Source organism: Haemaphysalis longicornis, unplaced genomic scaffold (genome assembly GCF_048455015.1).
Source record: "Haemaphysalis longicornis isolate Haplotype H1 unplaced genomic scaffold, Haemaphysalis longicornis Haplotype H1 scaffold_1, whole genome shotgun sequence".
NCBI lineage: Eukaryota > Metazoa > Arthropoda > Arachnida > Ixodida > Ixodidae > Haemaphysalis > Haemaphysalis longicornis.
The window spans coordinates 130,329,021-130,473,199 of NW_027526203.1; the positions used below are offsets into that span (position 1 = coordinate 130,329,021).

The 144,179-nt window shown below is 47.0% G+C and overlaps 1 protein-coding gene across 7 annotated transcripts; it reads right to left on the minus strand.

The window, feature by feature from the left end:
• Positions 1 to 21,410: 21,410 nt before the first annotated feature.
• LOC144180012 (innexin shaking-B-like) lies at positions 21,411 to 99,323 on the minus strand. 7 transcript variants are annotated; one of them, XM_077708434.1, is made up of 6 exons: positions 99,196 to 99,323; positions 66,112 to 66,382; positions 62,845 to 62,937; positions 54,794 to 54,850; positions 24,493 to 24,706; positions 21,411 to 24,387 (listed from the first exon to the last, which is right to left on the minus strand). In XM_077708434.1, the coding sequence occupies exon 6, from the start codon at positions 24,333 to 24,335 to the stop codon at positions 23,220 to 23,222; it is 1,116 nt and encodes a 371-aa protein (XP_077564560.1). In that variant the 5' UTR covers positions 24,336 to 24,387; positions 24,493 to 24,706; positions 54,794 to 54,850; positions 62,845 to 62,937; positions 66,112 to 66,382; positions 99,196 to 99,323; the 3' UTR covers positions 21,411 to 23,219. The 7 variants fall into 7 exon arrangements, with proteins under 7 accessions (XP_077564560.1, XP_077564554.1, XP_077564548.1 ...); XM_077708428.1 differs by having other exon boundaries at positions 62,845 to 63,073; XM_077708422.1 differs by lacking the exon at positions 66,112 to 66,382 and having other exon boundaries at positions 62,845 to 63,073.
• Positions 99,324 to 144,179: the final 44,856 nt, after the last annotated feature.

Here is a 144,179-nt window from a genome sequence, read left to right on the forward strand (position 1 = left end):
ATCGTCAAGATTATTCAGAAGGCCTCTGCAGTTCCATTGTATTATGTTTTCTCTTCCCATTATTATGTGTTCAGAGCTACTGGAGTGTGACTATTTATGTAGGGTCTTTCGGGGCTTGGACTCTTGGGAGGGGTTTTCTGACCTTCTCTACTGACCTGGACGTCGCAGCCCGTTCCTTCCGCTGCGATGAAAGCCGGAAGGGCTCGACGTCCATGTCGTCATCTGAAGGCAAGGGGGTGCCCAGCGGACTGGGCCCCCTTGGCGTGGTACCCTTTCGGGTGTTCTTTGCCTGCGCTGCCAGTGCCGAAGGCGTGGGGAGCACGACAGACGGCAAAGGCAGTGAGGTGGGGGAGGGGGTCCCTGCGACTGCCTCCGTTTCCATCTCCGTGCCCTTGCATGTGCTTTGGGCCGGTGGAGAGGAAGCAGTGGATGCAGCGGCATCCCCAACAGATGTTGTTGCCACCACAGCCGCTGCTGGGTGAGCGAGCGGTGCGGAGGCTGGTTGGGCTGCCTGGGGCAACCCTGGGGGGGGGGGGGGGGGGGGGGTGGGACCAAGTCCGACTCGCGGTACTGGGTCCCCGCCGAAACCAGACGCCGCTCCGCCCCCCGGCGAGCCGCGTCGGCATACCTCCCCAGGGGGAAAGAGGCGAACCTCTTTCGCGCCTCTGGGAAGGTGATGTTCTCAGTTACCTTCACATTAATAATCGCCTTCTCCTGCTTAAACTTCTCGCACGTTCGAGAGTAGGCGGCATGGGGTCCCTGGCAGTTGGCGCAGGTGAGGGTTGACGATGGACAATTATCAGATGGATGATCATGCTGAGCGCATTTTGCGCAGGTCAGACGACCACGGCAGGAGTTGGTTCCGTGCCCGAACCGCTGGCACTTAAAGCAGCGGCGCGGGTTTGGAATGTAGGGCCGGACATTACAATGTACAAAACCTGCATTGACGTACTCTGGGAGTGTGGACCGGTCAAAAGTAAGGATAATGTGCTTGGTCGAAACTACTTTGTCATCCCTCCTCATTGTTATGCGCCTCACAGCTGTCACGCCCTGATTTCTCAGGCCCTCCAGCAGGTCAGCATCTGTCTCATTCATGAGGTCTACTTCAGAGATGACACCTTGAGTACTGTTCAGGCTCCGGTCGGGTGTCACCCTGATTTCAATATTGGCTATGCGAGTTTGTTCAAGGAGGATCTTTGCATGCTGTTGGTTGTGTACTTCAACCAGGATTTCTCCAGTTCTTTGTTCTTTGGCCTTATATTTGTCACCAATGATGCCCTCCAGAAATTTCGATATTAGGAACACGGACTGTGATGCAAGAGGCTTTTCTTGGTCACTGGATTCCAACACCAAAAAACGGGGGTAGTTATCGGGCTTTGGAAGACTGTGGGTTGGGAGTGGCGGAAATGAACCTTCGGTGCGGCCCCTTTTCAGGGGCCGATCATGTTTGGGGAGGGGGGATTTACGATTTACCATATGGCATGTAAAAGAAGCAGGGGACGGGGGTACTTTCTTCTCAAACCTTACCCTGATAGCCTGAGAGGACCCGGAGCTCCCTGCCTGGTAAACAGACAGGGAGCCCATCCGCCGGAGCTTGACCTGGGCTCCGAAGGCCACCGTTGGAGGCTTCTACCCTTCACCTTTAAACACATCACCACGGTAGGTTACAGTTTATGTTGGGGGCTCGGGGTCCGCGGTGTCGCCAACACCGTCACCATGAATACTCAGGGTGCCCCGTGCGGGGAGGGAGACGGGGGTACTTTCTCCTTTGACCTTACCCTGGTAGTCAAAGAGGTCCCGGAGCTCCCTGCCTAGTAGACAGGCAGGGAGCCCATCGGCCGGAGCTTCACCAAGGTTCCGACGGCCACCGTTTACGGCTTCTACCCTTCACCTTAAAACACCTCGCCACGGTTGGACACGGCTTATGTTGGGAGCTCGGGGTCCGCGGTGTCGCTGCTCACCGTCACCATGAATACTCAAGGTGCCCCGTGCGGGGGGCACTGGTGAAGGCAGGACCGTTGTCGGAAACTATGACGTCAGGCAGGCCATGCTGAGCGAATGCAATTCTCAAGGCAGAAATGGTAGCTTCTGCAGATGTGGAAGACACAGGAAAGACTTCTATCCACTTTGACAACGCATCCACAATAACCAAGAACGTGTGACCTAGGAATGGTCCCCCAAAGTCAATGTGAAGTCTTGACCAGGGTCGCTGTCGAAAAGGCCATGGCGTCTGTTGAACCGGCTGTGCAGCTCGATGTTGAGTCTGGCACGTGGTGCAGCTCTTCACACTGTTGGCAATGTCATTGTCAATGCCTGGCCACCAAACATGGCTCCTGGCAATCATCTTGCTCTTCTCGATACCCGGGTGGCTGGCATGAAGAACACCAAGAACTTGGGCCTGCAATGTTCTTGGAATCACGACTCTTGATCCCCAGAGTAGGCAACCCTCATTGAGACTGAGTTCTGAGCTTCTGGTACTGAAAGGGTTCCACTCTGGTCCCACTGGGAGGCTTTCTCCTTTCAGAACAGCAAGAACAACATGACCCAGAACTGGATCATTTCTTGTGGCTTGGGCCACAACACCAGGCGAAAGCAGTCGCGGATATGCCTCCTCCAGCAAGATGTCAGCAGGTCGTGGTAATGCAGTGGTGTCAGTTGGCAGAGGCAGTCTACTAAGAGCATCAGCGTGGCCGAGCTCTTTGCCAGGCTTGTATACAAGTTCGTACTTGTACGCAGAAAGCTTGAGAGCCCACCTGACCACTCAAGGCGAAGCTTGCACGGGAACGGGCTTGTTGGCACCCAGCAGTCCAATAAGTGGCTTGTGGTCAGTGTGTGCTTCGAATGAGATGCCCCACAAGTACTGGTGGAACTGATCCACGCCAAACACTAAAGCCAGTGCCTCTTTGTCGAGTTGACTGCAGTTTTGTTCTGCTTTTGACAAGCTCCTCGAGGCAAAAGCAATGGGATGTTCCCTGCCATCAGCATCTTTGTGCGCCAGAACTGCACCTATACCATAAGGCGATGCGTCGCAGCAGAGGCAAACAGGCCTGGCAGGGTTGAAATGCACAAGAACTGAAGCTGATGTCACCAAGCGCTTGCAGGCAGTGGATGCATCTTGTTGTTCTTGTCCCCACTCCCACTTCTTTCCTTCACAAAGAAGCAAGTGCAGTGGACGAAGGAGTGACGAAAGATTGGGTAAGAAGCGCCTGTAGAAGTTGACAAGTCCCAAGAAACTCTGAAGTTCCTTGACATCTTGAGGCACAGGAGTATGCAGAATGGCTGCTACCTTGTCAACGTTCGGGGAAAGGCCTTCCTTGCTGATGATGTGCCCGAGATACTCAACTTGTGGCACGAAGAAGTGGCATTTTTCAAGTTTTAGCTTGAGGCCAGATTCCTGAAGCTTGCTAAGCACAGCACGGATGTTGCGAAGGTGCTCAGCATCGTTTGCGACAGTTACAAGAATGTCGTCAAAATAGACTGCTACATGTGGCAGTCCCCTGAGCAAGTTCTCCATTTCACGCTGAAATATGGCTGGAGCAGATGAGACACCAAAAGGCAACCGGGTGTACTGAAACAACCCCCTATGCGTCGAAATGGTAACGTACTCCCTAGAGGCCTCGTCAAGGATAACTTGCTGGTACGCATCTCGCAAATCCAATTTTGTGAATTTCTCACCTCCATTAAGCACAGTCCACAGGTCCTCGATCCTTGGAATGGGGTACTGTTCCACTGTTGCCACTGGGTTTATGGTGACACCAAAGTCTCCACAGATTATGATGCGTCCATACCTTTTGGTCACAGGAACACTAGGTGCAGCCCACTTTGCTGTCTTGACTGGAACAAGAATGGAATCTCTCCTTAATCTTTGGATTTCTTGAGTGACTCCATCTGTCAAGGCATACGGCAGTGGGCGTGGCTTGAAGAACCGAGGCGGAGCATCTGAAGGAACATGTAGAGAAGCTTTAGCACCCTTGAACGCACCCAGGCCTTCTTCAAACACTTCGGCATAGTCTTGGACTAGGTGTTTGACGTCGGAAAGTGCATGTACGTTCGTCGGAAACGCCGATTCCCAGCTCACGCATCCAGTTGCGTCCTAGAAGAGTGGACGATCCGTCTCCGGTAAGAAAAATAGGTAGGTCAGCCTCCTTGCCATGAAACTTCACGCTGACGTCAGCTTTGCCTTTAACCTTTTTCAGTTCCCCGGAATAGCTTCGCAGAAGCACTTGTGACGGCTGCACAGGAACCGAAGGCGAAAGCTGAAGAAGACGCGACTTGGCCATGACGGAGACACTTGCCCCCGTGTCCACTTCCATGCGGAGCGGCTTGCCGCAAACGTCAACAGTGATGGTGAAAGGCGGAGGCGGCGTGGCGTAGTCAACTTGCCACATATCGAAAACTTCGGAAGATGAAGTTCTAGCGGCGTCCTCATCGCGGACAGTATTCACACGATGACGGTTGCTCGACGACGGTGAACTTCGTGCCGAGAACGAACGTGCCTTGGAAGGGATGTAGCTTTGGGCTTGGCTGTCCTTTCGTCTCGTATTGCACACCTTCGCCAAGTGACCTCGTTTGTGGCAGTAATTGCAGACTGTCTTCACATGCTTGCATTTCGATGCAAGGTGTCCGTCCCCGCAGCGGTAGCAGGTGACGCCCCCCGAGCCTGAAGAGACACGGTGCGTCGAGAAAGCGCTGCTCGTGTTAGCTTGGGCTATCTCGCCTGCGTCCTTTTTTGCTGCTTCCATTGACAGGGCGGTCTGCACGGCATCGTCGAAGGTGAGGTCCGGTTTTTCCAGCAGTCTTGTTTGGACGTCCGCGCTGTTTATGCCACACACGATGCGGTCGCGGAGCATGTTTTCGAGTTCAGCACCAAAGTTGCAGTGCTCGGAAAGGCTTTTTAGTGCTGCTATGAAGTTGCTGACGGATTCCCTTTCCGCGCGAACGCGCGAGTTGAAACGAAAACGCTGCACAACGACAGATGGCTTCGGACAGTAGTGACTTCCAAGAACTAGAAGAATCTCCTCCAGCGTCTTGTCACTGGGCTTGGCGGGCTTGACCAAATTTCGGAGCAAAGCATACGTTTTCTGCCCGCAGCAGCTGATGAATACGGAAGTACGCTTCTTTGGGGCGACATCATTGTCTAAGAAAAATGCTTGGAGCCGGTCAACGTAACAGGGCCAGTCGTCGCATACCCCCTCGAACGGCTCGAGGTTGCCGAAACTTGGCATTGTGAACGGATGGCAGAACGGTGCGGGAACGAAGACTCACGTTAAGCTTTCTTTCATCCTCGTCGCCAGTTGTTAGATGTGTAGAAGTATGGATGGCCGAGCGGTAGGAAGTGACTACCGCGAGCAGTAGGCCATCAGGCCCGCGAGAGACATGAGAACATGCCGAGCCGTTTGCCCAGGGGCGGTATTCTCGTAAATGTCCCTTTTGAAAACGCCCCTTTTGAGTCCCTTTCATCGTGACGTACTTCCGGTTAAGCAGTGGGCATTGGCAATAGGTTTGTTGCGCTTGCGTTACGCCACTTCCGGTTGTTTGCTTTTAGCTAATCAGGGCTCGCCAAAAGGGACACTTTTGAAAGGGACGCAAAAGGGACAAAACTCGAGAATTCCGCCCCAGAACGAACTGTCTTTGTTTTCCCAAAACGGCCACTCGCCGCTGTGCCAGGCTTGCACGACTGAACATAAAACTATCAGCGCAGCGTGGGGGCGCTGCACATGTGCTAATATTGTAACAGAACTGCAACGATTTTGACCATGGAGGAAAGAAAAGGTTAGGAGAGGCCCTGACGTCACATTTGTGAAGCCGAGTCCCGCCATGACTTGAGCCCACAGAGCCCAGCACTCTATCCCATCATCCTTTGCTGTCTCCGGTTTGATTTGACTAACATGGCGTCGCCCTGCCCTCCCGCTTCGAAGCGAAAACAGCTTCATCGCTAATTCCTCGGTGCGATGTCATCTTCTAAGCTGTCCATTTCGCCTTCAATTTGCCCATTCTAACCCTCACCCAAAGTTTCAATCGAAAAACGGCTTTCGTTTTTGAGGTAGACGGACGATTTTTCGGCTCTTAAGCCTGGCAAAGTAGCGTTTGTCGTCGTCATAGCAACAGGCTGGCGGGATGGCGAATGCAGACGCCTCCGACGGCAGAGTTTTCAAACCGGCCTAATTTAAAAACGTCTGTCGTAGCGACTGCGCTGGTTTGCAAGCGTAGCGAGGCAGCCACATACCAAGCGCCTTAAAAATTTGTCCGTTCTATTCACCCAAATTTGGCCGCCGCATTTGTAAACAAGTAAGCAACATTGTCTATGGGCTCAAGAAAATTCACGTGACTTTCTCCACACTTTTCGCAATGCATTGGGGTGCTAGGGGCCTCTCCTGAGTATTCTTTCCTCCATGATATTGACCGATCCGCCGCGCCACCCTATGACAATGCCATGCCACCGCACGCTAAACGAAAAGCCAACCGGCTCCCGCACCATACGCAACGCACAGCTCAATCGAAGCAACGTCCTTAACGCGCCGAACTATGCCATCCCTGCACACCGCAGCTCGCCAGCGGACAAAACGGCCGTCTACGCTCCGACATGCATCAAGCACGCAACGAGCTACAGGAACACGATCGCTGACGGAAGCGACGCGACGAACGCAACGCCGTAAACGCTGTCAAGTTCAGGTTCGACGAGGTTAATACCGCGGCACACACATGAAAAAACAAGCCGATTTGATATTCACCGAACCTCATCGAGACAAACGCCCTGTAACGAAGTTTCTAGTATCCGGAACAACAAAAAACAAACGCCAGCATCAAGCAACTGCGAATAAGGATAGTGATCTGGATACGAACGGACGTCAATCTACGCGGACACTTAATTGTGCCTGGGGGTATTGAGTATTGAGGTGAGTATTTGTGAGTAGTACAAACTGAGTACTCATAAATACAGATTGAGCACTCATGAGTATAGATTGAGTACTCATGAGTATAGAAGATTGAGTACTCATGATTACAGATTGAGTACTCATGAGTACAGATTGAGTGCGAATACTAGTGAGGAAAAATGAGCTTGAGTACAAGTGAGTACAATTTCAAATGAGTATGTGATGAGTATGAGTGATTTTGAGAACAGACGAGCTTTTGAGTCTTAGTTTGATTGAGTACAGCGTTAATGAAAAAAATTGTGATTGATTTTGAGTGAGTTTTTTCTGCTTTGCCGACCTATGGCGCCCAGTGCGCGATGGAAATACAGACGGCGAAAAACATCGCGCTAACAAACGCAAAGCTGGTGAGCTAAGCAGACGAAATTACCGCCGTTCGTGTTACGCTTTGTTTTCCGTAAAAAATGAGTTTCAAGTAAATGGACTTTATTTCATTTTGTTATATCTCAACAGCGATAAAGAAACCAAACGAGTGTCGTCGTCTGTGTATAGCAGCGGTCCGCAAGGTGTCTAGTCGCGAGAAGCCTTGGCTGCTCTTGGCGGCTGCGCGCCGGCATGTTTACAAGGAGCGACCGCCAGAGGCGCTCGCCTTTGTACCGGAGGGCATAGAGTTTCATACAAATTTTTTATTGTAAGAAACTCTATGCCGGAGGGGGACAGGAAAATTCGAGCTTAGGACAGCGAGTTCGCGGCTCACGTTCCAGGCATAGTTTTTAAGTGCAGAACACTTTGGGGGCTCGCCTTGTAGTCGTAGCTCGCTTGCTGAATCGAAGTAGAGCCCCACGCCATACCGTTGTAGCGGAGTCTCGTAGTAGCGGCGTTCCACGGAGGCTTCGAAAACCAAGCTGTTTATATAGCCATAACCGTTCGAAACTCGTGAACCGCTGGCGCTTGTCATACATCTCCGCGTTGTTGAGCGCGAAGAAAACTGCAGTTACATTTGAGGCAAAATATACGTAATCAACCGGCAGCGTCCACTTTGCAATCTCCCCGCAGCAGAGCGGGTATGGTAATGGCAAGGACCCGAAGACTGCCGGCGTGTGCGCGTTACAGCCCCACCCCAGCTGCACACATAAGAGTAAAGTGGGGCTGTAACCATACTCCCGCCGTAGGTGGCCATGCTTCACTGAGCAACGCACCATGTGAGAAAGCCAGCTTGGAAAGACAAAGCCTGCACCGATAAAGTCGGCGTCATCTCCTAAAACAAGTGTATAGCTGAGAAGAGGCTTTTCCTAGGGCAATATAAGACATATCAAAATAGGGGGACCCGAAGCCTTTTTTAATGAATTTTTCCATAGGCTGTTCACAAGTTCCCGAGTTCTCGTTCCGCACGGGCGCGAGAACTGGGGGATGAGACACGTACAGCTTCTGTGTAAATGTTTTTCGGCATTAAGAGGCACAAGCACACATTGCGCTCGAATGTGTTCGAGACAAGCACTGGGCACTATTTGCTGACGGGACGTTAAAGGGTGTGGGCTAACGTACGGGATAGCAGAGGACCCCGGCTAGCTTTGCTAGAGAACGCTACGCGCCGTACACTAGCCCTGCGGAATCCGAAGACTCACGCACGGGTTCGAGTACTCACATGCGGTAGACAGGCTCCGGCAATCCAAAGTGAGGCTTTATTGCCTGGCAGATACAGTGCATACACCAGACAACACGACTATCGCTCGCGGGGAGACAGTGGCTCCTGTCGCTCGCTCAAGCCGCTGGGCTCAGACCTCGATATCCGTCATCACGGCCGCGGGAGCAGGGGAGGCATCCCGAGGCGACCGATCAGGGCAGAATCTCTCGGCAGAGTCCGTGGAGCCAACTGGGTTCACCGTCATCGGGGCATTCGGCGTAGGCACAGCCGAGCCAACCGACTCCGACCAAATCGCCCAGTCGACTCCCCGCCGGAGCGCTCGTTCGTCCCGCAGGTCAGCTCGGAGGGGAGAGGAGATCTTCCCCAGGTCGGGGAGAGGGTGGCGCTAAGGAAGGTGACAAACGGCAGCGGTTGTCCAAGCGGTGTTGGCTCGGTCTTGAGGAGGGGGGGGTTGTGGGGGCCCGTGTTCCCCTACGCCTCGCCTGCACATGTTTCCGCGAGCTGGGAGCCGCCATTTTGGGTAGCCGGCGCGTCACGTAGGTCGTGTCCTCTTCATGACCCCGCGCGACGCGCCGAACCGGCTTGCCGCGAACGTGTGCGCGAGGGCGCGAGGGAAGGAGGACCAGTTTGTCACCTTCCTTAGCGCCACCCTCTCCCCGACCTGGGGAAGATCTCCTCTCCCCTCCGAGCTGACCTGCGGGACGAACGAGCGCTCCGGCGGGGAGTCGACTGGGCGATTTGGTCGGAGTCGGTTGGCTCGGCTGTGCCTACGCCGAATGCCCCGATGACGGTGAACCCAGTTGGCTCCACGGACTCTGCCGAGAGATTCTGCCCTGATCGGTCGCCTCGGGATGCCTCCCCTGCTCCCGCGGCCGTGATGACGGATATCGAGGTCTGAGCCCAGCGGCTTGAGCGAGCGACAGGAGCCACTGTCTCCCCGCGAGCGATAGTCGTGTTGTCTGGTGTATGCACTGTATCTGCCAGGCAATAAAGCCTCACTTTGGATTGCCGGAGCCTGTCTACCGCATGTGAGTACTCGAACCCGTGCGTGAGTCTTCGGATTCCGCAGGGCTAGTGTACGGCGCGTAGCGTTCTCTAGCAAAGCTAGCCGGGGTCCTCTGCTATCCCGTACGTTAGCCCACAAGGGATTGTGAAGAGATTTTGAAAGGAACTTTGTTGTGTGGTATTTAGAAGGTGGACACTTGACATACCAACTATGCATGGCCGTTTTTTGCACCTTAGTGGGAAATAGTTAAAGAAATGCAGGGAGGGTTTCTCTGGGGGCGTGCCTGCTCAAGTCGTGAATTGATGCCATAGCTCCCCCCCTGTCTGCACAACTTGTCGGCATAGAGCGGGCTTGCAAAGGGCCAGACACTGCGACAACATCGGCGCCATGATGAAGTCCAGCACAGTGGTGGCTTGAACGAGTTGGTACATGGCGGCTTTTAAAGGAGCCATGAAGAGAAAACACAAGTTTGGTTCATTCAAAAGATTGCCTCGTTAGAATCATACTGACACCACTTTTAACGTAAACTTCGCTCAAATAAGCTACATAATTAGGAAAAACGGGAATGGTCATGCGACCCACCAGCTCATTTCCCGCAACAGAACCTATGTCGTCACATGAGCTAAGCTCTGCGATTGGCGGAGGCTGGCAGAAGCAGACGCAAATTAGGTAGAACTTACAAACGAGACGAACGAGCGATTTGCGCTTAAATTTAGGGCAGTGGAAGGTACGAAAGCACATGTAAACATAGAAGTACTGATGCGTTCTGCTGTTCGTACTGCGCACAGCATGCTTGGTATTTTGCTGCACAGCACTACGGGGCTTGGGGTTGTCTCAGACGACACTGGATGATTGACGCAAGCAACGGTGTCTTACGTGACCCCATTTGTCGAGCGAGCACTGTTTCAGGGAACGAATATTTTCTCCCAGAACAAAAACAAGCCAGGTTTAAATGCGGGCAAAAACAAACCAAACGCTTGCCACGGTATGGTGGCGCCATCTAGGTTACGGAACGTAAAGAAACGCGGGAACAAACCAACACCGCTGTACAGGGTGGAGACAACCGTTGAACGGTCCCGTGCCGCCGCAATTGGGCCAACGGGCTCAACGCGTTATTCTTTTCGTTTCCCACGAGACCTAGCAACGCGAAACAGACAATATGATTCAAACTTCTTCAGTAAACCGCGTTGCGGCGATAATTTTAGCGCGGTTTTGACACAATGACTTGCTTCGGCGGCGAGCGAGCAACCGAAAATGGCGGCGCCAGCGTATACGTGTCTCTACCCTGTACGGCGGATACGTGAATGAAGGTACTCTAGGCTGCAGAGCGGTCGGTTCCAGTCAGAGTTACTGGATATAGACAGTTGCGAAACTCCCCATAGGCCCCATGTATCGAAAGCCGGTCTTCGGTTGCCCCCCTGCGCCGGGGCAAGCACGGGGCAAGTTGACTAGCCTGTCGTCTGTCGGCAGGACGTTGAAGCAGTATTGAAGTGGTTGCGGCTGCCGCTGTAAGTCACAAAAAGAAAAGCCGCAAAAACACAAGTAAATTTTACGTAATTATTGTGTTTTAATTTAAAAAGCAATCTTTATTTTATAGAAGAATTTTGAATAATAATAGTTTAGTGCAGCTCCTTTTTCATCTCCTAGGTGCCGCGCGCGTCGACTTGCCCCTCAGCTTCCACGGAGTGGGTGGGCTAGCGCCGCCCGGATTCTGAAGCGGAGTTTCGCAACTGTCTGTATTGAGTAACTCTGGTTCCAGTGATGTCACTTGGGACCACGAAAACGTACGATTGAGCGGGAAAATCAAAATTTTAACCTAAATTGTTTAATTTCTCAGTGAATAAAGCACCGTTTGTATCCGGACAAGCGCTGGGGGCACTATAAAACACGAAATCTTTCGAATAAAACCAACTTGCATTTTCTCTTCATGGCTCCTTTAAAGCGCTGCACTTGACAAGGGACAACAGACAGGGTGTACACAGTGCGCACCGTGTGTGTCCTTTGTGCTGTGGTCCCCCGTCTAGCGCAGAACTTTAAAACTTCGCCATGATGGAATTCGCACGCTACTGAACGGGTGGTGTCTCACCTCTGATATGACTGATCAACATGGCCGAACTCCCAGTAAACCACTCTTTCGTACCCAGGTGAGTGGTGCATGCACAGGTAACCACGTTTAACGTAAACTGGGTATTTGTAAACGGTTTTTGCTGTTTCCTTCCAGCCTGAAGTGCCGTTGTACTAACCGATATTGTTGCATAAGCTTACCGATACATGGTGGTAACGGCACAAAAATAGACGAAAAATGGCGCAGTTTTGGTACTTCTAAACCTAGTTTTACGACCGAAAGCAGACTATGCACACAGTGTTTGGACATTTCGCAGCCTGCCGTGTAGTTGTATTCGCTGGATGATTGGATTCATCCATTCACTTGCGCTCAAGGGCACGAACAACAGCCCAGCCGGCGCGCCATTGTTAGCGAGACTGAGGGACCAAGCGCCGGCAAAGCAGCGCTTTCTTGTGCCTGCATCGTGTGTTCTCGTGTTATCCTTCCTCTAAAATCATTCTTCTTTCATATATCAGTCGTCTAATTTTCTCGCCTAGTCACGGGGTTCGCTTGCACTGAACCGCAGGCACAGACGGCCCAGCCCCCGCTGGGTGATAAGTCCCACGCGTAGCAGCGGTTTCACCCTCGCCTAGGTACGTGGTGCCGCAGCGGTGAAGCTCTAGCAAGCGAAGCTATAAGAAAAGTGGAGCTTGCGCGCCTGTGGCTGAATGCCAATGCGCCGCCATGAATGACTTTGAAAGATGCGGAGCTTTCGCTCTGAAACATACAAGGGGAGCGATTTGCGCTTAACGAGCGATTTGCGCTTAAATTTAGGGCAGTGGAAGGTACGAAAGCACATGTAAACATAGAAGTACTGATGCGTTCTGCTGTTCGTACTGCGCACAGCATGCTTGGTATTTTGCTGCACAGCACTACGGGGCTTGGGGTTGTCTCAGACGACACTGGATGATTGACGCAAGCAACGGTGTCTTACGTGACCCCATTTGTCGAGCGAGCACTGTTTCAGGGAACGAATATTTTCTCCCAGAACAAAAACAAGCCAGGTTTAAATGCGGGCAAAAACAAACCAAACGCTTGCCACGGTATGGTGGCGCCATCTAGGTTACGGAACGTAAAGAAACGCGGGAACAAACCAACACCGCTGTACAGGGTGGAGACAACCGTTGAACGGTCCCGTGCCGCCGCAATTGGGCCAACGGGCTCAACGCGTTATTCTTTTCGTTTCCCACGAGACCTAGCAACGCGAAACAGACAATATGATTCAAACTTCTTCAGTAAACCGCGTTGCGGCGATAATTTTAGCGCGGTTTTGACACAATGACTTGCTTCGGCGGCGAGCGAGCAACCGAAAATGGCGGCGCCAGCGTATACGTGTCTCTACCCTGTACGGCGGATGCGTGAATGAAGGTACTCTAGGCTGCAGAGCGGTCGGTTCCAGTCAGAGTTACTGGATATAGACAGTTGCGAAACTCCCCATAGGCCCCATGTATCGAAAGCCGGTCTTCGGTTGCCCCCCTGCGCCGGGGCAAGCACGGGGCAAGTTGACTAGCCTGTCGTCTGTCGGCAGGACGTTGAAGCAGTATTGAAGTGGTTGCGGCTGCCGCTGTAAGTCACAAAAAGAAAAGCCGCAAAAACACAAGTAAATTTTACGTAATTATTGTGTTTTAATTTAAAAAGCAATCTTTATTTTATAGAAGAATTTTGAATAATAATAGTTTAGTGCAGTTCCGTTTTCATCTCCTAGGTGCCGCGCGCGTCGACTTGCCCCTCAGCTTCCACGGAGTGGGGGGGCTAGCGCCGCCCGGATTCTGAAGCGGAGTTTCGCAACTGTCTGTATTGAGTAACTCTGGTTCCAGTGATGTCACTTGGGACCACGAAAACGTACGATTGAGCGGGAAAATCAAAATTTTAACCTAAATTGTTTAATTTCTCAGTGAATAAAGCACCGTTTGTATCCGGACAAGCGCTGGGGGCACTATAAAACACGAAATCTTTCGAATAAAACCAACTTGCATTTTCTCTTCATGGCTCCTTTAAAGCGCTGCACTTGACAAGGGACAACAGACAGGGTGTACACAGTGCGCACCGTGTGTGTCCTTTGTGCTGTGGTCCCCCGTCTAGCGCAGAACTTTAAAACTTCGCCATGATGGAATTCGCACGCTACTGAACGGGTGGTGTCTCACCTCTGATATGACTGATCAACATGGCCGAACTCCCAGTAAACCACTCTTTCGTACCCAGGTGAGTGGCGCATGCACAGGTAACCACGTTTAACGTAAACTGGGTATTTGTAAACGGTTTTTGCTGTTTCCTTCCAGCCTGAAGTGCCGTTGTACTAACCGATATTGTTGCATAAGCTTACCGATACATGGTGGTAACGGCACAAAAATAGACGAAAAATGGCGCAGTTTTGGTACTTCTAAACCTAGTTTTACGACCGAAAGCAGACTATGCACACAGTGTTTGGACATTTCGCAGCCTGCCGTGTAGTTGTATTCGCTGGATGATTGGATTCATCCATTCACTTGCGCTCAAGGGCACGAACAACAGCCCAGCCGGCGCGCCATTGTTAGCGAGACTGAGGGACCAAGCGCCGGCAAAGCAGCGCTTTCTTGTGCCTGCATCGTGTGTTCTCGTGTTATCCTTCCTCTAAAATCATTCTTCTTTCATATATCAGTCGTCTAATTTTCTCGCCTAGTCACGGGGTTCGCTTGCACTGAACCGCAGGCACAGACGGCCCAGCCCCCGCTGGGTGATAAGTCCCACGCGTAGCAGCGGTTTCACCCTCGCCTAGGTACGTGGTGCCGCAGCGGTGAAGCTCTAGCAAGCGAAGCTATAAGAAAAGTGGAGCTTGCGCGCCTGTGGCTGAATGCCAATGCGCCGCCATGAATGACTTTGAAAGATGCGGAGCTTTCGCTCTGAAACATACAAGGGGAGGACGCACACAAGCCCTTTTTGCGTCCTCCCCTGGTCTAGTCATACGCTGTTATCACCACGAATCCCTACCAACTACGCCAGCTACGCCAGTAATGTGAGGCGAACGCGAACCTCCTGGCCTGACGAGATAAACAACCGACAGCTTAAAACGACATTTTACATCATGGACACATTTATCGGATTTACGTTTATTTAGATCATTATTGGAAGTTACAATGAATCCGTCATTTACTCACCAAGCGTAGTACGACAGAGCTAGAAACAGTGATACCGCGCGTCGCGGAGCTTAAACTTCGCGCAGTTCGATTGATTTTGTGCAATAAATAATGTGTTTAACGTTGTTTAGTGAGTTTAATATACTCGCATATGGCTTACTCAGAAGCGTGCAACAGTAAGTTTGCGCGGTTAAACCTCGGGGTGAATTATAATTTATAGAAACTAAACCGGAGTGCTGACTACAAATATATGAACCGGCTTTTATACCACATTTTTCATGTGGGCGCGTTATTTACGCGTGTGGCAAAGCGGCTAGGTTATCCGACTCCTATGCAGGCTGGCCCCAACGGCCGCAAAAACGAATCGCACTGGTGGAAAGTTTTCCTTTTTTTTACTAGAGCAGCTTTGTGTCGTCTGCTACGACAAAGGTACGATTCAGTAAAGAACTTAGCCAAAGAACGCAAGCTCCAGCAGGAAAACTGTGTAAACAGCCAGTAGGTCCGAGTTTCCGACTTGTGCTACATTGGTTGCCAAACAACCGAAGAGGTTGCGCAGTCAAGCCGATAGCCAACTGTTTGTGCCATTCAATAAAAGGCGTGTTATTTTTGCAATATGTGGTGTTTGTGTCTTACTTCGTCTTCGTCTGCTTAGCGGTCCCTTTTAGTCTTTCCAATAAGAAACTCTATGGTTGCGCAGTTGTAACGCGGTAGGGTTACTAGGCTCATTTTTCGATTTCCACGTGGCTGCTTCCCGTCCGCTATCAGCCGTGTTCATCAAGCGTCCGCTGAAACACGTCACCGCTGCCACCCGGACGCTAGGACTGAGACAGCGAGATGGGAGCGCCCGCCCGTCGCTGGAATCGATGGAATACGTGCGCCGCGGCAACTGAAGTCCGGAAAGGAGGACAATGACACTCTGGTGGAGGCGGAAGGACCACAATGCATTTTCAGTGGGTGCCACGCCTGCGCAGTTGCGTGGCTCCTGACCTGCGCTCCCGGTTCTGCGCCCTTTCGTTGGTAACATGCGCGGCAGACACGGTCGCCAGCCGTGCCCGCACACCAAAGCACCTCTCTACCGGAAGATAAAATTTACATTTTGGGTAATGCCCATGCCAAAGCGTCTCATGCGCTATGAGGCGCGCAGTTGGAAGGCCCCTAAATAATTTCGACGAACTGGGGATCTTTAACGCGCACTGAAACGCCGAGACAGAGCCGTTTCTGTTATCTGCTTCCATCAGAAAACTGCTGCCGCAGCCGCGAATCGAACCGCTCCCTAGGGCTCAACAACTGAGCGTTACCAACTGAGCCACCGCGTCGTGTTTTCAGCCGGAACTGATGCCGCAACATGCATTGCGTCGTCATACTAATAAATGGGGTGAATGATGAACGCCAGTCTCTCAAAAATAAAGGAAGGCATATGTTATGGCGAGAAACAAAATAAAATAAATCGTTGTATATTGCGTCTAATTACATGAATTTTCGCACTACTTTTTAATATTGAAGCGATTCTGTTTCCGCCTCAAGCTGAGGTTGGCAAACGACAGACGGCGCACGCGGCCAGGTTTAATGTCAGCCTAAAATAGGTACGGATGTTAACCGGAGAACCGTCACGGAAGAATGCTCGGCGTGGTTCTAGTCAAGCGGTACAGCCGATCGCACAATCGCAAAAAAAAAAGAAAATCGTTCAACAAGTGCCACAATATTGCTCTCCTAGCCGAGAGAAGAGCAGGAATGAAAGAAGAAACAGTAAGACTCATGCAGTCGCTGATCACAAGCCTAATATCTCGGAGCCTACCTTTATACAAACTTACACGCGCCGAACAAAATAAATTGAACACCAGCACCAGGACAGCATCACCAGGACAATGTCAAAATTTTTACCGTGAGACGAACCGACAACCGGTGCGCCACCAGGGTAACCGAATGGACACCCACAGACGGGTCTAGAAGATGGGGAGGGCCAATAACTCTAGGGAGGGGGGAAATTGAGAATTCGGTTGCAAAGAAGGGAGTCGGGAAGCGCAGCACCGGGCTGGGTGAAGGTCAAAGGGAGAGCCCCTACGTGCTGCAGTACACCTAGCGATGATGAAGAATAAGTCCACCAATTATGTCTTTAAAACGCTACCGGAAAAGTCAGAGAAACCGCCCTCCTGGCACCAAGGGTGTGGCTCGGAAACCAAATCAAATCGGGATGGGTCATCGTATGAAAGACGGGCACCCCCCCTCCCCCCTCCCCCGCCACGAAAAGTTGCGATGATACGCCATCACAGACATTTCACCGATCCAGCGACTCCGCATGAAAAATCTGTACCAAAAACACAGATCCTAACCTATTCAGGGATATGCGACATCGCAGGATCAACTTCACTACTGGTAAGGTTCCAGAATCATGAGAACATAGTATCACCGACTCCGAAACTGCCAAAGCATGCGGTTGCAATTGTCGTAGATGACCATTCTGGTAATCTTTGTGACTGCACGACCCTCCTATATACAGGAACGAAGAAGCATAAGTTGGAGCCACTCTCTTGGTAATTTGGCTAGCGGAAGTATCGAATAGATGCTTAAACACCATTACAGACTCTCAAAGGGCGTTAGACTGTTGGACGCAGGGAGAATACCGAAACGCTTCGGTATGATACTCGCATCCATAATGAAGAAAATTAACAACGTCACCTGGACACCCCGACAGAAGGGTCTGGAAGAGAACGAGGCACTGACCAGGAGGCACGCGAACTTAGGTGGCGGGCACATTGCGTCCACGAGCACCACACTCCCCTCCCCGGAAATTGTTAAGAACGTCGCCTCATCCTACGCCTAGGAGCGCGATCTTCCCCGTGATAAATTAAGAATTGCAAACCCTGTGGAGAACAAACCAACACAAGTATCTGCAAATAAACGTAGGCGGATATGGTCGGTCTGAACATAATGCATCATCATACTTCCTCTGTCTTCACCGCAACCTATCCATGTTCAAGGGTATGCTCAGGGCATAGCAATTCAAACATTACATATTACACTTCTACCAAGATATGGGAGGAGGCTTTGACGAGCTCATTACCTCAAGATCGGAACGAGCTGATTCAGAGGGAAAGGAAAAAAGGTGCTGCATCTGGGACTCTAGATTTAATGTTAAACCCTTGAGTTGCCTACAATCTATTTATACCCTTTTCATTAACCCCAACTCATTCTCTCTCTCTCTCTCTCTCTCTCTCTCTCTCTCTCTCTCTCTCTCTCTTAGCAAAAGCAGTAAAAGTCAGTGCGGCATAGACCTTAAATAATAAACACTTTAAAACACACCGTAAACTTCTCGCTCAAACTGACCAGCACCCCGCTGGCGTACCCTTTCACGCTCACGTCCTAAGGCACAGAAGCACAGACGGCCTCTGCATCCTGGGCCTCTGCGATTAAACACCTTTGCTGCTAGTATATCTGTCTTCGCTTACGTTCAGTGCTTGTGAGAGATAGATCATAAATGCAGCATTTCCGTTCGGCGACACTCCCTGGGAGTCGCTGTAACGCTATCGCGTCGTACATCTTAAGACCCAAACTTAGATGTCACGTGCAACTTTTTTTTTACTGCATCATGAGCAGTGAAAAGTTTTTTGTTCTTTGATCTTGTTGCAATACTGTTACTCCTATTGCCTCGATCTCTGTCGCGCTGTTGACGGAGGCAGTTATACATACTTATCCGGTGTGAGTTTCCAATTGTTTGTCGTGCACAGTTCAAAGATATGTGTGAAATTATTACTGTATGTATGTTGCTTCACGTGTGATACAATTTTTATTAAGGATGACAACGAAAAGTTGTCAGTTAATTAATCGATGTACTGACACATTATCGTCCACGGCCCGTTTGCATCGTCGACTGTTGGCATATGGGCCCCCTAACCTGGGCAGTCGCAAGGTCTTCACGTAGAAATCGGCTGGGACATTAGGTGAAAAGGGCTAAATCCGGCTTATGAATGTGTTATCTAAAATTATATTTGAGGTAAAGGTTTGCAAATGGGCTGCAGTACAGTGCCATGAGCACGACAATTGTATTTATACAACAGACTAGTCACCTGCTTCTTCGCGTTTCGCCTCCATCGCATCTGGAAGTACTGGCACCATCATTTGAACATGTGGGGGATGCCACTCATTTTACTTCTCAGTTCCGGATATATTTCACAAGACGTGTTAGGCCTTTAATATTTGATGGAGTGCATCGTTCAAATTCTCTGCCATTCGAAGAAACACAAGACACTGTCTAACAAAAGTGTATATTTGTGGTTAGTTGCAAACTACACAAATCAGCACTGCAGCGAGGCTAAGTTAGTACAGCACGTATCAAACAGTTTAAATTCCGCGAATGCAATTGCGGCGCGAATTGAACATCACCACAGAGGCAGTGAAATCGGTCACCAGACACCGTTGGCTGCAGCGGACCCACGGTTCGCGGAGACATGGCTTCTCCAAACCTATAAAAAAGCTGGCTGGCTAGGCCTGTTCTGTGGGAGAACAATTGCAAAAAATTCCTCGGAGCACTTAAGTGTGCCTACGTGCTTTGCAGGTGAAAGCATTCTGGCAAACCCTGGTAATACATATCGAATATTCTTTTACTGCTGCAACGTGTTTGGGTCTCCTTTGCTTTCGTTTCTTCGTCTTTTGGCACAAATTATTCCGAAAGGCGGACTGGCGACATTTCATTTCACAGCTTCCCCGCAATCAGAGTTCTGTGCGGCTGGGGTGCACCTGTTCTACTCACGAACCATCACGATCACCTGTCGCGTGATATAAGGTCAGCAGCGCACGCACCATGCCAACTCTTGTTCGTCGCTGACAACTTTCTCTCGGGTGCTACTCTGGAGACTGGGTTCGATTGCTATACGAACTCCAATGTTCTCGATAATCTTTCAAACCTAATTGATTTACTTTATTGAAACAGATCCACATATTCACTGTGGCAGAAAGTCCCACTTTTTTTTTACTTTTTTCAGTGGCGGACGTTTTCTGTACCTGCGGACAACGACACCGCCAGTTTTTCGCACAATTGGGCACCTAAGCCTTGCGCCTTAGATGAAAATTGTATACAAAGATTCCGTAAAAAGACATTACCAACTAAAAAGTTCAATATTACAACGAAGCATCATTGATATTTTATTTTGTTGCATTGGTTTTCGTAAAAGGAACGCTCCAGCGGAGTTATACGCCAATATATATATGCTTACCTCTTCAGCCGAACTGCGCAAACACATCAAAAGGCAGGGTGGCTGCATTAAATAAAAAAAGCTTCAAAGAGTTTCCATTCCGAAAACCTAGAATTTTGACGTGTTTAAAGCGGAGAAGGCTGCAGCTGTTTGGAGGCTGATGTTCACGTGAAGACGGGAATTTAAGTCACTATTCGCGCCTGTACGTAAGGAACACCTGCTGTGACATGAACGCTCGACCTCACGGCATAAGAGTTGGCTTTTCCACGAAAGCGTTGACTTTTACATCTTTTTTTTTTGCTGTATTATTTCGGAAAAGGTCACGTTGGGCGTATACAAAATTTCCTTGAGGCCCCTTTTGATTTTGTGATTTAGATCATTTAATACTACAGACCGAAAAAAAAAACGAATGGATTTCGAACGTTTTAGCTTCAAAAAGTATGACTGTTTGTATCTAGAAAAATGTCCCGGAAGAACATTTTTGCGTGTTCTGTGAGACCTGTGCAAGAGTGTGTAGTCCGATATTCTTGAGGCGCCTAGCACTTGAAACAGGACACAAAAGAGGGACTATGACAAGAGCTGTCTGTGTCCGTCTCACTTTTCTGCGCCATATATCTAGTTCGCCGCGCCTCAAGAATGTCAAAATATCAACTCTACCATCAGTCCACACTAGTTTGATATCTTTCGACATATTTCTGCTCTTGAGTGTCTAATAAATGCATAATTTTGGCATATGCGTTCTATTCGCTTGACCGATTCATATATATTTCTTGAGACACAACAAAAAGAGACATCTCCGTTACAAGGGATTAATGTGCAGGGTCTCTCCTTTGATGAATAAAAAAGAAAATGAGACAAATTTGAAGTATTAGTAAGCAAGCTCTCACAGCTACACACACTGGCATACTTAAATAGAAGCGCTCATTAAGCTGCTGTTGATGCCACGATTCTCCATTTTCTCGTGGGCAAGCGTGACGTAAGAACTAAAAATGCCATTGCACAGAGCGATCAAGTACTACTAAGTAGCCTTTAGTAATTCAAAACCCCGAACCCTCACATTTCAACGCTCCTGTGTTCTCGCAATCATCCTCGTGCACTTAAATGGCTTTTCACAGGAGGCATGATAGCTCTTTGTCTGCATGCAGTTTGTGTACTGGCGGCAATGACGTGCAGCTAGCTTGAAGATGAAATACGTCATTCTCTGCATATTTTTTAGGAAAGTTTTCAGTGCAAACAAAGGAAAATAATGAATATTGGGCAGTAAATAAAATCACGAGTTCAATGCGCACCTTCTAGACAGCTGCTATTCATTGCATGCCAGCGTCTAAATGAAAGGCAGAAGAATATGTACGCGAACACGCCGACCACAGCAGGTCACCACCAAGAGGAATGTGTCTTGCAAAAAGGACAAGGGAAAATATCTTTTGGATTAAAAAACAACACGCCGGCGTGAACAAAAATGTAAGCTGAAACTGCTCGAGTGTGTTTTCGTTTCTGGTTTATTGTTTCTTGTATAAAATGCACTACCAACTGGCCAAACAGTCGGAACTGCTCGATCAATGTTCGTTGCGCCAAGACAAGACCTTGAGGCCCGCACACGTTTGTTGTCCAGCTTTCCTCGGCGCGGCACCAACTTACGGGGTATTTCGAGTCCATTCGCTTTAAAACCGACCTTTTCGTGAGGCTTCAAGGAAGTCCCCTGAGTTCGTCTGGCACAACATTCCTACTCATCGCTTCCGCAAGATGGAAGAAAGCCAATTTTTTTGAATAAGCGATGGAGAAATATCACAGGTCTTCTCTAAAGCTTATAGACGGTGCTTCATAATTGGTGCTAACCAGGCTGGATTCATTGTTAAAGGCTGTTCTATAGATAACTTTTGCTAACTTTTCCTGTTGTACTCACTCTCTTCCCTATATATTTCAATCTTAAGATATGTGTATATAAAGTGTAATTTCTATTTTAAGTTAATGTAGATAGTAAACATTACACTTATCTTGCGGGCGGTTGCAGATACGCCAGGCGGACCGCTTATAATACACGAATTAGCCTGAGGGCAACGTGCAGAATGCGCCTGGGGAGACTTTGTCCCTCGCCGACACAACTGGGTATGTCACATTGATGGCACTGACAAAGGCAATGAGGGATAGGTGACGATGGGGAGTGATGGTTGCGATTTTCTTTGTATGCCTGTGCTACCTCTGATGGCTAAAGAGCTTGACGTCCTTTGCAGCAGCGGCAATGAAAAACCAGTGGCGATGTAATCTCACTATGGCTGGTGAAGGAACACAGACTAATGGCGTATTAGCTTCCAGTAATCTGTGTTTTTGAGACTGCCTAAAAGTATGTTATACATTCATAAATAAATGGTTCGGAAGACGCGCTTGGTTGCCTTATTTGGGTTCATTTGTTACAGTCCACCCGTAAAAATATTTAATCTGAATAACCACTGGCCCGAACGTGCACACTTTTAAGCTACACTGCCAAGCCACCTGAACTTTGCTTTTGCACGACACATTTAAATGACAAGCCATTGCCATCACAGAAGAAAAAAGGCCAATAAAATGGTCGATTATGCGATCGGAGTAGGGAAATGTGGTGGGCTATTTAACATACGAGTATCGTGTTTAAAGCTCCGCAACGTCAGAACACACACTGAACTTTTGGCTCCAATCACATGTCGCTCTTTGCAATTCGCCAAATGTGCTTCTTCGAATGAAATGAGTGGTCAATCATATACATTGTGTCAAAGTCGACCCAGGGAATTTTGAAAAGGCATTTGGGTATGATATGGCAGAAGCGAATCGACGTGCGTATAGCTTGCTATACTTGTGCACGTCCTTACGAATCCGTGCTGTGGTTTCAACATTCGGAATAATGAGGCGATAGTGCCGCTTAGCCTGCGTAATTAATTGGTGATGACAGCTTGTACATTTGAGGAAGCAGCACGACGCAAACGTCCGCTCAACGAACGTGGGGCTAGCTAGCAAAACATCAGCAAAGCTGGTGAACTTGTCCGCGTCAAGACAAAGCACAGGAAAAATGTTAAGCATATACTTCTCCTGTACTGCGTAATGACTTCGGCACAAGAATGACAACCTCACATGAAAGCTAGAGGGTTGTCGTAAGCACTTTTCCTGGATGTAGTGTGACGTGTTCAAGTTAGATAAAAGTTTTGGCATAAAAATAGACTGCCACAGCAGAGCTAGTTGGCAGGAGGCAACTAGCCCCGCTGAGTTCAACTTATCTGTATACAAAGGCCCATACCAATTAGGTCGACGCACTTGAAAAATCAGACAGCATTCAGTGGTAACCTGTCCTCAGCAGCGCTTGACTTTTGGTTCATAAGGACGGTGAGGTCTGCGATCACTTCTTTGTACACGAGCGGGTCGAGATTCTGGGCGAGCATGTAGAAGAGGAAAGCGTCGCCGGCGTCCGCGAAGCGCGCCAGCGTCTGAAGGTCTTCGGCATTTAGCAGTGGGCTCCTCGACTTGAGCATCTGGAAGCGGAGCTTGGGCACGGCCAGGATGACCAATCTGCCGAGAAAGACCAGAGTTGTGAGCACCAGCAGCGTGACAAGCCAGAACCACAGGAATACGTATATCTTCTCGTTCAGGACATTCAGGGGCAGGATGCATAGTGAGTCGTGCCTCTGTACGTCTCCCGACGAGCCGAATGAGTGGAACACACACTTGGTCATGCGAGGAAATACGTAAATCATGGGATCGTGGCGCTCCTCTTGATCCATGAGAGTGAAGCGCACAACGTCGGCGCCGTACTTCCAGAACTCTCCGCCCAGAAACTTGTCCATGAGGAACATTTGCCCTAGCACGTTGACGAAGCTCAGAAACTCGCAAAAGACGTACTTGAGCGCGTAAAGCCTGTGGTGCCGCATGTGTCTCTGCAGGTAGTCCGTGAGGAGGCGCTTCTTGTGACTGCGCTCTTTGTCCTCCATGATGGCCACGTGCATGCCCATGGTGATCACCTCTAGCAGGCCTCCTTCCCAGTTTTTCCAGAGGTAGTAGGGAATGTAGAAGAGCACCGCCTGAAAGAACAGGGTAAAGGCCACCCACTGGTAATACGCCGTGTAGCGCCGCTCGGCACCTCCGGAGTTGTCGATTCCAGGGTGCGGCACGTCCAGACCCACACGCTTGTTGAGCGCCGTGGGCATGGTGAAGGTGGAGTGGATCCAGCAGTAGGTGTTGAGCACCTCCATCGGGAAGTCGCTCGTGGGCGGCACGCACTCGATAGGCTCCCCCACGTACTGGCGCGCAGACACCAGCAGACTGAAGACGACCAGAAGGGAAGAGGGGACCAGCCAGTGCAGCCGGAAGACGCAGTTGTCGATGTGCACGTGCCTTCTGCGCAGCAGGCGCCGCAGGCCACCCAGCAGGTTCACTAGGGACATGGCGGCCGGCTACCTGCACCGGGGTCATCCTTCCATCTACGGAGGTCCGCGCCTGCAACGAGCCGTCGATCAGGGGCCAGCAGTGCCTCTGCCGCCAGACTGCGTGTCGCGGCAGCGTCGGCGCAAGCAAGAAGAGGCCTTCCGAAAATAAACGCACCAGACTGCCGTTGGCCCCCTCCTTCTCGCTCGGCTCGGGGCGCACCGACAACGTTGGACGCCGCCCAGAAATTACGCTGCTGCGACAGTCGGCGACGCTTGCGACGACGGTGATCCCACGTGGCACGACAATGCTCTCCTCTCTCGTGCTCCTCCTCTATAACTCCAACCTGGCTCCAGCACCCCACGTCTCAAGATGCCGCCGCGAATTCCGCCTGCGTGCACAAGGCATTGTTCGCAACTCGTTGCTGATGTCACCCTGACGCACTTCTCTTAGCGGGGTCATCGATTCTTTAGCAAATTGAACGCAGCTATGCGAATCACAATAACCCTCCTAAATGCCAACGTTCTGGCGAAATAATTTTGGCACAGCAGGTAGATGTTGTCTTTGCCACGAAAAGGATGGGGGCACCCTACTGCTACGGCTGCGAGCTGCACGCAGTAGGATTAGCATGGTAGTAGTCAAACTATTGCTTCCTGGGACAGGACAAAGAGCAACGCCATTTGGTTAATACGTTGTTTGACGGGTAGTGATCATAAAAAGGACCGTATTACAAGCGAAGGCACTAACTCTGCTTATGTTGCTAGTGCTTGTCTTTTTGTATGATTTTACTTACTCAAACTAGGAGCAAAACATTGGCTCTCACATCCATGGTGCAGTTGGTAGTTAAACGAACTTTACAGTTTCGTCTAAAGCTTCCTGTGTAGATGATTACATCTGCATTGACATATTCTAAATATACACAGCCATTTACATGTATTTAAGTATACCACTCTTAGCCAAAAGAGTGTATTTCATTGAGCATTAGTTTGTTTATTAACATTTTGGTTCAACCTCCAGATGTACAACACCTGAGATTGATCAACCAAGATGTCCACACAGTAAGCGTTCCCTGCTACACTGAAAAATATGTTCCATGTTTTGACGAGTTGTTGTCGAAAAAACGAGTAATAATTTAGAAAAATTAAGGGAATGGCAACAAGGAAAGTATTTCTTCCTTGTCGTCGCTTCTGAGTTTCTCATGACGGGGTGGCAGCGGGTAAACATGTTTATTTTTGTTCATGCTTCCTTTCATGCTACATTCAGCTTACCTTGGGGGTATGCACTTAGGTACCATTAGCTACTGCGTACTCGATTAGTTATAGCAATACCGTACTAACTTTGCTGCTTCGTTTTTTTTCGAAGAGGCATCGGCAATAAATTATTCGTATACAATTGCGGGAGAGGAATATCGAATACCCTGCAATTTTACTTGTGCGGAGTGTAGCAATAAAAAGTTCAGTTACGTCAGAATTTCCTGCCAACATGTTATGAAAATGACGTGTTTTAAACATCCGTGTTTTCATTTTATTTAAATCAGGAGGATTTAAATAAACGCTGTTACTACTTAACCGAACCACTATAATGCTTCACTCGGCACAACAAAGTTACGCTTTGTGGACCTCAGTTGTTTTTTTATAAACTGTAGCTGGAACAGGCCTATTCGACCCTTTCTAGCCATTTTAGGTGACATTGTAGATTTAAAATTTTTATTCGCTCATGCTATGCTAGCAAAAGCTAACATAAATGAGCAGAGATGTGCGTCTTAAACTCTTCGCAATATGGAAAGACCCCGTTCCAGTGCAAGGTCAAGCCCAAACAGTCTGTATAAAGGGAAGAGTCATCGGTTTCAGTTTTATTTCAAGCGAACGACCCGTGCACAAAAGTGATGCATTGCAAATTTCAACACTGTGGCGAAATATGCGTGTTGTTTTCCAAAAGGGTACATTCCATTTTGCCCTATAGGGCGCGCCGAAATGCCAATTAAAGAGCCAAAATAATTCACAAAGAAATAACAGAATACGTTGTTTAAGTAACTGTTGGGAAATTTAACGCTGGAAGTTTCTATTATATGTATGCTCACATAATACCCATGTTGCCGAGTAAGCTCTGACAAATCCCATGCCATGTTCAAGCGATTCTTCCGCTTCCTAACAAAGTTACGGGTAGATGAAAATAAATAAATAGTTTTGGAGAACTTCACGGTAGACTGTAACGTAAACGCCAGTGGGCAGGACAACAAGTGTTGACTAGGTTCATCGGTAGACGTACACTACAATACACCACTGCAGTTCTACGACGACTACAGTTTGTGGGTAGCAAAATCTGTAAAAGTTTTATCCAGGTCGTAAAATGGGCTCATAACTGCCCATAAAATAAACATTTCCTTGCTCTCCTAATGAATCTCCTTGACTGGCAGACACTCGTGAAAAAGTAACTAAAATCGGGTATTTGTTATTTTCGAATATCACTACTTCGAGCGTAGCTGTTATTCTACGTTGCCTTTATTCTTGTTTGTGTCTAAAACGTGCTTATCTGTGTTATGTAACCCACGTTTTATATATATGATTGTATATATATGATTGTATAATGTCCTAATCTTCTGTTTCCTGTTCCAGTGTTTGCACAGATTGTGTTCTGTATCCTGTTGCAATTCCTATGGGGTTTCGCAAAGGCGTGTGCTGGGCGACTATACTAATTTCCACTATCCATTTTTTTCTTCTGTCATAGATGCATTTGGCCAAATTGACGTAATTTTCCTTGACTGCAGTAAAATATCTCACGCTGGACTAATATTTAAACTAAACAAACCCCGTTTTCGTCGCTCGCTTGTGAATTGGATTATATCATACCTTGAACTCCGCGAACAATTTGTTGCTCTGAATGATTATCACTGATTACCTACCCGTTGTTTCCGGCATCTTCCAAGGGAGCGTACTCGGGCCGCTGCTTTTCCTTATTTACACAAACAATTCTGCATGTTGTGTAAGCCAGGAGGTAACCATTCATATATTTGCAGATGACTGCTTGCTGTTCAAAAGTATTAGAAATGCTAACTATCAGATGGCTAAACGAAAGTGTCAATGGCGTGCTCACATGGTGCAAACTGTGGGGCATGACACTTGGCCCCAACAAAGCAGTGTTCATGCGTATAACTAACAAAAAGAATCCTATTGAATATCAGCACGCAGTTAACAACAATCTTATTAGTTTAACAAATAGCTTGAAATACCGCGGTGTGACAATTACTGGAAACCTATCCTCGTCGACACATGTTGATAACAGCTACGCTTCGGCTAGACGGAAACTGGTACTCTTAAAATAAACTTGCCCAACATAAAATTGTTGCAACACATTAATCCGATCGCGCCTTGAGTACGCTTCACTGGTCTGGGACCCACATACAACAAAGATATTGGCTAGCTCGAGCAAATTTAAAGGCAAGCTTTTCGGTTAATTTATAACCGCTATGAAAGACACGATGCACCTACCGCACTCATGCAGAACAACGGAATTCCAACGCTGCAATCCCAAAGAAGAAGCAATGGATTAAATTTCTTGCGATCTTTGGAACCGCACACTGCGCCTTCACCCGTCAATATATTTTACCCCTTCTTTCCTCCTGGCCTACCAGGCAATGCCACCCATTTAAATTTACCCCCTTTGTACACCCGCCCAAGCGCTTATAAATATTCATTTTTCCCTCGAACAATATCTGAATGAAACCGTCTCCCTGCCACTGTTTACTTCGCCTAATCTGCGTGCATCAATTGATCAGCTTTGTCACGTGTAGTAAGTTTTTGTCTGCCATTTTCGTTGATGTGTCTTAGAGATTGTGTATTTACATTTGGCTGATATACTATGTAATCATTTTCCCAGTCCTTCTTGGGCCTAATTCTGGCCTGCACTATTTTTTAAATAAAAAATAAACATATCGCTGCATTGGACTTCGGACTTTACACTAGCCCTTCATACGTGTCCAAGCAGTTACAGTTTAGTATGCTTGAAATAGAAATAAATTGAATTGAAATGAAATGAAATGCAATGAAACGAAACGAAAAACCATGCTAAGCCTGTCCCCCCTTTTTGTACAGATGCTGCTAATCGGCGGCATTCTACCCGGCTCCGTCAGACATGTCACTGACTTCGTGCAGTGCCTGATTAAGGTACAGGCTATGGCGGCTTCAGCCGCGGGTCCCCAACTTTCAGGGGCCCCGCTCGATCATTTGAAAACAAGTTGCTGACCGTACTTACTACCTACGTTGGCACAGAGAAGCGACCTCCGAGGCCTCATTTTCAACTTCTTCTTTGTGAAATCTGACTAACCCGTGGTAGGTGGGGGCGAGCGTGCAGCCGCGGCACCGAATGTATGGCAGCCTTCGCGTTCTTTTCGTCGAAAGACCCGAGCTAGGCTTTGGTCTTTTCGATACAAGACGTTTCAATGTAGCGTTTTCGGTACACGTACCTTTCTGTGCGTGGATGTTTTAATACAAATATAGATTGAGACACCCAAATGACGGGCCAATTTCTAAAAAAATCCTTATGAACTGCCTAAATTGGGTGTATCCCCGCACGGGGCACCTTGAGTAATCTTGGTGACGGTGTTGGAGACACCGCGGACCCCGAGCCCCCATACATAAGCTGGATCCAACCGTGGCGATGTGTTGTATGGTGAAGGGTAGAAACCACAAACGGTGGCCGTCGGAGCCCAGGTCAAGCTCCGGCGGATGGGCTCCCTGTCTGTTTACCAGGCAGGGAGCTGCGGGACCTCTTCAGCTATCAGGGTAAGGCTGATAAATAAAGCACCCCCGTTCCCTGCTTTTTCCAATGTCATATGGATAATTCAACCTCCCCCCCCCCTCCCAAAACGTGATCGGCCCCCGAAAAGGGGCCGCACCGAAGTTTCCTTTCCACCCCTTCCAACAATCCACATTCCGAAACTTGACAACTATCCTCGATTCTTGGTGATCGAAGCAGTTTACAAAACAAACCCTGTTTCTTCCAAGTCCGTATTCCTGATCACTAAGTTCCTGGAAGGCATCCTCGGAAAATCCTTCGAGGCTAAGAAACTCCGTACCGGTGAAGTCTTAGTCAATTTCAAGACGCAGCAACAAGCCACTAACCTCCTGATCCAAACCCGCATGGCAGATCTGGCCATCAGTGTCACTGCCCATCGTAGCCTCAACAGCTCTCAAGGTGTGATTTCTGAGACCGATTTATTGAATGAGACCGAAGCTGATCTGTTGGAAGGCCTGAAAGATCAGGGTGTAACTGCAGTGAGGCGTATCACCATCAGACGAGATAAGCAGGAAATCCCCCACAAAGCATATAATCTTGACTTTCAACCGCTCCACACTTCCTGAATCCATTAAAGCAGGCTTCATCTCGTGCTCCGTACGAGCGTACATCCTGAATCCGCGTCGCTGCTACAAGTGCCAGCGGTGCGGGCGTGGTACTAAATCGTGTCGGGGCCAGCCAACCTGCGCCAAATGTGCCCAACACCATCTCACTGATGGCTGTACATCTGATCAATTGCTCTGTGCCAATTGCCAAGGACCTCACGCTGCATATTCGCGGACCTGCGAGCAGTTCAAACTTGAGAAAAAACTAATCAACATCAAGGTCACGGAAAACATCACCTTCCCACAGGCGCGAAAGAGGTTCGCCTCTTTCCCCCTGGGGAGGTATGCCGACGCGGCTCGCCGGGGGGCGGAGCGGCGTCTCGTTTCGGTGGGAACCCAGTGCCATGCGTCGGACCTGATCCCGCCCCCCCCCCCTTGGGTTGCCTCTTGCAGCCCAACCAACCTACGCACCGCTCGCTGAGCCAGCAGCGGCTGTGGTGGCAACCATGTCCGGTGGGGATGCTGCTGCACCCACTGTTTCCTCCTCTCCACCGGCCCGAAGCACACCCCAGGGCCCGGAGGAGATGGAAACGGAGGCACCCGTGGCAGTTCCCACCCCCGCCGCACCACCTCTGCCTCCAGGGGCGCTCCTGACGCCCTCGGCGGTCGCGGCTCCAACAAAGGGCACTGGGAAGGGTGCCAAGTCCAAGTCTAGGGGGCCCAGTCTGCTGGGCACCCCGTTGCCTTCAGATGACGACATGGACGTCGAGCCGTTCCGGCATGCACAACAGCGGAAGGAACGGGCTCCGGCGTCGAGGTCAGTAGAGAAAATCAAAAAACCCCTTCCAAGAGTTCAAGCCCCGAAAGCCGACACATAAACACGAACATACTCCACTAGCTCTAAACTTCAACAATGGGAAGAGAAAATATCATGCAATGGAACTGCAGAGGCCTCCTTAAAAATCTTGATGATGTCTATCAGTTGCTTCATTCCAATCAGCCAAGTGTGATGTGTCTCCAAGAAACCCATTTAAACTCCACACACACAAATTTCTTGAATAGTTACATGGTATTTAGAAGGGACAGAGATGGTGGTGGCACATCCTCAGGCGGTGTGGCCATCATTGCCCGGAAATCGCTGGCGTGCTACACTGACCAACTATAGACCATTCTAGAGGCTGTTGCCATTCGAACGATAATTTTCAATAGGCTTATAACACTATGTTCTCTTTACATCCCTCCTGACTTCCAGCTCTCGAGCTCAGATTTCGAGGGTCTGGTAGATCAGTTACATGAACCTTTCATTCTGATAGGCGACCTGAATGCACATAACTCTCTCTGGGGCTCTGCTCGCATGGATGCCCGAGGTCGCCTAATTGATAAATGGTTAACATCGTCGGGAGCATGTCTTTTCAACCAGAAACAGCCAACATATTATAATATAGGACACAACACTTAATCACACCCTGACTTGGCTATTGGATCTGCAGTTCTCTTTCCATGTCTTGAGTGAGGTGTGGAAGTGACCACTTCCCCACCTCACTAACCCATATGGAAGTGACCACTTCCCCACCTCACTAACAAATGTAGGTAAGGGCCCGAGGAGTCCATCTTCCCAGAACAGACTTAATGAAGCAAGAGCAAACTGGAATACATTTACAGATTCATCTAAACTACACTACACGTCCATAACACACCTACATGTTGAGCAGGCAACCCAACTACTCACGGCGCACATCCTCGACGCCGCCGAAAGGTCCATTCCCCACGCCTCTGGTGCCCCGCGCAACCAGCGGAGGCCGTGGTGGAATGAGGACTGTAGGCGGGCGCGAGAGGCCCAGAACAAGACGTAAGGCATCCTTCGTCGGTACCCCGCGTCGAGTAATCTCCTTTTGTTCAAACGGGCCAAGGCGTTTGGAAAACGTGGGCGCCGTGAGGCAAAACGCGATAGTTGGCGTTCATTCATAACATCAATTAACTCCTACACAGACACACGAAAAGTATGGACACGAATACGCAAACTCAAGGGACAACAAACATACTGCCTGCCTCTGGTCAGCACAACAGGGGACACACTCGAAGACCAGGCTGACACACTCGCACAACACTTCCAACACGTTTCCAGTTCAACACACTACACAAACACTTTCACGAAACACAAACTCGTGGCCGAAAAGAAGCCTTTACATGACAATGACAGATCAGCCACTTCTTATAACTCTGAGTTCACAATTCATGAGCTGAGGGGTGCTCTGAGCACGTATACACCCTCAGCTCCAGGCCCAGACAACATTACGTATACAATGATACAGAACTTACACACAGACACTCTTGTAACACTCCTTCACCTTTTCAACAAGATATAGCTTTCGGGGCACATTCCAAAGTCTTGGAGGGATGCCATAGTTGTAGCATTCTTGAAAAAAGGGAAGGACCCTTCTTCTTCCGCTAGCTATCTGCCCATTGCCCTGACCAGCTGCCTGTGCAAGCTTCTCGAGAAGATGATAAACCGGAGGCTCGTGTACTTTTTGGAGTACAACGGCCTTCTCGAGAGCTGCAGGCTTCAGGGCGGGGAGATCCACCAACAATCAACTGGTTGCGTTGGAATCATATATAAAGGATGCCTTCGCTCACAAACACTTCTGTCTCATGGTGTTTTTTGACATAGAGAAGGCCTATGACACCGCATGGCGTTACGGCATACTTAGTGACCTCAAGTCGTTCGGTGTCTCGAGTAACATGTTAAATACCTTTATTAGTCACTTGTCGGAGAGAACCTTTCGCGTGAGAGTCGGTAGTGCCCTCTCAAAGGTTCACGTGCAAGAAAATGGCGTGCCGCAAGATGGAGTTCTAAGCTGCACTCTGGTCATAGTAAAGATGAACTCCCTTGGGAGGGCATTGTCACCTACAATTTCTTACTCCATGTATGTAGACGACGTGCAGATATCTTTTAAATCATGTAATATGCCAATATGCGAACGTCACGTCCAGCTCGGCGTCAAGAAACTTGCCAGCTGGGCCGACAAGAATGGTTTTAAATTGAATCCTGCAAAAAGCTCCTGCGTTGTGTTCTCGAGGAAGCGCGGGGTCCATATGAACCAAGACATTACTCTTAATGGCGTGTCGCTTCCCGTGAACAAGGAGCACAAGTTTTTAGGTGTGGTGTTTGACCGCAAACTCACATTCATCCCACATATAAAAAACCTTAAGCATAAATCTCTGAAAACAATGAATATCCTTAAGGTTCTCTCCCACCAATCCTATGGGGCTGACAAAGAACTCCTTCTACGGTCCTATACTGTTTTGGTTGGGTCTCGTTTAAATTATGGCAGTGTGGTATATGGGTCGGCGACTAAAACAGCGTTGCGAATGCTTGACCCAGTGCTACACTTGGGGCTACGTCTTGCGTCGGGTGCTTTTCGCACTAGCCCATTCGAGAGTGTATGTCGAGCGTAACAAGTGGTCTCTTGAGAACCAATGGACGTACATGGACTTGCTGTATGCTTTTAAAATTTCATCGCTGAACAACCATCTTTTTTATCCTGTCTTTAACAATACATCCACATCTGTGCTCTTTGTAAATCGCCCATCCGTTCCTCTGCCCTTTTCGCTTAGGGTGAGAGAGCGAGCCTCGGATCTAAGCGCTTCCTTTTTAGATGTGTACAGGTCATCCTTTTCAAACATATTACCGCATTGGCAAGTTCGTCCTGTGTCTTGCGACCTTTCTTTCATAAAACTTGACAAAACTCGGGTACCACGAGCTGCAATACTGTAGCACTTTCTGTCTCGGCAGTTTAAATACCCATGTGCATAATTCTACACTGACGCATCTAAGACCTCCACTATGGTGTCCTGCGCTGCTCATGGTCCGAATTTTAATGCAACAAGAACCATGAGCGTACACACAACCATTTTTTCAGCAGAAGCATATCGAATTTGACTCATCTCACAGCACATTCTTGAAAATCAAATTCCCAATTCCATCGTCTATACAGATTCCTTGAGTGTTCGGGGACTATCATCGCACAAGCCTCCCAAAAACCACATAGTTAATCTTGTGTTGGCACCATTATGTCTGTGTATGCGCGAAAGCATGAGCTGCTCCTCTGCTGGGTCCCAGGAAATGCTGGGATTGCTGGGAACGAGTTGGCAGACGAGAGGGCTGCTGCTGCTGCTGCACTCAGAAACACTGTAGACATTACAACGGTACCCTATACAGACCTCAAACCGTACATAAGACAACACTTGCGCAGAACATGGCAAACACACTGGAATGAACAGACAGACAACAAACTACATGTAATAAAGCCACACTTGGGACGGTACACAGCTGACTCACACAACAGACACACGGAAGTCGCCTTGGGTAGGCTGCGGATAGGGCAGACCCATGCAACGCACTCGTATCTGCTGACGGGATCTTCTAGACCCCAGTGCAGCAGGTGCGGAGAGGCCCTATCAGCAGTGCACATACTAATACATGCAAGGCACTTCACACAACACTATACAAACACTTCAGAGAATTCTACAGAGAACATATTCCCCTACATCCATCGTTGTTTCTGGGTGACGATGCCATGGTTTCCGTAAAACGTGTGTTTGAGTATTTCAGAATTGCTTGGGTTTGGGCGAGTTGGTTTTCCATATCGACTTGAAATTTCAGCTTGAACAAAAAACGATATGACTTAGGAAGGAAACACGGACACAGTGCTGACTATCAACTGAGTTTATTGACAAAAAGCGGGAACATATATACATGAAACATTGCACAACATTGGCACAGCGCGACACTCTTTTTTCCGAGATTAGTTAATGGGATAATCGCTAAGCAGTTCCAGTTCTTTCTTCGTCAGCGCCACGGAAGCTGTGCTGACGCACTTGTTACCTTTCTTGCTGATGGCTACTGCTTCGACGACTTCACGTGCGAGGCGATTCAATTCAAGTAGTTGGGGACGTGCATGTGTCCGACAAGACAACCCGCCTTCTGGAAAGAGGACCAAAGTTTGCTATGGAACCGGCACTCGACAATGCTGACAAGGTCGCCCTGGTCCAACTCGTCGCGGAAAAAGCCCCGGAAGACCAGAAGGCGCGTATCATAAGCGAGGGGGTGGACTACCTTACCCGACACAGAGACGAGGCAACAAAGAAGCAGGGCTTCGGTGTTAGTGTGCGGGAGTTAAGAGAGAAGAACCTGAAACTATGCGTTTCTGACAAGCAGGGAGGATTCGTTGTACTGGATGCAGAGTCCTACGACAAAAGGGTCGATGAAGCTATGGGGAAGAACTTCGTACCCATTGACCCTGTGAAGCTCAAGGAATCCAAACAGGACATCGTATCGTTGCTGGCAAAGGAAAACCTCGACAGCCTCTTCGGCAAGGTAAAAGGAACGAAGAACGGATGCCTCCAAGTCTTCTATGCGGCGAAAGACCACAAGCCCGGAATTCCGTTCCGCGCCATAGTATCGGAGTCTGGCACCTGGCAGGCACAAGTGTCGAACTTTCTGGCCAAGCACCTTGCACGAATTGAGGTGAGAGACCCCTACATGATCGCAAACTCGAGAGTCGTGTTGTCGTACCTAGAAGGAGACCAGGGGCGGGCTGTTTCGGGCTTTTCGGTGGACGTCCAGGATCTCTATTACTCTATACCCCACGCCAAACTGATGTCTGTACTGCGAGCAACGATTGAGAAACAAGGCCTGATTTCCTTCCAAAATGGAGTTGGAATGTCCTGTGACGCCTTTTTAGAGCTGCTCAACACGTACTTGCGATCTACCGCAGTGTCACATCAAGGCCGTAACTATGTGCAACGAGCGGGGATATGCATAGGATCTCGCGTCGCCCCCTACCTGTCCAACCTATATCTGGCGGAGGTGGACCGAGGCATTCAGGGAAGCCTGGAAGGAAAGCCGATTGTGGCCATTTTTCGTTATGTGGATGACTATTTGGTTTTGTGCGCGAATGACCTGGATAGTGACGAACGCCTGAAGGGTGAAATTATGGGGAGTTTTGAGGACAGCGCCCAGGGACTATCCTTCACACATGAACTACCGGAGAATGGCCACCTGAGGTTTTTGGACCTCAGCCTTGCAGTTCGGCAAGGGGCATATCTGCTGGCGGTACGAGACACGGAGCAGTAAGGGCTTCTTACCCCACGACTCGGCACACTCCAAGAACGTGAAGCCAGCGATTGTAACCATGGCTTTGTGCTCCGCCATTGAGAAGTCCTGCGCGCATCAGATGAAATCGAGCTTCAACCGGCAGGTAACAAGGCTGCGTAACGCCGGCTACGCGGAAAGCCTCTTGGCGGCTGTGAGCGAAAGCCTACTACAGCGTGTGAAGGGAAGAAATAAGAGGAGACAGAACGTGCAGCGCACGAGAGGGAATACCGCGGTAGTTCCCTATGTACATGGCTTCGCTCACAACCTCAAAAAAATTGCAGCCAGGCAAGGTGTGTTTGTTGTCTGCAGTGCCCCCAACAAGGCGTATCAAATGTGCCGACGCGTAAACAACGAAGCAAGAGGGGAAACGTGCACCACCAACCATCGAACAAAATACGCCGAATGCCAGAAGGAAGTCGTGTACAGCATCCCATTATCATGCAAAAAAGTCTACGTGGGACAAACCGGAAGGTGCATTAATGACAGGGCACGTGAACATGCCGCCTCACTCAAGACAACGTCATCCGGCCACTTATCATCCCATTGCCGCACCTGCCCCAAATGCACGGCGCACATCGACGAGATCAACGTGCTTCGAAAGAAACGCAATCGCCTCGCACGTGAAGTCGTCGAAGCAGTAGCCATCAGCAAGAAAGGTAACAAGTGCGTCAGCACAGCTTCCGTGGCGCTGACGAAGAAAGAACTGGAACTGCTTAGCGATTATCCCATTAACTAATCTCGGAAAAAAGAGTGTCGCGCTGTGCCAATGTTGTGCAATGTTTCATGTATATATGTTCCCGCTTTTTGTCAATAAACTCAGTTGATAGTCAGCACTGTGTCCGTGTTTCCTTCCTAAGTCCTATCGTTTTTTGTTCAAGCTGAAATTTCAAGTCGTTTGAGTATTTGTCAGACGTTAAGTTTTTAACCCTCATTTCCTATCACGCATAATCAAATCTGGCCCTATACACCAGCCATCACCATTATCTTTAATTGATTTTACTATGTTCGATTTACTCGTTTTTATACCTACCTTTTTGTGGTAATCACTTCTCTTCATTTAATAACTTCTTCTCTGGCACTGTTTGCCCTCGTTGGCCTTGCGCCTTTAAATACCAATAATCATCATACAATTGGGTGTATGTTGTGATTGTTTTAATCGAACAATAATATAAATAGGCCCTTTTAATTTAGCGACAGCACGCTTATTACAAAGGCTCACATGCAGTTCACTTTTGTTTTCTTTATGGTTCGGTGGAGCAGCCGGATTTCGTTGTGAAGTGTGCGCAGCGTAGCCAAAAGAGTTCATTCTGTTTTTTTTGTGTGTTTTTCTGTGTGTCTGCATGAGCGAGGCAGCTCAATCGCGACCAGGTGTCCTCGAAGGGGTAACCAAGGGATCGTCGCCCAAGAATTGTTGTAATACATTTGAGTGCGAGTAGTTCCACGAGGAGCCAGTAGTGGTGATCATGAATCTTCAAGAGAAGGGAACCAACGCCCGTGGTCTTTTGTTAAGCTTGCGTAGTGCCACCACGTGTTGGTGTCTTTCGGAAGGCTCCCATCGTCCGCACGTGCGCGCGTCCACGAAGGAGCCGAGCTCATAAAAGAAGCTTCCTGCCCGAAGGTAAAACAGAGGGTCGGAAATGCGCACAGCGCGGCGCTGTTCCGGGTTGGGCACCTGTCGAATAGCCTCGAACACTTTGGCTGAGAGTGCACATTCTTTGAAACAAATTGTTGCAGACGCATCGAGACTTGCCAAAGTACAATGGTGCATGAGGAGTCAGAGACTTCGGACACTACGTTGATGCCCCCGGTATCCTATAAAGCTGGAAACGGCATTCATACCAACATTGTTGAATGAGATTTTGAAACGGTTCAACAAGGCGACTCTTGCGTTCCACCAACCTGCTTTAGACCGGTCAACGGCTGTGCACTCGCAGACGGGTGTTCGCGAGCTCCCTGCGACCCCATTTCAGTGTTTTTGAGGTAAGGGCAAAGTCTAGCCTAGTAAAGAGCCATCAGTGAGTGTAAGTGCGCTCAACTCACTTCAACGAAGCTCGTAGTGGCACGGAAAGACAACAGGACATATGGCAGCTGGAGGCTTCGGTTAAGAACCTTTAATGTAATTATTGATTGGTTTTAGAGAATTCATCGAACGCCGTTACATGGAACACCACTTCATAGGAGCCGTTTCATCGAACGCCGTTTCGATCAAGGACATTTCACCGAACTATGTCGTGCACGGTGTGGTTGGGCAGTTATTGTGCATGGAGACAATATGGGTTTCTTAGCCGCCGGCAGCAGGAGTAACAAGGCACGTATCTCTAAGAGCAAACAAAACCTTGCAGTAGAAGAATTTTGATCGTCAGTGCTTATGAAATAAAACAGTGACTGCATTCTTGCACGCTTTTATATAATGTACTACTTATAAAACCGATTTCTTCCTTGGAAAATTAACTTCTTTTAGATTTCTGCCAGGCGGTGGAGGAATCTTCAGTGCTTCCGAAAAACGTGTGCCCTCCAGCAATTTGAACTAATAAATGCTTCGTAAAACAGGGTTGCACAAAACTGAAAAAATGGTAATGGAACTATTGCAAACTAAGCCCAAAATGCAACATCACCCGGAGCATGTTCATTGCTTTATTACTGCCACGGAAAGCGGCAATGACGAAGGCTTGGGCTCGAAAAAGGCACAGTTTTTCTATGCGAGCCTAAAATTATAAAGTATTTGGTGCTTCATGCATAATGCATCTCTGGGTGACCAAAAGGACTCGAAATTTTCTACCAGCAATACCAATCGTTCCAGAAGCTTCCAAACAGCGTTCGATGAAACAGGCAACGTCACTTCGCCGAAGTGGCGTTCGATGGAGTGTCCTCGATGAAATGAACACGTTCGATCAAATGCCGTTCGACGAAACGAAGTTCGACGAAGTGTCTAGTACCCATTATTAGCAACTTAGCAGCCACGTTACGGGCTCGGAAATCTCCGCAATGAGCGAACATCAGTCTTTGCAAGACATTTCAGTCTGTAGCGCTTCTCAACGAAAGTTCATTCGATGGCGACCTGGTCAATCAAGCTAGTAGATTAATAGGAATATGAAAGGAAGTTCTAGACTCGACTTTTTCCGTTAAGCCTGTTAAGTTGCTTGACTACCTAGAAAGTTGCAGTCGCTAAGAGAAGCGTGAGTGGTCTACTCAAAATGTTGGCGTAAAAATATATTTCATGTATCTTTCCGAACTTTTTCACTGCTCTCGCTTTCGACATAACAACTCCTATGCCAAACTGCGACATTTGGCGCTCGTTTTCAAGAGTGCATTTATTAAAAACTACTTGCACTTTACTCTTGGAGAAAAAAAGTTCATTTTTTTAGCATCATGCCGATCGAATGGTGCCTGCTTGAAGATATTTTTCTTGGTGAACCAATATCCTAATTTGCGAGCTTGAAAGCTGAAAGATGCAGTTTTAAATGCAGAAAGATGCAATATGCAGTTAGCTACGGGCGTAACAAATTTATTTAGTCTTTACAAGGTCTGCAACAGGGCAGTCAAGGAGGGGGAATAGGGCCGGCTAGCAGTCAGCGGGTGGCACGGACATTCTTTTGCTTCCCCCTCTTCTTTCATTATCATCATCATCATTATTAGGATCCCAAAGACACAGTTAGCTTCGCGCCCTGATATTTCTTAATCCGGCTCTGCCATCGGGAATTCTGCTTTCGATTATCGTCCGCTATCTTCCTGCATGCGCAGAACAAGCCCCCATCTTTCCTGACTAGACAACTATCAACCATTTCAAGTCATGGAGTCACTTTGGTTGGTGACGTCACCAACGACGGGAGCTATAAAGCCTAGTTTCCGGTGCTTTCGCTTCAGTAAGCATGGCAAAAAGGTGTTCAACCATGTTGACCAAGCCTATCCCCTTTTTTACACGTCGGTTGTACTTCTGTAAAACCAGCAATAGATTTCTTGTTATACTGCCGTGCCCACGGACATGTATGTATAGGTATTGTGTACGACTTTCTTCTCGCTTGTGAGCTATTGCTTTTGGGATACGTCGAAACAAACCCTGGCCCCCCGATTGAGGAAGTCCTGAATAGCCCTGCTGAGTTGAAAGCACCGCTGGCTGAATATAATGTAGCAATTAAGGCCCTCAGTGTCAGAGCAGACGAGCTGGACAAGTCACTGCAGTGCATGAACTCCCAAACCAGTCTAGCGACACAAACGTCATCGTCTTCATCAGCGCCATCATCATCCGCAGTATTAGACGGCTCGTGCTGAGAACACGCTTGGCACCTGGCCTGAAGCTGCACCCTGTTCCACGCTGCTCACCCTCGCCATGGCACAGCCGTCACAACCCAAATAAACGTGGGCGCGGCCACACTACCTCGTCGGCCACCTATAATTTGTAACCCGGACGTGATGACCTTCGTCATGGCAACTCACCGGTGTTTCCCCTGCCACAACGCGGACGACGGCACGCGGAGAACATCACGAGCCTTCCAGATCTGCCCTGGCTGATTCAGTTTGGCTCCATCGCAAACCACTCTGCATGGTTAGTCATCCCGGGGAGTGATTTTTATGTAAACAACATCCGGTTTCCGGAAATCAGATACCATGCTACGCTGCAGAAGCTACGTGATAACCTCGTTGCCCAAATACAGCTGCCAGCCCCTGGCCGCAGTGCGTATGTTGGCCTAAAACATTCTCCTCAACCACTACAGTATAGAAACCCGGCAGAAAACAATGTCAACAGAACCTACTGCCATTACCAGCATTAGTCGTCCTTCGTTGCCGAACTCGGCCCCTGTACGGAACCCTCACAAGGAGACGGGGCCGTGATACTCAGCTGACATTCAGAGCTCCCAGGCTTCTACGGTCTTCCAGTATTCTATACACCTCGCTGCAACATTGGTTTATTCAGCTGGACAGCCACTTCTGCATCAGCGACTTTTACAAGCTCGCAGCGACGCGGCTACCTGACCGGCTCCTCTCACAGCTACGGCTACCACCATCTGGCCCACAATTGTACAACGACTTGATGAAGGCTGTTCTGAAGAACTTTGGCGTCTGACAGCATCTTTCAACATTACAGCGGCGGTTCTGCTGCCACACCCATCTCTGTCACGACTGCGCCGACGCCATGCTCGTCAGCACCACGTCTTCCAACGGCACCTGTAGATTCACCGGAAAGTCCAGCACCGTCTCGCAGGAAACGCAAACCCCCGCTACGACATACTGCGTGACAGAGACGACATTACACTTCGTGCACTCGACGCAACATGCTGACGCAGCACCACAGCATGTCGCCTCGGCTGCACAGACCCACACAAGTTTCGACTGCTTTGCCATTCGCAGCTGGGAAACTAACTCGCCTTTGCCGCACGGCACGGGTGGGAGGGATCTTCAAGACGACTCCACTCCCCACATACTAGAACCCTCTTCCCGAAGTTGGATTCAACAGCTTCCAGAAGCCACAGGCTTCTCGGAGACTTCGGGAGCTCAACGTATCACCGAAGCAGAAAAATCCGCCCTGCACAATCGTCGCGCCATGTTTCCGATGGCTAAACTGACGAAAGGATTGCGAGGCACACATCTCACATACAAATCTCATCAGCCACGCTTTCGTGCGTTTTTGGAAGCCCCTAACTCTGACGGTCTACTTATAGACGTCAGGCCTATCAAGAGCCGTCGCAGAAAAACACATCACGTGTTCTCAGGCCATCAAGGCACGCATCAGAATCATGTGACCAGATCTAGACAGACACCCCGTTCCAAGGCGGTGTTCGGTAGGCGCCCTCAAAGGAGCTCAGATGGCGGACTACAACAAAATCGGCAGAACTCACTAAAAAAACAACTAACATCTCACACACAAAGAATATAGACCGCATTTACAATTCTATCAGAGCTCTTGTTGGCCATCTCTCCGATTTCAGCTCTCTCCGCGGGTGGGCAAGCTGCCGAGACAGCAACGAACCACAAAACTTACAACAGAGCCCATTCAAGCCTGCAGTTCGGCTGTCATTGCGCTGCACCACCCTTCATCTCGTTGCTGCCCCTGGAGTTGTGCCTGCTGTTCGCTTCACCATCCATTGCAGGCGTCGCCCCACATCCTGCAACGCGTCCGCGGCCTCACTCCCAGCTTCGACCACCAGAGGATGCCCAACAGCACTCCGGACGCTGCCCCGCCGATGACCAGGACCGTGCTACTTCTAGTACACTGTAACCATGCCGTTTATCAACCCCGGCCATTTGACCACCGACTAACCACCCACAGATCCTTCCTGACTACGGACAAACTATATAACTGTAGATAATATTGTTTGCGATCAGCCTAGCCCCTCCTCGCATCTACATGCCGCAGTATGCCCTTCCGTTCACTACTTTTATACCATAATAAACTGTCGCACTGTTTTCCGGCGTGAAGTAAAACGGGTGCTTTGGTTTCCTTTTAATTACTGCGCGCAAGGAGAGGAGCCCTGTAGCGACCCCATCGGCATCGTCTTCATCAGCGCAATCATCATCAGCAGTATCAGCCGGCTCGTGAAGAGAACACGCTTGGAACCCGCCCTGGAGCGGCACCCTGTTCCACGCTCATAGTCCTCGCCATGGCACAGCCGTCGCAACCCAGATAAACGTGGCCTCGGCCGTCCTGCCTCGTCGGCAGCCTACACCAGTAACAATGGGGCCATACGTAACACCCTAGGTTTATTGCAATAATCAGTCGTCACTAATTTGGAGAAGCTTCCTGGCCTAGAAGACCGTAGTCGCCGTTCAAATATTGTGGTATTCGGGTTACCCGAAGCTCAGAATGAAACAGAAGCTGATCTGAAACACAAGTAATCGATGGTTTGTTCATTAAGAAGTTATAAATCAAATGATCCTTTGCAGGTAAATACACAGATTAGAACGCAATGGACTGAATCGCTCAGTTATTCTGTACCTGCAGGATGAGAGCAAAAAAGTGGAAACACAAACTGCGAAAAAGCCCAGAGGAGCTAAAATATTCATCGAAAATGATTTATCGGGGCAAACCCCCCGAATGGGAAAACTGCTGCGCGAAAGCGCCAAATGAGAGAAGGGCAACGGGAAAAAAAGTTTATCTTGTCACCGCTAATCTTAGCATTGATGATGATGTTCTTGTTTGGGACGACGCCCAAAACGCACGCATGAACATTTATTCCAAACCATGTCCTTCTGGGCATGCATGACAAACGAACAACATTTCTCCGCAGAATTTTTGCCTCGTTAACATCAAAGCAAGAAGCATTGTTAAAACAAAACACTGAACTTGAAAGCATTTTGTTGTGTTACCACTCTGATGTGGTTGTATTGACATAAACATGACTTCATGACGACATACCACATTGTGACGTTGTGCCCCTTGTTGTAAATAAAAATAAGGTGCGCGCAGGCGGGAGGCGATGATATACAAATGCCTCTGAACAAGAAGAAAAATGCGGTGCAAGTATGATTTCCCCTTCCCTTAGCTGGTCCTTTTCGGTTCGTCTGGTTGATTTTAGCCCCATATATTATAAGCTGAATTCCTGGCAATTGTCTTGCTTCTACGAAAACTGGATACATCAATACTGTCTCCCATCATAATTTCAGATTTTTTCTTCTGTGTGTTTAGCCCTTCTTTCAATACAAAACCCTCCCCTTCTGCGGACGTTTCGATCACTCCTGCCACCTCATCTCTCTGAAATTCACCTTCTTTGGGTTCGTGGACATGCGGGCCTCACATTCAACGAGCCCGCAGACTCTCTAGCAAAGATCGCACCCGCTGGTCCTGTTGTAGACGTGGTTCAACCAACACCTTCAATAACCGCTGCTAGGTACATTAGGCTGTTGAAATTGCAAGAACACCAACGGTCAGTTTTATCGTCTTGAAGGAATTTTATTCATATAAAATTCTCGTGAATGGTGCCCTTTGAGCACCTAATGGCCGTCTAGCAAGCTAGAACACGAGAACGCGCGAAAGAAACCCTCATCGCGAAAACCCGTGAAAGAATCCCTCATCGAAGCAACATTAGACCAGTTTCCTAGTGGCATAGCCCTTACGTCCAACGAGTAGGCATCTTGACCTGCTGTTGCTGTGTCAACGCGGTGGTTGGTTGTTCTTTGTATCAGAGGAAGCTGTTATGCGCTATATATGAATGCGTGAAAGTTTTGTTGCCTGGGTGCAGGGCCAATGTATGGACGAAAGGGCTTGCGTTTTTCATATCTGGACACACACACTTCTCCTTATTGGTATATTTACAGCATTGTTAGCAACTGCTTGTTGGCGAACTTTAAATATGCAGTCAGTCGTCCTAATTCTCCATTCAATGTGCACTTTCCATTTTAGTCGCCTACCTTATCAGCTTCATTTTCAAAATATTGTCACGACAAATATTGTCATGCAAGACACCGTTGCTTGCGTCAATCGGCCAGCGTAGTCTGAGACAACCCTAAAGCCCCGCAGTGCTGTGCAGCTAAACCAAGCATAGTGGGCGCAGTACCAACAGCAGTAGGTATCAGTACTTCTATGTTTACTGTGCTTTCGTAACTTCCACTGTTTGTCCCACCATTCTTATTGCTTTAAAAAGAACATGCCCTAAATGTAAACACAAATAGCTCGTCCTGCAAGATTATAAGCTCAGCCTAATTCGCGTTTGCTTTTGCCGGCCTCCGCGAACCGCAGAGCAGGCTGGTATGACATCATAGGCTCTGCTGCGGGAAGTGAGCGAGTGGGTCGCATGGTCATTCCCTTTTTTCCTAATTATATAGCTTGTTTGACCGAAGTTTACGCTAAAGCTGAGGTCAGTATGATTCTAACGAGGCCGTCTTTCGAATGAACCAAACTTGTGCTTTGTCTTCATGGCTCCTTTAAAGACGAAGAACCCAGGTTCGATTACGATCATGGGAAGCGTTTTTTTACTTGAGGCGCTTGATGTGTCTTCTCTTATCATCATCGTCGTCGTTCTGTGAAACCCACTGTGTAAAGTTGGCTTTCTTGCAGTGCGTTCTGGTGACTTGATGGTCGCCATCGGTGAGGCACAGAAAGCTTCGCTTTAAAAGCTTCGTTCCGCACAGAAGGCTGCATGGAAGTCGGTTTAAAATAAAAATGTAACCTGATTTCTCCATTGGCTTCATTGAAGTTGCATTGAAATGGGCCCATAAAGTTTTTGCAGCGCTGCCAGTGCTACGCCTGCTTGAAGCTCATTGCCACATTGTGCGAGAAACCGTTGTTGTCTGGCACAAAAAATAGCCGCCGCTTGAAAAATCGAATAAAAAAGAATGTAAGTTTCTATGGTATTTGAACCTGCAAGGTTACCAGGGAAGGAGGCAAGTGCCGCTTCTCACCGCCATCGAGCTGTCACCGCACGTTACCAGCGGTGGAACAAGAGTTAAAACAGTTCGTGCCGCGATGCAAGAGAACGTGGTGGCACATGAGTAGAACAGGTGCTAAGCAAAATTTTGACTCCTGCGAAGCAGTGCCATATGCCACCGGTCTGCCTGTTCAAGTGTATTCACGCCAAAACACTGTCAAACGAAACAGAAGAAGGACACAAGCATGGAACAACAGTAAAGAAGCCTGTTGAAGTAACTCGAGGCACAAGGCGAAAAGACGAAAGCGAAGAAAGAACGGCAAACACGATCAAGCAGTACAGGAGTCGTTGCTAAGCAGCGCCAGGAGTTCGCCTTCGAAGAACGTAAGCAGACTTCACTGCCCCGAAGAATTTTGTACACAGTGTTGCGTAGGCAAAATCCTTGAGCATGTACTGCTCAACCGGTGGCAATCATACCTGGAAAGCGAGGAGCTATATCCGAACACGATCCTTGGCTTCCGAGCAAAGCTAAGCACCCAAGACGCCATGCTGCTACTCAAACATGAAGTAATAGACCAGACAACTCACTCCCTTGACAATAGAGCGGTTCTGGGCCTAGATCTACAGAGTGCATTCGACCGAATCCATCACTCGGCCATTCTCAAGTAAGTATCCCGCCTCAATATGGGACAGAGAACGTTTACATACATCAAAGACTTCCTAACCGACCGATCGACAACGATCAATGTTGGGGACATACAACTCCCCACAAAATCACTGGGCAGCACTGGGACGCCACAGGGGTCGGTGATATCTCCCATGCTATTCAACTTGGTAATGTTCGATGTGGCCAACAAGCTCGCCAACCTTCCGGACGTCAAGCACACCATCTACGCTGACGACATTACCCTGTGGATGACGGGAGGCAGCGACGGCCACATTGAGACCACGTTACAGCAAGCGATCGAGGTAATAGAGGACCAACTGCAGGGAACAGGACTAATCTGCTCTCCTACAAAGTCGGAGCTGCTCATCCTACCACCTCGTGGAAGACGCACAAGTACCTCTACCACCCCAAGCATCACCCTTCGGACGAAGGACGGAACTACAATCCCGCACGTCAAAACCCTGCGTGTCCTTGGCCTCCACCTAGACGCGCTCAGGCAAAATGGTCTCACCATCAGCAAGCTGGACGCTAAGGTTTCTGCAGCTACCCGACTCATCCGTAGAGTTTCCAACCGCCACGCAGGCATGAAAGAGACGAGCCTCCTCCGACTTGTACAATCTTTCGCGATAAGCCACATTGCCTACGTCGCGGCATTCCATAATTGGAAAGCAGCCGAACGACAGAAGATTGATGCCATCATCCGCAGGACATACAAGGCAGCACTTGGACTATACGTGCACACCAATACGGACAGTCTTTTCGAACTTGGCGTCCACAACACGCTGGACGAAATAGCTGAGGCCCAACGTACGGCGCAGCTTGAAAGATTGTCACAAACAAGAACGAGATGCTACATCCTACGACGACTCGGCCTCCGAAGACAGGAGATGCAGGACAACAAGGTCCCAACATCGCTCCCACAAGATCTGCTGCACAGCCTCCACGTGCCTCCAGTTCCCCGGCACATGAACCCAGAACACAACCAGGAAAGGAGGCTCGCAAGAGCAAAGACACTCACAGCAACGCACGCCACGGATAAGGGCGCTTTCTACGTCGATGTAGCCCAATACCCGGACCGACCAAACGCGTACGTCGCAGTTGTAATAGCCGCCGTCTCTGGTGACATATACACTGCGAGCAGCATGAAAGCCAGAAGCGCACACCACGCCGAAGAAATGGCCATTGCACTTGCAATCACCAATCCAAGATGCACCACTGTGCTTAGTGACTCGAAGACGGCGATCATGCATTACGCTACAAACTGTGTCTCCCCCAGTGTTGTGAGGGTGTGCGGGGCCCTACCCCCCAGAACGACACCAGTGACTTTAAGATGGTTTCCGGCACACGCTCACGCGATGGACACGGCAACCGCAATGAGGAGGCGGACCGGGCAGCGCACGCGCTCACCAGCCGCAGCGCTCCTGAGAGTCCAAGCATAAGGTCCCTAAAATTACTAAGGTAGCGCCATCTTTAGATCTCGCCGCCTTTCGCCCTCGCCCGCGCTCCTCTCTTACTTCGTTTTTTGCCATTTTCTTTTTCGCCGGCGAACGCCGCGCGCCATTGGCCAAGGGAAAAGTCACGTGGTTTTGTTTTTTTTGCTCCGCCGCCGGGTCGCCTCGCCGATGCCTCGCCGGCTGGGACATTGCGCAACGCCGCCGCTGCGACGCCATTGCTGGCTTCCGAGCCACCGTCGCCACCGTGCTTCAGTACCGGCTTTATCGTAGGCGCCAGCTAATAGCAAAGTAAGAATTAGCTGCTCGCTTCGAAAAAATGTCGCACCGGTGTCGTTTTAGGTTGCTTCTCGGTGTCGATGTGTTGTGCCTTAGGCAGCGCGAATATCGTCAGGCAGGGCACAAGACTTCGTTATTCCGTCCGGGAAACGCGACGCAGAAAGGAGAAAAGTTTGGTTGCATAGATTTGAACGGGCATACTTCAGGCCGACGCTACCATGACTCTTTTGCGAGGTAAGTTTCTGAATGCTTGTTCTTGCTCTGTTAAATTCTGCGCGAGCTTGAGCGGTCACTTACGAAGAAATGCGTATTCCCTTCGCGACCGTCGTCCACGCTTTGTTCTGAGTAGGCATTGCGCGCAGCGCCGAGTTCGTCCCGTCGTAAGCTTTGGTTTGGATAAGAGGCCGTGTATTTGTCATGTGCGCGCTTAACTTCCAGCATCAATATCAGCGGCGTAGCATGTTCAGTCAGTTGTCGTAAGGGTTTCGTGACGCGAGAATTGTTCACCTGAATTCATGCTTGTTTTGGCCGACGGCAGCTTGCGTCTGACCATGTATCGTGTGCGTTCCGAGTGCGTGTACGCTCTTTTTGGCGTGAAGTCATGTTTTGTATGTTAGCTACCCGGGTGGTATTATAATCCCGTTGTTATGACATCGGAGTGATTTGCTGCGTAATATGGGCTTGGTCGGTGCGGCGCAAATTGAGGCTGTTGCGAGAAAAAAAAAATTGCGGCTAGGTAAAACAATTTAAGGTCAGCTAATATAGTGACCGCGCCGTTGACGTACGTTTGATGCGCAATTTCTGTTATCGCTTTATTAAATTCGCGCACGTTTGAATGAGCACTTCAAATGCATATTCGCACCGTAACGGCTGTACGCCCTTTCTTCCGTGTATGCACAGAGGAACGTTAATTACGACTTACGTTTGCATTACACGTGATGCCGTACATTTGCAGTGTGCGCGCTTACTTCATCTTAGTAGTCAATGGCGCAGCGTATCCAGTCATTGCGATTTGAACTAAAACACACTGGGCGACTATATTATTTTCAGCAGACGTATTTTTGTCCAGCAAAGCGCTTGCTAAACGGGTTTAGTGTAGCGAGTTGAGCGGACGCGGCACTGAGCAGATGCGCGAACACGAATTTGACCATGCTACGGTAGAACAGTCACTAACTCCCTTCTGCAATGCATTATTGCCTATATTTGCGGAGTGTTTGTGGCGCATCTCAAACTCGGTGGCGACATTTTTTTTCCCTTCTCAATAGGATTATTTCACGGATCAATTTGAGCAACGGATATTGAAGCTTGGCGTTAAAAAAACTAAACCCAAATGCCACTCCCAACATTTTTTCTCACGGGAAGCCACGTCAGCAGCACAAGCCACCTGCACGACGTCATTACGGACGTTTGTTCCAATAAAATATCTATTTGCTGGCACCAATTCATTTGTGTGATTTATTGTTTTCTCTTGATAATCATCGTGACATTGGTCTTCTCTGGCGCGTATTCCCAGAATTACAAGTCTGCGTTTTTCACTAGGTTCGCACATGAACGTACGGCCGCGAGTGTAGTTTAGTGTATCCGGCTGCGAAGTCGGGGAAGCAGGGGCTTTTCACGTCGCTGTACGTGCACACACGCACAACAGCATGTGTATGTTTTTAGTCTACTCACAGCAGCCTATAACGACATGAAGGTGAAGGAAACATTTCTACAAAAACGGCAAAGCACTCTAAACTGCGCGGAATTAAGGTAGGCTTTAGGTCTTTAGTAAAAGCGGGCGCAGAGTGAACGCCGCTGAGGATACACAATTATCGCAAGAAAGGCGTGTGCAAGGACGCCAGCGCAGCGCTCGAACTACGGCATTTGCGAATGAAGCGCACTGTATACTGCCGCGAACCGTGCGCAAGACCTCTGTGCAGTGATTGCACGACCACAGTCACGCGAATGCAAGAACGGAACTACCGTAACAGAGCAGTTTGAAATGTCCACGCTCGATCCTTTCGCATTCACGAGCTATCCTGAGGTGTTACAGAATGCCGCACACGTAAACAAAAACCGCGCTGTGCGTATGCGCCAGCGGCATCCGCCCCGCAAATATCCCCTTGTAGACAAAAATATAAAACAAAACACTATCACTCAGTGCCTGTTGGTAAAACGGGACTCTAGAAATCCTATAAATGCTACCAAAGAGCGATTTCGGCGCGAAAACAAGAGCAAACTGCAGCGAGCGCCCTGAAGCGTAGCGAGGGCGTCTGCTCTCAAGTGGCCAACAAATATGGCGGCCCCGCCGCGGAGTTAAAGGGACGGCGGTGCCGCGGGTGAGGGGAGAGAAAAAAGAGGAGGGCAGCGGAGAAGGAGGGAGCAGTTGGCGCTACCTTAGTTCTTTCAGGGACCTTATCCAAGCCCCCGATTTGCGACGCAAGTGCCCGAAGAAACGGAGCCACTCACTGCATATAGAGACATTCTCGAGTGGTACCGCATCAATCGCCGAACTTTCCCACCACCACACCCTAACCTAACTAGACAAGAAGCAGTGATTTATAGACAATTACAGACTTGTTCATTAATGACTCCAGTGGTAGCCAAACACATCTGCCCAGAGGTGTATGTTAGTGATATGTGTACACTATGCAACAGAGAGAGAGCCACCATGGCCCATATCCTATGGGATTGTGAAAATCACCCGCAGGAAGCCAGAAACACTACAATTCCGCCAAGATTCATGGAAGCCATGAAGAATGGAAACTACGAAGACCAACTCCAGGCTGTCCAGCTGGCAATGGCTGGCCTCGAACGCCAACGGCCTGCAGGCGCCGCCTCCACGGAGGTTGTGTGAGCAGGCCTGGTAGGGGCTCAGCTATTGCGACGTACTAGCCGCGTCTTCACAGCAGGCTCTAATAAAGGTTGTTTCTCTCTCTCTCTCTGTACACAGTGTTTATGAAGTTAGTGTGGTGCCATGTGTCTCGCGTTTTCTGCACGTCGGTTGGTGGCGCTTACATTTAATGACGCGTCTCTCAAGTCGCCATCTGCGGGGAACGTGACACGCGACCAAAATCTGTTTCCTGAAGGGGAAACAGTGGCATAGGTGGTGGTCAGCCCTCTTGCGTCAGTTTTTTCGAAGTCAGCGAGCCTGTCTTCTGTGTTTCCTGAAGGGGAAACAGTGGCATAGGTGCTGGTCAGCCCTCTTGCGTCAGTTTTTCGAAGTCAGCGAGCCTGTCTTCCGAGAAGCTCATTATGCGACCGCCACCCCAGAGGTTGGATGACTTTCCAACTGTCTTCGGCACTAACAGGGCTGAAGTAGCGATGTTCCCAGCTTGCGTTGAATGCTACACGCCGACCGGAACCAACCAGGCGATGCCACGGTCACCACTGCCGCATGTTTACAGACAGATCACTTGAGTGTCTACTAACCTGTTCCCTTATTTCTCTCCATCTATTGTGCACGTCGCATCTGACCACGCAGCACTGACTTCATCCTGACCTGCTGCTGGCGACTGCGCACCCTGGAATTCTCGAGTCCAACTCCGTGTCTGAGTTTATGGCAATGCCGCAAGATCAAGGTAACGTGGTGCGTAACGCCGGCGTCTATAGTCATACTTTCCTTAATTGCTGCCCTGTCTACCGTTTGTTCTTTCGCGCTGCGAGTTCATATAGCGGCGAACAGAGCCTGAAAATCGCTTAAAACGAAGCTTTACACTTGTGCTTGTACGGTGCATCATAACTTGCATGTTTTTACGGTGGTGGCATATTTCCTCGTCGGCGATAACGTCACGCCGATGTCACCGTTATCTGGTGCAACCTCCCCGCCCCCCGTCGCTTTCCGGGCTTCGCGGGTGCGGTACACAGAGGCGAGCATTATCTGGTGTAAGATAACCTCAGCGGCGCCTTGACAGGTGCAGAGATGCCCTCTGTCGCCTTTACTTTTTACAGCGAAGCTGTTAGCCTCTAGTTGGTCGGAAAATTTCGTGTCGTTAATAAGAAACCCAGACAGTATCCAGAAGTTCTCGCCTAAGACGCCGAGCGCATGCGTCAGGCTAATAAGGCATATAGCGCAGAGCTCCGTAATTGCTAAAAACGACGCAAAACCGCGAAACAAGCATTGAAACCGCATTATGGATGGTAAGGCGCCTGTGAACACCCCCGCCATGAGATCCTGATAAAGATACTGTTTGCAGATTATGTTAGAAGGCTAGGCAGGACTAGTGTCACTAAAATAGAGAGGTTCGTGCCCAAGACGCCAAGCACATGTGTCAGGCTAGGCAGGACCCAGTAATTGCCGCCAGGGAAGCCGAGCGCAAGCCACAAGCCCGCCGAGACGGCGAGGAACAATTTCCTACTCCTCCCCCATCAGCATTTTTAGTGGTTTACAATAGCTACGCTGGATATCCAGTTTTCAGGGCGGGATGGCGGCCATTTTTTGTTCATAGTATTTTTGTGGCAACGGGCTCATACATTGCCTCGTGTGCATAGGATAATGGTTTCTGGATGCAGGCATGCGAGGTCCGTGCACAGAATGGTTTCTGGGTGCAGGCATGCGAGGTCCGTGCACAGGTAATGTGTAAAGACATTGCTTCATTATATTGTGATAGAGGAAAAACGTGTAGTGCTGCGAAAATATTTAAAACATTTTGTGAATAGAGTGGGTGATGCTTTATTGGAACAACTTCTTAGGGTTTAGGCACATCAATTAGGACTTAACCCCCGGGGTGCGTGACGGTATCAAGTGGCCGGCCAAATATGCACGGGTGCCGCTAGGAGATTACGGAGATAGGGACACAGCCAGACATGGGCTCTACGAGATAAGTGGCACAAGGAGGGTCCACGCTTGCGCGTGGTACTGTGTCTTATTTGTTTCTCTTCGCACAACTGTGGTACGCTTTGAAAGTGACTCATTGTTCCCGCAAAATTTTTCGGAGTTACATAGGGTGTGTCCTGTTTTGTTTGGGGCTCGTCCTGGGAAGGGACGAGTAGGGAAGGCAGCGCCGCATGCAAGAAACGCAAGCGGGCCGCTAGTCGTAGGTTGAAATATTCAATTATTGTAGAGAGCTAGCGCGCTGTTTTTGGAGCTCTTCTGTCGGCCCTCTAAACGCTAGTTTCCTCTTTGCTGGAACTGACGTGCCATCCCTGGTACGGCTGACGCGAAAAGCATTGCACGCAGACAGTAGTAGGCGGAGCATGCGCGCCGGCTGCTAAAAATAAAAAGCCGAACGAACCGCTGAGCGGAGTCAATGTCTGCGCGTTTCTCGGAATGCAAACGCCCTGACAAGTGTCTCTAGGTTGTTTTGCTCGAGCTGATCAGTTAGTAGCATCCACAGCGCTTTAAGGAGCGAGGAAGGGGTGAAAGCTCCAGGCCTTATAGCCTTCACAAACTTATTTGGAGCGCCTTTAATTCAACAAGCGTACTGCTCCCATTCATGTTCAATGGTCACTGTCGCTTGCTCAACCATCGCATATAGTGAAACGGGCATGAAAAAGAATACCTGAGAGCCGGGAATACTGATTTTAAAAAGGGCTATACTCGGGTACAAGTTAAGAACAGCAAAAGCTCACGCAGTGTATCACTCCGCCGCAGCGACGGTCCCGGGTGTCGGCGTGGGAGTGCATTTTGAAAAGAGATTGCGCTTGATGCACGACAACACCTGGTTTTTCTGACGTAGTTTGTGGTATAGCTGTAGTCATTTATAAGCAGATAAAGTCTGAAAAATAATTGAAACGACTCGCATCATGTTCAAAATGCTCGCAGTAAGGCGTGCTTTGCGCCGCGCGGAGAGAACCGCGGATGCCCGAGGCAATTTGTTTACGTCGCAACAGAAACACAGAAAAATAATAAAAGCAAGAGAGACTACTTTTTATCAAGAAATTAATATGCTCTTACATGAGGACTGTTAGGTACAAGTATAGCCATTTTCCCATTTACAATGATATTATCCGAACTGAACATCAAGACGTCCAAACAGTGCCAAAGTACATTTCCGCACACTAGAAGAGCATTTTTTAAAGCTTTTTAGCCTCCGAAAAACATTTTTATGGAAAAGTGCGTTTTACAGCATTAGGAAATGCAGCTGCGCAGTAATGTTTCGCCGCTGGCTCTTTAAATGGGAGTGATCTGCTAAGAAAGGAGTGTTCGATGCCAATCATTGCACTGAAAATGTTAGACTTAAGTATGCTTCCAGAAACGGAGATGCGGCTGCCGATATTTTGAAGGAATTTGTTTGAAGAGCACGTGGAACGTAGTCTAAGGATCACTGTGAAAATTGTTGAAACAATAGCAAACTACCACCATCTCCAAATTTCTTAATTCAAAATTCTGCCTCTTGTCACTGAGAATGAGCGTCCCATTCTACTGGTTTAGCGGTTGTTTTCCGGGAGTTGGTTGAACTAGGGGGCTATAGGTTGAACCCTATAGAGTCCTCAACAGTCAATGCTGCCCGGTAACGTGAATAACGAACCCGCCACGGTGGCTCAGTGGCTAAGGCGTTGCGCTGCTGAGCACAAGGTCGCGGGTTCGATTCCCGGCCGCGGCGGCCGCTTTTCTGATGGAGGCGAAAAGCAAAAACGCCCGTGTGCACGAGATTTCGGCGCACGATAAAGATCCCCAGGTGGTCAAAATTAATCCGGAGCCCTCCACTACGGCGCGCCTCATCGCCTGCGTTGCGTCGGCGCGTTAAACCCCAGAATCAATGAACGTGAATAACGATCTCAAACTGCTCCCGAAAGCGAAATTTCGGGCTAAATAGTATTCGTATAGGCACGGATATTGAAAATAAGCCTCGAAAATATGAATTCATGGGCATTTATAGGCATTCAGGCACGAAAGCCACAATAGTCATTTATAGACACTATAAAAACACCATAAAAGCACTTCTTAACCTCTAATTCACGCTTATATATCAAAATGGCGCGATAGGAGCCCAAGGAACTGGCAAATAATTTAGTGACATTATCAATCCAAGGCTAAAAAATAAGTACCATATATTTTGTATACCTTAGGTTACACCCTGCAAATTATTTTTGTTGAACTACTTTTATTTGCGCAGCGAAACGGTGTGGTTCGGCTCGGTAGGCATACTGCCCTCCCCCTCACTTTTTCGCAGGAGCGTATTGTGCCGCCTCCGCAAACCACCCTCCCCTCATAATTTCCTGACACCATCCCCATTTGTTTTAGTCTTTGTTCTTCGCATTGTTCGCTCGCTTACACCGTCGCCGCCCAACCACAGTAGCGGCCGCCAAAGTGCTCGCACTAAAAGAACACACCTGTCAGGCGGTCCAGTTGATGAAAAGCTTACATTTCTTTCGAGGTCCGTTCCAAGGCTCCTTCCGCCTTGGAATCAGTCTCCTGTCGCCTGCAACATATTTAGGGCAATAAATCAACGAATAATATGTGCCGCGGGAAACAAGGAAGGGGTGGTCAAAACGTGGCACGACAAAGTGAGAAGACACCCGAGACAGCGCAACACATGACGCACATACAACAAAACTGAAATCCCGAGATTGGGAAGCGCATGTGCCGGTGCTCCCTCAACTTTTTGCTGAAAATTTTTATTCCTCGCTGCACGAGTGAATTAGGTTCTATCGCTGGATTTTGTTCTTTTCCTAAGCGCAATTTTGCAGCTTTCCTTGTTTTCTCATTTCGCCGTAAGTCGTCTGAGATCGAACACAGTACGCTCCTGGCGGCTGAGTACTAAAGTGTGCTGGATTGGATGCCACTTCTGCGGGGCCGACTCACATCCGTGTCATTCACGTTGTGCGCGGTGAGAGACGGTCGCGTGACCACACTCACACACACACAAAAAAAAACTAGAATGACCGCAGTAAGCGTTTTTAGTATACTTTTTCTTGGCGGGTTTTCTCGAGATAAACGAAAAATAATGGAAGATTCGTTGGTGGATGCTTAGGAGTGCGGGATACCTCTCCCTCATGAGCTTTGGCTTAGCCCGATGCGCACGGCTCACTGCGACTTTACACGTCCGCAACATGGCGTTTCCAGTCTCTTTTGCGCCGCCTCAGTGTTGCACTCGCTGCGCAGTAGAATTTACAACCTCTACAAACGGTTACGGGAGGCATCGGGATGTGGAACCTTTTGCAGTACCGGCGCTCCTAGCCGCCGCTACGGCGAACCAAGCAGCTAAGACAGGAAAGATCTCACTCTAAAAAATGTTGTACACGAGATATCCTCGACACTGAATTCCTCGGAAGCAAAGAATGAACTCGGGCAACCCAGTACTGTAGCGGGTGGCAGTCAATGACAGAGGTCGTCTTCGTCCTGCAATAGATCTAAATTAGCTGTTGGTGATGCTTGAGTCTTTACACAGCCTTTGGAGCAATCCAAAAACCACTCTCGTAGCCCGAAGGGAGCTGCTGGGAAATCAAAATCGGGACGGGTCGTCGTATAAAAAACAGACGACCCGCCCCCCGGAAAAGAAACACGGCTGGACGCCATGATAGAGATGTCAACGATCCAGAGACTCCACATGAAAACTCTCCTCTACCAAGAAACTTCGTCAACACTCGCACAAGGACAGACGGTATGGCACGCTCAAGGTCACTCGAGGAAATTTCCAAAATCATGACAACACAGTATACTCCTACTCCGGGATCTACGAAAGTCATCATAATCATCATCACCACCAGCCTATCTACGCCCAATGCAGGGCAAAGGCCTCTCCCATTAATCTCCAATTACCCCGGTCCTGCGCTAACAGCGACCAATTTATCCCCGCAAACTTCTTGATCTCGTCTGCCCACCTAACTTTCTGCCAACCCCTGCGACGCTTGCCTTCTCTAGGGATTCATTCTTTTATACTTAATGGGCAACGGTTATCTTGCCTTCGCAATACATGCCCTGCCCATGTCCATTTCTTCTTCTTAATTTCTGCTAATATGTCCTTAACCCGCGTTTGTTCTCTGACCCACTCCGCGTTCTTCCTGTCCCTCAATGTTACACCTATCATCTTCCGTTCCAGTGCGCGCTGAGTCGTCCTCAATTTAAGTTGAACACTCTTAGTGAGCCTCCAAGTTTCTGCCCCGTACGTGAGTACAGGTAAGATGCAGCTGTCATACACTTTCTTCTTCAGGGACAATGGTAGGCTTCCATTCATTATCTGAGAATGCCTGCCCAATGCACTCCAGCCCATTCTTATCTTTCGAATTATTTCTGCCTCATGTTTGGGATCTGGGGTCACAACTTGGCCTAAGTAGATATATTCCCTTACCACTTCCACTGCCTCGCCACCTATCTCAAACCGCTGTGCTGTCCCGAGGTTATTGATCATTACTTTAGTTTTCTGCATATTAATTTTCAGGCCCACGGCTATACTCTGTTCGTCCAGTGCGGAAAGCATGCTTTGCAATTCGTCCCCCGAGTTACTTAGCAAGGCAACGTCATCAGCAAATCTGAGTTTACTGAGGTATTCTCCATTAACCATTACTCCCACCTGTTCCCAATCCAATGTTCTGAATACTTCTTGTAAACATGCTGTTGATAACATTCGAGAGATTGCCTCTCCTTGTCTGGCGCACTTCCTTATAGGTATTTTACTGCTGTCCTTATGGAGAATGATGGTAGCTGTGGATCCACTGTAAATATCGTCTGGTGTTCTTACATAATGCTCGTCTACACCAGGGCTCTGCAATGCCTGAATGACTGCTGAGGTTTCGACCGAGTCAAGTGCTTTCTCATAGTCTGTGAAGGAAATATATAGGAGTTCAGTATACTCAACGCACTTTTCTATCACCTGATTGATTGTGTCAATATGGTCCATTGTTGAATAGCCTTTACGGAACCCTGCTTGTTCTTTAGGTTGACTGAAATCTAAGATGACAGAAATTCTGATAGCGATTACCTTTGTAAATATTAGTTGTGTACGACTGACAGTAAGTTCATCGGCCTGTAATTTTGCAAGTCCTTGATGTCCCCTTTCTTATGAATTAGGATGATGTTCGCGTTCTTCCAACATTCCGGTACACTCGCGGTCATTAGGCATTGCGTGTACAGGTTTGCTAGTTTTAGTACAATCAGCCTGCCATCCTTCAAGAGGTCTGCTGTTATCTGATCTTCACCAGGTACTTTGCCCCCTTTCATTTCTTTCAGAACCTTTCTTACCTCTTCTATCGCTACTGGTGGGATGTCTAACTCCTCTGAACTACTTTCTCTTTCGGCATTATCCTGGATGTCCCGGCTAATCTCTATAGAACTCCTCGGCTACTAAGACTATTTTATCCCTATTTGTGATGACATTACCTTGATTGTCTTTAACTGCGTACATCTGATTTCTCCTCACGCTTAGACGCCTCTTCACTGCTTTCAGGCTGCCTCCTCTTTAAAGCATATTCTATCCTCTCCATATTATACTTCCCTATGTCAGCTGTCTTACGCTTATTGATTAACTTCGAAAGCTCGGATAGTTGATTCTGTCAGCTGGTGTGGAGATTGTCATGCTGTGCCGTTTCCTAATTAGATCTGTCGTCTCATGGGAAAGTTTACCAGTATCCTGTCGAGCCATCGTGCCCCCGACTTCTACTGCACACTTCGTGATAATGCGTGTAAGATTTTCGCTGGCATCATGTAGTAAGATTTTCGTTGGCATCATGTGCCGTAAACTCTGCTTCCTCAGTGAGAGCTGAATATCGGTTCTGCAGCGCGATCCTGAATTCTTCAACTTTAAGTCTTACTGTTAGCTCATTGATCGGCTTCTTTTGGACTAGCTTGTTACGGTCCCTCCTCAAATCTAGCCTCATTCGAGATCTTACCATACGGTGGTCACTACACCTTATCCTTCTGAGCACTTCCACATCCTCACGACGCCAGGGTTATCGCATAATATGAAGTCTATTTCATTTTTATGCCCCCCATTCGGGTTCCTCCACGTCCACTTCCGGCTCTCTAGTTTGTAGAAGAAGGTATTCATGATGCGTAGATTATTCCGTTCTGCGAACTCGACTAGCAGGTCCCCCCCTGCTATTTCTACAGGCCAGGACATAGTTCCCAACGGCCTTGTCACCAGCCTGATTCTTGCCTACTTTAGCATTGAAGTCTCCCATAACTACGGTATCAAGTGTTTTTACTTTAGACATTTCCGAATCCACATCTTCATAGAAGCGTTCAGCTAGCTGGTCGTCGTGGCTGGAAGTGGGTGCGTAGCCCTGTACCACTTTGAGTTTGTACCTCTTATTAAGACTAATTACAAGACCGGCTACCTTTTCTTTAATGCTATAATATTCGCCTATGTTGCCAACTATGCTTTTATGAACTAGAAATCCCACTCCCAGTTCTCTTCTGTCCACTAGACCACGGTAATATTAGGACGTGTCCATTTTTCAGCACCGTAAAGGCTTCAACTGTCCTCCTAAGCTGACTAATCCCTATTACATCCGATTTAAAGCCCTCTAATTCCTCGAACAACACCTCTAGACTCGCCTCGGAAGATAAAGTTCTCACATTAATTGTTGCCAGGTTCAAATTTCAATGGCGGCCTGTCCGGCTCTAGGGATTCTTAGCACCCTTTGCTGCGTCACAGGTCTGTCCGCCGCCGTGGTCAGTTGCTTCGCAGCCACTGGGGACTAAGGGCCGTAGGTTAATTGGCGTATTCATGGGAAGTTGTGGTCATTACTACACCAGGGTGGCCAATCCTCCTCTGGTCAGGGAATGCGTTACCGGCAATGGTCGCCGGGGTCAGGCCGCACCCCAAGCGTCATTCTGCAATTCCATCAACAAGCGGATTTTTTTTAATCCGGTGGGAATTGTCGGGCACGGGAATTCGAACCCCGGTCCTTCTGCGCGCGAGGCGGATGCGCTACCTCTTCTACGAATGCTCTACGAAAGTACGAGGCGAAAATTCTCACAGTGGACTACTCTGGCAATCTTTGTGACTGGATCAGGCTTTTACACACAAAAACGACGAAGCGGAAATTGGAGACAACCTCTTGCAATTCCCACTTGGGGAAATATCGAATAAAAGCAAACAATATTACGGACCCTCAAAAGGCATTGTCTGTTTATTTACTTTGCCTTACAGGCCCGTTGAAGAGGATTGAGTAAAAGGGGTTTCATTTCTGTAAGAGGAAAATAGAGTGAGAAAAAAAAAACACAAAACAAATGCACAATATGAACTTTGCATAACCACCTCACAAACGGTAATGAATCTCGTCTTACACGTGTCTAATAAGCAATTATTACAAGCACACAGGGTTTCTCACTGTTTAAAACAGCACAAAACACTCAAATGTTACGAAAAATACATACATAAACAATAACAGTATTATTCTGGCAATTCATCATCATAGAATTGCTAAGAGAAATGCCAATGCAGATTTTTTGAAAAGCTATTCTGACTATAGGATTCAATCCGGTCAGGGAGGTCATTCCAGTGCAAGATTGAAGGTTAACATTTGACAAAGGACGTTACAAATGGTAAATGTAATTACACTCCAACCAAAAGTACTGAAAATGGAGACCCGAGGTTTCGAAGGTGGCTGGGATTCTTCTTCAGGGCTGACAGGGCCCACCTGTCACAATGAAAGAAATTGAAGAGCACGGTTGGTTTTCCCGCAGCTATCACAGAGATTTGCGAGCTTACCGCTTCACGTGAGCGTCTTATATATGGCTCAGGTATTCCTGGCAGTGAAATACAAACGTCGCGACCGTTTATTTGAACTGCTCAATGAGTGCTGCAGAGTCTTCGTCACATTAGATTGTTGTAGTTGTAGGGTTTAACACGCTGACACAACGCAGGCGATGAGGTGAGCCGTAGAGGAGGGCTCCCGATTAATTTTGACCTCCTGGGCATCTTTAACGTGCGCCGAAATGTCGTACACACGCTTGTTTTTCTGCAAAGCAGTATATGTCTAACACCCACCCCCCCAGTTTTCATTCCGGTGTCACCAATTTATTCGGCGCCGCTCCGAGGATCCTCCTCGCTACCGCTGACACCTCTTTCATAACTATTTTCCCCTCACCTCCACCGATGCGCCTTCGGCAAGTTGCGCAGTCGGCAGCTAACGGCGGTAGTGCGGTTATCAGATGATTGCGAAAAATAAGCCGAAGCACGGATGGGCGTTAACAAATGCACAGACGATTACCATACCCCCCAATATGAAATTTGCGCCCAGCGCGAGCTGCGGTCTTCTCGGTCACAGCGCATTTCTGCTGCGTTTCAGGAAGCGTTCGCATGATCAGCGAACGCCCGGCGGCGTGGGCTACTCTGCTGCTACCTTGCAGCGCGCAGCCGCCGCCGGCCAGCACGTTGCAAATCGTGTTTGAACCTCCCACGCAAATGTAACGTGGTTCGAATTAGCCCCGCACAAGCGATCAGCGAACACGTTGTTGCAAATGGTGTTTGAACCTCCCGCGCAAATGTCACGCGGTTTGGATTAGCGGAGAATCGAACAGCGTTTGGGGAAAGTGTCAAGGGGAGGGCGCTCCTTGGTGGCGACGCATTAGACGTGTGAGGGAAAGGTAGTGAGAACGATGACACCGTAGCCGCACGAGTGGTATTCCACCTCACCTTCATTTTCTTTCTTTCGTTGCTGCTGCGTTCGCTCACTCGGTTACACGAATACAAACAGACGCCGCTCCCGCGAAGGCATGTGACGGCTGCCAAAGGGCTGCCCCCTAAAACGACCAAAACCCACCGTCGCCGTTTGCGCTGAAATTCCACTTCGCCAAGTAGCTGCGAATGCCCCCGGTTGAAGAAAAGCTTGCCCAGCTGGACCGACGGTCTGAGCCCATATTTCTTTTTCAGCTTGGAAGGCATTCCGAGCGACATTTTTGGCGCTGTCTTTCACGCCTTAGTATGCGCGTTTATGCGTCAGGGTTTGCGGGTGGAAGAAGGAGGGCGGGCACGCACATCTAGCCTTCATGCCGCTACCGATGAAATGCCGGTCGTGCTGGTGGGAGCTGTGAATGTCGAAATTACATGGCTCAATACGCTTAGCCGGATGTCCTGCTTAACCCGCCGCTGTGGCTCAGTGGCTAAGGCGTTGCGCTGCTGAGCACGAGTTCGCGGGTTCGATTCCCGGCCGCGGCGGCCGCTTTTCTGATGGAGACGAAAAGCAAACACGCCCGTGTGTACGAGATTTCGGCGCACGTTAAAGATCCCCAGGCGGTCAAAATTAATCCGCAGCCCTCCACTACGGCGCGCCTCATCGCCTGCGTTGTGTCTGCGCGTTAAACCCTACAATCAATCAATCTGTCCTGCTTAATCGAGTGGTTTGGCTGTGGGTTGATGGGTTACACAGACAGCTTACACAGACAGTAAGATGCCTACGAGGGGGAAGGGAAACGGACAGCCACATGTTTGTTTGCGAGAATAGAGCTCAAGGGTTTCAAGGTTTTAAATCTGTATGGAACGGATGCATGCCGTTCGTTTGGAGGAAAAAGAGCAATTTAAACGTTGGCCCGAACACAAGCGCGAACGGGCGCAAAAACAACGGAAAGCTGCTGTCGTCGCCGTTACCGCCTCAAGTTCAGCTCGTAGGAGCGCATCCCTCCCGAATTAACAGCAACTTCCCCGCTTGGGAAGCCGGCGGGTGCCAATATCACTTCAGAGAGCTTTCATGGGATACTTTCGACCGCGTCCGGCACTTCTAAGCACGCGCAATGACCGGTTGCCGGTTTATGCGTGCGCAGGTTTTTAGTGGAGAATAGTTGGAGGGAAGGGGGGGGGGGGGCGTGCACGAGCAGCTACACGCTTTATGCCCGTAATGATGGATGGCACGTCCGTTGTGCTGGTGCGAGGTTTCAACGCGGACGTTCAACGGCCCCATGGGACCTGTCCAGAGTGCTCAGTGGTAGAGCGGATACGGTTTGTGTGTTACACACACAGTAAGATGCTTACGACGCGGGAGGGACACAGGCAGCTCTATGTTTGCAAGAACAAAGCTTGGATCCTTCAGAGGTTCATTCAGCTAATTGGCTAGGAAGTATGCTCCACCGCAAATTACAACAAACATTTTTTTTTTTCGTGCACTCCGTGGACTGCGTCCAGCTTTGCAGGTCGTCCTTCTCCAAAGTGGAAGGGCACTAATTTTTTTGTCGCACAGAACCGCGGCACAGCAGTGCACACTAAGGCCAGAGGGAATAGGTTGCTATTGCTAGCACGTTTAAACCATAATGCATGTTCGTAAACTATCAAAAGTTGCTATTACCTCGAAATAGGTGAAACCGCAATTTATGAATGTTTAGATAAGGCAGTTTAGAAGGTTTAGATAACCACGTTGCAAACCAGTGTGCACGCGTTACAGAAGTTGACGTGGTGGGTTCGAATGGCACACAGACACTGACATCCACTACTTCTCCAGTATGAATTCGCCGGCCTACGTAAGCAAATATCGTGTTTACCCTGCAGGTGCTGCCGAGAAGGGTTCCCGTCTCGCCAAGAAGATTCCTGAGCACCTTGATGTCATGGTAGGCGTGGAACACCATGAAAATGTCCTGCAGGTCATCCACCCGGTTGAGGAAGGGTGTCTTGAGGTCGTCGAAAGACCGCTCATGCGCTCGGCAAACCAGAAGATTGGCCATCACAATGTTGGCCCCAAGGCAGTCGCTCACGAGAGCCACGACAGTGATCCTGCATTCGTGCACATAGTGAAGCACTCTCCCTGAGAATCGCAGTCGCCCCCAGCAGCTTTATCCGCTGCTCTATTCGACCTCTATCCCAAATATCGGAAGCATTTCTACATGTGGACACCCCCCCCCCCCCCTGCGCAAAGACCCTCCTTAAGGCCGACACGGGATCACGCGCTTTTCAGTGGGCTTCAACACAGATTGTAGGATGGCCAGTTGGTACATAACTGAGTTACAAACAGCGCAGGAACAAGACGATAGGAGGATTGTTTATGTGATCCTCCTATCGTCTTGTTCCTGCGCTGTTTGTAACTCAGTGGGCTTGGCAGCACAGCATCGGTGGGTCCCACTCACGATCCACCGTTTATTGTGCAGCTCTTCTATCTCTTGTGCCTTCCGCTCCTGGATCCCTCTTTGGCCCTTCCACTGGAACGGATACTGACCACAGCCTGCAACCTGGATTTTATGGGCAGACCGGTTGCACCCTGACCGCCTGGCGCTTCCCGGACGGCGCATCGGCCCCTCTGCAACGCAGCCCTCTCCCTGAGAATCACAATCACCCCCAGCAGCCTTATCCGCTGCTCTGTTGGGATCTGGGGTCACAACTTGGCCTAAGTAGATATATTCCCTTACCACTTCCACTGCCTCGCCACCTATCTCAAACCGCTGTGCTCTCCCGAGGATATTGAGCACTACTTTAGTTTTCTGCATATTAATTTGTAGGCCCACGATTCTACTCTGCTTGTCCAGTGCGGTAATAATGCTTTGAAATTAGTCCTTCGCGGTACTTACCAAGGCAACGCCATCAGCAAGTCTGAGATTACTCAGCTATTCTCCATTAACCCGTACGCCCACTTATCCCAATCCCATTCTCTGAATACCTCTTATAAACATGCTGCGAATAACATTGGTGAGAATGCGTCTCCTCGTCTGACATCTTTTCTTATTGGTATTTTACTGCTCTGCTTATGGTAGACTACGGTAGCTGTGGACCCATTGTAGATATCCTCCAGTATTCTTACGTAATGCTCGTCTACACCTTGATTCCGCAATGCCTGCATGACCACTGAAGTTTCGACCGAGTCAAATGCTTGCTTATAATCTATGAAGGCTATATATAGGGGCTGAGTATACTGTACGTATTTCTCTATGACCTGATTGATCGTGTGAATATGGTCTATTGATAAACAGCCTTCACGAAACCCTGGTTGTTCATTAGGTCGACTGAAATCTAAGGTGGCGGAAATTCTGTTAGCGATTACCTTGGAAATTACCCTGTAGACGACTGACAGTAAGCTGATCCTTTAATTTTTTTGTCTTTAATTTTTTCTTTAATTTATCCTTCCCTTAAATTTTCCTCGCTTTAATTTTTACTAACACCAAGCGCATGCGCAAAGCGCTCACACGGCTGCTACATGTGCCGCGGGCGGAGCACGCAGTGACGTGAGAGGTCTCGTGAAGCTATCGCGTCGCATTCAGCGAGAACGCAGGGGGTTAACCCGCAGATGTGCTCGGTGAGTGCACCGTCTGTCTAACCGGTCTCCACGTGGGCTTGTAGCTCAATCTGTAAGACAACGGGCTCTCGCGCCGTTCCTCTATTCGTTCCAGGTTCGATTCTTGGCGGTTCCAGTAACTTCTTTTATATGTTCGCGGTTGTTTTTTGTTGACACCAATGGTCGCGAAAGAACCCTTTTAGGGTACAGGTAAGAAGCTTCGCTTTAAAACGCCCGTGTGTACGAGATTTCGTCGCACGTTAAAGATCACCATATGGTCAAAATTAATCAAAAGCCCTCCACTACGGTGCGTGTCATCACCTGCGTTGCATCGGCGCGTTAAACCCTACTATCTAATCAAGAATGCGGAGAAGTACATTCGACAGGTATTCTCACATAATGAATGGCAGCCTACCATTGTCCTGAAGAGGAAAGTGTATAACGTCTGCATCTCACCGGTACTCACCTACGAGGCAGAAGCTTGGAGGCTCACTAAAAGTGTTCATCTTAAATTGAGGACGACTCAGCGGGCAATGCGACGGAAGGTGATGGGTGTAACGTTAATGGATGTGGAGAGTGGGGTGGGTCAGGGAACAAACGCGTGTTAAGGACATATTAGTAGAAATTAAGAAGAAGAAACTGGTGTGGGCAGGGCATGTAATCCGAAGGCAAGATAACTGTTAGTGATTAGCGGTAACAGAGTGGATTTCTAAAGAAGGCATGCGTGGCAGGGGCTGCAGAAAGTTAGACGGGCTGATGGGATCAAGAAGTTTGCAGGGATAAATTGGTCGCAGTTAGCACAGGGCCCCGTAATTGGATATATATGGGAGAGGCCTTTGCCGTGCACTGGGCGTAGACAGGCTGATGATGACGATGACGATGATAGGAAGCTCACTCCAATGCATGGCATCTCACTTCTCCTCATTCTCTGCTGCCATCTCGTCGCCTCTGTCGGCGGCGGCAGAGACGGGGGAGAAGTGAGATCGGGTTGGAACTTCCTTTAATTTAATAAAACAATTTCCACTCAAGTGCTTCACCAGGTCAACTCAACCGACCACCACTCGTGGATCATGCAATGATTTAAGCTTAGCAAATAATATCTCTTTGAACTTGTAGCGCCACCATCATCATTTTCTGAAGCGCCACCATCATCATCAGGAGATTGGCCAGCTGGCACGGAACACACTCGGCACCCGGCACACCTCGGGAACGGCACCCGCGTTCTACGCGCCTCGTCGTGTTCATGGCACAGCCAACGCAACCACAATAAACGTGGGCTCGGCCGCACCGCCTCATCGGCCGCCTTCAATTTGGTGACCCGGCAAGCGGCTTCGCCATGGCTTCTCAACGCTGCTTCCCCAGCCACAACGCAGACGAGGGCACGCGAAGAACGTTCCCCGCCCTCCAAGACCTTACCTTGCTGATCCCGTTTGATTCCATCTCAAACCACGCTGCATGGTTCGTCATCTTGGAGAGCCATTTTTATGTAAATGACATCTGCTCCCCGGAAATCAGGTACCTCGTGACACTACAGAAGCTACCTGCTGACCTCATTGAGCAGATCCAGCTGCCGACCCCAGGACCCGGTGCGTATGACGACTTGAAGGCCGCTGTCCTAAACCACTACGGTATAGGAACGCCTTTGTCCACACCACCACGCCTTCCAACGGCATCCGTGGATTGCACGTCGCCGGCAGGTCCACCCTCGCCTGACCAACAAGCGCGAGCCCCGACTGCGACTTGCGGCACTTCCGAATTGGCGTTTCACTTAGCCAACTCGACGCCACACCATGGCGCGGTCCCACACGTTGTTGCGTCTCCTGCACAAACGCACCCACAAGACTGCTTTGCCGCTAACAACTGGGACACTTCACCGCCTTCGCCGCACGGCCCTGGTGAGAAGGATCTTTCGGACCCTTCTCCTCCCCGCACACGCGAGCCCTCTCCCCCGTCGCCAGTGGAACAGCTTCCAGCAGTCGACAACAGCTCGAGATCCTCGGAAGTGCAACTGACACTCGAAACTGATCAGACTGCCTCCGACAGTCCTGACACCCAGGCTACGATGGAGACACCGGAGAAACAATTGCTGGACAAACGTCTCAACAAATGTCGCCGAAAGAACAATTTCTTGTCTCCATGCAATCAGACGCGCCGCAAACTGGTTACCCAACCTCGACAGATTCCCTGCTACAGGAGCGTATTCGGTATACGGTGTCACAGGCGCTCTGCTCTCCGACCCCGGATGAAACCAGTGCGAGTGCACTGCACGACAGGAACTCGACACACCGGTAGTTGGAGCGACGCTTGTCGTTGGCGCCCTCCGCTGCTCCGTCTCGCACGGCGCGTGCGCACGTTGCCCAGACAGCGACCCATCCCTAGAGGAAACACCACAGCACAGTCAAGCCCGAACTCCGGTCGTCATTCTGCTGCACCGCGCTTCACCTTGCCGATGTCCTTCGAGTTACGCCTGCCGATCGCTCCACCATCAATTGCAGCAGCCGCTTCGCATCCCGCAATGCGACCGCGGCCGCACTCCCAGCCTCGTCCACCAGAGGTTGCCCACATCCCGGAGGCTACCTCGCCTACGACCAGGACCGTGCCGGTTAGTCAACCCCTGCCACTTGACCACTGACTGCCCACGGACTCTTCCTGACTACGGACAAATTGTACATACCTGTACATAGTGCATAGTGTATTTTCCTGCATTGCTACTTACATTTGTCACTTTACCGCGCTTCACGCTAGGGGGGGAGCCCTGTAGCGCCACCATCATCATTTTCTGAAGCGCCACCATCATCATCAGGAGATTGGCCAGCTGGCACGGAACACACTCGGCACCCGGCACACCTCGGGAACGGCACCCGCGTTATACGCGCCTCGTCGTGTTCATGGCACAGCCAACGCAACCACAATAAACGTGGGCTCGGCCGCACCGCCTCATCGGCCGCCTACAAACTAATAAAGGGTGTGGTTAAGTGCATTTTATTTGCCTCTGGTTTCACTATTTGTAGAGCCACGTGTGTGAATTGAAATGACATCGCATGGGTAATCTTTGTGGGTGTCGCTTACAGCTTCGCTTTTCAACCAACTTCACGGTTTGGATTGGCCGCATTTTCTGTTCATACAACAAACGACTGGAACAATCTTCCTGCCAACATTGCCGTTATTACCGATAACAGTCATATTAGGTATGCGATAAAAGAATTGCGTTCTGATCCATAAACCGTTTTGTTTTACACCTTTTCACTGTCTTTTGTCTGCCTTTTTTTTCTGCCCACCCCTCATGTAATGCCTTCAAAAAGGGCCCGTGAGGTACGAATAAAATGAATAGCCGATCATCCGCCCGGTCTGTGCGTCCAAATAGCAGGATTTACTTTGCTTATCCCATCTAGCAGCATTGAGCAAACGTGTTCATGAGGGGAGTCGTTCGTGTGCGCCTTTTTCGAATTTGGAGCCCTTGAGCAGTGAAGTACGGCCAGCCACCGACAACCTGGCGCCATCGCCGGATGGTTATTACGCTGGGAATGGTAAATAGCATGCATATATACTAATGCGCACTAGGAAAATAATAATGTGCCGTTTGAACGAGCTTCGTCTCCCTACTGCACCGTCACTGTCCTGGTTGCTCTGAGGCATTCTGGTTCCAGCTGTGCAGTCTATCCCGTGGAAGGTTTCGAAATAGTTCCACTGTCGCCTCTGCTTCATCTGAGAGCAAGTGCTAATCCTTCATGTCGGTAATGACAACTTCCAAAGTTTGATTTTTTCATCGTGCCGCCTTTCTCTCTCCCCCCGCAACCTACTTTTTTCCTGGTGGATTTCAAGGTCTTTGTTAAGTGCTTTAATCGCTCTTCAGGCCGCTGTGTATATGTAGCTGTGGCTGTGCTCACGCGTCCTTTAAGCATGCTGCGCACTACTTTCTGACGCCACTACATCCTGCGGTTGATGCCGTGATGAGCGCGCATTCTCCGATGTGAGCAGTTCCTGCATCAAAGTATGTCGCCTTTGTTTTAGATGCTTCTCTTGGGCCAAACTTGTTTCGGGTTTTGCAGACCTCGGTCTGATGAGTGCTGCAGGAACCACAAATGTCAGTTATGAGCGCAGCGAACTGGGCAAGTTTGTGTACGTTCATGGCGAAAACCACGCAAGGAAAGAGGAAGACAGAGATTCGTGTAAACACAAAGACGGCGCTGACTCGCAGTTGAAAATTTTAATGAAGAAAAACAGCTATACTTATAGTGTACATCACTGAAAACACAAACATGAAATTACAAATTCGTAGAAACCACGCATGTCAACGATAAACTTTATAAGGTGATGGAGGCCTTCAGGGAGAACGGTTGTGGGCTTGGATTTGCTGTAGAAGTTCCTGAAAACAATAAGATGCGTTTTTTTGAACTTGTAACGTACATTTTTCTGTGATCACGTGTCTTGGGGGTACAAACCACGAGCGTTGAAGCCTTGTTAAGTCACGATTCAGGCAGGGAACTTGGGCTTGAAGTGATATACGTGAACTGATATACGTGAAGTGGGCAGCATTGGGCATAGGCAAGCTTTTCAGTGGGACGGGATTCACTTCAGCCCCAGGCTAGGAAACAAGGTGGGGTGGCGCTTAGGTGGGAGAGCAGTAGATTTTTTAGGGGGCCCCACGCAGCTAAGGAAGGCAAACTAGAAGACAAAGGGGAAGCAAGGGACACATGCACACTCAACGCTGGGAGGCAGCCAGGCCTAGATCTAAACGGAGAACCTACAGACGTAATTGAGAACGTTGACAGAAGCGATTTAAGTGGAAACAATGCAGCGAACAATTTTGTAAAAGACAAAAATAGACCCCGTAAGCGGAAAGGGAAAAACACATGCAATAAATATTTAATCAGCTACATAAATATGCAGGGAGGCAGAAAGCCTCATAAGTGGGTGGAAATTCAAAACCAACTTCAACGGAAAGAAATAAACGTGTACGCTTTAGCCAAGACTCACCTCCGAGACCTAGAAGCCCCACCCCTCATAGACAACTATGTCTGGGAAGGTTGCAACAGGACCACAGGAATGAAGAAAGGGGAGGTGTTGGCATGCTCATTAAACAAGGGACCGACTGGCAGAGAGCGCATGAAAGCTGTTAAAGAGCATCTATGGGTTAGAAGCACCATAGAGGGGGGAAATACATCGTTAGGAGTGGAGTATCTGTGGACCGGAAGTAGTGCTAGGGAGGAAAATGAGGAAATGGTAAGCTGTTTGAGAAGAGGCATGAAGGAGTTCAAAGATTCGGATGAAATAATCTTAGTTGGAGATATGAATGCCCATATAGAAGGTTTGGATGGATACACAGACCACAAAGGTTCTCCAGTGATAGATCTATGTCAGGAAAACCAGCTTGTTATAGTAAACACGGAAAGCAGGTGTGACGGGCAAATAACGTGGGAAAGCGGCAACAGACAGTCCAGCATAGACTACAGTTTAGTATCCGAGACAGTATACGAAAGGTTGCGGGAAATGAGGATAGATGAATGAATGAATGAATGAATTTATTTAGAAGGGAGAGGTAGAACGCCTCGTGTGGGGGAAGAGGAGGAGGAGGGAAGTAAACCAGTGGGGGGTGGGGTTCAATCACAACGCGTGTCCGCCCCGCACACGGACCACTTGATTTAGGTCATTTTCACTGTACGTCCAGCAAATGTCCACAGGGTCATTAAAGTTTCTTTCACATCGCTCGAAGGCGTTATCCATTCTTGGAGGGACGTCACGTAAGGAGGTCGACACCTACAAGGACTGAGGCTTGGGCATGTTGGTTCATGACTAAAAGAAGGGGAACAGCGCAAATTTGACAGACACGAGAAGAAGGGTCGTGTCGTCTCCTTCTTCTCGTGTCTGTCAAATTTGCGCTGTTCCCCTTCTTTTAGTCGACACCTACGGCGTTCCTCGGAGAGTCTGGCACAGTCCCAGAGAAGGTGGTGTATGGTGGGTCGGTCGGCATTGCACAGGGGGCAGGGAACGTTAGGAGGAGGAACAGGTGTGGAGCCATCTGGTCTCTTTCTGCCGATACGCCGGTACCAGGTCCATCGGTCGCGGACGTCAGGAGTAACCGCTGTGCCGGAGCGGGCCTTGTGTAGAAGGACCTTGAGGTCTCGCGGGATGTCCTCGGGCACTGGTGGGTCTGGTCTTGGGGTCGATTCCTTGAGGTGACGGCGTCGCCGCATTTTTGGTATACGGAGCTCAACGACTGGGTTATTGAGGGCAGGTTCGGGAAGCGGGGCGGGCGTCGCATGAGAGTTCTGGGAGGTACGAAGTGACACAGATGCCATGCGATGGGCCGTCTCGTTCCCTGGGTTGGACTGGTGGCCGGGGGTCCATTCTATAAGAATTATGGTGTCATTTATTTCGGCGAGGTTGTCGATGGTTCTTCTAATTGTATTGGAGATGTAGTCATGAGGATCTGGAGAGTGCATTGTTCTGATTGCCTCTGCATTGTCAGTATATATGACGACTTTAGAAGGATTGTTTTCTCTTGATGGACGGGAGATCCCTCCTTAGCAAGGCAGTGGCCAGTAGAATAGCTTTAAGTTCTGCTGTGAGTGGATCCATTTCTTATTCCGTAGAGAACGTCAAGTCCTCTGTCAAGCTCGGGTCGTTGACGTGGTGTATGCCGCACGTAAATCGGTCGGTTGCTAATGCGGCGTCAGTGTAGATGGCATATGTGCCTGATTCTAATAGTTGATGGAAGCGAGATAGGGTGTTTCTTTGGTGCTTGTGCCTTTTGCACTCTTTTGTCGACCTTGGTTTGTGATTCACCGGTTGTTTCCATTGCCAAGGCGGGTTTCGAGTCGAAGAAGGGTCTGCTGACGGGCCCAGTGTGAAAGTTCGTCATCGTAGGGGATGAGATGACGGCCCTGAACGGTAAGTTCGCGACGGTCGGAATGGTTGTCGAGCGTTGCTTCTAGTGTTGCTTCAATCGGTGGCAGTGATGCAAAAGTATACAAGTCATTTAGCTTGGTGTGCCGAGGGAGTCCAGTGATAACTCGAAGGAGTTGGTGATGTAAAGTTTGAACATTATTTAGTTGGGTTTGCGTCAGGTTGAAGCAGGTTCCGCCATAAGTTAGCCGGCAAGTTAGAATGGCTATACCGATGTTCCGGATGAGGGCGGTGCCTGCGGCACCGAATGTTGTGCCGATTCTGTGGATGTGGGCTGTAGCATCGCAGCCCTGTCGGACCTGCTTGAGCCATTCTGTGGGGTTGCCTTTGTGACTGATAGGAACGCCGAGAAGGCGCATCCAACCTTTCGAGGATAGCGGAATCTCTTGATTTTCAAGGTAAAGATGGACTTTTTGCCTTTCGTGTTCTTTGCCACTTAAAAGCAGTAGAGTGGACGTTTCCGTTGAGGGATGCATTCCTGCTGCCTGGATGGCGTTTTCTAGCGCAAAAAGGGCTGCTTGAAGATCTATGCACGCCTCCTCGGTGGTAGGATAGTCGCCTCACTCCGTCCACAGCGTGATATCATCCGCATAGACGGTGAGGCGCGCGCAGCTGGATTTGTGTACGTCAATTGCCACCTTTCTCGTCACCAAATTTAAGAGGAGGGGTGATATTATGGAGCCTTGTGGTACCCCGCGGTCATTGTAGTAGGTCTTCGGATGGTCGTTGCCCGTTCGGATCTCGAACGTTCTCTTTTCTAGAAAACTGGCAATGTAGTTGTACATCCGCTTGCCCGGATAATGGTTCTCGATTTCGGTCAGTATGGCTTCGTGCGACACCGTGTCGAAGGCCTTCTGCAGATCAACTGCCACCAGAACATGTGGTTGTCCTAATGGCCGGCCTGGTCGAGCTGAGTTGATGAGCCGTCTGAGGAGCCGCAGACTGTCATGAGTCCCCATGTCGGGGCTGAAACCAGTCTGTCCAGGGTGGAAGTGGTTGGTCATTTGCTCGAAGTGGTAAGTGAGGCGATTAGCAGCCATACTTTCGAGAAGTTTACCTATCGTAGATGTTAGAGCGACTGGTCGGAGGTTACGCACGTGGTTCGTTGGTTTCTCTTGTTTGGGGATCGGTTGTATAACCGAGTGTTTCATGCAGGCAGGGATGGAGCCAGATTTCCAAACATCATTCAGGAGCTGTAGGAGGAGTTGTTTGTTTTGTTCGTTTAAATTCTGAAGCATAGTCCACGTGATACCGTCTTTACCAGGAGCGCTGCTCTTGTTGACCTGGTGGAGGACAGTCTCCATTTCCGCCATAGTGAATAGAGATTCTTCATTGTCTTCGTCCATAAGAGTCACGCGAGGGTGGGGAGATGGAGGCGTAAGGCTGGCGTTGTGGAAGAAGTTGTAAGCCGCCTCTTGTTCAATTGTTTCGATAAAACACCCAATGCTTAGAGCAATTTTTGCAATACAGTTAGCAGTCTTTTTCTTGCCATTAAGGGGTCGAAATCTGTGCCACAGCTTTTTAGTAGAAGTGTCTTTGTTGAAGCTATCGCAGTATTCCGTCCAACGCAAGAAAGACAGTTGTTTTTTGTATCTCTTAATATCTTTGTGTTTGAGCCGGGCTCGCTTCAGGTCTCGAAATCGTCTCCCATTACATTTGTAGCGGTTCACGAGCACGTGGTAGGAATCCCATAGGTTTCGCAAGTGGCGGTCCGGGCAAGGACAGTCTTCCTCTACAGTGGAACAGTGAGAGCTTGCTTGATAAGCGCGCTGTATTTTGTTACCGAGGCTAGTTATGTCGCGCGCTTGAGTTGGGCAGATGGAGCAGGATCGATAGGCTTCCCAGTTGGTGGTGGTAATTCGCCGTGTGTCCTGCCGGAGTTGAGCCCGTTTTAGTCCAAACCAAATGGGGTAGTGATCACTACCCAAAGGGTCTATTGCAACGTGCCAGTCATGGACGTGGGGGCCGTCTGCCCAAGTCAAATCTGGGTTCGTGTCCCTTTGTTTCACGTGCAAACCGATTCTGGTTAGGGGAGCAGTATTATTCTGTAGGTAAAAACCATACGCTTCCATGGTAGCCTGCAGGTCGTTGCCTCGCGGGAGTTTCTGGTGTAGTTCCATGTGGTGATCTTGGCGTTACAATCCCCACCTATGATGATGTGGTCTGTTGGGTAGAGCATGCGCAACTCTCCTACCCACTCGAAGGACCCCTTTGTGCTCTTGCTGGTTTCAGGGTGGTAGTATGCCGATACCAAGAGGTACGTCTTAAATTTTCTGGAGCCGGTGGCCAGCTGTATGCGTGCTGCGATGATCTCCTGCACACAGGTGCAGTACGTGCTGGTGTCGATGAGGGTGTATACTTGGTCGGAGCGAATGAACATCCCATTCTGTCCCGCAGGCTTTTCTGTTGCCTTATGTGTAATCGTGGGAAGAAAGTGGCTGATGTATCCAGGGATGTGAAAGTGGACTGTTCGAGTCTCCTGCAGAAGAATGGCGATGGGGCGTTTCGCATAGGACAATTGTTCCGTAAGCCGAGTTTTCAAGTCTGTGCCGTTTGATGTGAGGCTGCGGCAGTTCCATTGTAAAATGGTTGGGTAATTACGTCCCATTCACGGGTGGATATGGAGCGGATCGATTTGGAGCGCTATAAGTGGAAGGGGCCTTTCCTTGACTCGGGGTTTGATTTAGAGGATAGCGATCCCATTCGCTCCTGCAGGGTCGTGACCAAGGTGTTGAGGTTGCTGATTGCTCCAGCGATGTCATTAACTTTCGTTTCGATGCTGTTTATTCTCGTTTGGTAGGCTTCCGTTTCGGTGCGGTGCACCTGCGTACTGTTGTCGAGTTTCGCGTTCAGGGTTTGCATTTCTTTATGAGTTTCCTTCGAAGTTTCGTGGAGAACTTGCGCTTTAATTTGAAGGAGATCCGATTTCGTAGCTAAGGTTGACTGTTTAGTGTGCGCTGACGAGTGTGTCTGGGAACGCTGTTTGGAGTTCTCACGCCAATATCCCGGTGGGGAGACTATTCGCACCTGGCGCTTGCGTTCAAGGTTAATTTCCGTCCTGAGCGCTGTCATTTCCTGCCTCGCAGTTTCTAATGTCTTTTGCAGGTCGTCGATCGTACGAGTCGGCTCTTGGAGGCGTCTTTTCTTGTCGCGCAGTCGCGACGTTACTGGCTGCTGGTCAGAGACGACGTGGGACCATTGTTTGGAGGCATTTGCGTCCATGCCTGACGAGTTCTTGGCACTGTTTACCGTATCCTTGCGGGTTTTGCTTCGGGATCGCGAACGTGACCCGGAACGCGAGTGGCTCCTGGCTCTGTTGGCGCGTCGGTCGGATGAGTGTTTTGTTGTTTTCTGCTTTTTCGGGTTTGGGCAGCTATTATTGTGGCCAGGTGGCCTGTTTCTTTGCATACGGAGCACTAGCAAGCATTTTTGCAGATCTCATTCTCTTTCAAGGCATGAACTATGCCGCATTCCTGATAAACCTCTTCGTTAGGGCAGTGGCGGACCATATGCCCTTCCTGATGACATTTCAAACATACCAGTGTTTTGGGTTTGTGCACGGGAAGGATCTCGTAGTGATATCTCACGGTGCGAGGGGTTTTCGCGGAATTAAACGTGATCAGCGCCTTGTTGCTGCGTCCGAGCCTTTTGACGTCTAATATCTCGACCAGCTCGTTGTGAAGGCAGGACATCAGTTGGTCATTCGTTTCGTTCGGCGAAATGCTTATTACTCCCTTACTCGTCGAGCTGTTATGGCTGAGGCGGGTCATTTCCACAGAAACGTGCTTTGGGTTCTGACCTTGTGTCACGGTTAGGCGGGTGATATTGCAGAGCCGATTGGCTTGCTCTTCGTCATGCATTGTAATCAGAATAGAGTTTGCCTTCACGTTTTTGCGCAGTGTGGTCGCACCGAGATATCTGGGCTTGGTGATCGTTCGTTCAAGGATCTTGTCTAGTGTATGGTTGGGAATATCGGTTACAGCCGTACCGTCGGTAGTGCGAAGGAGCACTTGGTAACGGGGCAGACTCACCCGTTCCTGTTGCGTGGTGCGGGTCTGTTTCTTGCGTTTTCCTTGCCAGAAGATCCAGCCGTCCTCGTCGTCAGAGATGTCTACGTCGCAGTCGTCGTGGAGTCGTTTCGGTCTTGGCTCGTCGGGGGTGCCAGGGGTCAAGTTGCGTCGAAGGCCAGAGGGCAGGCCTCTTTGCGTCAGTGGAAGGGAGGCGCCAGAAAGGTCGGTTTGCGCCAGTGGAAGGGGCGCGCTAGCGGCCACAGCCGCATCACACGCACTGTCCAGCATGGCGCACGTGCCGGCGGGCGCGAGGGTCGTGCCGTCGAGCATGGGGCCACCTCAGCGCGCTGTTCACGTGCTGCAAGCAGCCGGCGAAGCTCCAAGGCCTAACCTACCGAGTGGGCTAGGAGTTGCCCGGTAAAGAGTCTACTCACGTGAAACGTCCGGAAATCGGTGTCGAGGTGTGCAGTAAACAACCGCGCACTCAGAAATCACACGCACATGAGCCTGAGATGAACTTAGACCATCGGAAAAATCAAATTCACCGGAGGCCGATGTGAGTGCATCTTCACTTCCCTCCAAAAGAGGATAAATAAAATGGAACAGACAGCTTAGGAAGCGACCACAAGCGGCTTACCTTGCACTTTGGAGGCGCAACCCGGACAAATTTAGAAATAGGTACAACAGGAGGAACTAATTTGAACAATGAGCAGTTAAAGATCATCGCTGATAGAATGGAAGATTAAATCAATAAATACCCAGACAGAAATTGGGATTACGACGAGATGATTGCGTTCATAAAGGGTAAGATGAATGAAGCAGAGCAACGAAACCGATCGAAAGGGAAGAGAAAGCCGAGAAGCTGGTGGAATAAGGAAATAAAAGAGGCTATTGACCAGCGAAGAAAGGCGTCGCGAGAACATAGAAAAGCAAAAAGAACTGGTATGGAACCGGAGGTAGTGAAGGAGAAACGGGATATCTACCTGGGGAAAAAATTAGAAGTGCAGAAAATGGTGCAAGCAAAGATGAAGCAGACAAGCGAACAATGGATGGCAGAAATACGGAAGAAGGACAAAAGCGCTTCCAAGAAGTTTTGGAACCATGTAAAATTACTAAGCTCAAAAAACGATATACATCAAAAAATCTTGATTGATGAGGAGGGGAAACATTTAGAAGAAGAGCACGCATTGGCGCATATTCATCGAGTGATTAGTGAGAAGTTTGGGGCAATAGTGGTAGGGATGCCTGAACCGATAACATCAGCGCCACAGAAGACTGCGAAAAGGGAAATAAGTCTTAGCAACCTTGATTGGAAAAAAGCAGCGCAAATATTTCCCCCCAGATAGCAGTGGGCCCGGACGGAATACCAATGCAACTGATAAACCTGCTTGGACTTAAAAGTAAGGAATCGTTTATGAGGGCAATAGCTAAGGTGATAGAAATAAAAAAAAATAGCAGAGGACTGGCTAGAAAGTAGGATGAATTTAATATATGAAGGCAGAGGAGACAAAGCCAGAATTGATTCATACAGACCACTCACAGTAACGTCGTGGTGTATAGATTCGTAATGCAGGCAATAAAATCAGAAATTCAGGCATGGATGGAAGAAAATGAAACACTTGGGGAACTGCAGAATGGGTTTAGACAAGACAGCCGATTGGATGACAATTTGTTCGTGATAACGCAATGCATTGAAATTGCGAAAGCACAGAATAGACCATTATGGATTCGTTCTTGGACATTAAAGGGGCATATGACAACGTAAACAGAGAACGGCTCTGGAGATTGCTGAAACTCTAGGGATGAGATGACGAGTTAATACAGTTCCTTATAGCATTCTATAAAGACAATAGACATTCTTACATGGGAAGGACAGAAATACGCCCAGCAGGTCAACATCCGTCGGGGACTGAAACAGGGATGTCCTTTGAGCCCAATACTGTTCGTTCTTTACATGGCAGGGTTAGAAAAGAAACTGGAAGAAAGTCAAGTAGAGCTTAGCCTAACCCATATGCTGCAAGGCGAAGTGGTACAACAGCGTATTCCGGGAATGTTATACGCAGACGACATCGTTCTTTTAGCTGATAACCAGACCGATATGCTACGGCTAATAAATATTAGCGGCCAGGAAGCCACCGACCTCGGCTTAAATTTTAGTGCAGAAGAGAGAGAGAGAGAGAGAGAGAGAGAGAGAGAGAGAGAGAGAGAGAGAGAGAGAGAGAGAGAGAGAGAGAGAGAGAGAGAGAGAGAGAGAGAGAGAGAGAAACGTTTATAAGGGAAAAAAGGAGGTGTCGCGATTGTCTTAGGGGTGGTGCCCTCCTTCCAGGGCCCCAGACTCTTCTACTCCTCTTCGGGCTCGAAGAATTAAGTCCTTCTGAATCTGGAAGTCGGAGCTGGCCAGAGCTGCCTCCCATAGCGCGACCGTATTTGGGGTGTTGTTTCCTGAAGGCCAGATGATAGGGCAGGCCCATGTTGCATGAAATAAGTTGGAAGGGTTTCCGCATTTATTGCATGCGTCTGTGTGTGTCTGAGGGAACATTTTGGATAGCCAGGATTTCTTAGGGTAAGTGTTCGTCTGGATTTGCCTCAGCGTTTGATCTTCTGCGCCAGAAAGGTTCTTATCCGGGTTGGGGAAAAGGGCTCGGTCACCTCTTTGGACAGTGAGGCATTCGCCAAAGCTACTTGGGAGGGGCTGCAGAAGGCTAGGACTGTTAGCCGCATGATTTGTAAGATCGCGCGCAGCCTGGTCGGCCCTCACGTTTCCCTGCAGCTCCTCGTGCCCTGGAGTCCAGACAATGCGGTGGAACTGATGCGACATTTTTGGCTCTAGTTTTTTAAGACGGTTGTGAATTCTTCCATTTATAATATTTTGCATAGCCTTTTTGTAATCTGTGACTATTTGGAAGCTTTCGTTCCTGTGCTGCTGATACTTTATTGCCAGGAGGAGAGCACCAGTTTCGGCTTCGTCGGCAGTGGTGTCTTTCAGCGTGAGGCAATCTTTGATGGCTTCTTCGTAATCGATTATAACGATGGAGGCATTTTTCCCGCTGTAGAAAGCAGCGTCGGTGTAAATGGCATTTTTTTTGTTTTCAAGTTGTTTCCGTAGGAAGGTATACTCGTGCTATTCTTCTCACTGCAGAAAAATCAGGAATAATGGTTTTCAATGACGCTACCAATGACGCAGTGTCTATCCAGCAAGGCGAATTACCTAGAGTGAAGGAATATACATATTTGGGAGTGTGGATAAACGAAGGGGATAACTACTTAAGAACTTCCGAGGAGCAACTTAAGGTTAAAGGAAAGCGAAACGCAGCTATAATGAAGCATAGAGCTCTGTGGGGGTATAACAAATATGAAGTAGTAAGAGGAATGTGGAAAGGAGTAATGGTTCCGGGCCTCACATTTGCGAATGCTGTACTCTGCTTAAAATCAGACGTTCTATCAGGCCTTGAAGTGAACCAGAGAACGGTAGGACATTTGGCCTTAGGCGCGCATGGAAAAACAACTAACGAAGCAGTACAGGGAGATACGGGCTGGACGTCGTTTGAAGTTAGAGAAGCACACAGTAAAATATGCTTTGAAATGAGGTTGAGAGCAATCGATTAACGAAGGTGGGCAGCTAAGGTTTTTAGGTACCTATACTTGAAAAGCGTGGACACGCAGTGGTTATGGAAGACTAGAAGGCTAACGATGAAATACGGAAAGAACAGTGGAGAATCCGAAACAGCCAAGGTAACCAAAAAAGAGGCAAGGCAGATTGAAACGAATAAATGGAGATAAAAAATGGAAGCTAAAACGTTGTTAGAGATGTACAGGGCTGAGAAATTGAACACCAGAAAGGAAAATTTCTATGATAATTCCCAAGGCAGTGCTTTGCTTTTTGAGGCTAGAGCAGGTTGCAGCTTTGTGGGGAAATATTCACAAAATGTTGGGGTATGCGTGGTCTGCGGAAAAGAAACAGAAACTATGTGGCACATTGTGTTAGAATGTGAGGGTATCCATCCAAATCTACATGAGGGAAATATTCGGCTTCCAGAAACCTTAGGATTTAAGGGTAGCAGAGAGGAAGTTAACTTTAAGGCTGTCGAGGCGACGAGAAGAAGAATAGAATGCTGGTGGACGAAAAGAAGAGAGGGGAATATTGCCTAGGACAGTTACCACCTGTAACAGAAAAAAAGTATTTTGTGCCTAATAAGTTTTTTGTGCCTGCCCTAAGCAGCGGTAGTATTAAACCAAGAGTATAAAACATATGTATATTAGTCCTTTTTGGTAAGATGACATGTCATCACCTCGGTACAAAGGGGAAACCAATATCAATCATCATCATCATGACTCCAAGATTATTAAGAATGATACTGCGGTGTCGTGCATTAAGGCTGCCGTAACAAAATCTTGCCACCGTACTGTGCCGTCGAGTCTTTATGAGCAGGTAAGCAGGTTAAAAATGCCAGGTATCCGGCACATGTGCCGTCACGATGGTGCGAAAAAGTGCTGCGATGTGTAAAAGCAGTGTTGTACGGAACGGCGTTCCAAGGAACGGCGTTCCAGGAACTAGTTCCTTTTTGGAGGAACGGAGGAACGCCACCGTTCCATTAAGGGTCGGTGGAACTGTAACGGTATCTCGTTAGGTTTATGAAGGAACGGCAGGAACGGCGTTCCTTCTGCAAACGTTACATCGCTAGCATTTGGCATTTTTTGATGCCAAGGCTCGAATACAAAAATCCGCAAGTCTCTACTGTGTTTCTCTTTCTATAAGCTGACCAAATTGTCCGCCCTACAGCAGAACGTGGTTCCTCGAAGGTCAAGGGCAGAATAATAACCACGCAGCGGGCCGAATCTTGTGCTTGCTTTCATGCCGGTTTAGCTTACGCGGTGGCGTTAGACGGGTGAATAGCGCAGCCGCGAGAATGCTTTTCACTTTTCGTCGTTTGCTTGGGGAGGCCAGGATACGTGTCTGGCCGATGGAATTGTTCCCTGCCGGAAAAAGGTTGTCTAAGTCCGAGCGGCGTTGCAGGTCCTTTGTAAAACCATTAGTGCGCGCAAGGCGCGGATGCGTTGTTGTCGAGGGAGTTGTGCTTGCTAACGGGTATCAATAGAGCTGGGCGCGCCGAAGAAGCTCGGGATGTTGTAGTGCTCGAAGTTACAGAGAACAGTCGCGGGCGATTTGAAGGTAATCGCGCGAGCGTCGACCGACCACGACGATAACGCCCCCACGCGGGTTGTTTTAGTCTGCCTGGTTCCTGGTTTACGCATTCTTCTCTCCCTCGGTCGCTGTTTATTCCAGCAGCCATCACTCCAGCAGCAAAACAACTGACCCCTTCCTCCTTTTTTTATCGCGCACCCAGCGACGACGCCCCACTTGTCGTATTTTACAGCAGTTCTCGAAAGGGTGCGCAGAAACGCATTCTCGGGAAATACTGAACTGTTCCTGGTTTACGCATTCTTCTCTCCCTCGGTCGCTGTTTATTCCAGCAGCCATCACTCCAGCAGCAAAACAACTGACCCCTTCCTCCTTTTTTTATCGCGCACCCAGCGACGACGCCCCACTTGTCGTATTTTACAGCAGTTCTCGAAAGGGTGCGCAGAAACGCATTCTCGGGAAATACTGAACATTTATAACAATGGGTGCTATCGTTGCTCACGATAACCAAGAAAAAAACGCACGCATGATTGCAACCACAAAAGATCACCACAAAGCGGAAAGGGCGGTTTACTAGCCGCGGGAGTGATCACTGCTTGATGGAACAGCGACCGAGAGAGAGGAGAATGCATAAACTAGGTCCCAGTCGCTCCGAAAAAGGCCGCGCGGTGGCGTTATCATCTTTATCGGTCGAAGCTCGCGCGATTACCTTCAAATCGCACGCGACTGTACGCTAGCAGTTCGTTACGGCGCGGTCTATCGCCGACCTGGCGGGAATGGGTCGGCAGGAGTGCCAGGGCACTCCTTGTACGAATGGTGTTGCACGAATGGTGTTGACAAAGGACAGGAATTTCGTCATTTTTGGGCATAATTTTGTCGCGCGCTGTATGGACAATACTTGAGAGGCCGCTCGAAGGTCGACGGGCAGCGTTCAGAGTTGCTTTAGTTGGTCGGTGTCAACCATCGTTATGTTTGTGCTTTGATGAACCTGGGAGTGAGAGTGAGAGTGTGGATCTCGTGATTGTTCGTGTACATTCTGTTGACCTGGCCAATCAGCGGCGCCGTGTGTGTCAGTTGATAGGTCGTCGAGGCGTGGTTCTTGTGTAATAAAACCGAAGTGTTTGGTGTTCTTGGACAGTCACAGCGAGAGGTAGAAAGTCGATTTAGGGAAGGTTGAGTCCGGTCAGTTGACCGAACGAGACTGAACGAGGAGCCCCTCGTGAGCTAGATATGTTTAGCTGAGATCGTTTAAGCATTTCTCTGTTTTTTATGTGAACTTTGTATATCAGGGCCGCAGTTAGACATGTATGGAGTTTGTCCGGTGCTCCCTAAAAAAATTCGTCTAGGAGCGTTTCTTTAGATTCTTTTTATCTCCAGATAATCTGCTGCCGGCGGTGTTCATTCTCGTATAATATACGTAGTTCTCTTTGACTTTATTTTTCTCTTTTTGTTTCGCCTCATAATTATCCGACACCGTATTTTGATTTTAAAAAATGAAATGTAACGTTAATGTAACGAGACGTTCCAATGTTCGAAGTGGGATTGGAACGCGTTCCTTTCGCAATAAAGGAACTTGTAACGGGAACTCGTTTCAAAATTGGAAAGGAACGAGGAACGAGGTTTCGTTCCTGTTTTAGAGGAACGGGTACAACACTGTGTAAAAGAAGGTAATAACTGCAGCGTTCGTGAAGTCTCCAAGCGGGGTAGTCCTGTGGCTGTGCCCTATGTCCACAAATTCTCGCACGCGATAAGAAAAGTGGCATCCAATACGCAGTCAGGGTTGTTTTCAGCGGTACGATACGGCTCAGGAGCATTTGCCCGGCAGTACAGCTGGCAGCTGAGTTATCAGCAACGAATCTGCCGGAAACAGGCTGTGGCGTCAACCATGGCTCGAAGTTCGTGCCCTGCGCCAAGAATGTGGTGTATAATTTGCCTTTGCCCTGTGACAGGATGCACGTGGGCCAGACAGGGAGGTGCGTGAATGTTCGATTAAGATTAAGAGGGCATGAACGGTCTATGGGAAAGGACATATCTGCGCACTCGGTCTCGCATACCTTCACCTATAGTTGTGTCCCGTTCAGTGGCTAAGGCGTTGCGCTGCTGAGCACGAGGTCACGGGTTCGGTTCATTTCTCGGTTTTTGCGTGCCTGCTAGGCGTCCGCTATGAGCCGAGCTCATAAAGCATCTACGGATGTATGTCCCCGCTGCAAACCGGAAACTACAACTCAGGCAGCCAGATACGAGGGCCCAGCCCAAGAGGCAGTACAGAGCAGCGAGAGCTAGATTGTGGAAAGGAGGACAATGATACCACGGCCGAGACGATAGAAAAGATACGCGATTCAAAGAGGCGCCACGCCTGCGCAGTGAAGTTTGTTCTACGCTAAGTTTGTTCAGTGAAGTTTGTTCTCAGGATTAATTTTGACCACCCCGGGAGCTTTCACGTGCACCGAAATCTCGAACACACGGGCCTTTCTGCTTTTCGCTGTCATCAGAAAAGCGGCCGCCACGCCCGCGAATCCAACCCGCGACTTTGTGCTCAGCAGCATAACGTAAACTGAGTATATGGCTTCTAATTTCGAAAATTTTGAAATGATTTTTCGAATTTCTCGGGGCCGACAGCACCGCAAGCTGTCTCTTGTAAACGATGAATGGCGCCACGTGCACAATTTACAGAGTTAAAAATACGCCAGCATATGATCTCAGAAAACAGTCACGCAAGAATTATTGGAATGAAGATACAGAGAAGCGGCAGAGCCGATCAGGCAGTCGCAAAAATACTGGGAATATTTGAACATTGGGCTTACATGGTAAGACGCCGATACACGGCACAACAGGAATAAAAGAAGAAACAAAAAAACTTGAAACGAATAAATGGAGAGAAAAAATGGAAGCTAAAACGTCGTTAGAGATGTACAGGGCTGAGGCTGAGAAGTTGAACATCAGAAAGGAAAATTTCTACGATAATTCTCAGGGCAGTGCTTTGCTTTTTGAGGCTAGAGTCGTGTATCGGTCAGCCTGCCGGACCAGAAACTTACTCACACTTAATAACTTTGAATACATCTTACAGGCCATTATGCTAGCACTAAAGGAGCCTCTGGAAAAAAATTGGGACCGGCCGTCCTATGGAATATATGACGCACCTCCAGTAAGAAAAGGGCTGGACTCCATGATAGGTATGTCACCAATCCAACGACCCTCCGTAAAAGCCCTCCCACTACCGAAAAACGTAGACCCAGACCTACACAAGAACAGGCGAATAGCTAGGATCGAATTTCATTTTCATTTTTATTTCCTTAAGGACCCCACTGGGGGGTATTACATAAGGGGTGGATATACAGAAAAATACACATTTGAACGCATTAGTTCTATGAACACAGGTGACTACTGACTTGTTTCGAGCAAAGCTCCAAAAATAGGAAAACAGAGTAGACGCCGACGCCGGGGCGTTTGAAAGGACGAAGGCAACAATTGTGGCAGTGTACTGCTGAGTCAATCGCTGTGTCTGCATTACCCTCCATGCACAGGAAACGAAAAGCGGAAGTCGCCTTTACAATCCACCGAACAGAACTATGCTTAAACATCGTTACACATGCTCAAAAGGCCGTTAGTATCTTGGCTGCAGGCATAGCACCTAAACAATTGAGGAGGATTCTTAAATCCACGGTATTGAAAGCTCATGGCACATTAAAACGAGGAAACGGTGGACTGGAATGGAACGATACAGCCGAGAAAGATTCACGCAAACTCGCATATTGGGCTCCAGGCTCACCAGGACTGTAACACTTCTCTCCCCAAAAGTTATTGGGAACTTCTCATCGTATACGCCTAGGAATACCATCTTTTCCCGTGCCACGCAAGGATCTAAGCGCCGAATAACTGCAAACTAGGTGCGCGATACAATACAATACATATATCCACAAGTCTAGATGGGCGAAGATGTTGAAACGTGCGACATTAACCTTAAACTTTGCTAAATACAGGGCAAACGCCCACTCTCTTTACGCGACGTGGTCATATTCAAGGACATGCTCAGGGTCGAACAACTTCCAATAAATCTTACTCAATAAAGCTGTGACTCTCTCTCTTTTTCACTCTCTTTCTCTCTCACTGTGCGTGTGTGTTATAAATAAACCAAAACATTCAGTTAAACCACAACGCTAGATAATAAATATGGTGAGACACTGACACTGTCACCTTCTTGCTCAAACTGACCAACACAGCGCAGCCGCAATCTTTCGGGCCGACATCTTAAGCCACACAAGCGGAAATGTCGTCTGCCTTTCCTCTGTCGCAGTGATCGTTGCGGCTAGACTATCTATCGTCACTGAAATGCAATTCTCGGAAAGCATAAATGATAAATGCACGACTCCCATTCAAAACGCTCCCTCTACGCCCAAGTAACGCTATTGCGGCATACATCTTAAGACCTAACGTAGATGTCACCTGCAACTTTTTCCCATCGCCCGGACCGATCAGCCACCGAAGCTCTCTACGCATCTGGGGCCTAAGATGTGAGCGTGAAAGTTGCCGTCTGCGGGGTGTTGGTCAGTTTGAGAAAGAAAAAGACAACTTCATTGTTTCAAAATGTTCATTCCGTCTGTGCTGGACTAACGTTGATGCTATTTTGCTAAGAGAGAGAGGGGAAAGAGAGAGAGAATGAGAGAAGATTTTTGTTGAGGAAGAAAAAAATTGGTGTTATGGAATAGGGGGAAAACAATTCGCAGGGAGTTCAATGCTGGAACGTGAAGTCTATAGCCCCAGACGCAGCCGCTCCTTCCTATGTCATCTGAACCAGCTCACACTGATCTTGAGATAACGAGCTGCTAGAAGCTGCCTTCCATGTCCCCATAGAAGTGGAATAAGCAATGGTTGAGTTGTTCTCCTCCCAGCATATCTTGAAGATGATAGGTTGCGTGGAAGAGGGTGAGTGTTTTCCCGAATTTAGCACACACACAAAACTTTTTACACCCTTTTTGGCCAAGAAGGGGGTAGCACAAATGATAAAAGGGTCTTGGGAGGCCATTATACCCTTTTTCTTGAATATTAACCCCCTTATTTGTAGCTCTACACAGTTTTTGTGTGCAAAAAAGGCTGTTGACCAACTTCAACACCCTTCGTTCTTGGTAGTGTGTTGAAAGGGTGTGGAAAAGGTGTTCAGCTGTTGATTGATTAGGGCCATGCATGCCTGTATAATTGCACTGCGAAGTACCATACATCCCCTCATGCCCTCTCCCCACCACGTAAGAAATGTTCAAAAGCAAAAATATTGTTCGTCTGCAATGATTGCGCGTTTCCATATACGGTGGGCCCCATGCCTCAAGTTTAGTTTTGGGACGTGAAACGTTAATTAAAAAAGACTAGGCTTACACACTACACGTTTTTACGTCCTTATTGCCTAAAAAGGTGTAATTGAAGTGGAATGAGGGTGTTGGAAAGTCATTACTCCTTTTTTCTTAGGTTCCAACGCCATAATTTGTAGCTTTACAATCTTGCTGTGGCGAAAAGGGTGTTGACCAACTGCAACATCCTTGGTTTTCGTGGGGTGTTGAAAGAGTGTGAAATAGGTGTTTAGTTGCGAAAAAAACAGATAATTTGGGGGTTGACCTAGCTTCTTCCAATGTTTGTAGGTTTTGCGAGGTTTTGCTAGGCTTTGCTGAGTTTTGATAGGTTTTGCGATGTTCTTACTAGGCTAGGCTAAGAGCTGAGGGGGAGGCCAAGTTTAGCCGGATTTTACAAGGCTGTTTTAGTGTGCCCCACACTGACAGCGGATCCAATGGGGAAGCACAAGCTTGGAAACTCCCAGCTCGGCTTGTTTCTCCAGCCTTGCAAATCTAGTGCAAGCTGCGTCACTTTATTTGCGTTTTATTGTCCCAAAAAGGCTAGTACCTTTAAAATGGTATGAGATGAGCTCATACGCATGCGCCCCTTGCACTTACACTCGAGCAGGCTCCAAAGCTGGCTTCACTGTTGTATACCCTATCTGCGGTGGTGCGCCCTTTAGAGGCGGCGCAGTTTTTTTCTTCGTATTTTTTTTTGCTAACGCCACCGAACCTATCTCAAGCTTAAACAGCTCCCCTGGTAATAAATTATGCCACTTCATTTTGTTTAAACATTGTGAGGTACGAAGCATCCCTCCGCTCGTAGAAAATGTTCAGTCCACCCATGTAAACGGGTATAAAATACTTCCAAAGTTGGCGGTCCTTCCCTGTCTTTTTCTTAGTTTCCAATATCCTAATTTGTAGCTTCACACCCATATGGGAAAAAGGACGTTGAAACAGTGAACACCTTTCTTGGTGGGGGTTGAAATGGTGTGGAATAGGTGTTTGGTATTGAATAAAATTATATGAGTAATTGAACATAACTACCTCACGATGAAAACGTTTTTGCAACTCTGCATGCTCACTTGTATATGCTCACATTAAAATGCATAATTCTGAAATAAGCGCCTAAATATTTGAAAGAAGATCAGATTTATTCATTTGTGGTTCAAGTGTGACTTGAGGGTGTTCAATATGTCTGTATGTCATGCTGCACGCTCAGCCGATCCATATTGTCAAGCGTGGCTGCGCTGCCCACACCCTTATTTTAGGGTGTTAAGCAACCTTACCCCCTTTTTAGGGTGTTCACGAGAACACCCCTTTTTTTCCTTAGAGGCTTTTTTATCCAAAACACCTTTTGGACGTGTGCGCCATGGGACAAGATTTTTACACCCTTTCCGGCTAAAAATGTATTTAAAAAGTTTAGTATCCACTTTTAAGTTAATGGCCAATGTTTCCCCCAAAAATATTTGCCCGCATAGATTTGTAGATACTTGTGTTGGCTAATGATCCACAGAGTTCGCGATTCTTCGGCATTGACCCCCCTCGTGACACGGGGAGGTATTGTGATCCTAGGCGTATATGAGGACACGTTCTTAAGATTTTTCGACGGGAGGAGTGGGGTAGTCGTTGTCACAAGGTGCACGGTACGTGAGTTCGTGTCTTTTTTCAGTACCTCGTTCTTTTCCAAACCCTTGTGTCCGGGTGTCCAGGTGATGGTAACTTTTGTCATAGTGTACGGGAGTATCTTACCGAAGCTTTGCCTGCACCCAAAAGTATAATGCCCTTTGAGAGTCTGTAATGATGTTTACGCTACTATTCGATACCACCGCTAGTCGGATTGCCAAGAGGATGGCGCTTCTTCGACCCTGCATGCAGTTGGGCCATGCTGTGAGCGATTGCCAGCGTAGTCAACTACGAAAATTTCTGCCTAGTACTTTCGTGCATCCCGAAGTCAGTGTATGCTGTGTTCTTAATTTCTATTCTTAATTTCTTTCTACTGCGTCCCAGTTTTCTGCGCTGCATTTTCTAGCAATGATTTCCCAACTAGCCTGCAGTCAAGCATTAGAGGAAATACTCCCTGCGATAAACAAAGACTGAATATATAAGCAGTGTACTGGCCTAATAGGTATAAGACATATTTAGCGGCCTTAATTTTGATACCATCTGAACAGCAGCTTGTGCTGTTCTTTAAACTTAAAAATACAGACGCCATCTAAGCATTGGTGTCAGGGTTCAAAAAATAAGTCTTTACATTACTGTTTTCTATAAAGTGAAGGCCATTGTTACACACTTATGTCTGTCGATTCCAACAAAGTAATCATAAAAGGCGTAAGCTATGTTTCCTTCCCAAAATTTCTGATTTTCAGTACGAATTTTTATTAAAGCATGAGCATGAGAAGAATGATTCAACAGTGTATTGAGTTTTCTCCAGGTGACAACTGCATTGGTTGATGAAGAAAAATAGTCGGAGCAGTACACTTGTCTTGACTTTTTTATTTCTCTGGGTACTTATTGTGGAGCAACTTAAATTCCTAAAGTGTGTCCGGATCACGCGCTTCAAAAAACCTCCTGTACAACCTGTCTTTAGCCCAAGTTTTAGTTAACAACTCTGGAGTAACACAGGGTTTACGCATCTTTTGAGACCTCCTCTGCGTCTTGAAACGAAAGCATTGATTATATATTGTCAAAAAAGAACCTAAAAAGCAATTCTAGGTCGATTTCCCATCCAGTTATTGAAAGAGATCGCTCCAATCGAAGTTTTCGACTTTCGCTGTAAACGTATTCAAAATTTGCGCTATATCTCTTGAAGCATCTGTGATGCAGATGCCTTAGCAATATTTTTATGAAAATATAAATATATGCAGTTCTGGTGGCTAACATTGCTAGCCATGATTTATGCTTTAATTTCAGATGTATGTATATTAGTTTCGATCAAGTCAGTAAGTAAAGCGTACGTTTAGATAGTACATGTTGGGACAGGGATCATGCTTCAATATCCAAATATAGGAATTAGGTGATAAATTTTCTTGGCGGCAGAAGTGCCTGCTAGCATAATCCTATTAAAGTGGGAACTAAGATTACTTTCGTAATCTAAGGTGCCACAAATAAGTATTTAAGTTATTTAAACAAACTGATGATTTCCATTTGGAGGGCGATAGACAACAGCATTCATCAACACAGGCACGATTTTATAGTCAGGAGTAGCACGGGAGTACTTGTTCAGTTCTTCTTATTCAAAGCCTTTTTGTATCGTTAAAGATACGCGGCAGTATAAAGAGCTGCTTCGCGCTTGTAACCCTGCACTCTGACATGTCTTCATAAATTTTCATCAACCCAGAGCTCTAACCGCGAACTTTCTGTTGAACGCTTCTGCAGTAAACCAAAGTGGCGCATATCCAATCAACGAAACACGTTAACAGCATTGTTAATTGTAGGAAGGAGGAAAGCAATCAAACTGCGTGATGGTGCCACTAAAGTTGGGACTCGGCGACTGGGCGCTGTATCACTGCTCCTTGCTAGTTATTATTGCACTTGATGAGTAAATGACGGGTAGGTTTGAAGGTTCCACTACTCGGAGTTCCTTCGATAAAAGTGTTTATGTAGTAAGTTCTAATTTTAAGCTTTCGGTTATCTATCTCGTCAGGTCAGCAGTTACACGTTCGCGCAACTCACATTACAGGCTGCGTGAGAGAGACGTCGGTAAGCTTGTACAAGAATACCGGCTAGCAGAACGACAATTTGGACTCGTGCGAAACAACGTAAAAAATTTACAAATACCTAGATTACATTAAACGTGGTTACTTGTGCCTGCGCCACTCGCCCGCGTTGTTGACTGAAAGTTCGGCCATGTTGATCAGTCGCATCAGAGATCAGACATCTCCCATTCAGTTGCGGGGCGAGTTCCATCATGGTCTGATGTTGTAGCTGATCTGACCCTGTGCGAGCTCGCTCTATGCCTACATGTCTTGCAGACAAGGGGGAACTGGGATTGGCTTCTTACCAATACGTCACTGCGCGAGTTGAGGATGAAAGCCTCGGTGAAACGGTTACGGCATTTTTTCCTATTTGCCTATATCGGGAAACGAAACGGGTATGCATTGTTTGTTTATCAATGTTCCGCAGTTATTGATAAGCACCCCCACAACACGGTTTTTTAAAGAAATCTCTGCATGACCCCTTTAACTGCCAAGAGGATTTTGGTTCAGCCCGGCACGAACAACACGTATAAAAGCCTCAAAAAAGAAGCAAATAATTAGCGTTTCATTGGTCCGTAATAAACGTACCGCCTCCTTTTCTGCTCAGGCGTAAAGCTACGGTGCTACTTCTCAAGAAAATCGTTTCTTCACTGAGGCTTCATCCTGTACCAAGAACGACGACATTAACAAACTCTGCCAGATTTTAGGCTGTTTGCAAACGACTGTATCACATATGTGCCAAAGACGTTGATATGTTGCAGTCCGATTTGGACGAAATTAACTTCTGTTGCAAAAAATGTCAGATGTAGGTAAGCATAACGAAATGATAAGGTAAGTATACCCAACTGGTGTCATTTCAGTTCACGAATAGGAGAAAGGAGCTGTACATGTAATTTTACCGGCCGAATTTAAAATTGAGAACAGTCGGCGTCGGTGGTTTGTATTTGACGAATGTCTACGTATGACTGTCACAGGAACCTCGTATTAGCTCACTTGCATCGATATCATAACCACTAAGCAATATCGACTACAGTATACGTCCTCCAGGAAAATCTGCGAGATGCCCCTGAACATTGGAATAAACATCTCATCTCACCAATGTGACTCTTGCGCTCAAATATACAAGTGCAACACTGGGCGTTTCCACTGCAAGGCTACAGACCCAGCTAGAGTGAGTCTACCGGATCGCGACTCAAGTTACGACTGATAATTCTAAGTTCACTGTCAGGAGCTCGCAATAAATTAGTGATTCGGAATGTAAATCGCTTTATCATTGAATAAATCTGCTGATATCTAAATCACTAAACAAACCGGATTGCATAATAATTTATATTTCGGGACAGCGAGACAATTCCCAAAAACAAAGGAACAATGATGCAGCAGTTTGTGTTTAAGCCTTATTTCTTCCGAAAACAAACAATGATTTAATAGAATATAAAATAACGGTTTTTTGTTACAAATATCTCTGACGTTATGAATAATATTGTTTAGGAATTCAAAACCTTGAGCTGCTAACATTGTTTATTTACTGCTGTTAGGATTTTCTGTGTTTTATTTTGTTCGTCTTTGACACACCTATGCACAGAGTACTAATAACAACAATCCCTACCATAATGCACCATGGGCGCTGTAGGCTCTGTTATAGTGGATACATAAAAATATCTCACATGAATACCTACAACTGCCACAGTTATTTCATACCACCCGAAAAAGAGCGCTGGCTTCATTCCCAACCATGGAGCTTGTACGCCATATGCTACCGAGTAGCTAGGCAGATAAATCAAACACCTTCTATGTACATTAGTTGACAAAGCAAAGGTTATTGTGCCGAGCTTTGTGAGGAGGTCCGACAATTCGGTTCGAACGCCCTAGGAAGCACCAGGTGTTTTAGTCGGCGTGAGGTCGGGATAGCTGTGCGAAGAGGTCGGGAGGCCTCGTGGGTCAGACGCTACTCCGACGTCTTGCACGAGCCGGGGCTGCTCTTCACAACAAAGAGTAACTGTTTTGACGTGCGTGTCTGATTTGCAGCGCGCCTGTCTGCCAATGTGATCGCGCGAGTGTGCGTCCCATCCACCACGTTCCGCAGATCAGTGCGCCGGCTTGGCGGCGAATTATAGCTCTTACACGGCCAACATCGCTGAGCCAGAAATGGCGAAGAGAGACAGGCGACGAGAAATGGCGAAATGGCGAAGAAAGACAACTTGAAAGGCCGGTGAAAGCACTAGGCGTATTCACGGAACACGTCTTGGAACGATCATGTAGACTTCATCTGCTCAAAAACTCGCAAAGCTATTGAAATTACAAGCAGACGTTGGTATTTTCTCCCTTTTCCAATTAAAATGGTTTTGTAGAATTCCCTATTTCATTCACAACTGAATTATTCCGCGATAATACGGGGAAAAACAAACTTACGGTTTTGCAAAAAAAAGGCAGTTCGGGAAATAGAAAATGTTTCCTATAATGCACTTAGAGGAACAATTTAAAAAGACCATGCCATGAGTATATAAACTATATATCATAAACTAACACGAAATTGTAAAAATGCCGTACAAGAAAAACTAGCGGCGTTTTTAGAATCAGCTACACTACAAAATAGTTTTCGCCATAGTCCGATCGACGTCGCATTTCTTGGCATAATTCATTTCCGCCGACTGGATATGGGCGCCTGAGATTAAGCCATACCTTACGCAACGCACTCAGTGAGCTTGCTAAGGAGCACATAGACCGTTGTAACCCTCTGTAATAAGAGTATTTTGGCACAGTATTTGTAAAAACCTATTTTTCCGAAGGTAGTTAGTGAAAACATGCCCTTGGATGCAAAAAAATATGATTCGAACCAGTCTCATTTGTCACAATGCGCTTTCGAATTGCCTGCATCATTTTGAACTTTAAACATATGCACCAGATCTTGAATGTTTGACACTGTTACTTTTTTTGCATTTCCTGTGTGCGACCTTTTTTTAAAAAAAAGTTTTTTAACTGTGACAATCAGTACACCGCTGCCTAACCACTTTGCTTTTATCTGCTATCATGATGCCCGTCTTAGTATTGCATCCGTGACGAAATGTTGTTCACAAATGTATCTGCCTTTTGTTATGGCGTATTAGCACGTATATTAGTTGCTGTGATTTGCTTTTCTAGATATCATGTCTTCTAGCTTCTCTGTACCTTCAACCTACGCTGCATATACACCACTTCTCTTCAGCAGCCAGGAAAAAAAGGTAAGTAATCGCAAACCAGTTCTCTCGCCGGCCCGCGCGCCTTCTGCTTCCGGCGGACCAGGGTTGCCTGCGCGCGCTGGGCGGTTAATCGCTCGGCGCGATGTGTCTCACTGCGTAATACAAGAGTGTCTGCCACCGTGTGCGTAGTTTTTGCGGGACTTTCAACTGTTCTAGCTAGTACTAAGCTGCCTTTCAAGGCGCTGACTTCGTTTGGTCAGCACCGTGCGGTCGTGGGTTGTGGGAACAACCAGAGAAAAAAAAATCGCCGGCAGCATATGCGTGCAACATGGAGTGGTGAAAATGCAGTGCGGTCGCATATTTATGCTGCATCGCTTACACGTAGACATTGATTTGAGACATCGATGTATGTCGTGGATAAACCGCCAAAAACTTAGTACCGACGAAAAACTCTCAGGATGTCAGAGTGATGCCCTTGGACGGGAACGAACCGAACAAGACCCATTTTTCACACACAAGGCTATGAAAAAAGCGAAAGAAAACGGGACCCCCTCAAAAGCTAGAAGTGAATAACTTTATTCTTAACAATACACCGTTATACTCTTTGCTGCTTTCTTGTAATCAATTTAGAATTACGTACATTGCTTGGTCAATACAACCGGTTGGAGTTACAAACAATCCGGATTTCATCCAAGCTACCGTTCAAAAATGACGGCGCGTTATTAACTTTCTAGGCGAACGCATTACACTACCAAACGATACGAAAAGATACCCTTCTCCATCGTAGACTGCCGGTCGTTAGCAGGATAAGCTGGCAGCAGAATGTGGAAGCGCAGCTCGAGATATGCGAACGTTTTATTCGGGAAATAGCTCAACCTGGACGCGACGCATATAAAGGAAAAGTGTCTCATCCTTATCTGCTGTCATGGGATCTAAGTACTACAATTACAAAACACTATAATTGGTACAAGCAGAGGGTCGACACATAGCGCCTCCGAGTGGCAGTGCGCAAGCATGATCATAACTTTGGAATAGTAGTTTGACTGGTTGTGCGGTAGTATTCATTTTCTTCGCAGTTAATTCCTACCCATCAGCAATCATCTTAAGTGTAGTTAACTAGTATTATATTGTATTGTGATATCAACAGCGTGGCCTCGTCGGGAGTCCATCGCGAGCACGGATCAGCGAGACATACACGCAGCGCTCGCAACGCATTTGTCGTCTCCGCTTCGTTAGACATGCCTAATCAGTGAACATCACAAGCCAAACGGCATTGGAAATATATAATTACTTCCTTATATCGATTTTATCCCAGTCGGCACAATAGCGGTAGTGTTTCTATCGCGGAACTACAGAGTGCCACCGGCACCACCACAACTGATACTGCAGCTCGCAACAGCCGGTGCGGCCATCGCTGCGCTAGCAGCAAGTTAGGACCTAAAATTCACTGTTGCGTTCTTCCACAGCTTACAAAAACAAAACAAAACAAAACAAAACACGCACACGCGCGCACGCACGCACGCGCACACACACACACACACACACACACACACACACACACACACACACACACACACACACACACTGCCACCGCAAACTTAACGCCAGTCCACTACGCTTTGTTGGGTAACGCACGGACACCGTATATACGCACGGCAAGAATGTCGCACCCACTTAACAGCTCAGCATGACGGCTGCGGCGTTTGCTTAAGAGACAGCGCTGCCGTATGGTCAGAAAAAGCAAATGGTGGCGCCAAAGTCTAGAAAGGACAACGCTGTGTACACTGATTTTCGATCTATACGTGGACGCCGCCATTTTGCTTTTTCCAGAGCCGCCTATGTACTGTACGTCCTCACTTGCGGCAATAATATCGCGCCGCGCCGCGCGCTCAGAAACTCCGCCGCTTTTTGGAGGCCGCTCTACCGGAAGAGCGCTTCCGCAAAAGCGAGCGGCGGCCGAGGGAACCGGTTCTAAGCCGTCTCCGACGGGGGAGCAGGGGAGGAACGGCTCTGCGCGCCGGCGAGACTCCCGGAGAGAGCGCTGATCTCGCAGCACGCGTGAACCGAGCGCTGATTGGCTCGTTGAGTTTGGCGCAAAGCCCCTTGCCGCAAAAATGGGTCACAGACCTATCCTTGCGCGGCAGAAAATCTTGCCGCGAAAGGGCGTTTTGCGGCGCGCGTGTTTGCGCGCGCGGCGCCGCAAGTGAGGACCTACCTTAGCGAACGCCGCAACTGCCGTTCCGGGGTTAAGTGCTCCGTTTTAAATGCGAATGCACTTTATAAGCGACCCCAAACCATCCACCGCCGGCGGCGGCGTCGGCGGCGTCGGCGGCGGCGGCGTCCGCAGTGCTCCTCTATATTTAAAAAAGAAACAGCATCCGGCGCCAGGTTTCGATCCGAGGACTTTGCGGCCGCAGCGCGACGATCTACCGACCAAGCCACGGACACGACGCTGATATCAGTGTTAGTGACGCGCCTTATATCTTTAACGCATTCAAACTACGTCGTCAGCGGCGTGCGTTGGCGACTCAGCGGCGTTATAGCGGCTTGATAACTGCGTGGTGTACACGTGATACTACAAACCCGATGGAAGAGATGGAAGAGAAGGCGGCGAGGCGGTGGGCTGCGGGGGCCGAGCGCAAGCGCCGCAAGCGGGCCGACAACCGTGCATTCGCACTTTCACATTCTCCCCCTCGGGGAAATGCGGGGGAATTTTTTTTCCCGTGTCTCTCTGTTCGGTGTCCGTGTGTTACTCAATAAACCAGTGTTTTGGCGTTATGTTAGCGGTTGCAGTGCCTGAGTCTGTGTTCTGTATTGTTTTTACCACCTGCGGAAGAACACGGCAGTACATTTTAGGTTCTAATTTGCTGCTAGCGTAGGCGATGGCCACCCCGGATGTTGCGAGCAGCAGGTGGTGGTAGTGGTGCCAGTGGCACTCCACAGTTCGTAGATGCGAACGCTACCGGTATGGCGTCAACTGACATGTATCGATTTCGGGGAGTAAATACGTATTTTCAATGCCACCTTGCTCGTTATGGTCGCCAATTATTCATGCTGGAAGCGAGCGAGCACCGTTGACGAGCACTCGCGGTAGACTCTCAACAAGGCGATGATCACGCTGTTGACATCGCAATACAATATGATCTTTCGAACTATAGACTTATGACGGTTGCTGACGAGTACGAATTAACTGGTCAGAGAAGCAACACGGCCGCACAACCAGTCAAACTACTATTCCAAGGTTGTAATCACGATTGGGCTAACTCCGCGCAGCGCATGCGCACTTTCGCTCGGTTTCAATCTTTGTGGACCCTCCGCTTGTACCATGAATGCCTTACGCGATAGCTGTCTTGCAATTGAACTACTTTAGATTCCGTGACATTCTGTTTTCTTCTTTTTACTATATTTCTCTTTCTCTTTTGGTATCCAGGGCAGCGTGATGATGCTCATGTTCTTTGAATTCGACAAAATACGTTTCTGACGGGCGCTCAATGTTGACACCGGGCGCCCGCTAATGATGTTGCGAGTCACCGCGATGTGTGACTTGGTTCTGGAGCGAAACTTCTACGCTGGAAGTATACAGAAGGATGGCGCGTGCACGCCGAAACCACCCCGGTGCGGCACGTAACTCCCGCATTTGCGAACGCAGTTGAAAATTGCATTACTTTTACCAATGCCGGTTGTAAGAGGAAATGTCGCTTCGGGAAACGCTTTCAGGTGCAGAATTTCGCACAAAAAATCGGTGTACGCAAAATAGGAGGGCGAGCCTGCAAGCGCGCCGGGAAAGGGAAGTGGCAGCAATTGTACAACGCTGTGGATGCGTCTTGTATACGTCCCGGCGTGGGCTCCAAATTTTATTCCACATCGCTATGGGTGACGACGCACCAGGCCCTGGTCGCGGACGGGGAAGACAGAGAAAGTACGCTACGGCGGAAGCGGCTAGAGCAGCTGGAAATTGCGCTCGTCCTATCCGCCATCGGGAGGAAGTGACTATGGTCGAAGCTGCTGGCCCACGAGAGCAACATAAAATTCCAACAGAAAGCTCAACAGTAGCTTCAACCGAAGTTGCAACTAGGTTTTCATCTTCACATTCGTCAGAACTTCTGAGCATCCCCGTAATGTTTCGATCAGCAACCTTATCGGACTGGAAGTATCTGTCAACGCCAGTGACAACAGGCTAGAGCCGGCTGTCGCTGCCAATGAAAAATTGGATAGGAGCGTCTAGTCACTGCACTCGTTTGGTTGATTAGGGCGAATGCCTCAAATGGCCCACTGTGCGGCAAAAATTGCGTGCGGCGCCCTTGACGCAAAAACGGCGTTCCCTTGAGCGAAGAAGCCGATGCGGAACGGCGGAGAAAAACGGTCGCCTCACGAGGCGTACCACAGCGCGACCTGACTCAGTAGTATCGAGAGGCGGTCATCGACGCCAGTACACTGGAGTGGAAAGAAGCATCCAAATTCACTGTCTTCAAATCTCCTTGCCCAGCAGCATGAACAAGCAGCGGCGAAACACGTAGGAGACATATCCAAGCTATTCGAAAGCGTTATGCGGATTGCGAAGTAAGGCGCCTCCGTCGGCAAGATTGCAAATTCCTTCGACATTTCTTTTTTACCATACTTTCTGTCCCCGGTGTTCTTTGCACTAAACGAAATACACAGGGATACAGTTAGGAGTTACGTCAGCACGCAGGAACTATTTTCCACGTGGGGCATTTCGTTCACCTACGGCTGCGCAAAACTCCTTTCACAAAACAACTGCACGCTCTTCCGTCCGCTGCATTGTTACAGAGGCCATTGGCGCTGATGATGCCACTGCTATTCAATAACAGGGCAAGGTTGCAGACCTGAATTGCATTAGCGCGCAAGATTTCTTCCCGCCGATCCATGCTCACGCCATCACAAACGTGCATGGTCTTGCAGCGCACTTTTACCATTCGCATCCGTGAAAGCTCGAGCAGTGATTGGAATGAACTCCGTCCTCTTAACAGCGGCAGTGAGCAGGAGGTTGTGCGGCAATTGGTGGCGCACCCTATCCTTTTGCCGGTCCGATTCATGGTTTTGTGAGAGAGCCCATCGGGGTCCCATTTTTCACTTGGTGAATTTTATCCTATTTAGCCATGTTCATTAAAATCATCTCGTGTCATGGGCTTCCAGTATACAAATAAATTGCTGTCTCTCAATTCGCACATTTGCAATGTCTTTTTATTACGTTGAACGCAGCAGTTCGTCACCGCTTCCTATGCCTTTTCTCTACGTGAGTGCGCTGCACTGCCAAGTCTGCGTGGGCAGGAGAAAAGATGATGCCAAAGAGCACTGCTATTTCCTTGGAGGATGTCAAGTCGAGTGAACGTAGTGAGCAACCCACTTTCGCTTATCTGAATATCGACTCGGTGCGATTATGGGGTAGGTACTTTCCATGCGATCTTGCAAGGACCTCGACTGGGAACCCCACTGAGATGCTGAAACTCCCCTGTCCATACCTTAGCTACTCTGGTGTACCGACCAGGTTGTTTCGCCGTGTCGTTGATTACGCAGAACCAGAAGTCATGCATATGAATCACGGAACAGTGCCCAAGTATGAACACCAAAGAATTGGTCAACTCCAAAATGGTCATAGCGTTCCGCTGCCTGCGAAAAGTAGCGATAAAATGGGAATGCTATACAGAGCTCATCTGATAAACAGAAGGGCACGTTCTGAAAAGTGATGCGCAAGCCGCAGTTCACTAGTCCACAGCCACGACTTGGAGGCTGCATTTCAGGAGTGCCTACCTTTTCAAACAAATGTTAAGGACTAAAGTATTCTTCGTATTTTCTTTTTAATCACTTTAGACCAAGGAAGCACAAACTTAAAAATACAAAAAGCCGTGTTATAGACAAGTGTCGTGAGCGCATTTCGGTCGGTGGTTTCAATGGCCAAAATTTGCCGCTGAAACTACAGAGGGCTGTAGATGGATTTTTGACGCCAAGGAAGGCTGCCTTTTGCCAATAGTAATTTACCCGACCTCTAATAATTGTCACCCCAGGTACTGCGGATGCAACGACTCTTCAAGCTTAACATGCGGCTTCCCCTGAGCACAGCGCGACACGTCGTGGAAGAGCAACGTTGGGCCCACATCACGTCGTGGAGAAGATAACCACTACAAAGGCAGCGTCCGGTGACGGAAAAAAAGATGCGTTTCCGTCAATCACGCGCAAATCATGGCCCGCTGCTGTTCGCAAAATGTGGGGCCAGCGGAAGCACTAACACAAAACAAAAACACAAGGAACCCGCTTTGTGTAGCCGCCGCTGAGTCCCCGTTTTGTGTTGCTACATCTCGCAACGAACAAAAGGCGCTTGTTTCGAGGCATTTTGGGGCGAAGCCAGGGTTGATTCGTGGCTTACCTTGCTTCCAAGCGGCGGGCATTCCAGCGTGGCGGGAAGACACGGCCAGTGACGCTCAGCGCGCGGGTGACGCCAACCCGAGGCGTGCCTCCGTGGCTGTGTGTCGCGTGGCTGCTGCACGCACAAAGGTCTCCAGAAGAAAGGAGCCCGGCTGATGGACGGCCCGCAGCTGCGACTCCTCGGCTGCACGTGTTTCCTGCGGGCGGGGCCCCCGCACGCGACGCCCGCTCGCTTCGTTCCGTTTGAGGCGCAAAAGCGGCCCTCATGGACCATTGTTGGGGTCGTACCCCGCGAAAGCGGCACTACCGAGAACGCTGTACTGGTCACTCGGGAATTCTCTCTTAGGGGAACAGGCAACAAGTGGGGAGTTTTATGCGTGAGTAAAACCATTCATAATTTAACCGTGAAACAACATGCGTGTTCAACCCTCACCCGTATTGCAACGTGCCACGGCGGGGTGCTTTAAATGCTGTGACCACCATACAAGCAAATTTGCATACTGTCACACAGTATAAACATAAGCGAGGTTCACGTAGAAATGAACTTTTATTCTAATGAACTTGTGCACCGCGAAAAAACTCAAATCACACACAAGCGGCGAAGAAGGAAGAGCAGGAATAAGCGTACGGTGAGCAGTTCATCGTGCGCCACCACGTCCGGTACACTGCCTGCCCCTTATGGTCACTTTACCTTATGTTCATGACCATAAGGTAAAGTGACCATAATAGCTTCCTGCAGGAAGCTATTTGCATAGTGCTCCCAGGGTTTAAATATTTGGCTTAGTGCTTCTTTAAAACATTTTGGACAGAACTCGTTATTGGGGACTCGTCATTTAGTGTGTAGCATTCGTGGTGTACTCATTCTCGTTGCGTTTTTTCTTATACCGCATAGGGCTGACTTAATCAAACCAGTACAATACAGTTAGGCATGCACACAGACAGGACAAAGGGAGAAGAAAACATACTACAAGCTCGGAACCTAAACTAAATTAGAATTTGTAAAGTTACACAATGTATATATATATATATATATATATATTTATAGTAAGGAAATGAGGGGCTCGTTGAGGAAATACAGAAACATAGGTCGGCAGTCTACAACGCCAAAGGAGGCATAGGGGTGTGGTTAGGCTCTATTTTTTCCGGCGGTTAATGAAGTTAAGATTTTTTTTTCAAATATAAGGAAGAAAGAAAAAAATAAAAACACGCGCCCAGAGTGGGCGCGTGTTTTTCTTTCTTTCTTTCTTCCTTATATTTGAAAAAAAAAACTTAACTTCATTAACCGCCGTAAAAAATAGAGCCTAACCACACCCCTATGCCTCCTTTGGCGTTGTAGACTGCCGACCTATGTTTCTATATAGATATATATATATATATATATATATATATATATATATATATATATATATATATATATATATATATATATATATATATATATAACACAGAAATAAGGGTTGGCAGTCAAGAAAACCTCGGAAAGCAAAGGGGAGGTTGTGGTAGGTCATTGAAACAGATAAAGTATTTGGAAAGAAAGACACCTGGCGGTGTCTTTCTTTCCCGCCTGGCGGGCATTTTTTCTCCGCTTTCTTCCTTTCTTTCCAAATACTTTATCTGCTTCAATGGCCTACCTCCCCTTTGCTTTCCGAGGCTTTCTTGACTTCCAACCCTTATTTCTGTGGTATTTCTACGAGCCCCTCATTTCCTATTCTGATTCGCTATATATATATATATATATATATATATATATATATATATATATATATATATATATATATATATATATATATATATATATATCAGGGTGTCGAACCGGAACCGAACCGAACCGAAAACCGGAACTGAACCGGTATTTTTGCCGGAACTGAACCCGAACCCGAACCGTTATTTTTTGAGCACGCTGAACCCGAACCGGAACTGAACCGAAAAAAGAAATAACGGTTACCGGTTCATGCCGAAACGGTTCGACCCTCCGTTCTTGATATTGCGCAGTCAATGCAATTCAGGTCTTTTTTCTTTCACGTACCGTCAACTTCGTAAACGCTCGCGCACATTCCACGCCAGACAGTTGAACACTATCACGCTCTATGAAACAATGTAGCAATGGTCTGTTGCTGCTAAAACCGCGAGCATAGTGCAAGCTGACCAAACGAAATTTCATTCTCGGCAGCTTGCAGGGGATATAAAACGACTTTGCCTTTCCCTAGCTGCGACTTTATCGGATCAATCAGGCTGCAGGAGTGCTCCACTGCGCAACAGCGAAAGCACACACGCGATGTGTGCAAACGTTTTGCATTTCATAATTTGTTTAAAAGGTCCGACACCTGCAAATTGTTAATACTTGACAAGTGCGACCGCAGGAGCTGCTCAGTGGCTAAGCCGTTTACTGCTGACCACAAGTGGCCTCGATCTCCCTTCCCCACGACCGTTTTTCTGAAGTAGATGGAAATCGAGAACGTCGGTGTATCGAGATTTTGATCCACGTTTAATATCACCAGCTGGTTAAAATAAGTCTGCTGGCCTGCAACATAAGCTGCGCCTCGAAGCAGAGATATAGCACGGGGCATCAATTGCGCCAGTTTTTTTTTAAATGTGTTTACACGGAAAACGACAAAAAGGAAAAGGCGAATCACGTTGTTTTAAAATATTAAGCAAAAAGTAAGTAAAACCGAATATGTAAAAAAAAAACCTCCAAAACGTGGATATTGCTCTTTACTTTTCTTTGCCCTGCCTTTCACAACCAAACGTGTCATCAATGCGAAGGAAGTCAGTTCCGTGGTCAGTTTTTGGGGACAGTACAGTGGACAAGTTCCGTTTTTTACAGATACAAATAACAACAGATATGTCAGGGAAAACTGTTAAGGTGCGCACTTAATCCCTTGGCAAGAAACTGCAGCCCTCGACCTTGTCTTGGAAGCAGAAACAGTAACAAAGCAGATGACACGTGCAGAAAGGCAGGCCGGTACCTCACACTGTCCCATTCGCCCAGCGATCATCTTTTCTGCTTGTTCTGCAGTTTTGTCTCTTTCAGATCTGCTTTTTTCGAAGGTGCACTTGTACTGACTGCCCAACTCGCTACATTACTTCTACTGCTACTCGTTCCGGAGGGGAGTACTGCTGTGTGCGAATTAAAGACCGCCTAACCAAAAAAGTTCCATCTCATACTCCGCGCGTCAAATTTCCCTTTCATTTTGTAACAGCATAATCTGTTATAAAATTCCGCAATATAGCACACGGAACGATGGCCGGGGTCAGGCGGTACGATGACATGCAGATTGTAATGCGCGCGTCCGGTATAGCTATCCCAAAAATAATTGCTGTGGTCAGAGTAATAATGCAGTGACTGAGCGTTAACTAAAGCTTACTTTTAACAAAAGTGTGGCTAACACATTCGATAAGGTGACAGCTAACAAATTATTCAGGGTGACCAAATAATCTAATTCATTAGTAGTATTTATGTGCCTGTTGTAGGATTTTTCTGTTTTGTTAGAAATATAAAAAAATGTGCGTCATTGGTATTAAGCACGCACTGGCATTTGAACGAACCAGTACGCAGGCCTAAATTTAAGGCTTCAAGGTTAGCGTGATGGGCGGTTTCATAGTGACGATTGCGATTTCAACAAAAAAGGAAAGAGCAGAAAATACATCCCACCGTCATATCTCTTGGCGGTGGCCTTATGAATAGTAGCTAGGACAACATAAAGTCTGAGCGAGAAAGTAGGGGGTGAATCGTCGCCGCTTCATCTTTTAAAGACGATAGTCTTTCTTGGGCTACTTAAACCCAGAAATTTTGGTCTGTCTGTATGTCTGTCTGTCTGTCCGGCTGTCTGTCTGTGACTCGATTCAGCCACCCGGCCAAAGTAAAACAACGCCTGCGCAATAGTCTTATATAGTCACAGCTAAATCTACCCGTCTAAGTCCGGTGTAATGTTCATACCTGTCAACAATGTTGAAGAAGAACAAGACATTACGCAAATATAAGACAACAAATTAATACAGAAGTGATGTCTGCAGTGTTCCTTTATAAAAAATCATACATGGTTGACTTTGGCGAAATTAAATACTTCATCAACTCCAGAAAGAAAGTTCACTTCGCTGTCGCCTGCTGTCGCCTGCTGTCGCCCGCGCCACTATAGCTTCTTGCGTCATTTTAAGGAATCAACTGGCAACAGTTACGAAAGGTTCCACTAGATAGGTTCCACGTTCTGCTTGCAACGCACGTGGAGTAGGGAAACGCGGTTTTATAAAAGTTGAAGTAGGGCGCCTCGATTCACGCGCGTCTTCGCCGTACGGCAGCGTTGGCATCGAGACACCCGGTTTGGAGCAGTGGAACGCGGCAAATTTAAAATGATTTAAGCAAACCTTTGGCGTCTTTACCTTTGGAGGAGCGCGACGCAAGAGGAACAACATGAGAGGTGAGCGGGAAAGCGAAGGGAGCCATTTACTTGGCAAAAGTCGATAAAGACTATCGTCTTTTGACGACATTTGCAACGAAAGAAGCAGATACGCGGCCAATTTTTTTCTAATATATCGTGATTGTTTAAAGTTTGCTTTGCAATTGCGCCACTGCCTTTGGGGAACAGCAGCATTTTGAATTTTTGTTTGTGTTTTGATTTGACTGTCGTTTTAAACTACTAAGTGATTTTTTTCTAATTTCAGTGATAATTTAACTCATCGAACCGGTTCGCGAACCGGTTCAAGCTCCCGAACCGGTTCGCGAACCGGTTCGGTACGTGATTTTGTCGAACCGGAACTGAACCGGAACGAAATTATTTCACCCGAACCCGAACCGTAACCGAACCGGTATTTTTTTCGGTTCCACACCCTAATATATATATATATATATATATATATATATATATATATATATATCTTTGCTGAAACGTAGGCCACAATCGTGCTTTTACCTTGTTCGAAGTTTTTCTTCTCTTATATATATATATATATATATATATATATATATATATATAGCAGGCAGGCGCACAAGGAAAAATGTACCCCAAAATAAGCGGAGGCTTTTAACGCGTTAAATTTTGTCTACGCCTAATGGCTGTATATTTTTGTGTAACGTCACTATCTTTAGTTCAGTTGAAATTCAGAGCCTGACTAAGATTTTCTTGTCCCTGTGTCCTGTTTGTTTTGAACTGCGATGAACAATTGCCACCTTGTCCCCTTTTCAACATTACTACAGTTGTACATTTTCGTTTGTTTGCGCAGCTCGTGATAGTGTGAGACAGAATAGTCTTATATCTCCCGTCTCCATCGTTTATTTTTGTTCTGGTTTTGTTTCACCTCTCCCCACCACGCACCGCGTCTTTTCTATTGTTTTATTTTTGTAGTAATTGGCACCCTTTACGCCAGCACGAGGCAGGGTCGTTTACTGTGCCACTTTCGTCTCTCCTTTTTCTACACTGTTTTCCAACCTGGGTTTTGTTCCCGCTAAAATGAATCGAAAATATTTAAAGAAGCGCTGTAACTTTATGCATGTGTTTCTGTTTTACCATATATCTGCCTCAGGGTGCCAGCACGCTAAGCAGCGTTGACATGATGACCTACGAAACCATTCGTAGTAGGTTAGAAATGTTTTGCTTATATACACGTCGTCTTCGGGCTAACTATTATGGAATTCGTATCATAACATTACTGGTTTTTTCCGCAGTGGGAAAAGTCAGTGTTAGCATAAAAAGCATGAACAAAAAATTCCCCCGCATTTCCCCGAAGGGGAGTATGAGGAAGTGCGAAGCACGGGGTGATGCTATGAGGGGGAGTTTGTTGAAGTTTGGTGGCATTTTGCCCGTTAGTTACATTAACACCCCCTCGTGATCACGTTCGGCTTAACACGCCTCGTTTGTCCCTCTGCGGAAATCTTGGTGAATTAACGTGTATGTTCGAGAGGAGGAGCGCACCGCACCGCAGCGCACCGCAGCTGCGAAGCGCCGACCGGAGTGAAGGGAGAGGAGGCGCAGTCACGTGAGAGAATGCAGAACTAGCGGGTTTGTAGTATCACGTGTACACCACGCAGTTATCAAGCCGCTATAACGCCGCTGAGTCGCCAACGCACGCCGCTGACGACGTAGTTTGAATGCGTTAAAGATATAAGGCGCGTTACTAACACTGATATCAACGTCGCGTCCGTGGCTTAGTCGCTAGAGCGTCGCGCTGCGGCCGCAAAGTCCGCAGATCGAAACCTGGCGCGGGATGCTGTTTTTTTTTATATAGTGTAGTGGCCTGGCTGGCGCGCCGAGAGAGGGTGTTGCGAGCTGGAGAGTAGTAAAGGGGCTTTAGGAGAGTAGGCGAGGGGGGAGAGGAGGCGCTATGCGAGCGCGACGATTCAGGCTCGCTTAAGAAGTGCATTCGCACTTATTCCTGGCCAATCTCCCACGTGGGTATGTGCCATGTCAGCGGCCAGGCAGCGCGCGCCCATCTCCCCCCGTTGCTAAGGAAGACGAAAAGCGCGCGCACCCGCAGCTGTTGCTATGCGGACGGCGGAAGGTTCGGGGTCGCTTATAAAGTGCATTCGCACTTAAAATTTGTTCCGAGCTCTACGACACTTCGTGTTGCCAGCCGAAGAATGCTATGCGTTAAAAATGGCTGGTATCTTAGGTAAATTGTCCATCAGTATGGTTACATGTGCCTTGCACATCATTCAGAACAGTGGTTTTCAATGTGGATAGAATTTTGTATTTTCCTGGTCTATCAGAAGAATGACCGTGTAATCCACGTAAAACTCAGCAATGAATGAATGTAAAAACTAAAAAAGTACTCCAATTCCCATTGTTTTGTGTTTCGTTTTTCTCAAGCGCATTATAAAATGGCTTATCGTAACTGAGAAAGACCAGACGACGAAGCTGCAGAAGAATACTGTGTAGTACTTTGTACAGAGTTAGTGAGCCTCTCCGCCTCATACACGAGTGACCTTGGGACACCTTGTGTATTGCCTAAAGCATAATGCCGGGAACCATGCATTGGGTTTGTTTACTTATGTTTTGCCTTTACTGCCCGGCTGCGCCGGTCTGTGTTATTTGTGTGCCAAGGGAAGCGCGTGTTCCATTCTTTATTTCTATGCCACTCGTGTTATCTTTCTGTTTTGATAGGGAAAGCGTTTCCAACGAACGCTCTCGTGTGTACCACCTAGTTACAACTGCACAAGACATACAACAAAATAAGGCAAGAACTGATTATGATGATTGTTGTTTAATGGCGCAAGGTCCTGTGTAAAGCGGCACATGAAGCCATTTGAGTGGTCTCCTTCATAAGTGAACCCACGTCCTTGGAGATTTTATGCATACCGTTTTTTTGTCAAGTAACCTGGCGTTATGGGGATTCACATGAAACCTTTTCGGCCTTCAGTGATTTTTGCTAGTGCTAAACATCACTATTGACATCATGTGGCTTCCTATAGAGAGACGGAAGATAAGCGAAATCTTTCTGAATTACTACCACTACTGGTACGGTTCATGCAAAAATTTCTTCGCGCACTTGCAGCCTCGAAAAATATGAGCAAGAACACAACTACTCAAATAAAAATTCTGTTTTTGTTAAGAATTTATCATCAGATTAGCGTTTGAGGAAATAAAAAAAACTGGCTTAAAGGGGTCCTGAAATACCTTCCGCCGATGCATGGATGTACATGTACCCAAATAAAGCAATGTCTTTGCAATCTCCTCCCGCAAGAATTTTGTTAAAGCGATGAGTATTAGCTGAGAAATCGTAAATCAAAAAACACGCATTATCGTCGCTCCGCGTTTCCTCCTCCTCTCGACTTACTCTCCGCTGTTGACGGCGCGCGAGCTTTGCCTCCCATGATGCTGCGCTCCGCAGCGGTGACGTACTTCCGCTATTGCGCTGCTACGTCGTCTGCTACGGGCAAGCTTTGTTGACACCATGAATCCCGCACTTCGGTCAAGGCTGGAAAACCGAACGAAAAATCTGGCCGCATGTGTGCGGCGGCCTGGCCTTGCCCTTTCGCGGTGTTCGTTGGTGCAGTTGCTATCGGTGGCACGTGACTTTTTATCGGCGGCGAACTCGCAGCCGTACGGGGAAGATCGTGCGCTCGTTCCCTTTGATGCACCGACACTGTTTATCCAAAAAGTGCCATATCAGATGTGGCCCCGCTGGTGCCGGGTCTTATTTTGCGGCGGTCGTAATTCCTGCCGGCGGCATGTGAAAAAGACATTTTAAATCGATACAGAACCCGTGCACAAAACCCTTCAATCATGTGACCAGTTCAGCTTGGGGCGACGCGTGGTGGAGAGCGGCAACGTTGGCAAAGCATGCTCCACCGCGGCTCTGAGCTTTCTAGCGCTGGAGCGAGCGCCACTTCATTGAGAATCTCAAACATCGGTTGCCTTGACAACAAGGCACAAACCACTGTAGAACTCAGTTACAGTTGCGTGTTCCCGGTTCAGCTCGGGGCCCCACCTCGCGACATGTGGGCACTGCAGGCGTACCACCCACTCCCATTGGGAAGTGCGAGATGCGTTTGACATTACAGGAGGCGATGGTGTGTGTGTGTTGTGGACGTCTTTGTTTCGCGATGCAATGCGACGTTGTGCTTCTGCGGGTGGATAGTGCTTCCCATGGTCTGGGTTATCTTTCTCGAGCGACGTACGACTCAACTTCGCATGGGGTATGTGCAGTGTGCGTGGCTAAAAGCCATCTCGGCTTGTGCGCCGGAGTTAAGTGACTTGCTGTTCGTCCCCGCAAACCGCGCGCGAGGTGAGTGCCGAAGTTACGACGGGCAGGAGGAGGCAACCCATCGTCTTTCAATCGCGGTTCAGACTTGCAACGCATGTTATGACGTTGTGTTCGTTCGAAACCCATCTCTGGATTGTTTTGATGTAGAATAAAATGTATGCGTCAAACCCGGGCATTCGGCTCAGGGCGTTCTCTGCGATTGCACGAAAGAAGTGCCACGGGGCTTCAACGCTTTCTTTACGGAACGTACTCAGGTAAGGGAATATCCATGTCGTGTTATGGCCGTGCTGCATTTAATACAAACGGTTAAACGTTTGTTTACACTTGTTTCGTTTGTCGTAAAATGTCCAAGCACTCCGGCACTCCGCCGGCAGATCAGCCGGCGAGCCGACGCTAAGCAGACGACTCATCTCTTTGCCGGAAGTGCGTGAAAAAGCCGCCCAATAGCAGGATGTCTAGCTCATGACGAACATCTGGGAATCGATGATGTAGACATGTGAAGATGGCGGCGTCCAAAAACACGAAGGAAAGGGTGAGAAAAAAGCGACAAACTTTGCAACAAAAGTGTGAGCTTTCCGCTGCGCGTAAAAGAGTAATACTTGGCACAGATGACGTTGACGACCCAATCTAACGATTGCGCTAGTTCATTTAGTGTGCTCAAAACGCCTTTCAGGGCCCCTTTAAAATTGGCATCGAAAATTTGAATCAGAACATAACGAAAAGCAGACTGTCGCGGGCGGCACGACGCCACGTAAATAAAACGAAAATTTGCTGCCTGGGTTTAAAAAACGGTGTTGAAGAGGGGGAATGCAGAAGCAAAACGAAAACAAAAAATAAAAATTCGGCCTCACGCTTGCATCACCGGCACCAAACACGAGACAACTGCGTTTCGGCAAGCTTAAACCACAAACTTACGATCAACTCCACTGGGCCGCTTGGAAAAAAGCGAGACAAAGACGATTCGCTGTGAATGCTATACACACTTTGGCAGTTTCCTAATCAGGAGTTCTGGCGAACTTTCGTTTTTGTCAAATGTGGTGATACAGAGCGTTGTCTGTCACAGTGCATGGGCAGTCATATTGGAAACGATGCAAAAAAGATGGGACAAAAAAGTGCACAAAACAAGCGTCGACACGTAACTGGTTTATTGGTTTATCACAACTGGTGATTCAGCGCTTGTTTTGTTCACTTTCTTCGTTCCCGTCTTTTTTGCATCGTCGCCAAGATGTTACCGTGCCAATTGGCTCAGCTTACCATCCTTCTGCATTGTAATCCTTTGAGTCATCTCTACAGCCCAGCTTCCGTGCACTACAGTGGTGCAGAAGAGAACATAGAAAAAGACGAAACATACAGAACACGTAATAATCCGGGGCTATGCTTACTATGAGCTGTATTCATGAAGAACAAAGCAAAGGCACAAAAACGCATCCACAGTATCCGTTTTTTTGCTGCTGGAGACCAATATTCTTATCAGAATGTTCTTACGAAATTTATTTTCCATATCTGTTAGAAAAACAATAAAAGAGCCAATGCAGTTGTGTTTATTTTGTACATGCTACCACATTACAAGTATGCGTGCCCTGTGCGAATTGTTCAGTATTGAAGTGCTGTGTTTTGCAACAATCGGGGTGCATATAGACATTGAAATGAGCGGAGAGTGCTTTTTGTGCGTAGCATGTCGACGTCCACCCCGCAGCTCCTTTGGATATTGGAAACACGGCCAGAAGATATGAAACTGGTAAAGAACTCCCATGAAGCGTGGCACCATACTTAGCAATACGTTTAATCAGAGACCCTTTTTCACACCAGGCTCTGATTTCTTGGTAACTCCTGCACATACACGAGGGAATTTATTTGTGGTAGCAAAAACCACATTTACATGGCAGGGCCGTGATGCATTGTTAGGCCATATGATCTGTGGTAAACATATGGCATAAGTGCATCATTTTGTGTTCTCATTGTTAACCAAGCCGCTTGAAGTTTAGTCCTTTAAATGCCCTGTGACACATGTTTGCCAAAAACGTAAGGGCACCCTAAGTATTGTACTCTTTCTATTTGCTTGCATATTGAAGCCAGCGCTGATAAGTTGGTCGCATGATTTACTAGTAATATTTAGGTAAGTATGGTGACCGGGCTATAAAAGCAGTAAATATGGGAAATTGTCCACACGGTGTAGTTAATAGGCAGAACGAAAAATTGTTTCTCTTATCTCAGATGCACAGCACATTCACACGGGTAAACAATGTGGCCTGACACTCCGGAATGAGGCTTTTTGGGCGTAAATGACGTCGCGCATGCATGCACAGGGGTTCACCGGAAATGGTGATGTACAGAGGGTGGTTGGTCAAGCATGCTGCTAGAATTGCCTCGTAGTACCTGGCAGTTATTTTCCCGCTCCTACCTTTTTGCATACACGTCTACTAGCGCCAAGCAGGCTGGTACCTAAATGGTTGCTTCTTAGACCACAAACTGTGGGCTGGCTAGCTATCTCGGACCTGCTCATTTGCAATATGTGTGGTTGTAGCCAATGCCTGAAAACACGTCGGTTTCGTTTGGTCATTCTGAGCAGTGCATTTTACGTTCAAAATGTATTGGTTATTGTGCTGTCTAGCAGATTGTAAAAGCAACTTTGTTGCGAACACTTCAATACTAATGAACTGTATTTGTCTCAAGCCAGTGACAAGAAGAAAAGCGAGTGTAGCTGCATGGAACGCGATTCTTTTGTGCGAATCACATAATCTGTGTTGTTTATAATAGCACTTGTTGTCTATGCTCTATAACATGTTATATGTCGTTCCCTCCAGTGCACAAAAGGCTGAACCTGCAAAGGAGTCTGGCGACGGCATATAAGTTGTGATGACAACTTTTTCATCAACGTCATGTTTGACAAGGTAGAGGAAACAAAAGGCTGCTGCGCCAGGAGTGTGAGGAGCCGGGTGTCCCCTTTGCCAAGATGGCTCCGCAGACCCCTTGAATGCCTTTGTATGACTGTATATGTAAGCCATTGGTCTAGAAGACCACAACCAGTACCACTGTTGCGTCGAACTGGAAAGCTTTGGAAGTTATGAACCAGCCACCATTCTCTTTCACTTGCTTTACATGGGTAGCTGTCTTTAACGTGCACTCCAAATAGTTGGAAATCGTGGCTTAGAAACCTATGAAAAACATCATTCATGTGTATACACTGCTACACAGTATAAAACACTGCAGGATTCCCAAGTACCAAAAATCTTTTCAAGTGTCTACAGTATGACAGAAACTGAAATCAGAGGCAATGCTGAAATAGAAAACCAATCGCCGAATACTTTTGACGTTATGCGATTATCACACTTTAAGTGAAGAAAGATTTGTGTGGCGATCTGAATTTACGTCACCCACTGTCCCCTTCCTCCACTCTCTGGTTTGAAGGTCCAATTGACCCCCACTACACAAGAACAAATACCCACTGATCAAAAAATGCGAGAAGCTACCCACCAATGCTAAGAACATTGAAAGCAATATCTCTGGTAAAAGCGCCTGCAATGATCCAATGACGAACCTAGCTTTACAGGCAATTCTACCTGAAGTATTTTTCACCGCCCTCTACATTAAGGGCCGGGAAGTACAATATGTTACAGGAGGCCTAAGTACAACCTACAAGTACAAAAGTTCGCAGAAACCACATAGAAAGTAAATAATAGAAGTATATAATTGGAAGAAATGAAAAAATAATTGAGCTAGAAGGAATGGTTCAGTGGCAGCTTTAAAGTCTGCCAGATTTGTGTGGAAATGACGAATTATGGAAGCCCATTCCATTCGATGGAACTTTGGATGGTAAATGACTGAAGAAATTTGTGCAGTCCTGCCCAGCAAAGAAAAACTACTCCCTGTAATATCCAGCCATCCTGCTTAATTTTAAGAAAAAAATCTAGCTTGTGCTAGGAAATGAATAGCCTGGTCATTGGCTTCGTATGTAACGTGAACTGGATGGCTTCTAAACACCAGATTGGCCATATTTCTCGGATGGAACCCTGGACCAGACCAGGACAAATTTGCTTGAATGCAAAGCTGCTGAAAAGCACACTTTCCATTGCAGCCTTTGGCTGCAACTTTTTGTGTACGGCATATTAAAGGGACGGACAACCGATTTTTGTCGCGTATATGTTCTCTAGCTCATATGAAATCCAGCGTTTTATATAGACCGATAACCACAAGCAGTTTATAAACAAATCGGCGGAAAATTTTAATTTGGCAGCAAACTCTCTGAAATTGGAAGAGTGGCGGTTCGTAGTGTCGAAACTTGACACAATATGTGTCCCGGTCATGTGACCTGCAAACCTAGCAGCTAGTGTAACTGCTGAAACGTTTATTCACCAATTGAAAACCTTTCAACACAAGTATGTGTATAAGTTTAAATTGTATATGTATTTTTAAACATTATTTTGAAAATTTTTAAGACACGCCGCCCGCCGCCGCTGGGTTGCTCTCAGTGTGGCTAACTGAGCCTCCATGCCCAGAATCAACCGCAGCGGTCAGTAAACAGACCCAGCGAAGGAGCTTTGACGATTATGCCTGACTCAGGGGCGTTTTTTTCTGCCAAAATATTCGTGTTAAGTTTCCAATTACGTCAACGGCAGCTTAAAAAAAAGGACGCGCCCGGGGAGAATCGAACTTCCGACTTACACAACGTGAAGCCAAATTCTACCTATCATCCACCCCAACGATGGCGCCTTCGGGCAAAATGAGCAGGTGAATTAAAAAAAAAAACCCGCCCGTATCTTCCCACGAGGGGAACTCGAGTAAATGCGTCGCAGAGTGGTGGGGGTATCGCGTGAATGTTGCGTAATTGGGTATGGTTTGGGAATGTTTAATTGTTATTTCGTGTTTATTATTCTTATTTATTGAATGAAGGGGAAGCGAAGGCAAGGAGTGTAAAGTTAAAGTCTGTCTTTATTGCTTGGTGCCGTCAAGCAAAGCGTCAAGTCAAGCGAAAGCCAAGCAAAGACGCCCTTGACTGAATTCCGAACGCGCGCTCCGCCGCTTATATACACACCGCCCGCATTCGAGGGAGAGGAGTACGAGGGAAAGACGCGCATGCGCACACTTCCGTACACAAGCGCGCGAACTTTCCACGCACACACCACGCCGTTATCACGTGTACACGCCCTACCGCCGTTACTGTTGAGCGCGACGCAGCGCACGGGTAGCTAGGACGCATGCGCGCACAGACGCGCTCCCCCCGCACCGCCGCAGCTGTTGTTGAGAGCGACGGAGCGCACGGGGTACACGCGCTCCTCCCGCACCGCCGCACCTGTTGTTGAGAGAGAGGAGGGTACGGGGGAGAACGCGCACCTGCGCCTCGACGCGACGCGCATGCGCAGTGAGCGTGTGGACGGCGCCGACAACATCGACGAGTGACATCGCGAGCCTAAGAAATGATCCGCATTTAAAATACACAAAGGAATAACAAAGCCTGCGATTCACGTTTTTTTTTTAGCTCGGGGCAAGTTTTTAAATATCATTTTTCATTTCGCATACAGACAAAAGTGTGTTGCCGCGCTACTGTATGTCATGGTTGCCAGCATTATTTTTGTGAGGACACATACGGCTCGTAGATCTAAAAAATTCGATTTAGAAAGTCCTAAGGCATTATCAGCAAAACCGCTTATCGTTAAGGTGCTTTAAGTGATGCCCTTTCAATTGGGGTAGAGAATATATACTCGACAAAAATGGGTTGTCTGTCAGTTTAAGTGTTATATTCAATGTCCTAGATAGTGTGAAAGTGCTGTTTCTTATGGCCCTTTTATATATTTTTTTCAGCAGACTAGTTTCTGCTTCTTCTATTCCTGGTCACATGCAACCGAACGTTGCAACCGAACACAATGCAACCGAACGTTGCAACCGAACCGAACACAATGCAACCGAACGTTGTTTTAAACAGCGGAGCCATTGAAGCTTGAGCTTGGGCAGGTGCGGTAGCAAAAAAAATACCTAAAAAAACGGCGCCGCCTGTGAAGGGTGCACCACCGCAGATGGGATATTATAACAGTAAAGCCCGCTTTCGCGCCTGCTCGAGTGTGAGCACAAGGGGCATATGCGTGTGCGCACCGGGCCGCACCCCTTACTATGCCATCTTTAAGGTGAGAGCAGTCCTTCAATGCTTTTCTATTCATGAAACTCCGCCGTCACGCTATGGGAGAGCTTCGCGCGCTGCCAAGGGAGGCCGCGCCGCAGCGCTGGTTTTAATCGGAGGGCAGCCGGGGAAGTGGTCGGAGGGCGTTCGGCAGGGTACGGACGCTCGCCGCGTTAGCAGCGGTCCGCTTTCGCTTTACGTGTCGTGGGCCACTGAAACGAACTTAACATTTTGTGAGTGGCGAAAAATTTCGTGTGAAGGGACATGTTGTTACTGCGTTCCTGCCTGCCAGTCTGGCTACAGAGGAAACGGCGAAAAAATGCATATTCCTAATGCATATTCAAAATGCATATTCATATGCATATTCAAATGCATATTCAAAAAATTCTTAATGCATAGCGTTCTTTGGCGAGTGCCTCCACAGCCAGGACAGTGTAACGCCCTGCATTTCCACAAAAATGAAGATTTGGCTGAAGTTTCACCTTTTCTCGCTATGATAGCGTAAATGGAGATAATTTGTCGGACAGAATTTTCAAAAACATACAAGACATACCGTATTTACTCGCATAATGATCGCAGTCGCGCAATGAACGCACCCTGAACTTGCCGCAGCAGTATGTGGTATGTGCGCCAAGTCTAGCTGATGAAGATCGTGCTTACCTCTGTTTCCTTCCCTTTCAAGGCGGACATGGCTATTTTATTGCCGCAGACTTGCTGATATTAGCGATATCGGCAACATGCGTTCAATATTGATGAGGAAGAAACTCTCACTAAATTCACATACTATACTCACAAGACAAATAAAAAATGCGCTCAGTTTGCTGCGTCGACCCCCATGTCTGTTTTGATGTCCCGCACTGTGACAGCGGCAGCCACTTATTGGTCGCCCTGTTGCCACCTCGCAGCAAACTCGTTCTGGTGCGTTCCGTAATTCATGAAAACACCGCATTTTGCGTCACTTTTCAAAGCGTCTGGCGGCAGTGGGCGGATTTTTATTATGTTTTTATTTATTATTTTATGTCCATGAGACCTACCGTGAAAACGTTGACCCGCAAGTTGCTGGACTTTTCTGTGCTCAAAAGTTTTTTGCGAAAAATTTACCCCGCGTAATGAACGCACCCCTAAATTTGCATCAAATTTTTTGGAAAAAAAGTGCGATTATTACGCAAGTAAATACGGTAGAAAACAAAATTTTCACAATTACCCGACAAGGAAGACCTGCAAAGCTGGAGGCAGTCCGCGGAGTGCACGAATCAAAACATGTTCCTTTGTAATTTGCCATTGAGCATACTTCCAAGCAAATTAGCTGAAGGAAACTTGGAAGGAGTCGAGCATTACTCTAGCGCAGAAACATAGGGCTGTGCGTTCCCATCCCGCGTGGTAGGCATATTGCTGTCTGTGTGACGCGCCAAACCACTGCGCTCGAGCAAGAAGGACGCCAGATGTGCTGTTTGACGTCCAAGTTTAAACCTCCCGCCAGACCTGAAGCGTATATAGCCACGCATGCACGCCCCCGCCCTTTCCACTTCCAGCCCTAGCACCAGAGTCCCTCAAAAGCATTGAAGGACTCTGGTGCTAACTCTATGGGAAGGCCAATAACACGATGGAGGGATGAAATACGGAACTGCGGGAGTAAACTGTGCACTGGAGCAGCGCAGGACAGGAGCGGTTGGAGGTAAATTGGAGAGGCCTTCGCCCTGCAGTGCACCTGAGCAGGCTTATTATTATTATTATTATTATTATTATTATTATTATTATTATTATTGAGCAAAACAAACCGTAAGCTTGTAGAAAGGGTCCAAAATAAGTTTATATCTATCTTCAACCATCGCTTTGGCGATAGTAGTAATTATAACCCTGGATCGCCCTCTTCATTGACGCTATCATGCTTAACTTCCAGGCGGAACAAGGCTGATGTTCTCTTCCTCTTTAAAATTATGCACGGCATAGTGTCTTGTGGTGAGCTGCTACAGCATGTTCGTCTTTATGTGCCGCTAAAGTGGACCAGGAAACATGATACCTTTTGCAACCCCAATTGTCTGCGTGTCTTGTGCCCTGTGTGCCGACTGCAATGCACGTACAATCGGTACTCGGATTACCTTGATATATTTAATGATTGCCCTACTCTGTTTCGCAAACATGTCTGTGAGTTTGTATTGGCGTAACTGCCAACTTTTGTTATTCTGCATTTGTCTTTTATCCTTGAGTTCATGCACTCAAATGACTTTCATTCCGTAACTTCAACATAAGCTATCCTTTCGTTTTTTTTTGTATTTTGTATTTTATTTTGTATTTGAGAGATGTGTACATTATGTTTCGTGTGTTTCTGTTTCCGTGCGCCAGCACAAAGGCCGACCCCGGCTGTTCCTGGGCACGCAAATAAATGATTGATTGATTGATTGATTGATTGATTGATTACCATCAGTTATTAATTAACAAGCTTGCTAAGTCCGGTGTAGACGCAAGCCTTGTTGCCTTGTTGTCCAACTATCTCTTTGACCGGTCCTTTTATGTAGATGTTAACTACAAAAAGTCTAGTGTTTACCCTGCAACAAGTGGTGTACCCCAGGGTTCCGTGCTGGGTCCATTATTGTTTTCTGTCTTTATCAATGATGTTTCAACAGTGTTAACAAACTCTTCTTTTCTTCTCTATGCTGATGATGTCAAACTATTTAGGCACATTAGCGGTGTTCAGGACTGTTGTGCCTTGCAGAGGGATGTGTCGGAATTATCGGTCTGGTGCAGGAAAAACTGCCTAATTTTAAACCCCTCTAAAACAAAGGTTGTCACCTACAGCCGGAAAACCCACCGTCTGCTGTTTTCCTACAGTATTGAGGGAGCTCCTCTGCAAAGGGTTGAGGAGATTAGGGACCTAGGGGTGCTTTTCGACAGTACCCTCTCTTTTTCTCCTCATATTAGGCTCATCACCCGGCGAGCACTCCGGAGCCTTGGAAATGTGTGTCGGATTACAAAGGAATTCTCTTCTCCAGATCCATTTCTAATGCTATACAATGCAATATGTATACCACAGTTAGAATATGCTTCTGTTGCCTGGAACGGCATCTCCAAATCTAGTAGTGAATTAATAGAACGTGTGCAGAAGAAGTTTTTATCCATATTTAAGCACCGTCATCACAATCACAGTTTTCATCCTGATTCTGACTTATCCATAGTCCCTTCCATCCCTTCCTTGAACTGCACACGTATGCGTGCAGACCTTACATTTCTTCACAAAATTGTTCATGGTGACCTTTCTTGCGCAGACCTGCTTAACTGTTTAGAGTTTAGTGTACCACAAAGGCCCACCAGGTCGCATCGCCCGTTCTTGACCGCTGCGCGCAACTCCAATCATTCTCCTGTGCGCAGAATACAGAATTGTTACAACCGCTTCTTTGAACGCCTTGACATCTTTCAGAAATCCTTTACAGTTTACCGTACAAGGCTGTTGAATACAGTATGTTAAACACCTATGATATGTCTGTCGTTCTTTTTTTTCTGGAATTTGATTTCTCTGCGGTTGTGTCTATCCAACTGATAGTTGCCTATTTTTGAAACTGTTTACTGTCATTTGTTCGTTTTTTCATTTGTCTCTACACTCTTGCCGTTGTTTTTGTTGTATTACTGTCAAACTTTGTTGCTCTGCCTGTCGTGTGGCCTTTACGACGGGCAGAGCAACATAGGCATCTTCTTTTTTTATTTTTTACCTGTACCCAGGCTCCGCCTGTGCTTTATTTCTGTCATTTTCACTACTTCAATTTGTGTGTGTCTTGTCGCTTGTTTGTTTCTTGCTATATGTTTCTTGTATTTTGTTTTCATGTAACTACCCGTGCGCCAGCACTCAGGCCTCTGGCTGTTCCTGGGCACGTAAATAAACATGATTGATTGATTGATTGATTATTATTATTATTATTATTATTACAACCGCTTCTTTGAACGCCTTGACATCTTTCAGAAATCCTTTACAATTTACCGTACAGCGCTGTTGAATACAGTATGTTAAACACCTATGATATGTCTGTCGCTATTTTTTTTTCTGGAATTTGGTTTCTCTGCGGTTGTGTCTATCCAACTGATAGTTGCCTATTTTTGAAACTTTATTGTCATTTGTTCATATTATCATTTGTCTCTACACTCCGTTGTTTTTGTTGTATTACTGTCAAACTTTGTTGCTCTGCCTGTCGTGTGGCCTTTACGACAGGCAGAGCAACATAGGCATCTTCTTTTTTTTATTTTTTACCTGTACCCAGGCTCCGCCTGTGCTGTATTTGTCATTTTCACTACTTCAATTTGTGTGTCTTGTCGCTTGTTTGTTTCTTGCTATATGTTTCTTGTATTTTGTTTTCATGAAACTACCCGTGCGCCAGCACTCAGGCCTCTGGCTGTTCCTGGGCACGTAAATAAACATGATTGATTGATTGATTGATTGATTATTATTATTATTATTATTATTATTATTATTATTATTATTATTATTATTATTATTATTATTATTATTATTATTGACCGCTGCGCGCAACTCCAATCATTCTCCTGTGCGAAGAATACAGAATTGTTACAACCGCTTCTTTGGACGCCTTGACATCTTTCAGAAATCCTTTACAGTTTACCGTACAACGCTGTTGAATACAGTATGTTAAACACCTATGATATGTCTGTCGTTCTTTTTTTTCTGGAATTTGATTTCTCTGCGGTTGTGTCTATCCAACTGATAGTTGCCTATGTTTGAAACTGTTTACTGTCATTTGTTCGTTTTTTAATTTGTCTCTACACTCTTGCCGTTGTTTTTGTTGTATTACTGTCAAACTTTGTTGCTCTGCCTGTCGTGCGGCCTTTACGACGGGCAGAGCAACATAGGCATCTTCTTTTTTTATTTTTTTACCTGTACCCAGGCTCCGCCTGTGCTTTATTTCTGTCATTTTCACTACTTCAATTTGTGTGTGTCTTGTCGCTTGTTTGTTTCTTGCTATATGTTTCTTGTATTTTGTTTTCATGTAACTACCCGTGCGCCAGCACTCAGGCCTATGGCTGTTCCTGGGCACGTAAATAAACATGATTGATTGATTGATTGATTGATTGATTATTATTATTATTATTATTATTATTATTATTATTATTATTATTATTATTATTTGCTTGAATTTCTGTAGGTTTGAGTGCCAGTGCTTGTAATGCTGAACTTCTTTCAAAGTTGAAACTTCCGAACATTTTGTTATAAAACCTCCGTGTTATGCGGATAACTTATCGCTGTCATGTTCAGTGAGTATTTCCTGTTTTTCACGTGCCTTGAACATTTCGCTATCCGAGTGTCATGGCTTGCAACGCTAGGTCTCCTGTTTCTTTTCTTTTTTTTTTTTTGCTGTTTTGCTTTCTGAGATTACTGTAACTATCTTTACTTTATTGTTTCTTTCATGCATACAGTTTTGTGTGTTGTGTTGTCTTGATTTTAGTTTGTTTTATGTACGATTTGTATATGGTGTACCAGTACCAAGACCCTAGGGTTGTTCCTGGGCACCGAAAATAAAGGTTGATTGATTGATTGATTATTATTATTATTATTATTATTATTATTATTATTATTATTATTATTATTATTATTATTATTCACTGTTCATTTGCCAGCTGTTGATGCATTTCATTGCTGTCTTATACCTTTTCTGTGCGCCAGCACGAATTGATTGTGTGAAGTCGGTTGGATTGCACTATTTTATTTCTAATCTTCTTTGCCGTTTTTTGTAGGTCTTTCTTTCTTTCTTTTTTTTTTGCTCACTGAGTGTTTATTAGCAAATTGTTGATGTACTACAGTGCTGCATTTTCCCCTCTGAGTGCTCCAGCACGAAGGCCTCCGCTGTTCCTGGGCACTATAATAAACATTGATTGATTGATTGATTGATTGATTGATTGATTACTATTATTATTATGAGCTCCTTACTTCTGTAGAAGAAGTTTGCGCTTCACACCCAAATCACCATTAAACCATTCTGGGGGATTTCAATGCACCTGGTGTACAATGGGACAGTCTAACTAACCAGCATTACAATTATTACGTACAGCAGAAATCTCGCATTATTTTAAACTTCCTAGATTTCACATCCATGGCACAACTGAATAACATCAAAAACTGCTCCGAAAATATCTTAGACCTCTGCTTTTCAAACATTCAGAACGCGCGAGTATCAATGGCGGATATCTCTCTTGTCAAACCCGACAAGCTTCATCCTCCATTTTCAGTTTCTGCTCCCGTATCGATTCGGCTTGTGGTGCCTCACTAAAGTGTAATGAACTCTCTCCCTTCTGTTATGCACGTGGGGATTACATTGGCTTGTATAGCTTTTTTTCTTCGTTTGATTGGTCTGAAATTCAAGAACTCCCTGATTGCAATGCACAGGTCGAACGGTTCACCGAAATTTTCAAAAGCGGTATGGACCAATTTATTCCCAAGTATAAACCAAACCACTCCAAGCACCCCCATTGGTTTTCGAAAGAACTTCGTACGACCCTTAAATTAAAAGACCGCTTCCACAGAAAGTATAAGAAAACCGGGACTGACGAGTGGAAACAGAACTTCCGCTCTTACCGTAAATTATGTAAAAACCTTTATGAGCGGGACCAGCGCTCCTATCTCGATTCTGTAGAGAGTAGTGCGAATTCTCAGCCTGGAACATTTTGGAGATACATCCGGTCCCGCAAGAACAACTCATATGATCTTATCAATCTTGTAGATTCCTCTGGGGAAGAAGTTCATAATGTCGCCAACCACTTTGCTCAGCACTTCAGTGCCACATGCGGCCAGCGTGACGTCTCTGAAATGAACATATTGTTAAATCGCGTACAAGGCACTAGCTTAGTGCTTTTGGACGAGCAGTTGGTTTTGAAGAGCCTAAAGCGCATGAAACCGTCATTGTCGTGTGGAGCTGACGGAATACCTCCAGCTATTCTCAAAACATACGGCAGCATTTTTGTACCTGTTTTGACTGGGATATTTAACCAGTGTCTAAAAACAAACGGGTGCCCTCTCGCGTGGAAAATTTCTCGAGTGCGTCCTATTTTCAAGTCAGGCTCCAACTCGGATGCAACAAACTACAGAGCAGTTTCTCTCCTTTGTGCTTGTTCCAAGCTGTTTGAGACAGCGCTGTACAAATTACTGTCAAGTTCTGTACAGAATCTCCTTGTAAGTAAACAGCACGGCTTTATATCAGGAAGGTCGACAACAACTAATCTCTCCTGCTTCATGGAGCAGGCCTCGGGAGCCATTTCTGATAGGGGCCAGCTCGACGTTGTCTACTGTGATCTGAGCAAAGCATTTGACGTTGTCTGCCACACGTTGTTACTTAAAAAGCTTTTACAAGTAGGAATTTATACACCACTCGTGGCATTGTTGGGTAGTTATCTAGATAATCGGTTCAGTTTCGTTAGCGTTAACGGGCAGACGTCTGCTCTGTACAGATCAACAAGCGGTGTGCCTCAAGGTTCCGTGTTGGGGCCTCTCTTGTTCTCCATTTTTGTTAATGATGTGTCAGCCGCAATTACGATGTCTTCTTTCCTTCTTTACGCTGACGACATTAAAATATTCAGACGGATTGAGTCCATTAATGACTGCATTGCCCTGGAGCAAGATATATCCTCATTTTGTAAGTGTTGCTCAGACAATAGATTAAATCTTAACTCTACAAAAACAAAAGTCATGTCTTACAGCAGAAAAACAAACCGCACTTTATTTTGCTACAGTATTAACGCGGTTACTTGTCTAGAGTTGAAGAGATCAGAGACCTCGGCGTTCTTTTCGACAGTGCCTTAACTTTCTCACCTCATGTCACTCAACTTACTAGGCGGGCGCTCCGCTCTCTTGGGGCTGTATGCAGGTTTTCACGAGAATTCCGGTTTCCTTATTCATTCCTAAATATATTCAGAACGCTTTGTATTCCGCAACTAGAATATGCTTCTGTCGTTAGGAATGGAACCTGTAGTTCCAACTGTCAACGTATAAAGCGTGTACAGACCAAATTTTCATCAATATTTAGGCATCGTTTTCCTTCGGAGCCTATCCCTATGACTGTTTCTCTAAGTGCCCGGCGGACCCACTCAGACCTTCTTTTCATGTACAAATTGCTTCATGGTATTATTTTATGCCCGGAACTACTTGAATCAATCAGTTTTCGCGTTCCACAAAAAGCTACAAGGCTCGCCCACCCTTTTAAAGCAGCTGGAGCTCTCAGCACACGTTCTCCTCTTCAAAGGATGCAGCATCTGCATAATGTTCACTCCGAGAAGCTCGATATCTTTCAGCGTCCTCTTCGGGAGTTTTTGGCCGGGTTGTTAGCTCTGACACAGTAGGTTCATCTTGGCAGTGCTTTTTTTCTTCTTATCGTCCTGACGTGTGCATTGACTTCACCGAGCTTGTTCTTGTTCCTGGTTATTCGTGTATTGTGCTGATACTGCGACTGTAATTATCGTAGAATTTTTCTTTTTCTGCCGTTTTTATCATTAAAAGTTGCCATATTCACTTCATGCATCCATTTGAAACTGAAAATTTACGCTTCCCGGATCTCCCTTCCGTATAGTTACGCTTATTGTAAGATGTCTTCTTGCAATTGACCAGACAATACAGTTTCTATTGATTGTGTAATGTTGGCTAAAATTACACTATGGTATTTTTATTCTTCTTTGAAGTTGTTGTAGTTTCTTCTTATTTTTTGCTCACTCACTGTTCATTTGCCAGCTGTTGATGTATTTCATTGGTGTCTTATACCTTTTCTGTGCGCCAGCACGAATTAATTGTGTAAAGTCGGTTGGATTGCACTATTTTATTTCTAATCTTCTTTGCCGTTTTGTAGTTTTTTTTTGCTCACTGAGTGTTTATTAGCAAATTGTTGATGTACTACAGTGCTGCATTTTCCCCTCTGAGTGCTCCAGCATGAAGGCTTCCGCTGTTCCTGGGCACTATAATAAACATTGATTGATTGATTGATTATTGTTATTATTATTGTTATTATTATTATTATTATTATTATTATTATTATTATTATTATTATTATTATTATTATTATCTTTTCACTCACGTATAGTTACGCTTATTGTAAGATGTCTTCTTGCAATTGACCAGACATTACAGTTTCTATTGATTGTGTAATGGTGCCTAAAATTACACTGTGGCATTTTTATTCTTCTTTGAAGTTGTAGCTTCTTCATATTTTTTGCTCGCTCACTGTTCTTTTGCCAGCTGTTGATGCATTTCATTGCTGTCTTATACCTTTTCTGTGCGCCAGCATGACTTGATTGTGTAAAGTCGGTTGGATTGCACTATTTTATTACTAATCTTCTTTGCCGTTTTTTGTAAGTCTTTCTGTCTTCTTTTCTCTCTCTCTTTTTTTTTTTTGCTCACTGAGTGTTTATTAGCAAATTGTTGATGTACTACAGTGCTGCATTTTCCCCTCTGAGTGCTCCAGCACGAAGGCCTCCGCTGTTCCTGGGCACTATAATAAACATTGATTGATTGATTGATTGATTGATTGATTGATTGATTATTATTATTGAATTCCCAGAGCAGCATGAATTCCCAGCCTGCAAAATTTTGGAAGTATATCCGGTCTCGTCAAAACAACTCTTGTGATCGCATCAGCCTGGTTAATCCCTCTTTGGAACTGGTTCATGACGTCGCCAACTATTTTGCGCAGCAATTTAGCGCTACATATGGCCAGCGCGATGAGACAGTAATGAACGTTTTGTTAAACCATGTACAAGGCCCTAGCCTTATACTATTAGACGAAAAGCTGGTTCTTGAGAGCCTAAAGCGCATGAAACCATCTTTGTCCTGTGGCCCTGACGGAATCCCTCCAGCCATTGTTAAAACCTATGGCAGTATTTTTGTACCTGTTCTAACTTCTATATTCAATAATTGTCTAAAAACAAACGTCTTCCCCCGCACGTGGAAAATCTCTCGAGTGCGTCCAATTTTAAAGACAGGCCCGACGTCTGACGCAACAAATTATAGGGCTGTTGCTCTCCTTTGTGCCTGCTCCAAGCTGTTTGAGACAGCGCTTCACAAAGTCTTATCAAGTTCTGTACAAAACGTCCTTATACCTAACCAGCATGGTTTTATATCGGGAAAGTCGACAACAACAAACCTCGCCTGCTTAATGGAGCAGGCCTCCGCAGCAGTTTCAGAGAGGGGCCAGTTGGACGTTGTATACTGTGACCTGAGCAAGGCATTCGATGTTGTCTGCCACTCATTGTTACTTAATAAGCTTTTACTGTCTGGCGTTGATGCACCACTCGTGGCATTGTTGTGGAGTTACCTACACAATCGGTTTTGTTATGTGAGTGTTAACGGCAGGAAGTCCGCTATGTACAGGGCAACAAGTGGTGTGCCCCAAGGCTCTGTGTTGGGCCCTCTGTTGTTTTCTTTTTTTATAAACGATGTGTCAGCTGCAATCAAGAAGTCTTCGTTCCTAATCTATGCTGATGACATCAAAATATTCAAACGTATTAAGTCTGCTGAGGACTGTGTTTCCCTAAACAAAGATGTGTCCTTGTTCTCTAAATGGTGTTCAAAGAATAGATTAACTCTTAATCCAAAGAAAACAAAGGTCATCTCTTATAGCCGAAAAACAAACATCCTTTACTTTCCTTACACCATTGACGGCGGCCCCCTGTCTAGAGTTGATGGTATCAGAGACCTTGGAGTGCTCTTTGACAGCGCCTTAACTTTCTCGCCCCATGTCGATCAACTTACTCGGCGGGCTCTTCGCTCTCTTGGTGCTGTATGCAGATTTTCACGGGACTTTCGGTCCCCTAATTCATTCCTGAAACTATTCAAAACACTTTGTATTCCTCAACTAGAATATGCCTCTGTCGTATGGAATGGAACCTGTCATTCTAACAGCAAACGTATAGAGCGTGTTCAGACCAAATTTCTATCAATATACAGGCATCGTTTTTCCTCTGGGCCTCCCGAGACTGCCTTAGCAGTATCCAGATTCCCATTGCCTGTCTCTCTGAGTTGTCGGCGAACCCGCCTAGATCTTCTTTTTCTATATAAACTGCTTCATGGTATTACCACATGCCAGGAACTACTTGCACAAGTCAGCCTTCGTGTTTCGCAAAAAACAACAAGGTTTACCTCCCCTTTCCATAATGCTACAGCACTCAACACCCATTCCCCCCTCCAAAGAGTGCAGCGTCTCTATAACTGTCACTCTGGGAAACTTGATATATTTCAACGTCCCCTTCGGGAGTTTTTGACTGGGTTGTTAGCTGTGATACAATAATTACTCTTCTCTTCGGCACTTTTTTTTTAATTTTTTATATGGTTTTTATGTATGAAATGTCTTCATAGTTCTTGTTTCTGGTTTGTAAGTCCAATATATTCGTGACTTTGTGGCTGTAACTGCTTCATCGACTTGTCATATATTACGGTATGCTACTTGCTTTCCATCGCACCCGATTTATTGTGATGTGTCTGGTACTTTCCATCTTCTGTTGCTGTTTTTCATAAATCAGTTCCTGTATTTTGTTTCATACATTCATGTTTAATTGAAGCTTTGTGTTTTCGCCTATATCTGCGAATATGTTTTTATGTCTGCTTACTTCACCCAACTGCTGTGACCATTGTTCCATATACTTTTGCCATTGATCCACCATTAGAGTTTCTTAATCGTCTAATTGTGTTTGGAATACCTTTTTATTATCCTTAGGGTTTTACTGCTCTTTTTTTTTCTTCGCTCGTTCTTCTTGTTGACTGTTTATATTGTGAGTTTCTGCTGTATATTAGTGCCGCATATTGTCTTCCTCAGTGCGCCAGAACCAAGGCCTCGGCTGTTCCTGGGCACTCTAATAAACATTGATTGATTGATTGATTGATTGATTGATTGATTGATTGATTATTATTCCCATACTAACCGCTATATTTAATAATTCAATTCAATCTGCTACTTTTCCAGCAGCCTGGAAGTTAGCACGCTTGGTCCCTGTCTTCAAAACTGGTGCTAAAGATAGTGCTAGAAACTATCGGCCTATTTCGCTTCTGTGTGCGGCGTCTAAGCTTTTTGAGACTGTGTTGCACGATGTTTTAACTTCCAGTGTTAAGGGCATACTAATTTCCGAACACCACGGGATTATGTCCGGACGTTCCACAACCACTAACCTCGTTTCTTTCATGCAGCGAGCGTCCGAAGCAGTTCATCATAGGAGGCAGCTTGAGGCTGTGTACTTTGACCTGAGCAAGGCTTTTGATGTGGTCAGTCACCCATTGTTAATTTGTAAACTGTCGCTCCTGTACATAGATAATTCGATTCTTGACCTCCTAATTAGTTACTTGCGTGGGCGGACCTGCTACGTAAATGTTAACGGCCAGCAATCCTATCGTTACTGCGTTTCAAGTGGTGTGCCACAGGGGTCTGTTCTAGGCCGTCTTTTGTTTTCTTTATTTGTCAATGATGTTTCAGCTGCTATAAGGCATTCTTCTTTGTTACTTTATGCTGATGACATCAAGATTTTTAGGGAAGTTTTGTCTCTTAGCGACTGCGGGCATTTGCGAAGAGACGTGGATGCATTTACACTCTGGTGTAAAGAGAACGAACTGATAGTGAGCGCCGCGAAAACCAAAGTGTTGTCATAGACGCGTAAAACAGACGGCCTGCTTTATCACTACTCAGTTCATGATGTTAATTTGCCTCGAATCTCGACGACAACTGATCTTAGTGTGCTCTTTGATAACCAGCTGACGTTTACACCGCACATTCGATTAATCAAACAGCGAGCTCTCCGCCGCTTGGGCATGGTCTGCCGGATGCCTAAGAATTCCGTAGTGCAAAGTCCTTCCTGAAACTGTACTCCACTGTCTGTCGTCCCGTGCTGGAATATGCCTCGGTTGTCTGGAATGGTACATGCAAATCTAACAGCAGGGCCATTGATAAAGTGCAGAATGAGCTGCTGTCCATACTTAGACATCGCTTCCCTCACGAGTATCACCGTCTTGACTCCGGACCACGGTACTTGCAAGTGCTGCCTGAGCTAAAGGCTAGGCGCGATACAGCTGACCTCTTATTTCTTTTTAAGCTCATACATGGACAAATTAGCAGTGCGGAACTGCTTTCGGAGCTCCAGCTAACAGTGCCTATTAAAACCACAAGAAAATGTCATCCTTTTCGTACTCTCAGCTCCTGTAACCGACATTGCCCGCTGTTCAGGCTGCAGAGCACGTGTAACTTCTACTCTGCAGACGTAGATATTTTTAACAGCTCCCTCAATCAGTTTAGTTCAGACACTTCCAAAATTCTCATTCGCTAATATACTCCCTCTTATTCTCTTACATGGAACTATATGGAACATTTCTTTGCTCCGTCATACTGAATGGATCTTGTTCTAGTTATAGTAACTTCTTTTTACCTGCTTGCCTTACTGTATGGAGAGTATGCTGTTTATATGACTCTTTTGTTATTTTCCATTTTATGGATTGCAGTTATAAGGTTACACGATTATCTGTAGTGTGCAGATGTTCTGTTTCATCGGCACGATGTAATTACCAATTCTGTTGTATCCTGTCAGTTTTGTTTGTGTTCATTGCATGTAGTGTATACGCTATCTACGTTTTTTAGTGGTTTGTACGGTATACTTTGTAATATACATTCTAAAAGTTATTTTTTTCTACTCTGTTATTTTATACGCTGGTTTTCCTTTTTTTTCACCTGTATCCATCTGTGTACCAGCACCAAGGCCTCACGGCTGTTCCTGGGCACAATAAATATACATAATTAATTGATTGATTATTAAACAATTAATTGGTTGATTCATTCGTCATTTTTATTATCTCTGCGATTTGTTGGTCTGATCATTTATGTCTGTACTCCTGCCATTGTTTTTTCGCTATTTTTCTGTCAAACATGTTGCTATGTTTGTTGTATGTCTCGACAAGATGGGACATTGCAAAGGCATCGCTCGTTTTACGCTAATACTTTATTGCAGTGTAACTTTTAAGAAATCTGAACTCTCGTTTTTTATGTACACTCGGTCTCTATCATATGCACTGTGTATTTTGTTGTATATTTCCTTTTCTCAAGTGCCTTGAACGTTTCGCTGGTCTAGGGCCATAGCTTGCAACACTGTTTTTTTTTTGTTTTTTTTCTGAATTTCTGTAAGTATTTTTACTTATTTTTACTTATTTTTTCTGTCATATCGAGGCTTTTGTGTGTTGTGCCGTGCTGTTCTACGTTTTTTTTATTAATGTTTGGTGTATGGTGTGCCAGCACCAAGACCTTAGGGTTGTTCCTGGGCACCGAAAATAAAGGTTGATTGATTGATTGATTATTATTATTATTATTATTATTATTATTATTATTATTATTATTATTGTCACCAGGACGGTTACTCCGCTTGTTTCCAATTGGATGAGAACATCGTGCGGCCCAGCATCAAGCGGCTAAAGCCCTCGTTTTCTTCTGGGCCAGATGGTATTCCTGCTGCAATTCTAAAAACGTATGCAAATATATTTGTTCCTGTGTTCACCTCAATATTTAATAACTGTCTCCGGTCTGGCACGTTCCCTCGATCATGGAAAATCTGTCGTGTATTCCCTGTTTTCAAGTCAGGCCCAAAAACTGACCCCATGAACTATAGGCCAGTGTCGCTTCTTTGTTCTGCCTCTAAAATATTCGAGTTATCTCTTCATAAGGTCTTGTCTTTCTCACTTAAACACGTCCTCATTCCTAATCAACATGGCTTCATGCGTGGTCGCTCAACTTCCACAAACCTCGCATGCTTCATGGAGCAGGCTGTCCCAGCAGTCATTGGTAGAAGCCAGCTTGATGCGGTCTACTGTGACATGAGCAAGGCCTTTGATGTAGTCAACCTCTCGTTATTGCTTGCCAAGCTCATTCTGTTAGATGTTCACGCTTCCTTAGTGGGTCTTATACGTTGCTATCTCCAGGAGCGATATTGCTATGTAAGTGTTAATGGTCAAACATCATTTAGGTACAAAGCAACCAGTGGTGTACCCCAGGGCTCCGTTCTGGGCCCCCTTCTTTTTTCCATTTTCATTAACGATGTTACTTCTGCCATTAAAAATTCTTCTTTTTTGTTGTATGCTGATGATGTGAAAATCTTCAGAGAAGTGCGTAATGTTCAGGACTGTAATTCTCTTCAGGCTGATATCGTGTCATTCTATCGTTGGTGCACCAAAAACGACTTAATTTTGAACCCCTCAAAAACGGAAGTTGTTTCCTATAGTAGGAAGACTCAACAGCTGCAATACTCCTATAAAATAGCAAGCACTGCACTGCCGAGGGTGACCGAAATTCGGGACTTGGGAGTACTATTTGATTCTTCTCTGACTTTCTCTTCCCACGTTACACAAATTACCGGACGCTCTCTTCGATGTCTGGGTGCTGTCTGCAGGTATTCTAGAGAGTTTAAAAGTCCTCTTCCTTTTTTAAAGTTGTATTCGGCTCTGTGCTTACCTCTTCTCGAATACGGTTCTGTTGTTTGGAATGGAACTTGCAAGTCCAATAGTGACCGCATCGAAAGGGTTCAAAATAAGTTCCTTTCTATCTTTAGGCACCGTTTCCGTCATGTACAAGAAGACGCAAACGGCAGCATGTCTTGTCTCACAAGTATTCCTTCCCTTTGGTGTCGACGAATGAGAGCTGACATTATCTTTCTTTATAAACTTCTTCATGGTGATATTTTGTGTGATGACTTGGTTGCACTTATCAATGTCAACTTGCCGAACAAACTTTTCCGAAGATTTCGAACTTTCAGAACAGATGCTTTAAGTAAACGATGCTCGTCCATCTGCAGAATACAATGTGCATATAATGAATATTCCGATCGTCTTGATATATTCCAGAGCTCTTTGTCTTTGTTCTCTAATGAATTGAAAACTGTTGTAGCTTAAGTGCCTTTATGTCATTTATGTGCCGTATTTCTGTTCCGTATTTATTTTATGCAAATCATCATCTTGCTTGTTTGTTTTTCACTTTTCCTGATTTTGTGTTGCTTGAATTTCTGTCGGTTTAGGTGTCAGTGCTTGTGACGCTGAACTTCGTTTTTCCATTTTGAAACTTCCTAACATTTTGTTACAAAACCTTTGTTTTATGTGTATAATCTATCTCCGTCATGTGCATTGAGTATTTGCTTGTGTATTTTCAATTTTTCACGTGCCTTCGACGTTTTGCTGGCCGGGTGTCACGGCTTCTAACACTAGGCTTCCTTTTTTTTGCTGTTTTGCTTTCTGGGATCTCTGTAACTATTTTTATCTTATTGTTTCTTTCATATATATGGTTTTCTGTGTTGTGTTGTCTTGATTTTAGTTTGTTTTTATGAATGCTTGTATATGGTGTACCAGTACCAAGACCCTAGGGTTGTTCCTGGGCACCAAAAATAAAGATTGATTGATTGATTGATTGATTGATTGATTATTATTATTATTATTATTATTATTATTATTATTATTATTATTATTATTATGCTGCACAGCTCTGAAATAACTGAAAATGATCAGTAAGTACGAGAGTTTCGACATATACTATCAAAACACTCGAGGTCTACGAACTAAGTCCTCTGAATTTATTAGAAATATTGTATGCTCTAAATGTTCTGCTGTTGTCATTACTGAAACCTGGCTTTCCGATGATATCTCGTCTTCCGACTATTTCCCTTCTAACTATCAAATCTTTAGAAGCGACAGAAAATTAACTGGACCTAAACAAAAAGGTGGTGGGGTTCTCGTTGCCGTTGATCATTCAGTGCAGTGCATGCGGCGTGCTGACCTCGAGACCCTAGACGAATCAGTCTGGCTTGAGGTAGGCCTCACGAAGGGCGAGAAGCTACTCATCGGTGCATTCTATATATCCCCGGATGTATTACCTTCTGAATTTAATCGAACACTCACATCCATAGAAAATGTCTCAAATGCACACTCCAACCATAAGCTCATCATACTTGGAGACTTCAACACCCCAGGTATTCGCTGGAACAGTCTTTCCTTTGAGCACAAAAACCATTATGCAGCGCAGAAATGCAGCATGCTATTAGATTTTCAGTCGTTCACCTCCATGCAGCAGTTTTGCCGCATAGAAAACTCTTGTGGTAATGTTCTAGATGTGTGCTTCTCAAACTTAAAAAACGTACAAGTATGTGCCTCCGAAATATCCCTTGTGCACCCCGACAAGTTTCACCCCCCTCTTATTTTCTCTGTCTCGGTCGCGACCCAGCATCGCTCTGGCGGTGTTGACAATTGTTCAGTCCCGCGATATGCTTTCAAGCGTGGAGATTATGCTGGGCTGTATCACTTTTATTCATCTGCTGAATGGTCTAGTGTTTTGGATGTCAATGATGTTGACGAACAGGTTCGACGTTTTACCGAAATAGTCAGAAGTGGCATGGAAAAGTATATCCCTTGTTATAAGCCTGTTCCTTCCAAATTTCCCCACTGGTTTTCTAAAGAACTTCGAAGTTCGCTTAAACTTAAGGATAGCGCCCACAAAAAGGCCAAGCGATCTGGGCTTGACAAGTGGAAAGCGGAGTTTAGTCGGTATCGCTCACTTTGTAAAATCCTCTACCGGCGTGACCACCAGCTCTACATAGAATCGTTAGAGGCTGCTGCGTCTCAGAAACCGGCTGAATTCTGGAGGTATGTACGCGGCCATTCTAAGGCGTCTAAAGAACACGTTAGCCTGCTTAATTCCGATGGTGAAGAGGTTGAGGATGTTGCCACCAGTTTTGCTCAGTACTTTCATTCTGTCTTTCAACTGCCAGATGGCAACGACGAACGCCTATCGTTTAATAACTCTAATTTTAACACACTTAGGTTCGATGAAAAAATTGTCAATGATAGCCTTCAACGGATGAAACCATCATTTTCCTGTGGTGCAGATGGAATTCCAGCAGCCCTCATGAAGGCTTACGGGAACATTTTTGTGCCTGTCTTAACTTCCATTTATAATAACTGCTTACTTTTAGGTAAATTTCCTCGTGCATGGAAGATCGCTCGAATTTTTCCAATATTTAAGTCTGGTGATAAGTCAGCCGTTTCTAACTATCGCCCGATCTCACTCCTTTGTGTCGCCTCAAAACTCTTTGAGTCAGCTCTGCACAAAGTTCTTGCTGCCTGCGTCAAGAACGTTGTGATACCAAATCAGCACGGCTTTTTCTCGGGTCGATCGACGGTCACAAATCTTGCAAGCTTTATGACACAGGCTTCGGCTGCAGTTTGTGAAAACGGCCAGTTGGACGTTATTTATTTTGACCTCAGTAAGGCGTTTGATGTGGTGAACCATCAGTTATTAATTAACAAGCTTGCTAAGTCCGGTGTAGACGCAAGCCTTGTTGCCTTGTTGTCTAACTATCTCCTTGACCGGTCCTTTTATGTAGATGTTAACTACAAAAAGTCTAGTGTTTACCCTGCAACAAGTGGTGTACCCCAGGGTTCCGTGCTGGGTCCATTATTGTTTTCTGTCTTTATCAAGGATGTTTCAACAGTGTTAACAAACTCTTCTTTTCTTCTCTATGCTGATGATGTCAAACTATTTAGGCACATTAGCGGTGTTCAGGACTGCTGTGCCTTGCAGAGGGATGTGTCGGAGTTATCGGTCTGGTGCAGGAAAAACTGCCTAATTTTAAACCCCACTAAAACAAAGGTTGTCACCTACAGCCGGAAAACCCACCGTCTGCTGTTTTCCTACAGTATTGAGGGAGCTCCTCTGCAAAGGGTTGATGAGATTAGGGACCTAGGGGTGCTTTTCGACAGTACCCTCTCTTTTTCTCCTCATATTAGGCTCATCACCCGGCGAGCACTCCGAAGCCTTGGAAATGTGTGTCGGATTACAAAGGAATTCTCTTCTCCAGATCCATTTCTAATGCTATACAATGCAATATGTATACCACAGTTAGAATATGCTTCTGTTGCCTGGAACGGCATCTCCAAATCTAGTAGTGAATTAATAGAACGTGTGCAGAAGAAGTTTTTATCCATATTTAAGCACCGTCATCACAATCACAGTTTTCATCCTGATTCTGACTTATCCATAGTCCCTTCCATCCCTTCCTTGAACTGCAGACGTATGCGTGCAGACCTTACATTTCTTCACAAAATTGTTCATGGTGACCTTTCTTGCGCAGACCTGCTTAACTGTTTAGAGTTTAGTGTACCACAAAGGCCCACCAGGTCGCATCGCCCGTTCTTGACCGCTGCGCGCAACTCCAATCATTCTCCTGTGCGCAGAATACAGAATTGTTACAACCGCTTCTTTGAACGCCTTGACATCTTTCAGAAATCCTTTACAGTTTACCGTACAACGCTGTTGAATACAGTATGTTAAACACCTATGATATGTCTGTCGTTCTTTTTTTTCTGGAATTTGATGTCTCTGCGGTTGTGTCTATCCAACTGATAGTTGCCTATTTTTGAAACTGTTTACTGTCATTTGTTCGTTTTTTCATTTGTCTCTACACTCTTGCCGTTGTTTTTGTTGTATTACTGTCAAACTTTGTTGCTCTGCCTGTCATGTGGCCTTTACGACGGGCAGAGCAACATAGGCATCTTCTTTTTTTATTTTTTACCTGTACCCAGGCTCCGCCTGTGCTTTATTTCTGTCATTTTCACTACTTCAATTTGTGTGTGTCTTGTCGCTTGTTTGTTTCTTGCTATATGTTTCTTGTATTTTGTTTTCATGTAACTACCCGTGCGCCAGCACTCAGGCCTCTGGCTGTTCCTGGGCACGTAAATAAACATGATTGATTGATTCATTGATTGATTGATTGATTGATTGATTGATTATTATTATTTATCTGAGCTCACGGTGGTACAGCGGCGGCGGCTGCCGAAGGCTCTGTTCGTCACGAAACTTTCACCCGAAACAACGGAAGCCCAGCTGTGCTTGTACCTGACTGCCAGAGATGCTGCTCCTCTTGCTTGCAAGCGGATAAAAACTAGGTACAACACCTATGCCTCCTTCTATGTTGCCGTAAGCAACGTGTGCTATGAATTACTGCAGGATCCAGCTCTGTGGCCAAATGAGTGTCTTTTTAAGCCCTTCCGGGGCGTACTACGTGAGTCCATGCTGCACCTGTCTGAACTTTCCTCACCCGCATGATCAGTGTTTGTTACCAAAATGTCCGTGGTTTGCGGACCAAATCTGCTAAGTTCTTTTTCTCTATAGCTTCGTCCTCACATAATGTAATCGTCCTTACTGAAACTTGGCTATCCTCCGAAATTCCGTCTAGCGATTATTTTACCGATAATTATGTTGTTTTCCGAAGTGACCGTACTGGCCCCACTTCTAAAAATTGCGGTGGTGGAGTGCTCATTGCGGTGGACAAGTCGTTGAACTGCCGTCGTCGGTCAGACCTCGAAACTGCTGCAGAATCAGTGTGGGTGGAGGTTCTCGGCGGTAGAAAAAATAGTATCCTAATTTCCACCTTTTATATACCTCCATCCATAAACTACGCCGAATTTCAGCGCTGTGTCACATCAATAGAGGTTGTTGTTAATGCCTACCCAGACACTAAATTTCTCATATGCGGGGATTTCAACGTTCCCGGTGTAGACTGGGATGATCGCACTGTCAGACACGATCATCATTACATTTCCCAGAAGGGCCACTGTCTGTTAGACTTTATTTCTTTCACTGGTCTGGAACAAAGTAATAGGTGTAAAAACATTTGTGGTAATGTTTTAGACCTTTGCTTTTCCAACCAGGCGAACCTTACCATTTCTCTGTCGGATACCTTGCTGGTCCGTCCCGACAAATTTCATCCTGTCCTTCATATCTCACTGCCGTATGTGTCGGGGCAATCTAGATGCGCCGGCCATTCTGCAGATCCGACGTACAATTATGCTGCTGGAGATTACGTTGCTTTTTATAACTACTTATGTAACACTGACTGGTCTCTCCTCGTCAAACTTCCCTCTGTTGATGACCAAGTCGAGAAACTTTCAACAATTATTCAGCAAGGAATGCAAATGTTTATACCAAGAACGTCCGGAAAGAAATCTACATTTCCGAAGTGGTTTTCTGCGGAACTGCGAAAGGCTTTAAAATGTAAAGCCCGTGCTCACAAGAAAATTCGCGGGCTACAATCCGAAGCTTGGAAAAAAGAGTTTAAGTATTTCAGAGCCCTGTGTAAAGAGCTGTATGATCGCGATCGGTCAGACTACATAGCCAATGTAGAAATCAGCGCTACACGCGACCAGAAAAGTTTCTGGCAGTATGTTCGCTCTCGAGCTGCTGGCAAGGTTGCCGAAATCGTTAACCTTCTAGACGACAATGGAAACCCGATTGGAGACGTTGCTAATGTCTTTGCGGATCATTTCAGCTCAGTATTTCCAAAGGGTGAAGTTAACATTTTGTCCAACTCTTCCTCTGCGTCGTCTAATTTCTGCGTTCCCAGAATAAGTTAGGGCGACGTTCGGAAAGCCCTGAAGCGCCTCAAACCGTCATTTTCCTGTGGCCCTGACGGCATTCCTCCCGCAATATTAAAAACCTATGGGGAGCTTCTGATTCCCATACTAACCGCTATATTTAATAATTCAATTCAATCTGCTACTTTTCCAGCAGCCTGGAAGTTAGCACGCTTGGTCCCTGTCTTCAAAACTGGTGCTAAAGACAGTGCTAGAAACTATCGGCCTATTTCTCTACTCTGTGCGGCGTCTAAGCTTTTTGAGACTGTGTTGCACGATGTTTTAACTTCCAGTGTTAAGGGCATACTAATTTCCGAACAGCACGGGTTTATGTCCGGACGTTCCACAACCACTAACCTCGTTTCTTTCATGCAGCGAGCGTCCAAAGCGGTTCATCATAGGAGGCAGCTTGATACTGTGTACTTTGACCTGAGCAAGGCTTTTGATGTGGTCAGTCACCCATTGTTAATTTCTAAACTGTCACTCCTGAACATAGATAATTCGATTCTTGACCTCCTAATTAGTTACTTGCGTGGGCGGACCTGCTACGTAAATGTTAACGGCCAGCAATCCTATCGTTACTGCGTTTCAAGTGGTGTGCCACAGGGGTCTGTTCTAGGCCGTCTTTTGTTTTCTTTATTTGTCAATGATGTTTCAGCTGCTATAAGGCATTCTTCTTTTTTACTTTATGCTGATGACATCAAGATTTTTAGGGAAGTTTCGTCTGTTAGCGACTGCGTGCATTTGCAAAGAGACGTGGATGCATTTACACTCTGGTGTAAAGCGAACGAACTGATAGTGAACGCCGCGAAAACCAAAGTGTTGTCATACACGCGTAAGACAGACTGCCTGCTTTATCACTACTCAGTTCACGATGTTACTTTGCCCCGAATCTCGACGACAACTGATCTTGGCGTGCTCTTTGATAACCAGCTGACTTTTACACCGCACGTTCGATTCATCAAACAGCGAGCTCTCCGCCGCTTGGGCATGGTCTGCCGGATGTCTAAAGAATTCCGTAGTGCAAAGTCCTTCCTGAAACTGTACTCCACTGTCTGTCGTCCCGTGCTGGAATATGCCTCGGTTGTCTGGAATGGTACATGCAAATCTAACAGCAGGGCCATTGATAAAGTGCAGAATAAGCTGCTGTCCATACTTAGACATCGCTTCCCTCACGAGTATCACCGTCTTGACTCTGGACCACGGTACTTGCAAGTGCTGCCTGAGCTAAAGGCTAGGCGCGATACAGCTGACCTCTTATTTCTTTTTAAGCTCATACATGGACAAATTAGCAGTGCGCAACTGCTTTCGGAGCTCCAGCTAAGAGTGCCAATTAAAACCACAAGAAAATGTCATCCTTTTCGTACTCTCAGCTCCTGTAACCGACATTGCCCGCTGTTCAGGCTGCAGAGCACGTGTAACTTCTACTCTGCAGACGTAGATATTTTTAACAGCTCCCTCAATCAGTTCAGTTCAGACACTTCCAGAATTCTCATTCGCTAATATGCTCCCTCTTATTCTCTTACATGGAACTATATGGAATATTTCTTTGCTCAGTCATACTGAATGGATCTTGTTCTAGTTATAGTAACTTCTTTTTACCTGCTTGCCTTACTGTATAGAGAATATGCTGTTTATATGACTCTTTTGTTGTTTTCCATTTTATGGATTGCTGTTATAAGGTTACACGATTATCTGTAGTGTGCAGATGTTCTGTTTCATCTGTGCGATGTAATTACCAATTCTGTTATATCCTGTCAGTTTTGTTTGTGTTCATTGCATGTAGTGTGTACGCTATCTACGTTTTGTAGTGATTTGTACGGTATACTTTGTAATATACATTCTAAAAGTTATTTTTTTCTACTTTTTTATTTTATACGCTGTCAAAGTGTTCTTTCCTTTCAATTTTTGTTTTCCTTTTTCTTTTACCTGTATCCATCTGTGTACCAGCACCAAGGCCTCACGGCTGTTCCTGGGCACAATAAATATACATGATTGATTGATTGATTGATTATTATTATTATTGATTATGATTGCCCTACTCTGTTTCGCAAACATGTCTGTGAGTTTGTATAGGCGTAACTGCCAACTTTTCTTATTCTGCATTTGTCTTTTATCCTTGAGTTCATGCACTTAAATGACTTTCATTCCGTAATTTCAACATAAGCTATCCTTTCGTTTTTTTGTATTTTGTATTTTATTTTGTATTTGAGAGATGTGTACATTATGTTTCGTGTTTTTCTGTTTCCGTGCGCCAGCACAAAGGCCCCCCCGGCTGTTCCTGGGCACGCAAAGAAATGATTGATTGATTGATTGATTGATTGATTGATTGATTGATTGGTTGATTGATTGATTGATTGATTGATTGATTGATTGATTGATTGATTGATTGATTGATTGATTGATTGATTGATTGATTGATTGATTATAAAGGTTGATTACCTGCTTTACCTTACCTGCTTTATGACGTATGCATCCAAAGCAGTCACAGACCGAGGCCAGATTGACGCAGTCTACTGTGATCTAAGTAAGGCTTTTGATCTTGTTACTCATCCACTGTTGCTCAAAAAACTTGCTCTGTGGTGTCAATGCTCCGCTAGTTGCCTTATAGGCAACTATCTTCTTAACAGACGCTGTTATGTCAGTGTAAAAGGACTGCCTCGCCCTTCAACTTGACATCTCATCTTTCGCGCGCTGGTGTGCTGAGCAGGGATTAATTCTTAACTCTAATAAAATCAAAGTTATCACCTACAGCCGGCAAACACATACCTTCCTATTCTCTTACACGCTTAATAATGCTCTTTTGTCAAAAGTTTCCGAAGTTAGAGACCTTGGAGTGCTGTTCGACAGTTCCCTCAGTTTCACTCCATATACTAGAGATGATCGGGCGGGCCCTCCGCTCCCTGGGTGCGGTGTGCAGGTTTACAAGAGATTTCACTTCTACTGTTCCTTTTTTAAAGCTCTACTCACCAGTTTGCCTCCCCCAATTAGAATACTCATCTGTCGATTGGAATGGAACCTGCCAGTCCAACCACCAGTATCTTGAACGAGTGCAGAAAAAATTCCTGTCAATATATAAACACCGGCTACGACGCAGTTCTGTTTCGTCCTCTAGTCAACATCAGCTACCTAAGCTTGTTCCCTTGAGTTCTAGGCGTGATCGAGCTGATCTTTTTCTGCACAAGCTACTACACGGAGTCATTTCCTGCCCAGAACTTCTGTCCCAGCTTATGCTCCGAGTTCCCCAGAAGTGCACGCGATCGCGATATCCATTCCATACTGGTGCAACTAGTAGTCGTCACTCGCCTATCCACCGACTGCAAAGCCTGTGCAACTTTCTTGGGGACAAATTGGATGTTTTTAATGGCTCCCTGGCCCAGTTTCGTGCACGGCTGAGTAGTGCTGTTTGTAGCTAACAGGATATGTCTTACTCCGTTCACATAATCTTGCTATGCCGCCTTCCTTTGTTTGCTCGTTACTGCATTTTATTCAACTTCTAGTTTGTGAAGCTTTTATCCTTACCTCACTATCTTCTGATTGGCTGTATGTTCACTTAACTAGTACATTATTTGTGGCTAACTCTTCCGTCCATAGAGTGTAATATCATTGTTACTACCGTTCTTTGTGCTTCTATTAGTGTAGCGTACTTTTAGTGATACGTGTTGTATGTATATCATGTCATTTTGTTTGTTTTTATGTTTGTTAGTGTACCAGCACTAAGACATCACCGTCGTTCCTGGGCACTGAGAATAAATTGATTGATTGATTGATTGATTGATTGATTGATTGATTGATTGATTGATTGATTGATTGATTGATTGATTGATTGATTGATTGATTGATTGATTGATTGATTGATTGATTGATTGATTGATTATTCATTGCTGGAATTTGGTTTCTCTGCGGTTCTGTTCAACCAACTGATAGTTGCCTATTTTTTGAAACTGTTTACTGTCATTTGTTCGTCTTATCATTTGTCTCTCTACGCTTGCCGTTGTTTTCGTTGTATTACTGTCAAACTTTGTTGCTCTGCTTGTTGTGTGGTCTTTACAACAAGCAGAGCAACAAAGGAGTCTTCTTTTCTTCTTTTTACCTGTACCCAGGCTCCGCCTGTGCTTTATTTCTGCCATTTTCACCACTTCAATTTGTATGTGTCTTGTCGCTTGTTGGTTTCTTCCTATATGTTTCTTTTATTTTGTTTTTATGTAACTATCCGTGCGCCAGCACTCAGGCTTCTGGCTGTTCTGGGCACGTAAATAAACATGATTGATTATTATTATTATTATTATTATTATTATTATTATTATTATTATTATTATTATTATTATTTTCGCCGCATGACGGCGCCCAGTAAGGACAAGTGTCTCCTCTGCTGCCTCGCTTTCTTCGGCAGGCAGGAGTTTTTTCGGTGTTCTGCGTGTAAACGCCGTGCGCACGGAAAGTGCATTGTTCTTCCAGACGAGGAACTGCAGCGTTTGATCTCCGGTGAGCTGCCGTTCGTCTGCAATCTCTGTGTGGCTGCGGCGTCACCCGCTAGGCCTAGCGACCCCGGTGACCGAACCAGCGAAGACGGTGAGCCAGCGAACATCCCGGCCAAACGAGTGGCGTCCCCTGTCGGATCAAGCTTCAACCCTTCGGCGGACCTACGCGCAGAGGTAGCTGCCCTGAAGAATCTCCTGTCCGAAGCGTGCGCCAGCCTCTCTTTTTTCGGGGATGTTGTCACCGAGCTGCGCGAGAAGAACCGGCTTCTGGGACGGGACAATGTGGCTGGGCTTGCTCATCAGGCTGCAATCGTCGCGTCCATGCGTGAAGAGGTTCGCTGCCTGCGAGGGGAGCTCGCCCGTCCGCCGCCTTCCCCGCCTGCTTCCCCGAAGCCTGCTAACCTTTCCACGCTACCGGTGACGTCACCGCACTGGGGTCTCCCCATGAGGTCGTCGTTCGCCGCAGCCGCCGCCGGTGTAGCGGGCGAAGGCGGCCCCCTCCTGTCCTCGACGAACGCTTCGGCATTCATAGAACGCCCCAGCGGTCAACCAGGTGCGGCGTTGAGTGATTTGGGTTCCCCTTCTGACTGCCCTTTGCCTCCGCCTCTACGGTCCGACACTGCGAGTTATAGCCCGCCGGCGAACTTACTGAAGAAAAGAAGCCCTCCTCGCGTGGGTGCATCGGAAGCTTCTGAGTTGGTTGTGGTGCGCCGACCACCGAGCTCCAGGGCCATCTTTTCGAAGTTGTCGGCTAACACGACATCTGGGCAACTGTTGGCCCACTTGTCGAATGTGCAAGTCACGCCATTGTCGTGCAAACGCATTAAAACCAAGTATGACTCGTATTCTTCTTTTTGTGTAACTGTTGACGCAGAGTGTTTCAGGCGCGTGTGCGACCCGTCTATGTGGCCAAAGGGCTGCCTCTTCAAGCCGTTCCAAGGCAAGCTCCACCCTGGCATGGTGCATAGCTGTGAAACTACTGAGAATGACCAGCAAGAACGACACTCTCGACATCTATTATCAAAATGCTCGGGGCCTACGTACTAAGTCCTCCGAATTTCTTAGTAATGTTGTGTGCTCCAAATTTTTACTATTGTTATTACTGAAACTTGGCTTTGCAATATCTCATCTTCCGACTATTTTCCTCCGACCTATAAAATTTTTAGAAGCGACAGAAAGTAAACTGGGCCTAAGAAAAAGGGTGGCGGTGTTCTCATTGCCATTGATCACTCAGTGCAATGCGTGCGGCGTACAGACCTCGAGACCGAGGAATCAGTCTGGCTTGAGGTAGGCCTCAAGAGGGGCGAGAAGCTGCTCATCGGTGCATTCTACATATCCCCGGATATTTTACCTGCTGAATATATTCGAAAGCTCACATCTATTGAAAATGTTTCCAATTCACACTCCAACCATAAGCTAATTATACTTGGGGACTTCAACACCCCAGGTATTCACTGGAACAGTCTTTCATTTCAGCATAAAAACCATTATGCAGCGCAGAAATGCAGCATGTTATTAGATTTTCAATCATTCACCTCCTTGCAGCAGTTCTGCCACGTAGAAAACTTCTGTGGTAATGTCCTAGATGTGTGCTTCTCGAACTTGAAAAACGTACAAGTGTGTGCCTCCGAAATATCTCTTTTACACCCCGACAAGTTTCACCCCCCCTCTTATTGTCTCTGTCTCTGTCGCTGCCCCGCGTAGCTATGGTGGCGTTGACGATTGTGCAGTCCCGCGATATGCTTTCAAGCGTGGAGATTATGCTGGGCTCTATCACTTTTATTCATCTGCTGAATGGTCTAGTGTTTTTGATGTCAATGATGTTGACGAACAGGTTCGACGTTTTACCGAAATTGTCAGGAGTGGCATGGAAAAGTACATCCCTTGTTATAAGCCTGTTCATTCCAAATTTCCCCACTGGTTCTCTAAAGAACTTCGAAGTTCGCTTAAACTTAAGGACAGCGCCCACAAAAAGGCCAAGCGTTCTGGGCTTGACAAGTGGAAAGCGGAGTTTAGTCGGTATCGCTCACTTTGTAAAAGCCTCTACCAGCGTGACCACCAGCTCAATATAGAGTCGTTAGAGGCTTCTGCGTCTCAGAAACCGGCCGACTTCTGGAGGTATGTACGCGGCCGTTCTAAGGCGTCTAAAGAACACATTAGCCTGCTTAATTCCGATGGGGAACAGGTTGAGGATGTTGCCACGGGCTTTGCTGGTACTTTCATTCTGTCTTTCAACTGCCAGATGGTCACAACGAACGCTTATCGTTTAATAATATGTCTAATTTTAATACACCTATGTTCGATGAAAAACTTGTCAATGATAGCCTTAAACGGATGAAACCGTCATTTTCCTGTGGTGCAGATGAAATTCCAGCAGCCCTCATGAAGGCTTACGGCAACATTTTTGTGCCTGTCTTAACTTCTATTTATAATAACTGCTTACGTTTCGGCAAATTTCCTCGTGCATGGAAGATCGCTCGAATTTTTCCAATATTTAAGTCTGGTGATAAGTCAGCCGTTTCAAACTATCCCCCGATCTCACTCCTTTGTGTCGCCTCAAAACTCTTTGAGTCAGCTCTGCACAAAGTTCTTGCTGCCTGCGTCAAAAACGTTGTGATACCAAATCAGCACGGCTTTTTTCTCGGGTCGATCGACGGTCACAAATCTTGCAAGCTTTATGGCACAGGCTTCGGCTGCAGTTTGTGAAAACGGTCAGTTGGACGTTATTTATTTTGACCTCAGTAAGGCGTTTGATGTGGTGAACCATCAGTTATTAAAGACGATAGTCTTTCTTGGGCTACTTAAACCCAGAAATTTTGGTCTGTCTGTATGTCTGTCTGTCTGTCCGTCTGTCTGTCTGTCTGTGACTCGATTCAGCCACCCGGCCAAAGTAAACTTGATATTGCGCAATAGTCTTATATACTCACAGCCACATGTAAACGTCTAAACCCGGTTTATATGTTCATACTTGTCAACTTTGTTGAACAAGAACAAGATATTACGCAAATATACGACAGGAAATGAGTACACAATGGATATTTACAGTGTTCCTTTATAAAAATTCATGGATGCTTGGTTTTTCGTTAGCAACTGATATTCTACATCTACTGCAAAAAACCGCCGCCTCCTGGCGGCATATGAAAAATCACGCGGCAACAGCAACGATAGGTTCCACTAGCTATAGTTCCACGTTCTGCTTGGAACGCACGAACACACGTGGAGCATGTCCACGCGGCTCTATAAACCTTCTAGTCGGCCGTCTCCATTCACGCGCGTCTCCGCCGTACTGCAGCGCTGGCATCGAGGAACCCGGCCTGTAGCAGTGGAACACGGTAAATTCAAATCGCCTTGCGCAAACCTTTAGAGTGTTTACCTTCGAATGAGCGCGACGGTACAGGAACAGCATGAGAGGTGAGCGGAAAAGCAAAGGGGGGCATTTTCTTGGCAAATGTCTACAAAGACTATCGTCTTTTGACGACATTTGCAACGACAGTAGCAGATACGCGGCCAATTTTTTAATTAACAAGCTTGCTACGTCCGGTGTATACGCTAGCCTTGTTGCCTTGTTGTCCAACTATCTCCTTGACCGGTCCTTTTATGTAGGTGTAAACTACAAAAAGTCTAGTATTTACCCTGCAACAAGTGGTGTACCTCAGGGTTCCGTGCTGGGTCCATTATTGTTTTCTATCTTTATCAATGATGTGTCTACAGTGTTAACAAACTCTTCTTTTCTTCTCTATGCTGATGATGTCAAACTATTTAGGCACATTAGCGGTGTTCAGGACTGCTGTGCCTTGCAGAGGGATGTGTCGGAATTATCGGTCTGGTGCAGCAAAAACTGTCTAAATTTAAACCCCGCTAAAACAAACATTGTCACGTACAGCCGGAAAACCCACCGTCTGCTGTTTTCCTACAATATTGAGGGAGCTCCTCTGCAAAGGGTTGAGGAGATTAGGGACCTAGGGGTGCTTTTCAACAGTACCCTCTCTTTTTCTCCTCATATTAGGCTCATCACCCAGCGAGCGCTCCGAAGTCTTGGAAATGTGTGTCGGATTACAAAGGTATTCTCTTCTCCAGATCCATTTCTAATGCTATACAATGCAATATGTATCCCTCAATTAGAATATGCTTCTGTTGCCTGGAACGGCATCTGCAAATCTAGTAGTGAATTAATAGAACGCGTGCAGAAGAAGTTTTTTAGCACCGTCATCACAATCACAGTTTTCATCCTGATTCTGACTTACCCATAGTTCCTTCAATCCCTTCCTTGAACTGCAGACGTATGCGTGCAGACATTACATTTC

Coding starts and splice junctions, on each gene's coding strand:
- LOC144180012 (XM_077708447.1), bottom strand. CDS start 24,335: ATGTCCCTAGTGAACCTGCTGGGTGGCCTGCGGCGCCTGCTGCGCAGA.